The sequence below is a fragment of the Myotis lucifugus genome, unplaced genomic scaffold, assembly GCF_000147115.1.
Source record: "Myotis lucifugus unplaced genomic scaffold, Myoluc2.0 scaffold_0, whole genome shotgun sequence".
Lineage (NCBI taxonomy): Eukaryota > Metazoa > Chordata > Mammalia > Chiroptera > Vespertilionidae > Myotis > Myotis lucifugus.
Genome location: NW_005871048.1, coordinates 1,562,978 through 1,664,096, shown reverse-complemented (window position 1 = coordinate 1,664,096; position 101,119 = coordinate 1,562,978). Strand labels below are relative to the sequence as shown.

General features: G+C 39.8%; 1 protein-coding gene across 5 annotated transcripts; it reads left to right on the top strand.

Annotated features, from left to right (window-relative positions):
* The first annotated feature begins 21,799 nt into the window (after nucleotides 1-21,799).
* Nucleotides 21,800-73,194, top strand: SLC27A6 (solute carrier family 27 member 6). Of its 5 annotated transcripts, none has more exons than XM_006081067.3 (10): nucleotides 21,800-23,166; nucleotides 33,992-34,195; nucleotides 39,475-39,633; nucleotides 41,134-41,258; nucleotides 55,932-56,126; nucleotides 62,145-62,235; nucleotides 65,283-65,481; nucleotides 66,695-66,792; nucleotides 68,226-68,356; nucleotides 72,627-73,194. In XM_006081067.3, the coding sequence occupies exons 1-10, from the start codon at nucleotides 22,686-22,688 to the stop codon at nucleotides 72,801-72,803; spliced, it is 1,860 nt and encodes a 619-aa protein (XP_006081129.1). In that variant the 5' UTR covers nucleotides 21,800-22,685; the 3' UTR covers nucleotides 72,804-73,194. The 5 variants fall into 5 exon arrangements, with proteins under 5 accessions (XP_006081129.1, XP_023619346.1, XP_023619411.1 ...); XM_023763578.1 differs by having other exon boundaries at nucleotides 22,030-23,136; XM_023763643.1 differs by lacking the exon at nucleotides 55,932-56,126 and having other exon boundaries at nucleotides 22,030-23,166.
* The last annotated feature ends 27,925 nt before the right edge of the window (nucleotides 73,195-101,119 follow it).

Sequence of the window (101,119 nt, the reverse complement as noted above, 5' to 3'; positions counted from 1 at the left end):
TGCCTACCTGATGGCCCCTAAACACTCCCCTGCCAGCCTGATCAAAGCCTAACTGCTCCCCTGCCAGCCCGATTGCCCCTAACTGCCCTCCCCAGCCGGCCTGTTCCCCCCAACTGCCCTCCCCTGCCGGCCCAGTCACCCCTAACTTCTCTCCCTTGGCAGCGTGGTCACCCCCAACTGCCCTCCCCTGCTGGCCATCTTTGTGTGTTGGAGTGATGGTCAATTTGCATATTACTCTTTTATTAAATAGGATTATGCTTTGATTGGTTGAGTGGCCCACCAGTTAACTGTACACTTAGCATATTAGGCTTTTATTATATAGGACTAGAGGCCCAGTGCACGAAATTCACGCACGGGGGTGTGTGTGTCCCTCAGCCCAGCCTGCACCCTCTCCAACCTGGGACCCCTCGAGGGATGTCCAGTGGGATTAGGCCTGAACTGGCAGTCAGACATCCCTCTCACAATCCAGGACTGCTAGTTCCCAACCGCTCACCTGCCTGCCTGCCTGATTGCCCCTAACCATTTCTGCCTGCCAGCCAGATCACCCCCTAACCACTCCCCTGCTGGCCTGATCGATGCCTAACTGCTCCCCTGCTGGCCAGGTTGCCCTCAACTGCCCTCCCCTGCCGGCCTGGCCCCCCCAACTGCCCTCTCCTACAGGCCTGATCACCCACAACTGCCCTCCCCTACTGGCCTGATCACCCACAACTGCCCTCCTTCTGCCGGCCATCTTATGTCCACATGGGGACGGCCATCTTGTGTGTTGGAGTGATGGTCAATTTGCATATTACCTCTTTATTATATAGGATAGTTTTTGAGGCTTAAAGTCCAAGATCAGGATGCCAGCAATGTTGGGTTCTTGGTAAATGCCTTTGTTGACGTAAAAAGTATTCAAACTTATAGATAATTTTTATGAGTTAGCCAAAATGATGACATTGCCAGGAAGCAAGATCTCAAATGCTCCAGAGAATGACAGGTTTTCAATTTATTTCATACATTTGGTATTAAGGAAGGAACATAAGGAAGGTTACATGAAGGTGGGAGAAAGCAAGACACTGGATAGTTAACAAGGTTAGTGACCTTAAGGGTGGTTACACCCTCACCTTCAAGGCCTCTGGAAAGAGAATTACTTCTGGCATTTTTAAGGTGTGTTCATTATTGTACAAGAAAACCTTTTACTAAAGAAGTTGTAGAACTGGGGCATGACTACCCACCATGACTTGCCCAGTTTGGAATTTGTGATCAGATCACCTTGTGAGGTTATTTTTGGTCAGATTTATCACAGCATTCTCTTCCTGGTTTACAGCTGGCCATCTACTAATGGTACTCTCTCATGGCTGGGAGAGAGAGGAAGCTAGTTCTTTCATGCCTCTTGCTGTAAGAGCACTAATCTCATTAATGAGGGCTCCAACCTCATGACCTCATTACCTCCCGAAGGCCCCACTTCCTAACATTATCACATTGAGCATTAAGATTTCAACATATGAATGTTGGAGAGATACAAATATTTAGTCCATAACAGGTGCTCAGGGATATTTGGCAGAACACTTCAAGTTGTTAAGATTTGTTTAGTAGAAGCTATATCATGAATATATTGATTATTAATATATAAATCTACATACATGTAATCATGTGTGCACACAATCATATGTGTATGCATATATGTATATAATATTTATATATGCATATATATATATATATCCATCTATCTAGTTAGAAAGTATATTAATTTCCTAGGACTGTTATAACATTACCACAAACTTGATAGCTTAAAACCATAGAAATTTATTCTCTCCTCGTTCTGGTGGCCAGAGTCCAAAATCAAGGACTTGGCCAGACCTCACTCCCTAAGGAGATTCTAGAGGAGAATCTGTCCCATGCCTTTTCCAGCTTCTGGCTAATGGTCACATTATTCCAGTCTCTACCACTGTCTTCACATTGCCTTCTCCTCTCTATGTCTGTCTTCTCTTGTGTGTCTCTTATAAAGACACTTGTCATTTGATTTAGGATCCACTCAGATAATCCAGTATAATCTCCTACTCTCAAGATTCTTAACTTAATTACATTCTAAGTCCCTTTTTCCAAATAAGGCAAGACTCATAGGTTCCAAGGGGGCCACTGTTTAACCCACTCAGAAAGGAAGATATTTCACCTTTAGTTGTGCTTTGTTTTTGCTTGCCTGGAATTAATCTCTTGTCACTATTTTTTTAGCTTTGTATTATTGCTTCAATAATACTATATTATTTTATCTCAGACAAACAACAATGGGATACTAAAAAGAAAGCCATATTATACCAAATTTGGCCTGGATACGCATCTCCAAATTGTTCATTCTTTTTTATGTCACTATGAAGAAGGTGAAAGAACTGTCAAAGTAAATCAAATGGAAGCACCATTTGGTAAAGCCATGGTTATTTTGGCAAACACTGAAGGAAGTCTGAATCAAACCTGTATATCTCCATAAGCAGAGCTCAGGCAGCCTGTCTAGACAAACACATGCTAAGATGAAGTCACACAGCCTCAGTGGCATTTGTGGAGATGCATCTATAAACAGTTTAATTGGACTAAACTATTCAAGAAATTCCTTCCCAGTCTCAGGCCTTATTCCATTTTCCAGTGCCCGGCCTACTTGGTGATCTCCCTCTCTTTTCTTCTGAAAATGTTATTGATAACACTTTTACATGGGATATAATCAAACAATATTTTTAAGAAACGAAGAGCAGAAAGGAACACTAGTGAAGCCAAGTATTAGATGCACAGCTTGTTTTAAGGAATTCATAACAACTGTAAAATATGTTTCCATTTCAATCATTAGGTTATAAATGAGACTCACTGTGTTGTGCTGACTTTCTTTACTGGCTTCCAGGGTCTTATAATTAAAGTTACAATGATTCTATTGCAGCAAATGTGAGTCTTTCTTCCTCGGGATGAGGTTTTACTTAGCCTGTGTGTAGCTATGATAAACAGAATACTTTGTTTCTTATTCATTACTTTCCTGTGGGGAACCCTGTCCCTTGGTGATAATGGAGGACAATTTGAGGATTGTCTCAGAACACTGTGACTGTGGGTCTCGGAGTTACTCTCAGATTTTGAAACAAGGATCTTAGAGGTGAGGTCAAAGGGCCTCAGGATAGGATATGCCCTTCTTCAACACTCCTTAGCCCCTGGTGAATAAATGACCACATTCGCTTGTTCACAGTTAGTAAGGAGTCACGGATAAAGCTTTGTGGGTGATAACAGTGATATATTCAGTGCATCCATTTTGTAAGAGCTTTTATTTCAAACAGTTGTACAAACAGCGAGTTAACTGGTAAAAATGGGAACATAGCACAATTCTAACTTTATGTTTCACCATTTTAACAAAATGCCAGTTACATAGCAATGTGATTGCAGTGTTTCTTCATTTCAAATGTATGTGGCATGAGTTAGAAAGAGCCCCTCACAGTCTGTGCCTCAGAAAACGGAATTTCTTTCTCTATATTTGTTTTCTAACTTGAGTTTTCTTTTTAACAAACTGCTAAAAATGTTCCCATATTTTGCTTGTCCTTCCGCCTTTACTTTTTCCCCAGCTTGTGATGATTATTTATTTATCCATAATTATATTTTGGTTCATGGCGTAAATAAAAGTATTTATGAACTTTTTTAAACAAAAATTGTCAATTTTTAAATTTTTACATACAAAAAATATTGTGGGAAATCGCAATGCATAGGTGATACAAAATAAATTCTTTTTTAATATTTGCTATTATGTATCAGTAGAAATTGTTTGAGGTGTGTAGAAATAGGCATTAGTCAGAAAGAGGGGCAATAGACAGCTAGAAGAAATATCCATGTCCAACCTAAATCAAAAAGCACTAAATGTCATTCAAAAGATGAATTTGAAATATCTTTGCTCACGGAAAAGGGTTAGTATGTTTTATTTAAAATCTGTAATGCCTGCCCAGCCAGCATGGCTCAGTGGTTAAGCATCAACCTATGAACCAGGAGGTCACAGTTCGATTCCCAATCAGGGTATATGCCTGGGTTGTGGGCTCGAGCCCCAGTAGGAGCGTGCAGGAGGCAGCCAGTTGATGATTCTCTCATCACTTATGTTTCTATCTCTCTCTACCTCTCCTTTCCTCTATGAAATCAATAAAAAAAATGTTTTTTTAAAAAAAGGTAAAATCTGTAATGCCTAGCTAGTTGTAAATATGAATAGGAGGTTTCTCTTAAATCTTGGGTTAAATTTCAATTTGCCTTACAACAAAACTTAGCCTACATGATAGAGGACGTTGAAAGGTGCTCTTGACATAGGGATAGTGGGGAGGGCTCAAAGATATAATCCTATCTAATAATAGACAAACATGGTAATTGACCATACCTTCGCTACACCTCCCATTGGCTAATCAGCGATATATGCAAATTAACCGCCAACAAAGATGGCGGTTAATTTGCATACGTAGGTGCGAAGCCGCGGAGCGAAGGCTGAAGGCGGCTCCGGCCGGAGCAGCGGCCTGGGTCCTGGGTGCCGGAGGAAAACTGGTGCCAGCAGCCAGGGGAAGGGAAGGCCTATTGCACGAATCTTTTCGTGCAACAGGCCTCTAGTTAATAATAAATGTGTCTGATTGTTTTCCTACCTATTGTATTCTATATTACTCAAGTCCCTAGGCTCTTCTTGGTGTTAAATTTTTGCTGTTGTTCATATTAATTTTGCATATTAATGCATAAGAAGACAATCATAAGACAGATGTCTTCTGAAACATTATAGATTAACTGAAAGTCCTCAATGACAGTTTTCCCTCAATCAGTGTTGATGGGCTGAAGAGGATAAATCACTTGAAATTTAGATTCGTTGAAAATGTTCAAGTGGAGGTTAAAAAAATGGAATATATATATATATATATATATATATATATATATATATTTTACCCTTACAATTTAAGATAATAATTTACCATTAATATTAAGGTGATGTCCCATAAAAACGAGGACCAGGACTGCTTGGTTTTACTTGAGCAATGTTTCAAATATTATGCATATTTCTATTCTTATTAAATTTGAATCACATGTTAACAGTATATTCTGGCCATCATACAGTCTTCTTACTTGCTAATACCCTATTTTTATGCAAACTAAATCAAAAATTAACTTGCTTATACTTTATCTCAGCTCCATAGCTTCTCCAGTATGAACTTGCTCATTTCAAGATGCAGAATTCTAGAATCTTATTTTCCACCTCACCAACTTTTAAGTGAAAGAAAACTTAGGTCATGCTTAAATGCAAATGAATATGTCATTCTCATTAACCACGTCAACAAAGCACTCACCAGCAATTTTTACTGATGATCCATAGAGCAGATGTATTTCCATTTTGGTGGCATCTAAAATATGGTGAAGCCACATACAACTGCTGGAACTCATGAGGAAACATTTTGTAAGACCCATGCTGTGTGGGGCATATCACAACTGAATCTATAACTTGGTCGTTAGCAATGAAATGAAAATCTGTCCTAGATGATAAATCATTTAAACTACAAATAATTCTGTTAAATGTCTGAAGATTCTAAAAGCATGTATCAAACTGAACACAGTTTTATGACTCTGATAACCAAGAAATTTATGACTCACTCAAGATCATTTAGCAGAGAATGTTGGAGAGACGGATGAGTCCTTCGCATCTTAACATGCACTCTTAGGTGTTTTTAAAATATTTTTTTAATTTTTCGATTACAGTTGACAGATAGTATTATACAGGGAGGGACAAAAGTGGGTTTACATGTGTTCCTATGGAAAATAATACAAGAATTAATAAGTAATAATACAAAAATAAACTGTGTTTCAAGTACTCACAACTCTAAGCATACTTTCGCCCCGCCCTGTATTAGTTTCAAGTGTATAACATAGTGATTAGTCATTTATATAACTTATGAAGTGATCACCCATCTGACACCATACATTGTTATTACAGTGTTATTGTCTGTATTCCCTACGCTGTATTTTATGTTCCTATGACTATTTTTATAACTGGCAATTTGCACACCTTAATCCTTTTCCCCTTTTTCACCCATCCCCCGAACCTCTACCCATCTGGCAACCATCAAAATGTTCACTGTATCTATGAGTTTTTGTTTCTGTTTTGTTTGTTCATATACTTGGTTTTTAGATTCCACATGTAAGTAAAAGCATATGTGAAAGCATATGTCTGACTTACTTCACTTAGCATATTGCCCTCAAGGTCCATCCATGTTGTTGCCGATGGCAAGATTTCATTCTTTTTATGGCTGAATAATATTCCATTATATATATGTACCACCTTCTTTATCCATTTGTCTATCAATGGGCACTTAGGTTGACTACTGTAAATAATGCTGCAGTGAACATAAGGATGTATATGTCTTTTTGAATTAATGTTTTGCATTTTTTCGGATAAAACCCAGAAGTGGAATTGCTGGGTCTTTCTTTGTCTCTCGTTATAACTTGTGATTTTCTGTCTGGATGATCTATTCATTGATGTCAATGGGATATTCAAGTCCCCTAGAATGACTATACTACTGTCAATCTCTTTCTTTATGTTTGTTAATATTTGCTTTATGGATTTATGTTCTCCTATATTGGGTTCATAGATTTTACAATTATTATTGAGTATGTGGAGAAATTGGAACTCTCATACATTGATTGTGGGAATGTGAAATTTGAAAAATACTTTGAGAAACAGTTTGGTATTTCCTCAAAATATTAAAATATAGTTACCATATGATCTAGAAATTTTATTCCTAGTGATATGCCCAATAGGAATGAAAACATGTGTCCACACAAAATTGTGTATGTGAATGTTCATAGCAGCAGCATCTATAATAGCCAAAAAGTGGAAACAACCCAAATGTTCATCAACTGATAAAATGCAGTATATCTATATTATGGAATATTATTCAGCAACAAAAGAAATGAAGTACTCATACTTTTTATAACATGAATCTTGAAAACATTATGCCTCATTAAAGAAGCCAGATCTAAAAGACTATCTATCTTATCTAATAAGAGTAATATGCAAATTAACCGTCACTCCGCAACAAAAATGGTGGCGTCCATAGTGGCCAGGGCAGGACCTGGTGGCATCACCCCGGCAACATGAGCCCAGCAGGCAAGCGAGGCCTGCAGGCAGCACCCAGCAGGGCCTGCTTGCCCATCACCGTGGTGTGGAGAAGGCAGGCCCCGCAGAGAGCAGAGAACCACGGGGAGCGGACCCAAGTCGTCAGTAGGATATCCCCTGAGGGCTCCCGGATTGGAGAGGGTGCAGGTCGGGCTGAGGGACACCCCCCCCCCCAGACACAAATTTTGTGCACTGGGCCTCTAGTTATAGACTAGAAGTCCAGAGCGTGATATCATGCAGTCCTGCCCACCTGCACATGCCCAGTTCACCGCCCTGCCACGCTCACAGCCATGCCCTCTTTACCCGCCACTCTGCTATGCTTGCGCCCCGCCTCCCCACGCCCACCCACCCGCCACCCTGCCCTCCTGCTGGCCGCCAGCCTTGCTGCGATCGGAGCCTGTGGGCTGCAGGGGAGGGCCCGAGAGGTGCTCCATGCACCTCATGGGGACCTATCGTTTGGGCGTTTGGGTCGTGATGCCTCTTGGCCTTTTATTATTATGAATGCATTTATATAAAGTGTTGTGTTGGTATGTTTTGTTTGGTTTGGTGGTAGTGGGGGTATTGTGGTCAGAGCTAGAATGACCCCTCTCAGGAGAGATTTCCCTAACCTCCAATCTAAAGCAATTACCCATTCCTTCTCTGAACATCACCAATTTTAATATTTTGAATAAAACCAATCAAAATCTGATATTTATTTATTTATACTTAATCATCCTAACACTGAATGTTGTTCACAGAAGCAAAGACGTGGTTTTGTTATTCACAGCTGCCTCTGTAGTGCCAGGAATGGTGCTAGGCACAAAGTTGATCACTTAATAAATATCTGTTTTTTATATAAGACATTTAGCATAAGACTGGGAAAATCAAAGACAAAAAATGTTAAACTAATAGTGATCATTTCTTAGATGTCAGTACTTTGAATGTGCTATTTTGTTTAATCTTCATTTAAGCCCTGGGAGGTCAGTAGTATTATTTCCACTTTTATTTATTTATTTATTTTTTTAAGGTTTTTGAATCTTTTTTTTTTTTATTGATTTTTTACAGAGAGGAAGGGAGAGAGATAGAGAGTTAGAAACATCGATGAGAGAGAAACATCGATCAGCTGCCTCCTGCACATCTCCCACTGGGGGATGTGCCTGCAACCAAGGTACATGCCCTTGACCGGAATCGAACCTGGGACCCTTCAGTCCGCAGGCCGACGCTCTATCCACTGAGCCAGACCGGTTTCAGCTATTTCCACTTTTAGATAGGCTAATAGTTCACTTGAGATTTCAGTCTATACCAGAACAGGATTACAGCTGATGTTTTCCTTACCATTTCTTACAAATGATATGCTTTTAATGATTATACAATGCTATAGCCGGCGCACAAGCAAGTGCTATTGAAGTTTAGGGGTGTCAGGGAATACTTCAAGAAGGAAGGATAATAGTAACTGGTTTGTTTTTTTAAAAAAATATGTTTTATTGATTTTTTACAGAGAGGAGGGGAGAGGGATAGAGAACTAGAAACATCGATGAGAGAGAAACATCGATCAGCTGCCTCCTGCACACTCCCCTCTGGGGATGTGCCCGCAACCATGGTAGATGGCCTTGACCAGAATCGAACCTGGGACCCTTCAGTCCACAGGCCTACGCTCTATCCACTGAGCCAAACCAGTTAGGGCAGTAAATGGGTTTTTAATGAGAGGAAAGATATTCTTCAGGTGGGGATTACATGCCAACCACAAGCATGTGAAGAGGAAAGTGCAGAGCTTATAGAAAGTGATGAGTGATTCACTTTGATGAACTGGGGTTTCTGATAAAAACAGGGTGAACTTCCTATCTCCAGGGTTTTTTTTACATGAGAATAAAATAAACTCTTTATTTATGCAAGCCCCTATTATTCAGGTCTATTTTGGTCTATACAGCTGAAACAGATCCTAATACAACAGGCCCTAAAGAATTTCATTCAAGGGAGGCAAAAGAAATAGCACTCTAGTGAACTGTTTAAAAATTTCACTTATATCCTCATTCTGATCATTTCTGTAAAGGCTTTGGTAATATTCCTTGTGGTCCTCTTTCCTTCCAACAATGCTTCAATATCAAGACAGGTAGTTGGTATGGACTCTTCTTGAGTCAAAGTACTTGATTAGGATCCCAGATTGACCTCTCAGGAGCTGTGTGATTTTGAGCAATTATTTAACGACTTTCAGTTTCCTCATTTGCAAAGTATAAACAGTGATAAAACCTACTTTCATGGTTATCCTATATAATAAAGAGGTAATATGCAAATGGTCGTTACACCATGACACATAACGACCAACCAGCAGGAGGGCGGGGCAGCGAGCTACAAGTGGCAGAGAGCTACAGGAGAGCAGGGCAGCAAGCTACGTGCAGCAGAGAGCTACAAGCGGTGGTGGGTGGGGCAGCCAGCTGAAGCAAGAGGCAGCAAGCTACTCACGCACGGATTCATGCGCAGGACCACTAGTTAATTAATAAAGCACATAATAGTAAGTGTTGGAGAGAAACGTGGCTATCACATTCAAAACTGACTTGTTGAGTGCCAGTTGTGTGTTGAGCTCTGTATTCAACCTGGGAACACAGAGTCACTCTCTAGAAGTTTCCAGTCTAGTGCTCTGAAAGAGAAAATGTGTCTGCATTCTTGGGAATGATTGTCTTTGTAGTTGCATGGCCTGTGAATCACATCACACCATGCAATTCTGAGTTACAGAACAATGTTTAGTCAGCAGATAAATTATATAATTCATTGTTTCTACTAGAGTATGGATTTATCGACTCTGGTGAGGGTACCAGTTGCACTTACCTGCTATTTTCTGCACAAAGGTGTAAACATGAATTTGTGTTCCAGTGCTCCCTGCATCAAACATAATTCCATACAAGGTGCTGGTACTGACATTGATGGGGCACATGGAAGACAGGAAGACACCCTCAAACCAAGTCTGCTGGTCTCTGTGGAAGATAGTGCTGCAAACACAGGATGTCACTAACATGAAGAAGGCTGCTCCCCAGGAAGTGGCCATTCTCTCCCCAAGATGTGGTGAGTCTAGACCTTTGTTGTAGAAGCAGTGCCGCTCAAACACCTGCAGTGGCTTATAGGATAAAGACACACAAGGTTAGATCAAGTGGCCTTTTTGTTTACACCTGTAAAAGAAGAAACACCCATCATAGAAGTACCACCCCTTTCCTAAGGTGCTCCTTCTTCTCTATTTCTAATAACCAGAACAACCAGATTGACCAGGGTGACACAGACTCTTAGGACCTTTTCTGAAGGCTATCTGGTTGCAAAAGGAAATTTGGGTTTTAAAATATATTTAACCAAGCTCTGCTTTAAAAAAAAAATTATATAATTCAGTGCATCCTCCAGTTCAAAGAGTAGATGCCTTTAGCGTGGTACACAGGAATGTCAATGTGATAGTATCATGATATTTTTCCCCCATGAAAAGGGAAAGCAGACTGGCCCTCAATATCTTCAAGTTAAGGATAACTCTATTTTAGAGAGACCTGAAAATGAGCAATGACAAAATATGACATTAAAAATGTCTAATCTTACTGAAATTTGTACAAATGCCAAATTAAACTTTATAAACTCTCTTTTTTATTTTTTGCACTATGAAAAAAATGACAAAGCAATTTCTACATAGCTCCTAGTGCCTGTTCATATGTTTATACTGAGAGATACTTCCTCTATTGTCCACATGACAGACCCCACTTCTATTTAGAACTATTGGAGGAAGTTACCAAATCATTATAAAGTTGTGTCAGTTCTTTAGAAATTGAACATAGTACCTATAGAAATAGTGTTACACACGTAGCTTACCTAACCCACAATGTGCTTGAGTATAGCAGAAATAATACATACTCTAGCTTTGTACTCCAAGTTCTCTCTGGGGAAATTCATAACAGATTCTAACTTGGGAAGTTAGGAACCATGTCCCAATGCTGTAATTCTTTTCAACACTTTCTCTTCTGTCACTTGGGATAATTATTGGAACCTGGTAATGTGTTGTAAATCAGTGAGTGAGATACAAGATGGCCTTAATAAGCCAATTAATTAGGAGTCATTTATTGTGCACGGCCCAGAGGGAGGTGTCTCTTCCAAATCTCTGAGCGAAGTCACACAGGAAGTGTCCCTTATTTATAACTTTTGAGCATCTTTGTCTGCAGATTTTACAAAGAGCTCTCTGTGAGTTATTGTTACAGACAGTTTGTAATCTTGGATACATAAAAAGAACAAATATTTGGCATAAGAATGTGGGAATTATTATCGGTATTAGTCCATCCATTACGTTAGATGGCTAGCTTGCAAGTTCAGACAGTTAAGTTTTTATCTTTTTCTATTATTCAAACTAAAACAGTTATTTTATAGAATAAGAGACTGTCTAAAAATGACAGTTTACAGAACAAGGGACTATTTAACAATAGCAGAGAATTTCAAACAGCAGTTTTTATAGAAGATGGAGGTTACTATGCTTCAGTAAAGAGGTCTAGCCATGTGGGGCCTGTGTAAAGGACAATAGTGAGAGAGGGAGGAGTCCTTGGAGGTCCTTGATTTTGCATTACGTTTCTTATAGGGCCCTAAGAGTGGGCCACAAATTCCCAGTTCTGCTACCCTGACATGTCCCGTCTTCCCCATAGTTTGTCTCCTCTTCCAGGCCATTGTCATGAAAGACTAAAGTTATTCTCTAGTCTCCAAGTCCCTGAATCAGTGGTTTTCAAAATTTTTAAACTATGACCCATAGTAATAAAAGTGGTTTACATCATAATTAAATAAATATATACTTACTTTATATAACTGAAACAAAAGTTTTATGGAACAAAACTCATATTATGTGATATGCACACTGATCATTTTTACTCAATTCTATTCTATTAAAAAATACTAATCTCACTAAATTGATTTCACATCTGATTTTTAGGTTTCATCCCACCATTTGAAGAACCCTTATTAGAAAGTTAAAAAATTTTAATAATAAAAGTAAAACAAAACAACAACTTGAAACTAAAAAATAAGGGAAAATTCACAAAATTTCAAAAATATCACAGTACTGGACATTTAATTTACTTTGGCTGTTTAGGTGTTGAAGCTCCTCCCTATATTTGGGACATTCTCCCCCACACAATACTTGGGGAGACAAGGGTCATTTCCTACTACAAAATCTCCACTATCCAAACACTCTCCTTCTCCAGCCCCTAGAAGTGAGGGATGAGAACAACTTTTCGACCTGTGGCCTGGAACAAGAATTCACCTGGCAGCAGAAGTTACTATGGCCACAATCACCATGGTGCAACATTGTATTCTGTTTTGTGCCACGCGGACCAGGGTGCCAGATGCTGCTCCCAGTAGCAGTGTCTGCCTCCACATGGTGTTTGGTGGTGTAGTTTAGCCAGCACCCAGCCTCCTTTGATTCTTGCTTTGCCTGTGTCTGATTCTCCAGCCTTTCTGGAAATTCCCTTTTTGTTTCAATCTGCATAGTGTAAGCTAGTTTCTCTTGTTTGCAGTCAATCGCAACCAAATTCCCTCTGGTTTATTAAACATTAGGGATTTGTTCTCTGCTTTGTGCAAAAGACTATCTTGGCAGTTTCTTACAAAAATGTATTAGAATTCCAGTGAAGAGACGGGTGGGGAACTCTGAGAAGTGAAAGTTTGATTGGGAGGTGGAGAATGTGGCTTGCTCATGAGACAATAAGTAGAGGAAGAACCCATCTTGGAGTTTGTCAGCCTAGCTGCCGCATTATTTCTCTCTTACAGTCTAAAACTCTGGGGGTGGGGTAAAGGGACCAAGAGATCAAGATTCTGTGGGGAGAGAAAGGAAAGCAGTCGCCAGCAATGAAGTGGAAGGGAGGCCCGGTTGCAGCACTGGGTAATAATGCAAGCCATGATGGTCACTCCCTGAGATAGCCTTTGTCAATGAGAGAATGTCCAGCCTAAGAAAAAGTCCGAAGAGTAAATTTGAACCAAACTGATGACAATTGCCAGGAAGCAAAATCTCAATTGATTGAGAAAATGCTCTGGAGAATGACAGTTTTGCAGCTTACTTAATCTATTAGAATCAAAGGAGACAGGAAATCCATTGGTGGATTAAGAGGGCAGGAGAAAGCAAAGCTGGGGGAAATCTCTGGGACTGGATATGAAGTAAAATGGAGAGACACGTACTTCCTTCACACTGGTGGATCCTGGGTGCTTTATAATTAATATTTACAGCACACAGACATGGTATTCAGGGAACAAGGCAACCATGAGGGGTCTGTGCTCTGGTGCAGTGGGTGTTCCCCGACATTTTCAAGTGTAAAAATATCTATGATGTTAACACCTTCAGCAAATTTGACATATGAAGTTTTGAAGCTTGCTGTCAATACAACAAAATTGCATACATATCAAATTGCATATATATCAACATATGTGTAACTCCATCTATTGAAAAAAATCTGCATTATTAACCGGTACATCTAGTAAATATGTATGGAAACCCCTACATGAGAGAGTCAGAGACCCCACACACAGAAGAAGTTAGAAAGGAAACATCTATGTAATACCTTAACTAATAAAAAAAAAAAAAGGAAACATCTATAATAATAAAAGCATATATGCAAATCGATTGAACAACTGAACAGCAGAACGACCATCCAGATGACCTTCCGGACGACCACACTATGACACCCACTGGCACCAGGCCAGCCAAGGTGGGTGTGATGTGATTGGCTGGGGGTCCAGCTATTGCCCCATGATCGCCCTGCAGAAGGAGGCCCAGGCCACTGGCCAGTGGGGCAATTGTTCAATTGGGGGGCTCCATGATCACCCTGCCGAGGGAGGCCCAGGCCACTGGCCCGTGGGGCGATCAGTCAATCAGGGGGCTACACAATCGCCCCAAAGAGGGAGGCCCAGGCTACCCTGCAGTGGCGCTGTGGCAGGTGGGTGGGGCCTCCCTCTATGGGGGCAATCCATCAAGGAGCCCTGGCCAGGTGAGCAGGGCCTACCTCTTTAGGGTGATGGATCGTGGGGCTCCTGGACTGTGAGAGGGCATGGGCCAGGCTGAGGAACCACCCCACCCAGTGCACAAATTTCATGCACCCGGCCTCTAGTGGGTATATAAGACATTCTGAGCTAGGGATGAGGTAAGGTGCCTTTGGGGTTTGAAAAGGTCATTGCAGGGTGATAAGAAGAGCAGACCTTTAGTAAAGAGAAGTTTGTCTTGCCATCTGGATAGGTCAAAAGATGTTATCTCTGGTAATCTCTTATGGCAAAGGCTTCTAGTTCACATTCTTTTAGATATTTCAGGGAGGTGGGATGGGGCAGAAGTTTCTCTTAAGCCTGTGGTTAAAGTTGCCTTTAGCTCAAAACAGTCTGCTACTACAGAGGCACATCTTGGGGTGATGTATTCTGGGACCCCCACATTGTGAAATCTAAACAAACAAAAAGAACCCATATACTACTGTGAATGCCTCTGTAGTAGTGGTTTCTGCATATGCAGGATCTCGAATCTCTATTTCTTGTTCAGTGAACAAGCATGCAGTCTAAGTTCTTCAAAACTAATCTTGCATAGAAGCCGAACAGTTCATGAGAGCACATTAGAAAATAACCTAAAAGCAGAAGGGGGTCTGCTGAAGCAAGTGGTATAGTAAATGGATGGGTTCGCCTTAGCCTAGTGATTTAAATAAATCATAATTCCTGCCCTAGCCGGTTTGATTCAGTGGATATAGCATCAGCCTGTGGATTAAAGGGTCCTGGGTTCAATTCTGGTCAAGGGCACATGCCCGGGTTGCAGGCTCAATCCCCAGTAAAGGGTGTGCAAGAGACAGCCAATCAATGATTCTCTCTCATCATTGATGTTTCTCTCTCTCTCTCACCCTCTCCCTTCCTCTCTGAAATCAATTTAAAAATATATTAAAAATAAATAAAATAAATCATAATTTCTAGCAATAACATATAAAGAATTAATTTATGTATTTTAATCCTTTTATTCTAGTTTCTAAAATCTGTTAAACCCATCTTATAACCTTCAAATGCATTTTCAAATGATTAAGAAGCTTTAAGGGGGAAAAATACTCATTAAGACTTGTCAATCCCTTTCTTATTCTAGTTCCATAATGAATCTCCAGTAATCTGTAGGTTTACTCTACCTTTCTCCTAATGCAGCGTGAGGAAGTAGACCAAGCATTGTGCCTGGGGAGAAAAATATTACACTATTTGGAAAGTTCCCATTTTGCTAAATGTGGTAGGTACCTGCCTCCTCCTACATCTTCCCTTGCTGTACCATCTACACTTGACCCTGTGCGGACCTTCAGGTTTTATATTCAGTAGAGGAATGAAAGGACTCTTAGCCCACGTGCATGAGAAATGTCACTGCTGGGACACTGAAACTTTGTAGATTGAAACAAACTCTGCAGCTCAATGTCTCCCTGCTTCTTCTTCTTTTTTTTTTTTGCTAAAAGTATTACAAAGGGTATTACATAAGTGTCCTTTCCCCCCCCCCCCCGCCGCCCTTGACAAACCCCTGCCCTCCCTTACCCCCCAGTGTCTTATGTCCATTAGTTATGCTTATATGGATGCATACAAGTCCTTCGGTTGATCTCTTACTCCCCTCCCTCCTGTCCCCCAACTCCCTGCTTCTGCAGTTGGGTCTGCCCCTTCCCTTCCCTCTAGTAGCAGCCATGCTGAATTGATTATTTACACATATTCCAGTATTTGTCTGATGGCCTCTGGAAGGTACAAGGGCAAGACTGAGATGTTGGTACCAATAGAATAAGATGAAAAACACAAACAAAAACCCTAAAATGTTAAACAAAGTATCAATAATTCAGCAAATTCTCCTTTAATTAATTACATTTTAGTGAATTTGTCACTCATCATATTGACCTTTGACACATTGCTAATGTAAGGATCAGTCAAGCATGTGAGTCAGTAGGGGTGGCCAGCTGCAGAAGTTGAAAGCCTGAGATATGCCAACCTGGGACTGTTAGAGCCAGCACCACTTCTAGTGGGGAAACACAGAGTGGGTCCCAGCAGTGATAGTTTCTCCCATGTGGACTGAGGGGTCCTTCCAGTATCAGGTAGCATTACTCATTGATCTCCCAGTAGGTGCTTTTTGCTAAAATAGGGCAGGCTGAGTCCCTTGGTGTTTTGTTGATTAAACAGTATCCTTGAAAGGGGCCTAGATCTCTCCCATTCCACTTGAATCTACAACTGACCATTGTGGTTATGTGAATACGTACTTACCATGCCATATAACCTAATCTTTTACTCTTGGTACTCAGGATGATAAAGAGAGAGTTGCAACCAGGCAGCATCCTATGGGCAAATAATAGGAGGAAATGGTGGAAGCCAGGGTTCAAGTCTTCAAAGAAGGGGGGAAAAGCATCAGACAGACATTATCCTGGGGTTTTAGCTTGGGCCCTGAGCATTAGCCAAGGAACCTCTCTTTTATTTATTGGAAGATTCAAGTAGAATAATTATAGAGAGGTGAGAGCTGTATAACTTACTCCTTCACGGCTCCCTAAGATATATGCACCTGGAGAATGTAGGCCTTATTGGCTATGGTTTTCTATCTGATTTACCTACTTTGACCCTTTCAAAAAAAATATCCTCAGCAATCCCAAACTTGCATGATGTGTCAAGAAATGAGACACACAAGAAATAAGACTCCATCTTAGGCCTCATAAGACATGTACAGGTAGGGGCCCATGGAACAATTCCCTGTCATATTCAGAATATTGTTAATGCCTAATAAAAATTATCAGTTTATTTGATTTATCTCACTGATGATCAGATGACCTGTTTCCATGTAGGTGACTTATAAAATAGAAATGAAGCTACCCTGAGGACTCAGATTCAGTGATAAAACTTTACATAAAGATCTTTTCCAAATAGTACATTTCACCAACACTGAGGATGGGTAAGTTTCATAAACAGAAGTATCTGGAGATAAGAAAATTGTTTTTAAAACCATGAATAAAATATATGTGTAAAATGTCTTCTTGTCAGGAGCCTGATCAGCATAAATTTCTGGACATAGTTTTTTAGTATGTGGCAAAAATGATAGTTAAATATTTAATTTGTTTGAGAATTGTTCCCAAGACTATTATTATAGGATCACTTATTGGTACTATAAAATTTTTATATTTCAAGAAGTGTTTGATGTGTCTAAGACATGTAGTAATGTTAACACCTCCCTACCCTCTAACAGCTGCCCTCATCTTTAATGTTGAGTTTGCTTCATGAGTCCTTGTGAGGAATAATATTCTGGCTAATGATTGCTCATTAATGCAAACAGATTGTAGGAGGAGTAAGCTTCCCATCAAAAACCAAGCTAAGATCAGAGACTAAAATAGTGATTAAAACCTGAACACAACTCTGTTCCTGGACAGAATTGTAAAGTAGATGAGTCTTACATTGAGCATCTGACCCTCATTTTTAGAGCTATTTACTCCCTCACATATCCATTCCACCCTTATCCCCTTCCTTAAATGCCAGCTGTGGTCTAGGTACTCATGGCTTCTTGGCCCATTGCACACACTTGTCATCATGCATTGGTGCCAACATAGCATCATTTGGGTCCTTTCTGAATATCTTCCTTCTCACCCAAACCTCCCATAATCCAAAACGTGACTGCTGTAGAATTTCAGCAGAATTCTTCTGCACACAAGTAATGTGTTTGCATAAAGTCAGAATGCTCAAGCTCAAGTTACAGTGGTAAAATCCTATGGGCATAAGACAAGTCAGGATCTAGCATATGACATAGTTTGTTCAGTCTTACTTTGATCTACTCACTGAACAGTTAATCTTCAACAGAACTGAGGGTACAGAGGGTATTGGGACTGTGTTCGAGAGAAAACTCAAAAAGGGTAGATAAGAGCATATTTAGATGGAAAATAAAATAAAATTTTTCTTTTTGCATTGATCTGCATGGTCACAATATTTTCAAATAACATTAAAAACACAAAATTTCTATATTTTCTAAAAAGGACCCTAAGAACCACTGCATTGTTCCTGATCAAAAGTAATGTTAACAAATGTCTAGACTATTTGCATATTGTTACTTCTCCTTATTTTAGTTAAATGATAAATTTACCCATTTGTTACTAGCTTATGGTCTATCCCCCATTTTGCAATAATTGAAAATAATTAATAATTATATCTATTTACTCAGTTATGTTTGGCACTATTTGAAAGTGAATACAAAATTTCTGGAAAAAAATAGGCACAGATACATGGGTTGATGCAGGAATGCACACAATGCACACATCCCAAGATTTTCAGATTCCTTCTTTCATAGTAAGATTTCAGACACAACGTTGTGAAGTATGGCAGCAATCATCTCAGGTAGAAACTATAGTTTAACTTTAACCCTGCTGTTTGGCTTCTGTACTTATTTGCTTTGTTTAACAATAGAAAAGTTATTTTGATTTTCTGAATTATATAAATCACCCCATTCGATTAAATACCCTATTGATTGTAATGTGAATATCCCATCGGTTGTGGTCATACTGGTCTTAGAAAGCACATTTTCCTTTACCTGGGAAGGACAGCACAGTTATCCCAAGGTCAGAGGGCTCCAGTTAACGTGTCCCTGTTGACTCAGTGTTCCGGAGACCCCAAAATTGTAATTTAGATAACATGCTTCAGTAAACTTTCTGCTTCTGTATACTGCTTTTTTGCAAACCAGGTTCCTCATTCCAAACCTTGGGATGTAATCAATACCTTTGTGATCTTTGCCTATAATATATAAATCTGGTGTTGGGGCTAGGGGGTGCACTATGAGATCTGGGAGAGCGAAATGCCCCCTCATAGTCCCAGATTTGCAATAAATGTGACTCTTTAATTTGACTTCTTGAGGCGCCCTTGTGTGATTTGCGGGGTACATTACAACAGTTGTTCTTGGTAAATATAAATTTTGGCAACATATGCTTGTAGTTTCCCCAATAAGTCAGATTGTCTCACATTTATGGTGCCAAATATATATTTCGACTCACATTAGTAATTGATGAAAATTTAGTTCCATGCCCTGGGGTGATGTTATCAGGACCATGATAAGAAAAGTAAGTGCAATGCAATGAGTTTTTCATGAAATTAATTTTATTTTGAAATATGGTCCTTTATTATAATGTTATGCCCTTCCTTCTTTTTAATGTTGAAATAAGACCTCCCTTTATGAAACAGTGGTGACAGTAGATAGTAATTGTTTTAATGTGTGCTTACTGTTTCTAATTTAACGAAATAAAAAGATGGAAATCATGTTTCTTTACTCATTTTCTTCCACTAGAGGAGGACAGGCTTGTATTGTAAAGCTAATGTCTGAGACCAGCTGTTCCATATTCCATTCTCTGCTTCAAATGTTTTCTAGAAGGTGACTGAAGCAGACTGTCGGCTGCTAGAATGCCACTAGGTGTTAGACTGGGCCTTGGTTTAATGACCCAGGTGCTTGAGTTCTGTCTAGGAAAGAATTCAGAGCCAAGACTCAAACTGTAAGAGAAAGTTTATTTAGAAAGCCAGAGGTAGAAGAAGTGAGTGAAGAAGAAATAGATTCAGGAAACAAATTACAGAGGCAAAAGAAGGGTCCTTGGAGCTTAGGAGAGAGGAAGGTAAAGGCCTTGGGAGGGAAGAGGAGAGGCAGGGGAAAGGCGTGGGCATGCTCCACAGAGAGCACGGACTGGGTCCTCAGTCCGAAGGGCTTTTAAGGTGGGGTCTTAGGGGGCATCCCAGGAGATGGTCTCAATGGATCCCAGCTTCCCAGGTGTATCCTTTCAGCATCGTGGTCTTCACTGATTGGGGGTCATTAGTTACCACAGCTGGTCCTGAGGTCAGCTCTGGCATCACTTGTCTGGTTTTGCTGCTTATCTGGGCCTAGAGCTGAAACATATCTGAGGCCTAGATGTATTTGATGCGGGTTAGAACCTCATTGTCTGGGAAGCTTAATGCTTAAGGGCTATTCTCTGGTCCCTTTGTTCCCCCTCTAGGCAGGTCTACTACATGACTAGGAACATGCCTAGAAAAGAAAGGTCAGGAGAGGATCAGACCCGCATGACTAGCAATATGCTAGGGGAAGAAAACAAAGCCAAGTCCTTGTTTTCCTAGTTTTGCCAGTTGCTAAGCACCTGGGGCTTTCTTCCTGGTGACCTTCTACACCTGGCCGATGGTCCTTGCCACAAGACTAGACCTAGGAGTGGAAAGGAGAGAATTTCAAATGTGCTTTTCAAGCTGTAACTGATTTTCCCATTTGTGAACTACTTGATACTATCCCTTTTCTTTTAACTGAAGAGATCTTTCTGAATTGCAAATTTGGAAAGTGTTTTCTTCATCTACACAAAAGGGCTTGCAGAGTGTCTTGTGGGCTCTTCGCTGTGACTGCGAGTAATGATTTTCAGACGTCTGTCTTTGGAGTTACCAGCTTTTTCTTTATTAGAGAATCTGAGGTTAGCTGGAACCCAGTTGCAAAACCTAAGACAGAAGAAGCAGAAGCCGATAATGTGAGACAGTGCTCAATCATTTCAATACGCACAATTAATCGTTCGTACACCCTTCTTAAATGCAGAGAGCTGGATGAGTGTCTGCAAGGAACACAGTGTGTATTAAATGCCCCTGTTTTTTTGTCTTCGGTAAAATTCCATCAGTGTATAACATTTTGCTGTTATTCTTTGCAATTACCTGTTCCCTCTCCACTTCCTTCTCCCCCTTTAGAATCCTTAAAGTCTGAGAATTTTTTTAATGATCTAACTTTCGTTACCGTAAAAATCATTGAAACTTGTAAAGAATTTTTGTGAGTTTATTTGAGCCAAACTGTCGACATATGCAGGGAAGCAGAACCTCAACGAATTGAGATAATGCTCCGGAGAACGGCGGGGTTACGTTTGCATTTATACATTTGCAATCAAAGGAGGGAGTAGGTGAGTTACATGAAATTCATTGGTGATAGATTAAGGAGGAGGGATAAAGCAAAGCAGGGGAAACCCCTGGGATGGGATAAAAAGTAAAATGATGGACACATACTTAGGTGGGTGCAGGATCAATTAACATAATGAAGGAATTTGTGGTATCTGTCCTGGCACCCAGCACATTTGGTTGTGCTCCAGAAAAAGGGAAGTTACAAGTTACCCAGACATTTCAAGGTTATGTTATCATAGATGCAAAAAGACAGGCTCAGTTAAGGTAAAGGTTGACCTTGTCAGTGAAGATACTGGCCTAGGACGTAACTGCCCACCATAACTGCTTTTAGTTAAAGTTTAATTTCAGACCATCCTTTGTGGTTACTTTAGGTCTCTGAGTTTGCAAGACTACCATGCAGGCCTCCCCTGAGCTTGTCAGGTCAGCATGTGGCCCCTTTTGTCCACACTTTAAAGTGTTTTCTTATTTTTAAGGACAGAGAATAGTCAGTATTTTATACTTTTTTAAAAAATATGGATGTCAATATGGATTGGAGCTCCCACATCCATCAATGTTTTTGGAATTTTTGTGAAAAGCACTGTCTAGGGCGGCACTCTAAGCATTGAATTCCAAAATAAATGTCAATACCAACCTAGTAATACGTTTTCAGAAGTACGTTTTATAGAGCAAACCAACTTTGTGGTGGTTTATGAACAAAGAATTCAAATATTCCTTGACTGTCCCATTCATCTCTCCCTCCCTCCCTCCCTCCCGTCTTGTTTTCTGTCATTGCCCCCAGCAGCCGGTTCCCCTCGCCCCTTTGTCGCGTCCTCAGGCATCCCTGGCCTTCCCTCCACGGGACTGTCCCGTTCCCGGGCAGCCGGGCGGCAGGAGGAGCTGGGATTGGCCCGGAGCCAGGAGGCGGGAGGAGGCGGCCGACACCCCCGCCGCAGTTCAGAGCGGAGATAAACCAGCCCCCAAGGTCACCGGGAGGGGAGCTGCTGCCGGGAACGGAGGCGCCTCCTTCCAGCGGGCGCCGCGCTGACTTGGGAGCAGGTCGCCCGGACCCGGAGTGTCCGAGGGGAGTTCGGAGCGCGGCAAAGGCGGGGTCCCATGGGCTCGGGTCCCACGGGCTCGGGGTCACACGCGGGACGGTGCCGTGGTCCCGGAACCCTCCTCGGATTCTGACGCGTCTGGACAGAAGCCTCTGATTTCTCAGCGGTCGCCACCCCCGTTCCTCCAGGTTCCAGTTCAGCCTCCAAGTCGCAGTCGCTGGAAGAACTGCTCGGAGGAGAGCACTGGCTCCCGGACTCCCTTCTCTGAGGGGGGGGCTGGTGTGGGGTCCGCCGCGGAGGAGCGGGCTGGGAAGGGCGGGAGCACCCGCCGTCGGGCCGCCCGGGCGAGGGCGCGGGGCTGCACCCCTAGACTCCGGGGCCCCTGGCGGCTGCCTGCGTTCATTTCGCCTGAATCCAGCGCTCTCTACCCAGCCACCAGGTGTCTCAAGCCTTATTCCCGGTATCCCCTCTGTGCAAGCTTCTCTCTGCAAACTTCTAACTGTTTCAGAAGCTCCGCGCCCCCACCCTCACCCCCGCAAAGGCTGGTAAGAACTGCGGGTACCAGTCCTGAGCGCCGAGGACTGGCCTGGAAGAGAAGGACACTGTCAGGGCTGGGATCAGAGCGGCCTCCTGGCCCCGCGGCCCCCATGCTCCTGCCATGGATCTCAGGACTAGGGGCGGGAATGGCCCTCCTGCACTTGCTGCAGAAACTCCTGTTCCCTTACTTCTGGAAGGACTTGTGGTTCCTGCTGAAGGTGATACGCTGTGGAATTCGGATAGAGCTGTACCGTCGGAAAGGGGAGCTGGTCACTGTCCTGGATAAATTTCTGAGCCAAGCCCAGAAGCAGCCCCGGAAGCCCTTCATCGTGTATGAGGGGGACATCTATACCTACGAGGATGTGGACAGAAGGAGCAGCAGAGTGGCCCATGCCTTCCTGAACCATTCGGCGCTGGAGAAGGGGGACACCGTGGCGCTGCTGATGAGCAATGAGCCCGACTTTGTCCACGTGTGGTTCGGCCTGGCCAAGCTGGGCTGCGTGGTGGCCTTCCTCAACTCCAACATCCGGTCCACCTCCCTCCTGCACTGCATCCGCAGCTGTGAGCCGCGGGCCCTGGTGGTGGGCGCAGGTAGAGTATGGGGTGTCCTCTGCTGCAGCATGGCAGCCCTCCCTGTTCTCCACGCCTTCCCCCCTTTTTTTGTTAGAACAGTGCACAACTAATACGTTGGGTGTGTGATGAAGTTGGCATGTTACAGAGGAATTTTACAATTCTACCGCTGGTGGCTTAATACCCTCCTCTCCCACCTACTCTGTTGTAGATTAGGAAATATCCAGACAGTTTCGGAAAACTTATGAAATCTCTGCTTCTATTTTGCGAAGAGGGCAATTTTACTGCTATCTAGTATAGATTCATTGAGTGCGAAAGCACAGAGACTTAGAAGTCAGTCAGTTCTAGATTTGATCAGATCTGAAAAAAAGTATTTGATGAGTAGGAAAGATACCTTTATTTCATTGTGGAATACCTACCTGTCTCTAATAGTAACATTGTCAAGGTTGACTATATTCACAGAACAAATATTTTTAATCTGAATTCCTATCTGCATGTGTACTTTTATTTTACACTGCCTGCAAGCTAGGATTTGCCTAGCAAGGTTGGCACCCACCTGCCAGCCAGTGGGCGGTTTCTTGGCAGACTCTAAGACCTCTGTCTCTCTTCCCCTGCCCCCATCTGTATATCACTTCTTTTTCTTTTCTTTCTTTCTTTTCTTTTTTTTTTTTTTTAGAAAAATGGCAAGCACAATTTTTTTTATTGAATTTATTGGGGCGACATTGGTTAATAAAATTATATAGATTTCAGGTGTACAGGTCTATAATACATCATCTGTATGTTGTATTATGTGTTCACCACCCCAAATCAAGTTTCCTCCCATCACCATTTATTTCCCCAGCCCTTTATTCTCTTCTACCTCCCCCACCTCCATTTCCCTCTGTTAATAATCGTACTATTATCTGTGACTGTGAGTTTTTTGTTTGTTTGTTTAACCCCTTAATCTTTCTCATCCAGCCCTGAAACTCCCCTGCCCTCTGACAGCTGTCAGTTTGTTCTTTATCTATGAGTCTTTTTCTATTTGTTACTTTATTTTGTTTATTAGATTCCACCTATGAGTGAAATCATATGGTCCTTGTCTTTCTCTGGCTTCTTTCACTTAGCCTATAATTCTCTCCAGGTTCATCCATGCAGTCGCAAAGGGTTAGATTTCCTTCTTTTTTACAACCGAATTGTATTCCATTGTGTAAATGTACCACAGCTTGCTTGCTTTCTTTCAGTAAGTTCTAACCTTCTTAACCCTCCCTTTGGATTCAGGCTTTGGATATACATGTTGACACTGATCTAAGAAGAAAAGTCTTGGTTAAGTGCCTAATTACTAAAGATGGGTTGCATGACAAAGTAAAATCAAACTATGAAAAATGATATTTATTCTCTGAACTGTAGCAATAAGTAGTATAAATGAGTCACACAATTTTGATAACATGGTGAAACGTTTACCGCTTGTGCAGGGGCAAGTGATAATGGGAGTGCAGCAGGAAAAAGAAATCACAGTTCATCTCTGGATATACTCTGATGTATTCCACTTCCCATATTATTGATCATTCTAATCTATATTGCAGGTTCTGGAGCAAATCTAAACCTCAAATTATGCTAAAAATTGATAAAGCCATAAATTCTCTTTAGAAAAGCAAGACAGTATCTCTGAAAAGATTTCTGAAGCCATGATGTTAAGGCCAACCTGAGAAATATCTCACAGCATCCCCTGAGGGCCTTTTAACATGCATAGGCCTGGTTAACTCACAAAGTAGAATATTCAAGCTTTGCTGTTGACTGGGTTGTTGCTTAATTAGGACCAATTAATTTTTCAGTCTTACTTGTGCCTGCTTTTCTTTTGCTTGCCAATAACTGATTTCATTTTTTAGATATCAAAGCCACTTTGGGATGCTGGAGTTTTAAGAAAGAACCATTTAATTTGTTCAGTAAGAAGGTAGCTGGAGAAATCAACCTTAAATCTTACTAACAGTTCTTTTTAGCATACCTTCAAAATATATAAATTAAAAGTTTTTCAAAGATGGGACAATTCTATTTTGATTAATTACACAATATTTTTTGTAAGACATAGCTTAGATTACAGTCACTTTCTGTATTTGAAGCTCTTACCCTAAAAATACTGTATTCTTAGCATCTTGAGTGTAATCAGTGAACAATGTATACATATAGATTTTAGAATAAATTTCAGCAGTCTTAGATTATCATTGGATATTTCTGATGGAGATGTACAGTTAAATCATTATATATCCGGGGAGAGTATATGGAGGTAGATAGACCAATCAAGTGGTTTAGACAGAGATAAGCCAGACTTGGATTTCATTTATGGTCTGTCACTTCTTAGCTGTTGTGAGTAAAGATAAGATTAGCTGCCCTGGCCCTAGCCAGTTTGGCTCAGTGGATAGAGCATTGGCCTGGGGACTGAAAGGTCCTGGGTTTGATTTCAGTCAAGGCACATACCTGTAGGGGGCGTGCAGGAGGCAGCCGGTCAATGATTCTCTCTCATCATTGATGTTTCTATCTCTCCCTCTCCCTTCCTCTCTGAAATCAATAAAAAAATATATATTTTTTTAAAAAAGATTGGCTGCCTTGGGCTCATTTGCTTAGTTGATGGTGATAATACTATCTACTTCACAGTGTAATTCTGAAAAGTAAATGACACAGTTTTTGTGAAGTGGTTAGCCGAGTGCCTGGTATGTACTAACTAGATCAGTGAATTGAAATAATTGCTGTTATTAATATGGAGTCATCCAAGCTTTTGATAAGGGATCTCATTTGGATTTTGCTGCTACAACCTAATCTGGTGTTAGCTATAAGAAAGACTAGTAAGGAATTTGTTTGGAATAAGACCTTAAACACTTTACTTTGGCATGTTTTAGCAAAATTTTATTTTTCAGAAGTATTATAGAACCAGTTTCAAAAAGGTTTAACAGACAAGCCAGGTAATGTTCATGGTGATAGGTGAAGTTTCAGTCATGGCAGGTGTCTAGTAATTCTATCTCCAGGAACAAGCCAAAGGAAAAGGCTTGTTCAGTTACCAAATAGATAGCAGAGGGCCAATTTATTAAGAAAAATTATAAGTAAAAAAGTTACTGAATGTTCATATGTACCTCAAAGTTCTTTGTTGGGTCTTTCATTCATCCAGGCAATGAATATATATTAAGCCTCTGTTTGGGCTAAATTCTGAAAATGTATTTACTTTTGTTGTTATTATCATTAACAAAAATATCAACTGTTGACATTTACTCAAGGCTGATTCTGTAAAAGGCACTCTCAGTGATTCTGTGAGGCAGATGCAGGAGTATATTTGGGAGATGGAGAGGGAAAGAAATTCACCTAGGTGACTAAGATGACACAACTTAGTAAGTTTCAGAGCAAATACTCAAAACCTGGTCTCCAATGTTAAGATCTGCTGTCTGTATAGTCCAGAGGTTTCTATGGCTGTCAATCCCCTTAGGATATAACTATGAAAAATATATGCATTCTATTTATGTAAAAATAGTAAAGCAAAAGTTGCAAATATTAAGACATCAAGTTTTTAATACACAGATAACTAGAAAACAATCAAATGTTTATAAAATTAATATTCCTTTCTTTTCATAGAAGACTCAAAAATACTTGCAAAAAAAGTTTTATATCTGTGTAATTTGGTTTAGAAGATGTGTCAAGTAGCATTTCAAATTTCTCTGCAAAATTTCAGTATTTATAGAAAATTGAATAGTTTTAAATTAAACCTACTCCTTTCCCCCAATATTTCAACTCTGATTATTATTGCTAGTAATGCCTGCTGCCAAGGTTGTCACCAACTATATATTCTTTTTTCTTTACTTAGAACAAATAGGAAATGTTGCAATGCTAGTATATCACTTGAAAAAGTACATGTAATTATATTCTTTGATATACTTAGCAACAATGATAATAATTATCTCGTTCATTTTAAGGCAGTTTATAAATTTCAGTGTTTTCCCATGTGTTATCTATATGATCCTCACCACAGCCATATCCTCATTTTAAAGATGAGGAAGGCATAGTTACAGTGAGCAAGTAATCTCCTCTAGCTCAGAGGTGTAGGAGAGGCAGTGTGGGGATGGAGCCCAGGTTTTCTGATGCTAAATCATAAAAGCTTGTTGGGTGCACATTTGTCCTCCTTTCTGCTCCTTTTTATTCCCTCATCTCCATCTTTTCCCTTCCTCTCCCCTTTCCTTACTACCACCCTCACACTGTTCCTTTTCCTTCCCCCTCTCTCACCGTCCATCTGTCCATCTGCTTTCTTTCAGCACCTTTTACACCTCAGCTATGCTATGATTCATAGCAAAGCAATGCAATGGTAAAAATTTATTAGCCAATTTACAAATAGATATATGTGTGGCTTTGGGGTCTAGGCCAAGAACGGCAATGTAACCTCTTGGAGCTGAGAAAGTTTGTTTTGTTCACTGATACAGTCTCAGAATTTAGCACAAAGGAGATGCTCAACAAATATTCATTGCCTGGATGAGTGAAAGACCTAACAAAAAACTTTGAGGTACATATGAGCATTCAGTAACTTTTTTACTTACAAATTTTTGCCAATAAGTTGTTCCTCTACCATCTGTTTGGTAACTGATTTTGAGAATAGATGTATCAATGGAATTTCTTTGTTGTGTTATTTTATATCAATGTTGCTAAGTGCTAAAAGTACAGTGTTTTAGACACGCCAAGGATCCACAAGATTTCAGATGTACTTGCAGGTATATGTATTTGTCTCTCCTTTGTAAATAGACCACATATTAAGTCATTATAATTATATGTAACTAAGAAATTATATTCACATTACCCTGAAGTCTTTTACTTTAGATTCAATAGTATTTTGTGTCTTTCCATGTTTAGAAGGGTTTTGGATTTCTGTTCACAAGAAGTGAAAATCCTGTGTCAGCTCAATAAACTTAAAATAATGCACGAAGCCCTGCCCTTTAGTTTTTGTGAACTGTTGCGTTCAGAATGTGCAGGACAAATGTTCCAGTTAACAATCGAGCCATTGTAATTCTCCAAATGACTTTTAACCATAAAGTCATCTGTTTTTAAAGACCAAGAGGATGAGTTAGAGGAAAAATAAAGACCCTTTAAATTTTGTAGAGAGTAATATATATTCAGATAGATAAAATGGCCTGTGTGAGCTTATATATTTTTTAATCCATGTACTATGATATCCTGACATAAATCGATTTTAGTTTTCAGGGAATTTCTATACTTTTTCTTATACTTAGTAGAATGAATCATTGTTTTGCCTTTTTTTTTCTATTTTAGATTCAGCTAGGTCAAGAATTACCTCCATTCCAAAAGAACACAACTGACTTTGATAGGAAGTTTAAGTGGCTTCATGGTTCACAAGCTGGCAAAGGCAGTGTTCTAAGCACTGATGATGCACCATTTATTCTTTACTGACCATAGAGACACTTGCCCTGGTGTTCTTATTTGCAATATCTGCTGGCCTTGCATTTACTGTAAGGGCACGATGCTTGAGTACTGGCAGGAGCAAAAACAGTTTAAAGGGAGGTTGTCTCCTCAGACAAGCTGTAAGGCTAAATGGGGGAAATACACATCTTGGACTCAGACAAACATGGGCTTGAATCCTAACTCTGCCATTGACTGACTGCTAACACATTGCTGATGACCAGTGGATATCATTGGGTCTTGTGTGACTTAAATATACAAGACACCACAGAGTGCCAGAACCATAGTATATGTTCAGGAAATGGTTGCCATAATTATTTTTAATTGCATAGTGGCAGAGACATATATGCAGTCTTTGCTACCGAGTCTCCTGGTATGGGAGTTGCTGTGGGCAGAAGGCTGTATGAAGGGAGATCCAGGCACGTGTCACATGACCCGAGTTAACTGGTGTAAGCCAGTTCTGTCCTCCCCAGTAACAGTGTAGTCATATCTGCTTCCCAGCCCTCAGAGACCAGGCTGGAATGCTCTCAGACACAGGTTAGGAGCCAGATGGTTATCTATTCTCTGGCCAAGAAGAGGGGGATTCTTTCATTTATTACCAGAAGGCTTGTGGCAAATAGCCCTGTTGGGGTCTGAATCTTACAAAAATGCCATCTTGGAATTGCCTTTTTAAAAAGATACAATTTATGTACTAATTAATCTAATTGTGTCTAGAGATTTTTTTTATGGATTTCCTTTTCTAATTTTTACTACTTTGTCATTGAAAAATGGTAAACCAGACACATTATGTCATTGTGCTCCCATTTGAGTAATAATTATTCATTGGCAATCGATGTATTGGAAATAATATCAAATGAAGTGTTTTACTTTTTATTTTCTTATACACTTTTGCCTGTCTGTTCCCCAAAAGATGTGGGGACAGCTGAGAGGAAAACACATAAACCCACTTACAAACTTATGTGCATGTATTCAGGGCGGTTAATAAAATTGTTTCAAGGAACAGTATGTAATCACAACTGAAAGACGTGCTTCTGTGCACTTCCTGGGGTTATGATGATTGTTAATAGACTAATGTTTGTAAAAATAGCTGACACATTATTTATGATGTGAGGCCTGAGGTAAGGTATTCGTATCTACATCACCATATGAATTGTTTTTGCTTACTTATGGGTCATTTTTCTTAGAAACTGTAGCCTGCTCATGCATTCCATGAAAACCCTAAAGCGTTGCTCTAACTAATAGGATGGTAGTTGTAAGTATGTGGTGAAATTGTAATTTCACTGTGGATTCTGTGTGAATATTGCTTTGCAATAATGGAAAACTCAAGTTGACCATTTGTAATTGAGTATCATATTAGTTTTATTAATGCATAAAGTTTTAAAGTTGAAATGTTTGGCAATGCGTTAAGAGCTACAAGCAATTCCTTTAAAAATATTAGCTTGTTTTATGTAGAATAGGGTAATTTGAAGAGTTTTTAATACAGTATGAGTAACTCACTGATTTTATAGCCTCCTAAATTTGAATAAGATATATAACAATAATATAGAAACAAGAAATTAATTTGTACAAAAAGTACCAGTGGATTGTAAGGAGAGACCTGGTTTTGTGCTGCAACCCCACCTAACATAGTGCCTTACAACGTGAGAAACAATGGAAGATCCTATTGCTTTGCAAAGAGAGATTGAGCCTTCTCCTGCAGTGTAGACTTTGTTAAAGGTCTCAGCTCTCTCATTTTCTTATGGTAGTTTACTTTCAAGACCTGCCGGTAGAGTGAGTCCCAGGAGCAGAGGTCAATTCTCTGATCAGATATCTACCAGTATGCAGCCCCAATGGTGTATGTGGCCGGGGCCATCAGCCAAAGCATGGAGGCGGGCACACATCATTCTTCCGAGGCGCTTACAGTTCTAGAGATTTCAACACTTCACTAGAGAATAAATCTTCATGAAACACAGCCACATTTCCTCGGAGTATTTTAAAAATACTACTTTTTGTCAAGACTTAATATTCAGAACTTAATTTCCAAATAACACTAAAACTTTTCTTCTTACTATGAAAGATTGAACAGTGGTAAGTAAATAATAATTCTTTATCCCCTGCATAATATTTCACGTTTTTATTTCAATCTTCACTATTCTCACCCACATTTCCTGCCACTATGGAAGAAATGCTTTTGTTAGATGAAATTCTACTTGAAAATTCTAAAAGGCTCAGCTAGGTCAATTTACTTTTAACGTATGAAGGAAGTTAAATTGTATCTCCTCAGATCCTTAGGAATCTGCTTGCTTCCTTTTACCTGTAGAAGTCATCACTCTTTGTAAATGCTCACTGTTTCTTTAGACTACAATTCCAACAAAGATTTGGGGCCACAATTTAAATGAATCATAGTGTAACTCAATTTGCACTTATTTTGCCAATTTATATATACATATCATTCAGAACATATAGAAGCGTATGCTGCTAATTTACAATTCCAGGTGAGAGATTTGAAATTAAGATAATGAAATGAGTCAGTTCAGAGACCTGTCCTTACACGGGGCAAAGTGCCAGGGAGAGTGACTAAAACAAAATTTAGTACTAAAAGTTAAAAGAAAATAGGAAGTCTAGATTACTTGCTTGTCTTGCTTTTTCATTTATTTGGAACTTGTTCTTCCCCCAGCATTCCTTGTGATTTTTCACTTCTCTGTCTTAGCAGAGCAATCGGTATGTGGCAGCTTGCTGTGTATGCTCACTAGAACTGGATACTTTCTCTGGACTCTTATAGTTTCTTTTGTGTGGATTTGTTATAGATATAAACATTTTTAAAATTTCAAGTCCTGCCCTGGCCAGTGTGGGTCTGTGGTTAGCGTATCGACCCTGGAACCAAAGAGTCTTGGGTTCAATTCCTGGTCAAGGGCATGTACCTGGGTTGTGGATGCTTAGTGTGTCTAAAACACTGTACTTTTGGGGTGTCATGCTTCTAGCACTTAGCAACATTGATAAAAAATAACAAAGAAATTCCAATCATACATCTATTCTCAAAATCAGTTACCAAATACACAGTAGAGGTACAATTTATTAGAAAAATTTGTAAGTGAAAATGTTACTGAATGGGCATAGTACTACAAAGTTTTTTGTTAGGTCTTTCACTCATCCAGGCAATGAATATTTGTTGAGCATCTCCTTTGTGCTAAATTCTGAGACTGTATCAGTGAACAAAACAAACTTTCTCAGCTCCAAGAGGTTACATTGCCGTTCTTGGCCTAGTCCCCAAAGCCACACAAATATCTATTTGTAAATTGGCTAATAAAATTTTACCATTGCATTGCTTTGCTGTGAATCATACCTTAGCTGAGGTGTAAAAGGTGCTGAAAGAAAGCAGATGGACAGATGGACAGCAGGGGGAAGGAAAAGGAACAGTGTGAGGGCGGTAGTAAGGAAAGGGGAGAGGAAGGGAAAAGATGGAGATGAGGGAATAAGAAGGAGCAGAAAGGAGGACAAATGTGCACCCAACAAGCTTTTATGATTTAGCATCAGAAAACCTGGGCTCCATCCCCACACTGCCTCTCCTACATGTCTGAGCTAGAGGAGATTACTTGCTCACTGTAACTATGCCTTCCTCATCTTTAAAATGAGGATATGGCTGTGGTGAGGATCACCTAGATAATACATGGGAAAACACTGAAATTTATAAACTGCTTTAAAATGAAAGAGATTATATATATATATATAATCAAAGAATGTAATTACGTATACTTTTCAAATGATATACAAGCACCGCAACATTTCCTGTTTGCTCTAAGTTAAGAAAAAAGAACATATAGTGGGGCACATGCGGGAGGCTACCAGTCCATGTGTCTCTCTCACATTGGTGTCTCTCTCTCTCTCTCTCTCTCTCTCTCCCTTTTCCCCTCTCCCTCCCTTCCACTCTCTCTGAAAAGCAATGGAGAAAATATCCTTGGGAGACAAAAAAAATAAAAAAAATTCAAGTCCCAATCTGCCTACCACCTATGACATATCAGCTCCTTACCGTTTTCTGTGTTTCCCTCATTTTCTTGCAGATTTTATTTGTGAACTGCCTTGTCCCATTTGACATATTTCTGTTGCTGCCTCTTTAGGATCAATCTGGATTATAGATTTTGAGGAAGGAAATCATGAGTTTTTTGCAAATGTCTTGTATTATAGTAGAACTAAACAGTGGCTGACAGATGGCTTTTTTACATAACTGGATAGTGATTCACGTTTCCAGGAAAATGTTTAACGCAGGACCCTGATTCAGCTTCAAAGCAGAATGTAGCTTGTGATTATTTTTAAAGTTTTGTTAAAACATTGGAATAGCCCTGGCCGGATTGGCTCAGTGGATAGAGCGTTAGCCTTCGGACTGAAGGGTCCCAGGTCCGATTCTGGTCAAGGGCACGTGCCTGGTTGTTGGCTCAATCCCCAGTAGGGGGCGTGCAGGAGGCAGCCAATCAATGATTCTCTCTTGTCATTGATGTTTCTATCTCTCTCTCTCTCCCTCTCCCTTCCTCTCTGAAATCAATAAAAATATATGTTTAAAACAAAAAACATTGGAATAAATATAATTGCTTAGGTGGAAAGGTCCATATTTGCATGCACTTGAGCATTCTGACCAGGGCATTTTTACATCTCTAAATCTCCTCACTTACCTTTGGGCTCTGAAATGGTCTCTAACTCATAATGATCTTGTGATTCCATAGCGATCAGGGGGTTCTCCCAAGTGTATTTCATTATGGTTGAACTAAACAGTGATAGGCAGATGGCTTTTCGGAGCTACTGAGTTGTATTTCAAGGACAATGTTTAATGCAGTGTCCTGAATTTAGATTTAAAGCAGAGTTTAAAAATAGTTTTATTGAAGCCCTGGCCGGTGTTGCTCAGTTGGTTGGAGTGTTGTCCTGTACACCAAAAGGTGGCGGGTTCAACTCCCGGTCAGGGCACACACCCAGGTTGGGGGTTCGATGCCTGGTCGGGGTGTATGCAGACAGCAACCAATTGATGTCTCTCTCTCTCTCCCTTTCTTTTTCTAAAAAATCAATTAAAAATTAATAAAATAAAATCATCCAGTCAGTAAAAAGTGGAGCTGGGATCCAATCCAGGGTTGTCTAACCCCAAATGTTGTCCCCTTTCTAAAAAAAAATATACATTTCTTTTAATTGGGAAAAAAAACATAGTCTGGATAATGGCTTCTTCAAAAATCAATTTGAATTGGCCTGTTTGTGTTGATTCAATTAAATGATGGCTAGATTTACCTTTCAGTTGATTCTGTTGAAACAGAATAATAAAATGACTTTGATGTTACTTATCCAACATGAAAATGAAATTAGCATTGTATTTACATTTTATTTCTATTCCAACACGCCACAGAAAACCCAAGGTGGATGGTCTGAGATTTCCGTTTTGTTTACCTATTCCTAATCCTTTGGTTTTTAGATTTGCTTGAAGCTGTCGAAGAAATCCTCCCCAGCCTCCCAGAAGGCATCAGTGTTTGGGCGGTAAAAGATTCTGTTCCACGAGGCGTAATTTCACTCAAAGAAAAACTGAGCACAGCATCTGACAAGCCGGTGCCACGCAGCCACCATGTTGCCTCGAACCTGAAGACTCCATCTCTTTACATTTTCACCTCCGGAACCACAGGTATGACTCATTGTTTCCTTAATACCCAGAAAGAAAGCAACAGTGTTGGGCAGATTTCTGCCATGAGTAATGGCATTAACTTGAACTCGGTCTGACTTTCACTTGGCAAGTCACCACGTTCACTTTTGATAGCACCAAGGGCAAAGGACTGTCCCTACAGTTGACCAGCTTCTTTGGCAAGATCTTTGCTAGCTTCTCTGTTCCTCAGACCCCTGGTATATAAAATGAAGAGAGTCATTTAAATAGTTTCTCATCATCCTGCTGGATTAAACAAATCCCTTAGTCTACTTTAAAACAGTTTTATATATTCTTGTTTAAAAATGTTAAATCCTTAAAACAATTCAGCTGTTGCTGCAATTTAAGCTCCTGTAGCTGGCTCTGCTGACTCTCCTAAGGGCGACTGGACCAGGTGACAAACAGGAAGTCTTGAAGGCATTGCAGGTTTGGGAGAAGATACAAAACAGAACCAAGTAACTAAACTTTCCCTTCTTTAGGTAAACAATAATAACATACACACCCCCCAAAAATAATAATAATTAAACAGCTTCTTAAGAATTCAAAAGAAATGTTAAACTTAATTGATTCTTAGGAAAAAAACAAATGGTATCTCATAGGCTAAAGAAGCTTTTGTAATTAGTTTGAAGATGACTGGGTGTTTGAATGAGACATAGTAAAAATATTCTGTTACTAATTTCTTCTGCACAGGTAGCATTGGAAGCAAAACTATAATTGCATAAGTTTTTTTTTACTTTTTTCTTTTTTTTCTTCTTTCCCTCCCTCCCTTTTCTTCATCCCTTCCCTTTTTTTCCTACATTTTATTTTATTTATTTTATTTTATTTCTACTTGGAACCTAACAATGATCTCTTTTAAGTTAGAGGGTAAACTATATTTTTTACTATGTTTACAAGCTTTGATACATGAACTGGAAAATGCTAGTATGTACCAACTTGTCAGCATAAATTCACTCTGATTTGGACTTTGAAAGAGAGAATGAAATTCTAGAAATGATCAACTTTGAAAAATTCCTGAAGAAGATTATTAACTGGTTTATCTTTATGACCGTTTTCTTGTGAAAAATAGAAAGTGACTCTGGCCTTTAAAACAGTCTTCGCCACTGCTCCTCCTCTGCAGCCTCCTCCCCAGCCCAAAGGGAACAGGCTGGGCAGACCATCACAGCTTTTGCTCTTCAGGATTAAAACCACAGTGGTTTACACATTTGCACAACAGGCTGAAAGCAAAGGCATTACTACTTTTTCATATGATATTTATTTGTATTGAAATTATATAGCACAGCCCTAACCGGTTTGGCTCCATGGATAGAGCGTCGGCCTGCAGACTGAGGGGTCCCAGGTTCGATTCTGGTCAAGGGCATGTACCTTGGTTTCGGGCACATCCCCAGTGGGGGGTGTGCAGGAGGCGGCTGATCGATGTTTCTCTCTCATCGATGTTTCTGGCTCTCTATTCCTCTCCCTTCCTCTCTGTAAAAAAATCAATAAAATATATATTTTTTAAAGAAATTATATAGCACAGAGGTGAAAATTTTAGAAGTTTTAGAGTTTCCTTCACCAAACCAACTACACTGAGTACTTTTGTATCTTTCTTTTTATAAACACCTCCATAAGTCTAAATAGAATCAGTATCTTACTAGACACATAAATAGGTACATACTAAAAAGCATCTACTGATTGTCCACATAGGAGGATGAGGGTTTTGTCTTCTTTTATCACCACTTTCTTCCTTCACTGACTTCTTTCTCTCTTGTGCAGGCACTTTCTCTTCCCAGCATCACACTAATATTGTTTCACCATAAATTTTGACTCAATTAGTATTAGTATCATAACTTACTAAACACTATTTCTAGCTGAGCTCTACAGTGTAGCATAAGTATAATTCTTTTCTTTCACATAAAACTCCCTCCAACCTGAAATTAATCGCTGTTTTTGTTTGCTAGCCTGGTTTCCTATACACATACTAGAGGCCCAATGCACAAATCTGTGCACTCGGGGAAGGGGGTCCCTCAGCCCAGCCTGCGCCCTCTCGCAGTTCGGGACCCCTTGCTCCTTACTGCCTGCCTGCAGTGGAGGCCAGAGAGTCTCCCACCACTGCCACTGCGCTTGCTGCTGTGAGCCTGGCTTCTGGCTGAGCAGCACGCCCTCTATGGGAGTGCACTGACCACCAAGGGGCAGCTCCTGCATTGAGCATCTGCCCCCTGGTGGTCAGTGTGCGTCATAGCAACTCGTCTTTCCACCATTTGGTCAATTTGCATATTAGGGTTTTATTATATAGGATAACTGGTTCATGCTCACTCCTTTGTCAAAGAGGTAGCTCACCTTTGAAACTGAAAAGGTAGTCTGTATTTTAGCAAGCCCATGATTTGGGCCATCTCTTTTCCAGAGCCTTCCTCACTCTACTTCATTCCTGACCAGTTACTCTCTTATAGTCCCGGTTTCATTCTTTGCCGTATTCCTGGGAATTCCCTTCAACTCTTTTCTTTTTTCTGACCCCCTAATTCTTAGATCCTAAGTTTGTTTCCTGGTTTACTTTTCTTTTTGTCATTGCCCTGCTTTTAGTAGTATCTGATAAAGAGTGTTTAGGAGTCAGGGTTAATCCTCACATGTCTGAAAATGTCTTCTTTTTTCTACCCTTACACTTGTTTGTATAGAAGCTAGGTTAGAAATGATTTTGTGCAGGAGTTTGAAGACATACTCTATTATCTTGTGACTCTCAGTATACATATTGAGAAGTCTTTTTCTAATTTCTTATTCTTTATATGCAAACTGGTATTCTTTTTCTTTCTTTTGGAGGATTTTTAGAATCTTTTATGAGTTTTCATTAGTCTATAACATCATAAGACTTATAGGGGGACTGGTCTTATTCATCCTTTTGGCTGGGAAATTTGTAAGCCTTTTTAGTCTAGAAACTCATGTCTTGAAACTCTAGTTACTTGAAAAAAAACTTTAAATCCTACTTTCCTTCTCTTTCCTTTTCTATTTCTGTTCTTTCCCCTTGTTCCCTCCTTCTAGTACATTTGCTTGTTTGTTTATTCTTTTATCTTTAGAACTCTAACTTTTTGAAGATTGGCCCTCCTGGACTGAGCTATTAATTCTATTTTTCCTATCTGTTTCCTTCTCTTATCTTTTGGTTTACTTTTTGAGAGATTTATCTTCTAACCCTTGTGTTCTCTTAATATTCCTTTTTTGGCTATTTTTGTATTATTGGTATTTTATATCCTCATATCTCTTGGAATATTAATTATAATAACTTTTTGAAAATTTATCCTCTCTACCTTGTCTTTATTTTCTTCATCATCCTTTTGTTTTGGGTTGTATTGGTCTCTAACCTTTACCATAGAGGATTTTCTCAAATATCTGGTGACTTTTGACTGACAGTTAATACTTAAAGTACAGACATCAGAACACACAAAAAACACAACACATGCTGACTAGATGAGCTCTGTGAGCCTGGGTGGGACCTGTGGACTGGGTGGTTTCATTGTCCAGGACACTTTGTTGGGGGATTCATGACTGTCAGTGTCTCAGCTTTTACTGTGGGCTATTCAGATTCCTCAGACAAGGATCTGGAGGGTAAAACTAGTTAAGCATCAAAAGGGAGCTGGAGGAGTATGCTGACTTTCTCTTCTTCCCCCTATCTGTCCAGTCTCTCTTTTTCCTGCTGTTTCCAGAGTCACCTTTTCCAGAGAATAAATCTCAGATCATCTACCAGTGTGGAAGAAGCAATCTGGGGCTGTAATTTTATTTTATTTTATTTTATTGAATTTTAAAACAAATATCAAAAGCATGTATTGACATTCTTGAACAATTAGTTTGTGAATGATCTATTATACAGGGAAAGTTATTCATATATCTTCTTTTAGCTCAAAGTCCTGAGCACCATGAGGTCTTATTGAGACCAGAGCAGAGCAACATACAGAATTAGGCATACAGTTAATGTCATGCTTTATGGATACAAAGCTATCAAGAGTGTAATAAAATCACATTCAGCCTCAGTAAGGATTTGATATTTTTTTATAAAAAGCATTTCTCTTTCTCTATTTCTAATATAAACTGACTAGAGGCCTGGTGCACAAATTCATGCACCAGTGGGGTCCCTCGGCCTGGCCTGCAGGATTGGGCTGAAACCGGCTCTCCGACATTCCCCAGAGGGGTCCCGGATTGCAAGAGGGCACAGGTGCACAATTGGGGCCAGGGAGGGATGCAGGAGGTTGGCCAGCCGGGGAGGGACCCGGGGGAGGGCTCCAGGGTGTGTCTGGCCTGTCTCGCTCAGTCTTGATTGGCCGGACCCCAGCAGCAAGCTAACCTACCAGTTGGAGCATCTGCCCCCTGGTGGTCAGTGCACATCATAGTGAGCAGTTGAGCAGCCTTAGCATATCATTATATATTCACTTTGATTGAACGGACGACCAGATGACCGGACACTTAACATGTTAGGCTTTTATTATATAGGATGTTTTACAACTCAAAACCCAGAATGAATTAAATGATTATAATGGTAATAAATATGAGAATTTATATCAGTATGCCACCTAATATCATAAAAATCATTAGATTTTCACAAACAAAATAAATGTATACTACTAATAATGAAGAAAGTGTTGGTGCAAGTTAGGAAGTGAGGTAGCGAAGTCAGGATTTGAAAAGTTACATGATGGGAGTAGAGTCTGCTCACAGGCCCTTTCTGCAGGTTATAAGGGAGCCCTTTGGATGATATGAATATTTCCTTACCACTCTTACTACTGTCAAGTCCTGTTTGACCAGGATCATGAAAATATTATATTCTGGGGCCCAGGAACAAATTCAAAGTGTATTTGACTAAGAAAAGAATTGAGGTCAGTTTTCATACCATTAATGTCTATAGGACCTACGATATTATGTGATATCTTGATGAACAAGGGATGAGATTTATATAGATTCTGTGTCAATGTAATTGCTTCGTAAACAGAATTTCTATAAAGCTCCCTGTTTATAGTTCCATAATTATCTCCTATTCCATGAGCTACCTGGTAAGCAACTTTCTGAGCCTTTTGTGGGGTTCTGTGGGGGCTAATCAGCTTTCTTCAAGGCTTCGCCTTAGTTCTCAGCTTCTTGAGTGGGTGGTGTCAGTGATCCATCTGCTTTCCTAAATCTTGTTGCTGTCATCTCTAATTCCATTCTTTGTGCCTTGAGGGACTATGTTGGCCTTGGTTAGGTAGCCTCAAGGATGTCTAGGAAAGACTAGACTTCATTCCTGTTACAGATGTGTGTTTTTTCTTTTCTCCCAGGTCTACCCAAAGCAGCTGTGATTACCCAGCTGCAGGCTTTAAAGGGTGCTGCTGGATTGTGGGCTTTCGGTTGTACTAGTGATGACATCATTTATATAACCCTTCCTCTGTATCATAGTTCTGGAGCTATCCTGGGAATTGGTGGATGTATTGAGTTAGGTAAGTTATTATTTTCTGTATGATACGTTTTCAAAATGCCTAATAATTAGAACTTGTATTTTTAAAGTTTGAAACTCTACCAGTAGAATTCAGACTGATTATGTGCATATTATGTAATTATACCATTTAATAAATTATCCAACTTATTAAAAGTACACAATTTCATGATATGCTCAGTGTATTCCTGAAGTGGAAAGAGTAGTGCCCTAGGAGTTAGGCCATGCGGATGGAGCTGGCTGTTGACTGGGCTTTCTTCTCCATGGGGTCGCTCATCCTTTAATAGTCTACCCTGGCCTCCTTAAATGGTGGTAGAAACCTTTAAAGAGAGGGAATGTGGGAGCTGCACAGCTCTTAGGGCTTATCCCTGGAAGTCACATAGATCATTTCACCTGCATTTTGTTGATCAAAGCAAGTCACAAGCCAATCCGGTTTCAGAAACTGAAGGGCTGGGAAATAGACCCTACCTCATGAAGGGAGGAGTGACAAACTCACACTGGAAAGGTAAGGCACAGCCCGCCATGTGCCTCTGAGAAACACCCTTCCCGGACCAGGGCCTTTCTCACTCATCGCACCAGCTTAAGGCATGGAAGGCGGGCTGGGATGTCTTCTCTGGTCGGCTAAAATAAGGCATCCTTCCTTTCCCCACAGCACAGCTGAAAGGAGATTGGAGGCATTTAAATAAAACTTTATTAAAGATACGGGATTACACAAGGGAAATAAACACAGAAAAGAATGTGAAGCTGGATAATCTTATTTACAAAATGCTTTTATTTATATTAAATAAATTCATAAACATGCTGAATTAAGTGTCTGTTACCAGCTTGTCCTGAAATTATATATAAACTAGAGGCCCGGTGCACAAATTCATGCATGGGTGGGGTCCCTCGGGGTGGCCAGCAGGGGATCGGGCCCCAGTTTGTGCCCCCAGGCTCGCAGCCCCACAGCCCCACCTGGCACCCCGCCATGGCCTGGCACCACCCCCTCACCTTTCCACCATCCTGCCTGCGGAACAGTCGATCAGGGCAGGGCACCCTGCCCAGCTCCCTCAGTGCCTGGGAGCTGGGTGGTGGCCCCTACCCCTCCTGGTCAAACTCCCGGTCCAATGACCACCCAAGGGGACAATTTGCATATTAGGCTTTTATTATACAGAATAGAGATCATTTACTACTGTTTATATGTCTAAAATACTATAAAGTAACTTTATAAAGTAGCATATTTAGAATATGATCAATGTCCCCAGTAAATAAAGATGAAGGTCAAATCATTAGTGCTTTTCTTTAGGACATATTCATGTAACCTACAGTGTTTCTAAAGTTAAGTTCTACAGTCATCAGTGAACTTTTTATTGGAGCTGTCTTACTAACCCCCTTACTCTCAACCTCAAGATATGGACTGTAAGATTAATGTTTTCAAATGAGCTTGATATAAGTGGCCACTGCTGGATTATAAAATCCCTTGAATTTTTTTACCTAGTACCCTTTTTTTTGCCTCTTCTCATAGGAGCTACTTGTGTATTAAAGAAGAAATTCTCAGCAAGCCAATTTTGGAACGACTGCAAAAAATATAATGTGACTGTGTTTCAATATATTGGAGAAATTTGTCGTTACCTTTGCAAACAACCTAAGGTAAGAGTAATCATTCTCATGGAGAAAAAGTAATTCCAGAAAGAGAAAGTATTGAGAAAAAAAGCAATTTTTGTTTGTTATACTCCATCTTCTTCCAGAACATAGTTTAGCTAACTTATACAGATAAAATGACTTACCCCAAGATAAAATGAATATAAAACAAATCAGAAAAAAAAGGAGAGTTATCCAGGAGTGTACTATTAATATGCTCTATAATGTGGCAGAAAAGACAGACCTGCAATCCAGTTCACTTCATGTTTAGACTGATGACAATTTCCGTGTACATAGCATGCATCTGATTATGAAAAGAGATGCATGATATGTTTACAGAAAGCATTACTCCAAGGTTGAATTAAGTAAGCTTTCTAAATGCTGTTTAACAACACTGATTTTACTTGTTTTTCTATTTTTGTTTTCTTTTGAATAAGTAATTATATTAGAATATCTTTCTGTTTGGTTTTGCTTTAAATGTAAAAAAAGAAATTTTGCTTTGACTTACACTTCTCTTCCCACCTAAAGCCATCATTTCCACAGTTTTGATAAAATGCCCCCTTCTGAAAGTAAACAGGCAGAGAATTGCAACAGCCTGAAGTTTGTCTTTATTAATTTGTTTGCTTTTTTGGCTTCAGAAGTTATTGTTATTTTCCTGGTCTCATCTGTATTTCAAGATGCTTATTTTTTAACTGTCTGAATTTCTAAACATTTTTGAGGATACAAAGAAGTGACTCAGTAATCAAGTCAACACCATTCCTTGAAGAATGGTGATAGAGGATCCTTCCCTATAGAGACAGCCCACCCTGTGCCTCTGAGAAACACCCTTCCCAGACCAGGGCCTTTCTCACTCATCACCTTTGCCATCATCGCACCAGCTTAAGGCATGGAAGGCGGGCTGGGATGTCTTCTCTGGTCGGCTAAAATAAGGCATTCTTCCTTTCCCCACAGCACAGCTGAAAGGAGATTGGAGGCATTTAAATAAAACTTTATTAAAGATACAGGATTACACAAGTGAAATAAACACAGAAAAGAATGTGAAGCTGGATAATCTTATTTACAAAATGCTTTTATTTGTCTTAAGCTTGGAGTTTACTAGGGACAGACCTCCTGTCTAGCTCCTGACCTACCTCCTTGTGGCAGAAGCCTTCTATCTTATTCTTTTTGTTTGGTCATGAGTGCTTCAGCAGCAATGGATTTCCTAGATCCATAACTAAGGCAGGGAGTCCCAGAGAAATGTTTTAGGACCTAAAATTTAGGTGATTTTTACCTTTATTCTCTTCAGGGAGAATACCATTTTTAGGATCGTGATCTTACCTGAAGAGTCCCAGTGGAAGAATTATAATGCCACAACCTGGCATCTCTTCTCTTCTAGTTTTCTTTTTTTTTTTTTTTTAATATATTTTATTGATTTTTTTACAGAGAGGAAGGGAGAGGGATAGAGAGTTAGAAACATCAATGAGAAAGAAACATTGATCAGCTGCCTCCTGCACACTCCCTACTGGGGATGTGCCCGCAACCAAGGTACATGCCCTTGACTGGAATTGAACCTGGGACCCTTGAGTCCGCAGGCTGACCCTCTATCCACTGAGCCAAACCGGTTAGGGCTCTCTTCTAGTTTTCATTGTACTCTTTGGTAATATGATCTCTGGATTGAGTTAATTTAAGGAACTAATATCCTGCAGTAAGATAAAAGCCATAGTACATAGTACATAGCAGGCACTATCTAATGAACTTCCCCATGGCCTTTCCCCAACCACTCCTATTTCCTCTCATCCTTTAATAGAAACACTAGCTTTTGCAAGGTCCTTTGCTCACTAAGTAGTTATTGAATGGTTAAATACATGCATTTATTATTTTCCTAAAGTTTTACCATCTTGTATTCTGCAGTTAGCATCTTCATGCAATATAGTCAGTACAAGGGTCTCAGGAGTGAAAGTAGTCAGCAGACATGGATATTTTGGTGATTTTAATGGAATATTTCCAGATGGCATTTCAAAGTGGTTGAAGTGAATCTAAACCAGGGGTGGGCAAACTTTTTGACTCGAGGGCCACAATGGGTTCTTAAACTGGACCGGAGGGCCGGAACAAAAGCATGGATGGAGTGTTTGTGTGAACTAATATAAATTCAAAGTAAACATCATTACATAAAAGGGTACGGTCTTTTTTTTTTTTTTTAGTTTTATTCATTTCAAACAGGCCGGATCCGGCCCGCGGACTGTAGTTTGCCCACGGCTGATAAACAATGTGGAACTATGCCTATTGCACAGTCTTTTGTCAGTAATGGGGGGCATTAAAAATAGTTGCCAGAGAACTCAACCCTCCCTGAAGCGTCCTCAAAAGTCTCTGAAGGAAGGAAAATGGGAAAAAAGCCAGTCCTGATGGCCCACCCTTTCAAATAGGGTGCATGAAGCCCAATCTGCTTGGGCTTTTTAATAATAGTTTATTTTAACAGAGAATGCCTTGGGTTGTTGGTTTTTTGAATGGGGAAAATATTATTTAACTTTATTCATAATTTTATAGGCTAGAAATAAGCATATATTTAATTTCTTTATTAAGATTACTGGCATGGTATGATAGTGTTAATAAAGATATTAGTCGTTTGTCATATTTTCTATAAATCTTTTTTTCAAGGTGTTTTCCTTTGAATTTCTTTATGAAATGAAATATCTTTTTTACCTCTTTGAAGTTGTAATGCACAAATTTTGAGGAAATGAGATAATTTAGAGAACTGAGAATTGAAAAAGAATTTCTGATTGCTTTAGTTAATTAAATATTTTAATTCTTAGATAAGTTACTTGAAGGAAAGACAGTGTTTGTGAAATAATCTCTAAGCACCTACTTGTAGGCAGGAGCAAGGGAAATAAATATAGCTTTGCCCAAAGGAAAGCTTAATCATTTTCCTGAGCAGAGATGCATTGTATTCCTAATCTCTTCGTTGGGCTCACACAGAACAAGTACAAGCAGTTCTTGGCATTAAAGTTTAGGCAAAGGAGAGTCTTCTGTTATGACATCTTATCCTTTCAAGAACTTGCTTTTTGCTGTCCAGTATTCATTCCTTTCAATGAGCTTCTAGGAAGGGGTAGTGCCTACTGTGCAACTAGAACAGCAGTGGATTCAGGTAGGGCCAGAGAGTGAACAGGTGATGTGGTCCACACCCTCAATGAATTAAAATTGAATGTCTCATAAGCCATGGTTTGAAGTTCCATAGACATTCATTTAAAATAAATGCTTAAGTAAAAGAAAGCAAAATCACACATTCTCTGAATATATCCAGATGTGTTGTGAATGTCAGGGTAAGTAATATATTCCAAAGGAAATTTACCTGCAAGCAAAATCACAGTCTGAGTTGAGTGTTTATATATACTAGTCGTTGCATAAGAATGCCCTAGGGTTGGCTTTCCCTGGCAAAAAGTGTTTATCCACCCCCGACCCAATCCTGACATTTTTCTGTTTTTTATTTTTTTTTAAAATAATTTTATTTATTTTTTATAGAGAGGAAGGGAGAGGGATAGAGAGTTAGAAACATCAATGAGAGAGAAGCATCAATCAGCTGCCTCCTGCACACCCCCCACTGGGGATGTGCCTGCAACCGAGGTGCATGCCCTTGACCGGAATTGAACCTGGGACCCTTCAGTCCCCAGGCCGATGCTCTATCCAGTGAGCCAAACCAGCTAGGGCCTTTTTTCTCTCTTCTAAAGCTCCAGTTGCAAAAGTTCCTTTGGCATAAACATTGGGTGTTTATGCCAAACTGGTGGCAGTAACACTGTCCTTTAAAAAAAAAAGCCAAGGTACTGGCTCCTCTTATTCATGGAGCAGTGAGGTAATTATTCTCTTCCCCTGAGACTAGGAGAGCAATTGTTTCCAATCTTCCTTTATATATATACTAGAGGGCCGGTGCACAAAAATTTGTGCACTCGGGGCAGGGGGGTCCCTCAGCCTGGCCTGTGCCCTCTCGCAGTCTGGGACCCCTTGGGGGATGACCACCTGCTGGCTTAGGCCTGCTCCCAGGGGGATTGGGCCTAAGATGGCAATCAGACATCCCTCTGGCAGCCCAGCAGCCCTCAGGGGATGTCCACTTGCCAGCGGGGAGCAGACCTAAGCTGCAGTCAGACATCCTTAGCGCTGCTGAGAAGGCAGGAGAGGCTCCCACCACCACCGCTGTACTGGCAGCCATCAGCCTGGCTTGTGGCTGAGCAGAGCTCCCCCATGTGAGAGCACACTGACCACCAGAGGGCAGCTCCTGCATTGAGCGTCTGCTCCCTGGTGGTCAGTGTGTGGCATAGTGACCAGTCATTCCCAGTCTTTCTGCTGTTAGGGTCAGTTTGCATATTACCCTTTTACTATATAGGATAGAGGCCTGGTGCATGGGTGGGGGCTGGCTGGTTTGCCCTGAAGGGTGTCCCGGATCAAGGTGGGGGTCCCGCTGGGGTGCCTGGCCAGCCTGGATGAGGAGCTGATGGCTGTTTTCAGGCTGGCCACACCCCCTTTAGGGTGGGGGTCCCGACTGGGGTGCCTGGGCAGTCTGGGTGAGGGACTGAGGGCCGTTTTCAGGCTGGCGGGCAACTGAAGCTCCCAGCCTCTCCTTTTTTTCTTTTTTTTTTAATTCTGGGATTTATTTACCTTCTATAATTGAAACATTGTTGCCCTCACTGGCGCTCCTGGCTCTGAGGCTGCGGCCGGCTGAAAGCAGGTATCTGGGGTTTGTTTAGCTTCTATAATTGAAACATTGTTGCTTCCGGAGCTCAGAGCCAGTCCGCGGCAGGCAGGGAACCTTGGCTTCCTCCATCACTGGAGCAAGCAAGCCTCCTGCTTGCTTCAGCTGCGTGGCTGCTGGCCGCCATCTTTGTTGGCAGTTTATTTGCATATCACCCTGATTAGCCTATGGGAAGCGTAGCAGAGGTACGGTTAATTACCCTTTTTGTCTTTTATTAGATAGGATATTCTAGAGGCCCAGTGCACAGATTCGTGCACTGGTGGGGTCCCTCAGCCTGGCCTGTGGGGATTGGGCTGAAACTGGCTCTCCAACATCCCCTGAGGGGTCCCAGATTGTGAGAGGCACAGGCCAGGCCGAGGGACCCCACCAATGCACAAATCCATGCACCAGGCCTCTAGTATGCATGTAAGATCATTGGTTAATCTCTTCCCACCCTCCCCCTTCCCCCTGAGATTCATCATTCTGTTCCATGTTTCCATGCCTGTGGTTTCCGCTCCTGCATTGAGCATTTGCCCCCAGGTGGTCAGTGCGCATCATAGCTAGTGGATGGTTGGTCAGTCAGCCGGTTGGCCAGTCGCTTAGGCTTTTATATATATAGATACGCACACACACATTCTTATTGATTTCAGAGAGGAAGGGAAAGGGAGAGAGATAGATATATTAATGATGAGAGAGAGTCATTGATCGGCTGCCTTCTGCATGCCCCACACCAGGAATCGAACTGTGACCTCCTGGTTCATAGATCAATGCTCAACCACTGAGCTACACTGGCCGGGCGAATTCTTTCCAACCTTTCAATCTCCCAAGTTTTCTATGTTTCTGAAGCAACACCATACAATTTCTGATTGGGTCTAATTTTATATATTTTTAAGATTAATGCTGCATTTAATATGATAGGTGAGGAAGATGTTAGAACTCTAGACATCAGTAGTCTGGGGAGCTCCTGCTATAGAGTATATCTTATTTAAATAATTCTTAAGGTAGTCGATAGTTAACCATACATAGGGATATATCTAAGGATAGAGTCATATATGTCACTCATGTCATTCAAGTAATATTGTTGATTTGGGTATGCAGGGACAGGGGGCACACAAGGCAAATAAAACCCCCTTTCTCATGGAACTGACACTCTAGTTTGGGGGGAGAGAAAATAAATCAGCAAAGACATGAAGAGAAGTAATTACAGATAATGACAAGTATGGAGAAATTAACAGGTTGAGATGCTAGAGAATGATAAGTGGTGGGAGTGGGACATTGCTAATTAGATGGAGTGGTCAGGGAAGACTTCACTGAATGGTCAGTTATGAGATGAGGATCTGATAGGACGGGTAGGATCCAGCCGGAAAAGCTGGGGGATTGCAGTCCTAACAGAATGAACTGAAAGCTAAGAGGCCCACAGAGGACACAGCCTGAATGTTTGAAGAGAAGAAGAGTGGCTGGCCCATCCATGGACCAGATCTTATAGGGCTCGGTGGATCATAGAGAGGAATTTGGATTTCACTTCCATCAGAGCATTTGAGAAAAGATAAAAGAAAATTGTAAAAACCTGTACCAATTTGAATCTGTTTTGAAGGAAAAATAGCAGGACATGTTAGTTCAGGGATAGGGAGTGAAGGAATGGATAGAATCAGGAATAGAGTCCAGATTTTTGGTTCAAACATCTAGTTAAATTGTGAACCATTTGAAGAAATAAGGAAAACAGATTTGAGGAGTGAAATTAAGTTTCTTTTAGACCTGTTAAGTTTGGTATGTTAATTAGGCACCCATGTGAAGAAGTAAAATAGGATGTACAAATCTGGACCCCAGAGAGGATAGTGTGGGCAGGGTCTAATTACAAAAATGACGCATATGTGTGAAGCCTACTTTTCAAATTAATATATTTTATCATTTAGGCTGTAGACAGGATGTCCCATAAAAATGTATACACACTTTAACAGCTGATAGCTCCATGTTGAAAATGAAGTGTATTTTAATAAACACTGCCTTTATAATTATTCAAAGTGTGTGTATACATTTTGGGGGACACCCTATACATATTTTCTGTAAATTATATCCCTTTTCTTTATTCTGCTTTCTTAAAATCTGAGAGATTCACAGGGAGCCAGAAAGTATCCTTATGATTCTGGATTATTTTGTTATGGTTCATTAAAACTTTGACAAAATGGGCCCAGCCGGAAACAGACTGACCACAATGGTAGGGCCTTCTCCCAAGAGCCTCACAAGGTGGTTTTCATCTTAGTGAATATGCCAAAATTGCACATAGTCTCAGCCTGACAGGCTCACAACCCTATCTAGTCAGTGATTGTCTTTAGATTAGACTCACATAAACCAGGCTCAAAAATGCCAGTTTATCGCTTTAAATTGTCTCCATGGCTCGATCTTCCTCAATATTTCTCAGAACTCCACAATCAAACATTTTCTCTCTTCTCTCTTCTCTCCTTCCCTGAACATGTTCCTGGCTGCAAATACCTTCCACAACTTAACTCAAGTTTATATCTCCAGCCCTGTCTTCTCTCTTGATTTCAAGTTGTATATGTCTGGATTCCTACTTAATATCTCCACTTAGAAATCTAATTGACATCTTCTGTCAAAAATGGCGAGAGCCTAACTTTTTACCACCTCCATTAAAATGTACTCCTTGCCACCTTGACCTTCTCAGTTAATGACAACTCCATCCTTCCATGTATTCAGTCACAAAGTCTCTGGGATCCCCCTTGAAATTTCTTTTTCTCACACCCCCTGCCTAATCCATGAGCAAATCTTGCAGATTCTACTTTCAAATATATCCACAGTCCAACCTCAATTTACCACCTACCTGCTACTCTCATCTAAGTCAGCATGACTTCCTACCTCAAATGTTAGCAATAGCCTCTTCCTTATTCCACGTTTGGAATAGTAGTTGATATGATTCTATTAAAGTGTAAGTCAGATTATGTTACTTCACTACCCAGGTCCCTCAGATGGTTTACTTGAAAGAAAATACAAATTCCCTTAGCATGGACCACAGGCTCTAAGTAATCTGCTCCCCTGCTGGGACCTCCCCGACTCCCCATCCTCTACCCCACACACACTCTGCTCCTTGTTCACGCTGCTGCAGCCTCACCGACATCCTTGCTTTTCCTTCAATGCACCAGGACTGTCAGTTTCACCCCATTGAATATTCCCCCAGATATCTGTGTGGCTCACCCTCTAACCCTCCTAGCAAGTGCCTTGCTGGCCACAACCCTTATTGATGTCTGGTATGGCCACCTTACCAACTCAGATGGACCCCAAATCCTAAATTTGTTCTGTTGATGCCACCAGGAGAATATGAACAGGCGTATTGCTCACATAACAGGGCTTTCTGGGGAAGGCAGGGTGGGACCCCAAGCATGTCCAAAAATGACTTGGAAGAGACTGGTTCAGCTTTCATTGTGAGAAGCAGGGAGCGCGGGGCGAGGAGTCCTGTGCATACAGAACTGCTGTGTGCTTTGTGGCACCAAAGGGAGGAGCACTGGGCTTGCCCATTAGCTTGCCAGATGTGGGCCGAAGAGGAAAAGGGACTGATTGGTGTGGCTTGAAAGTCATCAGTAGTCAAACATCAAGAATGAAGTCAGACTCTTTGTTACAATGTCTGTCTCCTTGTCTTCTTTCACGGCTTTATTTTTCTTCATATAAGTGATTAGCCCATTACACATTACCCACGCACACTATGAGTTTCAGGAGAGCAGAGAGTTCATGTTTTTTCCTCTATGTATCCTCAGTACCGACAGTGGTGTCTGACATACAGTAGGTGCTCAGTGAAAATTCGTAGAATTGTATTTTAGAAATCAAGTAATATAACAAGCCCAGTTGCTGGGAGACTCATGTGCTCAGGACCAACCCGGTCTTTCCCTAGTCCTAGGCCTGCAAGGGAAGTCAGTTATAATCAGAAAGTCGGAGTTCCTGGGGAGGACAGAAGCAAAGAGGGGGTTTAGATAAATCAGAGTTGCATCATCACATGGAGGGAGTCAGGCCATTGCTGCATCCAGCTCACAGCTAATGGGCACCTGCACTCTCCAGAACATTTCATTAATGAATCGTGGTTGTGGCCCAGGTGACCCTCTTCCTGGGTTTCTAGGGAAGTGCAAGCTCCCTTGAAGTCTACAGTGTCTTTTTCTGGTGAGTCAGCACCACCATTCAGATTAGAGGCAAGTCTTGCAGACTCTAAGAGCTGCTCTTTCTTTCTAAGGCAACTTTGAAATGTCTCTGGTCTGAAGCATTGTTTCCTTCCACTTTCAGTTCTCCCCAGGGCTGCCAGGAGAGAAAGCACCTGTTCAGAATATGTGGTCTGTAAACAGCAATAGCATTACTATAGCTAGAAAATGAGCATGAACTAAGCCCACAATGTGCTTGCTTTTTGCTGTAACACTTGCGATCACAGAGGTCTTTTCAAACTATTATTTATGCCTTAAAATGATTGTGAACTGATGGCTGTCATCTCTGAAACCATGGCCTGCCCAGACCCAGGCTGCCGAGGCAGCGTGACAAAGACTTTCAGGGCACAGCGGAGCCCGCACTGGCTTAGCCTGGCAGGCTTCTCATTTTATGTCCTGGGCTCCCATCCTCTCTCAAAAGAGACCCCACCCTCTCCCACTATCATGCCTTTCCTGCTTCAGTATAAGAAATTCTGCTATTTTGTATTAGGGGGGGGGGGTAGACGGGCGGGGGTGCCCCAGGATTCTGATACTCTATTTGTATTTAATGTTATTTTGCACCTATTCTGTAATAACTACTTGGCTTGCTATCAATATGTTTTTGATATATATTAGTGTCTGTGAAGGAAGCAAACTATTGGAATGTATAGTTACTGTTATGGGGTATGTTGGTGTATGTATGTGGTTATCAGTGAGTTTTAAGAAAAAGAGGTCTTACATGAAATAGAATCAAGATGGAAGAGTTATAACCCCTAACATACGCTGCTATATATTTTAGATGATCCTTTAGGAATTAGATCGTACTTTTGTTTTGGGCACTAAGCAGCTAGTTTTCCAGGGCTGAAGGCAGAAACAATTTGCCCCTTTGTTTTCACTATGAATTTATGTCTTTCCATCTGTTAACAAACAGTACAATCTTTGTTTACTGAGAAGTCAAAGTTGATACAAAATTACCTGTATTTAAACAGAACTTCCCGAGTTTCAACTTCTCATAAGCATATAAAGAGACCATTCAGCTTGGTGTGTTATAGATTCTCTGAGTAGGATTAGGCACATATTCTGGAAGAAAGAGACTTTGTTTCTAGGAGGGCATTGTTAGAGGCCTGCTATCTCCGGCCACTGAATAAATAAATCTGTGACCCAGTAGGAGGTAACTATAGGTCAATCACTGCGTCACATATAGCCGGTCAACAGGTCCCAAAGAAGGCTTTGAAGAAACAAGAGCCTTAGTTCAAATCAGTATGACTCTTTTACTGGTACTGTCACATCAATTTGATGCATGGCAGGCACTGAAAGTCAGAAGGAAACTGGTCTGCTGAAATCCAAAATTTGGGGGCAATATTAAAACCCCTGACCTGTTCAGCAAATTCTCTTTTAAATTCTACTAGTAAATGGGATTTTAAATGGCTGAAGTAAAATTAGTACTTTCTATCTATCTATATATATAAAGAGCCAGGGGCCATCGCAACCGAATGTACAACCTAACAGGATGCGTGGGGTGACCAGGCCGGCAGGGGGGTTAGTGAAGGACGACCAAATGACTGAACAGCAGGCTGCGTGGGGCGACCAGGCCGGCAGGGGGCACAGTTGGCGGCAACCAGGCTGGGGGGGGGGGGTGCAGGGGCGACCAGGCCAGCAGTGGGGGGGACAGGTAGGGGTGGACCAGGGCCGCGGGGGGGGCGTGGGGGGGGCCCCGCCCCAACGAGGGGGGGGCAGAGAGGGGAACCCAAGGCGCCGGGAGGGGGGGGGGGGGGCGATTGGAGGCGACCAGGTTGACAGGGGGGTGCATGTGAGGGGTGACCAGGCTGGCAGAGGGGGGCAGTGAGGGGTGACCAGGCTGGCAGAGGGTGGCAGTGAGGGGTGACCAGGCTGGCAGGGGTAGTTGGGGGCAACCAGGCCTGCAGGGAGGGCAGTAAGGGGTGACCATGCTGGCGGGGGGCAGGGGGATAGTTAGGGGCAACCAGGCCAGCAGGCAGAGGTGCTTAGGGGTGATCAGGCTGGCAGGGGGGCCAGTAGGGGTGATCAGGCAGGAAGGCTAGTGAGCAGTTAGGAACCAGTGGTCCCCGATTGTAGGAGGGATGTCCAACTGCCAGTTTAGGCCCGATCCCCATCCCCCAAGGGGTCCCAAATTGGAGAGGGTGCAGGATGGGCTGAAGGGACACCCCCCCCCCCCTGCACAAATTTCGTGCATCGGGCCTCTAGTCTATATATATACATGCCTAATATGCTAATTGTCCCTCCGACAGTTTGACCATTCGACCAGTTTCTATGGCTCACACTGAGAACCAGGGGGCAGATGCTCCAACCTGTAGGTTAGCTTGCTGCTAGGGTCCGGCCAATCGGGACTGGGCTAGACGGGCTGGACATGCCCTGGAGCCCTCCCGCAGTCCCTCCCAGCCCCTGACCTGTGGGGATCAGGCCGAAACCAGCTCTCCGACATCCCCTGAGGGGTCCCAGATTGCGAGAGGGTGCAGGCCAGGCTGAGGGACCCCACCTGTGCATGAATGCATGCACCAGGCCTCTAGTATATCATAAAATGTCTTACTCTATACATGTGTGGGAGTGTGTCAACATTTAAACACTAACTACTAAATTAGAAACTCATATTTTGATTACTTCCTATTACTGAAATCATGGAGAAATGCTTGAAAAAATAGAGCATGGGTTTTAAGGGTTTTTTAAAGCTGGTTATCTCCTTACTTCTCTTCTTTTCTTTCCTTCCTTTCTTCCTGCCCCCACTTCCTCCCTTCCTTTCTTGAACCTGCCTTCCCTACCTTTCTTTCTTTCTTTCACATATGGATTGTGGACGTCTCTTATGCACCAGGCATGGTCCTAGGGCCTAGGCAATTGATACAGCAAAGGATAGAACAGGCAACAGTCCCTGCCCGCGTAGTGCTTACATTTTAATGTATTCAAATTCTGTCTGCTTAGTATGTGATCTTGGACCTGAACTTCATTAGCTCATTGTGCAAAATGGGGATATGCTTCTTACTGTGTATGGTATCATGGTGATTAAAATGAGGTAATGCCTGAGCTACTGGACATGGAGCTTAAACATATTCACTCCCATTGCTTTTCCTCATCGGGCTGCAAACATGTTTCTTATTCCTGTCCCGCACAACTTGACTCTGGATTTCTGTATTTGTTCTCTTTCTTGGTCTCTCTACCTAGATTTCTGTCTGTATGTCTTTCTGTTTGCATGTATCTTTCTGTGTGTCTCAATACTTGTGCAACTGTGTCAACATATTTGGGTGTGGCTCTCTCTTTCTTCCAATATCTTTCTCTGTGTCCAGATTTGTTTGGGGTGTATGTGTTTTGGTGTGTGTGTGTGTGTGTGTGTGAGAGAGAGAGAGAGAGAGAGAGAGAGAGAGAGAGAGAGAGAGAGAATCTCTCTCTGTGTGAATGTGCTTTGTCTCTGTGTCTCATTCTCCATGTGTGTCTCTGTGCACGTGCCTCACTTTGCATCCCTGTATGCGTGTGAGTCTCTCTGCATCTCTGTTTCTCTTAGGCCGTGGGTCTCCGTGCATACTTCACTCTGTGACTATGTGTCTCTGCACTATCTCTGTTCACTCTTTGTTTTGTGACTCTGTCTCTCGCTCTTTGTGTCTCTCTTGCTTGCTTTCTCTTTGGGTCTTTTTCACTTTCTTTCACTTTCATTCTGTCTTTCCTGCTTTCCGTTTGTCTCTGTCTCTCAGGCACTCTCTCTGACTCTCTCCATCTCTTTTTCTCTGTCCCTCGGTCTCTGCCACACTGTTTCTTTCCATGGGGTATGTGTCTATGCAGGTGTTATATATCCATTCATTCACTTAGTTGTACTCGTATTTATGCAGGCATGCTCTCCTCATCCCATTCCCAGTGACACCCAGTGATATTTAGGTAGTAACCTCAGGGTTCAGGGAGAATTAAAGGGAATGGGAATTTGTTCTAAAGAAGGCTCGAGGGAATTGATGAACAGAGAAGGGGATTTTTAAAATTATAGATGGGTGTTATGAAGACTTGGTTCTATTTTAGACGATGAGATATAAATTCTCTTTTTCCCACAACACTAAATAATAAATCAGTGAATCTTTTCTCACACCCCTTAAAGCATGATCTTCTGGATTTTCTTTTAAAGGAGAGGAGAGTAGAATAAAAATAACTTGAGAGTTAAATAAATGAATTTTATATTTCTTGACAAAAGCCTTATCTTAGTTCTGATAATTGGATTTTCTAGACCAATTACATCATTTTGGATGAATGGTTATTCTTATTTAGTAAGCTTGTGTAGCTAAAGCCCACACAGGTTAAAGTCTATGGAGCTTGGTTTATAAATCACCTTCTTATTGGTTTCCAGAGTGTGCCAACACATTTTATCAATAATATTGCTTGCTAAAACTCACCTCCGACCTGAAAAGCATCCAACAGTTATTCCATATTAAAGAGTTCTCTGTTCAGGCAGAACGAATCCTAAGCTTTGCAACACTAGTGTTTTATATAGGAAAATGCAATGGAAAGTTCAAGAGCTAGTTCCTGCCAGGCAGGCAATATCTGACACGCCCATCGGTGGGACAGGGCAGACTCCTCAGAGTTCTAGTTAGTGATAGAAAAGAACCCTCTGTTTTGGAAGGAGCCGCTGCACTGAGTGAGTTTTTTCCTCTATCTGCAAAATATTTAACTTAAATTCCATTGGTGTGGGGCCTACGCCTGCAACAGCAAGTCAGACTGTTATTTCCAATGTATCCACAGTCTTAGCTGTCTCTTATTTCATTTTTATTTTATCAAATTAGTTTATTGAGTAATTCTCTCAAGATATACATAGCCTCCTGCCATCAATATTTTGCCTCTGCAAGGAACATAAGGGTGTATATGTCTTTTCAAAAAGGTGTTCTCATTATCTCAGATGAACACCGAGACGTAGCATTGCTGGATCATTTGGTAGTTCTGTATGTGATTTTTGAGGAAACTCCACACTGTTTTCCAGTGGTTGCAATCCGCTGTGGAAGCCCCACCAGCAGTGCACAGGCTTCCCTTTTCTCCAGTTCCTCTCTAACACTTATTTCTTGTCTTTTTTAAAGTAGTCAGTCTAACAGGTGTGTGAGGTTATGATTTTTGATGACTGTATAATCCATATTAATATAATGCTTATTGAATGTAGAATAAAATATAGTTATTTAAATTCTAACATATGATTTAGAAGTAAAAATATAAGAATATTGCACATTCAAAGATATAATAGTTACAAGTAGTAATCATATATTTGCAAACCAAATATTACAGTGGTTAGATGACCTCAATTTATTGTTTACTATATGCTAGGCATGGGGCTTAACTGTATACTGCAGTATATAGGTGAGATTAACAGGTATTATTATCAATTTTTGCAAATGAATAAACTGAGAATCAGAATAGTATACAACCTCTTGTTCAAAGGTATATACTAATAGACAATAAATGATAGAGCTGAGAGTAGAAACTCAATTATATTATATAATTTTTGAAGTAATGCTTTTTTTCCCCTGAAATATGCTTCCTTCCTTACCTGATCTTTACCAAAATAAGGTTTCAATAAGCAGGAGTTTAGAAAGAGCTTTTCCCATATGTGGGGAAATAACGCTGTATTACTCTGGGCCAGGATAGTTTCATTAGCTTTTGGACGTGATTCTGCAACAGATTTACATGATTTTTTTTTACTTTCCTTTCATTATTGCACATACGCATCTTCTAGGTATTTACCATTTGAGTAATAGTAATGAAAGAAAGAATTGGGAACTAGAATTAATAAATTACAAGGAAAATATTTTCTTCTAACAGAGAGAAGGAGAAAAGGATCATCAGGTGCGTTTGGCAGTTGGAAATGGTGTACGGAGTGATGTATGGAGAGAATTTTTAGACAGATTTGGAAATATCAAGATGTGTGAGCTTTATGGAGCTACTGAAGGAAACATTTGTTTTATGAATCACACTGGGAAAATTGGAGCAGTCGGGAGAACAAATTTCTTTTACAAAGTAAGTACCATATTTTCTTTACAAAAGAAATATTTTGAGACCTGGTGACCTCTCTTCTAGCTTTGTGCTTATACATGATGGTAAGTATTATCAGGTGGGTTTTTTTTTAAACATATTTTATTGATTTTTCAGAGAGGAAGGGAGAGGGATAGAGAGTTAGAAACATCGATGAGAGAGAAACATCGATCTGTGCCTGAAACCAAGGTACATGCCCTTAGCCAGAATGGAACCCGGGACCCTTCAGTCCGCAGGCCGACGCTCTATCCACTGAGCCAAACCGGTTAGGGCAGGTGGGTTTTTTTTTAAGTTGAGAACTTCTATAAATAAAATAGTAGCCTCGAGGCAAACTATAGTGCTAGAAATTACGAAAACCTCAACCTTCCATGTTTTCCCTCCCATATGAGGATAATGATACCTAATTCTTTTGTTCAGTTTTCAGATTTAATGATGTCAATATAAATAGTAAGCATAGATCCTGATATATACTAATTTGACTCCATTTTCTTTGAGTATTTTCAATCCACTATTTCTATTTGCCTTTCATTTTTATATCAGTCAAAACTTATTTATAGGCTTCTAACATATGGTTTATTTTAAAACTTTATCAAGATACCACTAAAATGTTAAAAGCAGCCAAAAAATCACCTTCTTCAGAGTAAAAGACTTATAGCTGATTTCTCAATAGCAACCATGAACACAAAAGATAGTAAACAGATATCTTCAACTGACTTGGAGGAAATAATTGTCAAAATAGAATTTGTACTCAACAATATTTTTTAAAGAATAAAATTGAAAATAGTCTCAAAATTTATATAACCTCAAGGGAAAATAAATTCAGAATCATAGTAGGATATTGTATTTGTAGCTTTTTCAATATTTTATAGAACAAACAAAAAATGTCAATGATATAGAATATTTGAATAATACAATGAACAAGCTACTTGAACTAATGGACATATATAGGACACTACATCTAAAAACTGCAGAGTATCCATTTTTTTCTAGCACTTATGAAAATTCACAAAGATTATTGTTCCACTTAGGGAATTCCAGCAAATTTCAAAAGATTTAATTTATATGGATTATGGTCTCTGACAACAGTTTAATAAAGGTAAAAATACATTTTTTAGATGTCAGCTAGATCATTTCCTATGTATTTGGAAATAAAACATCTCTACATTTTCATGACTTAACAAAATATCAGAAATTAGAAAAAAATTGAGCTGAATCATAATGAAAATGTTACATTTCAAAGTGGGTAAACTCAGATAAGAACAGCTGAAAATTAGTGGGCTAAATATCCATTTCTATAGTGTTAATTTTAAAAAACAAACTCAGGGAATTAAAAGGAAGGAAATAATAAAAATCATAAATTAAAAAACAGTAAACATTTAGTGTCAAAAGAGATAAAAATATGCTGTCAACTGAAACTAATACAAAATAATATTGAATGTATATTGTAATTGAAAATTTTTTTAAATATATAAAATATATAATTTTTAAAAAGTAAAAAAAAAATAGACTCAAAGCTAATATAAATTGCCCTAATGTTTGGAACCTAAAGAAGGTTAATGCATTCTTTGGGATCTTAAGGGTCTTGTTGTCCTGCCAGAGTGCATTCGCATTCTGAATAAAAGTAATTTGGGGAAAGTAAGTGCTGATATTAACTGAGTTTTACATTCCTTACAGTTAATTTTCTCAATTCATTGAACTGATTCCATTAAAAATTGGTATTTATATTAAAAGCTCCTTTAGTAAAGCTGAGTCATTCCAAAGTAATCATCTCACAGAGTACAATGAAGAATATTTGTATTTTATTACTGGCTTGACTTAATTTTAATTTTCTGATATCTCAAATTCCCTGTCAGACTATAATCTATATATGTAAAAGCCTAATATGCTAAGTGTTCCACCGATTGGTCGACCACTCGACCAGTCACTATGATGCACACTAACCATGAGGGAGCAGACCATGAGCGTTGACCGGTAGGTTAGCTTGTTGCTGGGGTCCAGCCAATTGGGACTGGGCTAGAAGGGCTGGACATGCTCTGGAGCCAACTTAGCATGGTCCCTCCCGGGCCTCTAAAATATTTCTTCTAATTAATTTCCTTTCAATGTGCATGAATTCATGCACTGGGCCTCTAGTAATGTCAATAATGCAGGAAGGCATGATTGTCTCCAATTTATTTAGAAAATTTCTGTTTTTCCATTCATGTTAGGTTTTTTTCAGTTTGGAAATGAAAAAAAAAGTACCTAATATCATATGAGTTCTGTCTTTTATCACTTCATTCACATATTGTTTTGTTACATAGCAGGCAATCAGAAAAAATTGGACCAGTAACTCTTTCATAATTGTGTGGAGAGATTTGATAAGTGTCTCTCAGAGAGAAATAAGCCTCTCAATGGAGATAGGATTTCATAAGTGAAGGAAAAAGAAAGCAACAACACCTATTTCCCAAATGCCCTTCTTGTGTGCTATACCTACTATTTAAATGCATAAGACTAAAGGGATATGTGTCCCATATATGCTCCCAAAGCAAACAATATAAAAAATTTGGTGACAACTCATTTAAGAAAAAACCCAAGTAAAAGTTATGGACTGCCTTCTTTTCTACACCTGGGGAAGGAACAAACATGAAATCCCTAGAGGAAATAAAACTTGAAAAGGAGATGGGGAATGAATCTAAATTAAAAGGCAGCTGAAAAAAATATGGACATCAAAATAATAAGTCCTCCAAAATGGCCGGAACCAAAAATGAACTCACAGAAAGAGAAACTAAAAAAACAATCCCATTTACCATTCCAACAAAAAAGTTAAGATACCTAGGAACAAACTTAATTAATGAGGTAAAAGATATGTACACAGAAAACTACAAGACATTGAAAAAAAGAGATAGAGAAAGATATAAACAAGTGGAAGAATATACCGTGTTCATGGATTAGTAGAATCAACATCATTAAAATGTCCATACTACCCAAAGCAATCTATAGATTCAATGCAATCCCCATTAAAATACCAACAGAATATTTTACAGACCTAGAACAAACTCTCCCAAAATTTATATGAAACAAAATGGCCAGGAAAATTTTAGAAAAATAATTTTCCATAGGTTCAAAAATTGCATTAATATTCTCCTTAAAAATAAGAGCTTAAAGAAGAGGAAATTGCAAGGAAAACATAAATTAACAAAAGGAGTTGGAAAATAGGCATGCTCAGCTAAAAAAAAAAAAATCAATAAAGAAAAAAATGAAACTATTACAGAGATTAACACCACATTAAAGGACTTAAAAATAAACAGGACTGTAAACATCGTTAGGGAGCAAGATGAATGGGATTAAGGGGTCACACAAACAATAAAAAGAGTATTCATATCCTATATAATAAAAGCCTAGCAATCCAACGGCGAACGACCAGCCCACCAGTCGCTAATGACGCGAACTGACGCTCAATGCAGGAACTGTTCCCTGGTGGTCAGTGCACTACCACAGTGGGAGGTGCCGCTTGGCTGACCAGGATGAGTGGCTGCTCCCCCTGCGAACCCGGGGCCAACAGGCAGGAACCCAGGCTGCAATCATCGCCTCCTCACCCCAGGCTCCTCCTCTTCGCTTCCTGCTGCCTCCTCCGGACACCCCACAAGCCATGCAGCGCTGCCACTGGGCTCCCAGAACTGACCCTGGAGGCTGGGAGGCGGGTTCATGGCCGCAGGACTGAGGCTTACTATGCCGCCTCTCAGTGCTGTTGTCCCTGGGCCCGGCCCCAACCGGGTCCCCTGGAGAGGTGAGTGCTCCAGCTCCACGGAAGATGCCGGACCAGGGAGCAACCCCTCAGAGGGCAGGTCCACAGCCGTTCAGCAGACCGGGATGAGCAGCACTCCCACAGCGAGCCGATCCCCGCAGGCCATGCCCCCCACCAGTGCACGAATCCTGTGCCCCAGGGCCTCTCGTAATAATATAAAACAAATTAACAAAATAGATTTTGAAAACAGACAATGACTTGATATATGCTTAACTGGTGTTCCTGCAGAAAAAAAAATAGATCAAAGAGATAATAATTATTTGAAACCTAATTGAAGAAAACTTCCTTAAAATAAAGATTTGAATCATTAGCAAAAGAGCACATTTTATTCCAGGGATATGGTACAGAATGATCATCTGAAAAATATATCCTGGTGAAAATATCAAACGTAAATTAAAGAACCTTTGGCTATGCTGAGGCAGAAAAAGCAAAGGATACACATAGTATAGGGTGAAAATGTACATGTGCATATTTACTTAGGAAGTAAAGTGTGGCATCTATTTTTTATTTGTGTTATAACAGCCATTTTTTGTAACAGTGTGGAACCTCTTGAAGGCAAGGGAAATATAGAAATCCCTCTGGCTGAGACTTAATGCTCTGATCCTGGCGACTTCTAGAAGATGCTGTGATATATTTTAATTTCATTTGTATCATGAAATTACCCGATTTCTGACCATCAAGTCCCCTGTATCTGACAACAGGCACACTGAACGGTGATTTGGTGTGGAGTGAATGTCACCCATGCAGGGAGTTGCCAAATTAATTTAAAAGAAATAACACTAAAGCTGATAACACCAGTTGCTGGGCAAATTTTTCAAAATAGAAAGCATATTAAAACAGGAGAGAAGAGATTGGATAATGATCAGGGCTCTGTTCTTATTTGGCCAAATTGATAAATGCAGTTCTGGACCTTCTGGAATCGTTCTTCTTACCAGTCATTAGGCAAGTGGCCAATATCCTGTTACTCAATTACAGACAAAGACCAACAAGATGCAAGCTTGCATTTTAATAAAGAATCTTTATGTCTGGAATAACAATATGTTTTGCTTTGCAACCTCTCTCATTGGACCTCATCTTAAAATCGGATAAAGCTAATTTCTACTTTATAGGGTGATTTAACGATTAAATTAAAAACTGCTCTTAAATCCTTAGCACAGTGGCTGGCGTACACTAAGTCAATATTAGTGATCGGGACCCGTGTCGGGCACCGGTAGCGGGTGCAAGCAGTGGCTCTGGTCATTCGGTCTACTTGCATATTAGCCTTTTATTATATAGGATTTGTTCATTTCTCACCTCCTTCTAGTCCTCCTCCTTTTTCTCTTTCTCTCCTATTTGTCCTTTCTTCCTATTTTTTCTCACTTCTTTTTATTTCCTCTATTTTAGTTTACTATTTTCTAGTTCAGCTTAATAAGATTGCTTATTTAATTAATCAGGAAAAACCTCAATTTTCTTAACTATAAAGTGAGGGGGTTTGGATTGAGCCTATCTGTAATTCTCTCTCCCGGGTCAGATTTTAGTGGATCTATGAATTGGCATGACATGGTAATAATGGCCATTTCAGGAGGAAGGCAGCTGGAAATATTTGGGGACAAGGAAAGATGTCCAATAAGCTTGATACCCAATGTGATCAGGACGTTCCAACTAATTTCCCGTCTCACACCACAGTAGTGCACGGAAGTATTGAGTGTTGCATTAGGGACGTTAGGTAAAAGGCCTGGGGAAAGGTCAAAGTAAGTGTCAGATAACAAGTACTTTCTAGGCACCTGGTCCCTTTTCAAGGGACTGTAAATTAAAAATAGACAATACACTCCTTATATTCACATAGTTTACATTTTAGTTCTATTGAAACTTTCTCCTTCAAGGGATGTTTTGAATGACTGCAAAAAAGAGAAGGCAAGGAAGTGGTCCTCTTCCCTGTAGGTAGTCGAGTATGTAGTTGGGTGCAGGGATCGCTTGCATTCTCTCATTCAGGATTAAAATTAGTCATGTTTGCCAAGGTGTAATGGGCAACAAGAAAGAAATGAAAGTAAATGCCAGCACATGAGTCTGTTTACTAATACCTTCAATTTTGATGTTCAAATATTTAATTTTGCATCAGTAAAGAGTCCGTGTTTTAATAAATCCACATAATTCACTGTTTCAATTGAATATAAAATCTTCTACCCACAGATATCACTGCACAAATAACTAGATCTTGTTTTCGTTTGATTTTGTTTTTGCAGCTTTTTTTCACTTTTGACTTGATAAAGTATGATTTCCAGAAAGACGAGCCCATTAGAAATGAACAGGGCTGGTGTAGTCATGTAAAAAAAGGTAAGATTCTTATATTTGAAGATGTCACCTCAGGCAAGGTTTCTGAATTTTCTTTTAAATTTAAATTTAGAAAAGAAAGAATGATTATTTCTAACAGGTAATATGACTTAACTGGAATTTCAGTGTCGGTAGAATGGTTTAATTATTAGATGTTAGATGCCACAAATGAATCTCTCAGATGCTAAATTATTAAAATTTTAAAGGGATTACTGTTGGCTTCATATTTTTCTTAATCCACCATTTACTTCTGCTTTGCGACAGTGGCATATGTCCAATGTCCTTTATCACCAACATTAAAATGAATGACTTAATTTAACATTCTAGGTGTAGTGGAGAATCGGGCAGACTTTAATTTAAATCTGGGCTTTCACATTTAGAAACTGTACTGCTTTGGGAAGGTCACCCAACCTGTCTGAGTCTCATTTTTTCCATATGTAGAGTAGAGGTGACAATACTCATTTCGTGAGGTTATTGTTGACAATTATTTGAGATGATGTATGCAAAGCCCTGCAGAGGGCCAGGCATGCAGCTTGTCACCCTTCTCTTCTCCCTTTCACTCCTCCTCCTCCACCAAGGTAGACTTTCTTATAATTTTTAGTTAGAAATTTTTGGGGTTTTTTTTATCCTCACCAGAGGATATTTTTCCATTGATTTTTAGAGAGAATGGGAAGGAGGGGGAGAGAGAGAAACATCAATGTGAGAGAGAGACGTCAATTGATTGCCTCCTGCCAATGCCCCGACCAGGGATGGGGATCAAACCTGCAACCGAAGTATGTGTCCTTGACCGGGAATCAAACCCGGGACCCTTCATTCCACAGGCCGGTGCTCTATCCAGCTAGGGCTCTAACCAGCTAGGGCTTTAGTTAGAAATTTTAATGAAAGCAAGTGCCCCAATTAACTTTCTGCTGCATATCATCAGTCTAGAAAATTAAATGTAGAGATGTGCACTTAAAATTGTTTAGCAGACCAGACTGAATAAATCAGGCCAAACTTACATTTTCCTGCCTCAGAATATGTTTAAACTACATTTCAGAGATGATTTCCTTTAAATCTTTACTTCAGATGTGGAGGTAAATGCTGCAAAACTGATTTTTGTTTTGTTTTTCCTGGCAGCTGAAAGTATAGGAAAAAAATACAAATCTTATCTATTAAAAAACAAGATTTCCCAATCCTCTGAATTTCAAGCCTGAGGATATTTATCAAATATCTTTCCCTAATTGAACTCTATAGATAGTATTCAAAAGAAAAGTCATTTCTAAGGAACTTCATTTCAACACACCTTGCTATTTAGTATGTGGTTTCTTTTTTACTTTTTTTTTTTTTTTTTTTTTTTTTTACAATTACAGTAGTATCTGATATTGGAACTTGAATCCCAGAACTGCTTATGACTATTTTGCAGTTCTAATTAAAGGTTACTAAATAGTTTATTTTCCCATTAAGGCATTGTGTCTTGCATAAATTGCCTGTAAATGACAGATAAAAATACACTATGACCTTTCAAGCATTTGCAATAATTGATTTCTAGAGAAGAAACTGTCACTTGTGTCCTGAAAAAGAAAAAACAACATAAAATTTGAGGGGAATGTGAGGCTTGAAAATTCTGAATTATAGGGAATGCAGCCTGGTGGGATATGCAGTGAGAAGAGGCTTTGGAGTCAGGGTGTCCTGGTTAAAAATTCCAACCCCCACAGTTGGCTGCGTGTGACACTGGGCAAATTACTTTTTCTTCCTCCGTTTTTTCAACTGTAAAATGAAGATTATAGGAGGGCCTGTCTTGCAGGTTTGTGATGAGAATCCAGTGGGATACATATGTAAAGTGTTCAGAATAGTGACTGGTACCCAGAAATTGCTCAGTAAGTGTAATAATGAAGTTGATTATGACGATGATAATGATGGTGATGGTGACGCTGGGGTTGGTAATGACAGTGACCATGAGGGGCCTCTGCTGCAGCAAGGCAGGCTTGTGTGGCCACTGGTTTGTGTGTCTTTAGAAGCCAGAATGCCCAGAAGGAGTAGGAGTAATTGACAGTTGAACAGAAAGTTTAAAAAAAAAAAAAAAAGCTGGAATATAACCCATTTAACGCATCACAAAGACGTTCACTCGCTTCACAAGGGGCAAAGCCAGTCACCAATAGCCTTGAAATCGTCCGGGGCAGTGATTGCTGCTCTCCCTTGTCGTCCACCCTTCTCTCGGAAGTAGTTTTTCCCCTTGCAGATTGCTGGCCAAAATCTGGATTCATTTGAATAAATGTTATTGAAAAATTATTTTTGATAATGTGTCTAAAGTAAACTAATACATTTCCTGTTTCATCTCTTGCCCATCGAGGATTTCCAGACTAACATACCAGAGGAATAAAACATTTTCCTAAACTTCTAATAACATATTAATTATATCAATGATAGTATTATACAAAAACCTTGTTGCAAAAATCATTGAGACTTGAATTTGAGTACTAGGTTCATTCCTTTCTATCTGTTGGACTCTGGCAAATGACGTTACTCTTTTGGTCCCTAGTTTCTTCCCTGTGAAATAGGGATTATAATTATCAATTTCAAAGCATTTCTGTGAAGAATAAACAAAATGGCAGTGTTGGGGCTTGCTACATAATAAGGGCTATGAGGCTTACTACATAGTAAGTGCCCAGTAAATATTAATTACTGTTATCATCGCCTTTTTAAAATTATTATTATGGTTATTATTTATAGAATTTCCATTATTAGCAGTGGTAAAATCTGCATAATCCAAAAGAAAAGTAGCCACTGTTCTATCTAGCGAAGATGTAAAATAAATTTAATATATTTTCTTCACATTCCATTTCCTTTTTGTTAGTTTTCCCAAACTAATTTGCATTTGTGGCAGTCCATGAAAAGATGTGCTGGTTGTACTCGGAGCACCCAGAGTAAATGATGTTAAATATAATAAAATAAGTTCAGAGGAAAGGAAGATAGGCAACACAAGTTGTGTTGGTCAGATGTAAATTAGGTGCGTGCATGGTGTGTATAATAATCGTTGTAATCCAATCACTAAAGATGCCTTTCTCTCACAGGAGAACCTGGACTTCTCATTTCTCGAGTGAATGAAAAGAATCCCTTCTTTGGTTATGTTGGGAATAAAAAGCACACTGAAAAGAAATTGTTATGTGATGTTTTCAAGAAGGGAGATGTTTACTTTAACACAGGAGACTTAATGGTCCAAGATCATGAGAATTTCCTCTATTTTCATGACCGTATTGGAGACACTTTCAGGTATGAGACATCCGCGGTTACACTGCCTGTTCTGACTATGAACTGTGCTCTGAGCAGGACTCTAGGGAAGCATTATAGACCACAGGCCCTTGACCTTCAGGGCAGACTCAATCATGTCTCCCCATTTAAAAATCTACCAGCCATCTGTTTCTAGATGGAAATATAAGTAAAATTTTGATGTCAATTTTTATAATTATTTTAACAAATCCATTTGGTCCAAATTAGTAAGCTCCTTTTTCTTAGAATATCAAACAGGTACACAGATCTGAAGTCTAAATGGTAGGGTTAAAACCAATTTGGTCAAATATGGTCTACTTCTTGACCTAGTGATAAAGATAATGAAACAGCAACATTTCCCTTTCTAGATTTTCTTTCTTAATACTTAAGATTATTTTAGGCTTATGACTTTATTTTACTTTCCTAATCAATGACTATAGAACAGTGAGGACAGACAATAGACATTCAAAAATTGCTTGAATGAATAAATGAATTATACTTCCTCACTTTCTTGTACCAAGTTAGGAGCTCACTCTATTTAAAATTATTTTAAGCCCTGCTGGCATGATTTAGTAGTTGAACGTCAACCTCTGAACCTGGAGGTCATGGTTTGATTCCTGGTCAGGGCACATGCCCAGGTGTGGGCTCAATCCCCAGTGTGGGGCATGCAGGATCAATTATTCTCTCCATCATTGATGTTTCTATCTATCTCCACCTCTCCCTTCCTCCCTGAAATCAATTAAAATTTATTTTAATTAGAGTAAAATATCTATTCATATGCACTGAAAGAGCCAAATGGATTAATCCCTAGAAATCAAAAGGGTTCAGTACAGTGAAAGACAACTAAGTATAGCTTTCCTTTCAGTTTTTTCTATCTGTCATTAGAGATAGGGGACATTTTCTACTTAACTGTTATTGTATTACAAAATAAGAAGGATTATCATGATTTTATTTTTATGACATATTATAAAAAACATTTTACAGTAAGCAACTTATACCAATGAGACATAAAGTAATTTTAACTGAAAAATAGATACTGGATTTTGTTGAGTTATCAACAAAGTGCTTCCTTAGAATATGTATTTTGTTTTGAAAACTGCCATTATTTTCCGTTACTAGGTGCTTGCACAGAGCCAAGTGCAAGGCACTAAAACTAAAACTGGGTACCTAATTCTTCAAATGTAGATGTACTAACTGAAACTTGTTTTTTATTTAGATGGAAAGGAGAAAACATTGCAACCACAGAGGTTGCTGATATTATTGGAATGTTGGATTTCATACAAGAGTCAAACGTGTATGGTGTGGCAGTGCCAGGTATGAATATATTTTGGGCTTGGGAAGGATTCTCAGAGAGAATTGCCAACTTTCTTTAGTTTTGCAATTCAACATTTCTTACTAATTTTATATATATATATATATATATATATATATATATATATATATAGAGAGAGAGAGAGAGAGAGAGAGATTAGTTATCTCAGTCTTGTCATGGCAAACAATGCCCTAGGGCCGTGGTCGGCAAACTGCGGCTCGCGAGCCACATGCGGCTCTTTGGCCCCTTGAGTGTGGCTCTTCCTAAGCCTTAGGAGTACCCTAATTAAGTTAATAACAATGTATCTACCTATATAGTTTAAGTTTAAAAAATTTGGCTCTCAAAGAAATTTCAGTCGTCGTACTGTTGATATTTGGCTCTGTTGACGAATGAGTTTGCCGACCACTGCCCTAGAGCAAGCTAACCAATTTCATGGCCACCTCAAGGAAAAAGTACCCATTGAAATTTTTATGATTTTTGCTTTTTATTTTAGTATGGGTTGATTTTCTCCCCATTGAATTTTAATATATGTGTTTATTTTTAAGCAGACCTCAAACACTCTGGTCAGTGACTCACTGCTTTTCAATAGTCTATTATTTTTCTCTTTGAGACTGGAGTTTATACATGCCACTAAACAGAAACGTGTTTTAGTTTAAATGTTTAAGAACACTGACTTGTAGTTAAGTTGAACCTTTCAAAAATTATTTTTAAATTGTTTGGCCTCACTTATCTTTATAAATATGCATGTGAGGGTTGTATCATGATGGTGGAAATGGCAAATAAAAGTGACCACCTTGTAATCACAAGACTCTTCACTGTCTTTTTTTTTTAACTAATGACAGTATTGTCTAACTAATGTTTGTAAGTGCATGGAGATGTAGGGGTGGGGGTGAGAGTGTGGACAGGGGAGCAGAGGAAGGGGTGTTTACTCTAATAGCCAGCCACTGGGTGCTGGAGTAATGCTGCGGAGACTCCAGTCCCCTGGAAATATCTCTGGGTGGCATGATACGCAGAAGCGATATGCGGATTTAGTTAGGACAATACCAGCCTCTAAATAAAGACATGCCCTCTATTTTTTGCATTGATGCTTATTACGGACATTTCTCTTCTTAATACATATTTCTTCTTAATATTTTATATTAGTGGTGGTAAGATGCAAATTATGTGTCATGTATGGTGTTTTCCATTCCATCTATTTCATTATTGTAGTGTAGCTATTTAGGATTAGACTCTGCCCTTCCTTGTTCCTAAATTATTTCTGGGGAGTAGATCATATGCTCAGGGAAGGACCCATTCATTTACGTCACTGCCGCATTGTCATTGCTGCAATAAATGTAATGTCTCCCTTTACAACAATTAGTATGCAATCAACAGGACTATTTTTAAAATGCACCTAGTACTTGTAAATGGACTCTATTTCAAACTTCTTTTTCAGATTGTGAAGGAAAAACAGGAATGGCCTCTATTACTTTAAAACCAAATAAGTCTTTAGACTTGGAAAAAGTTTATGAACAAGTTGTAACATTCCTACCAGCTTATGCCTGCCCACGATTTTTAAGAATTCAGGTAATTTTACTTACCCATTAAATTTAAAACCAGAAATTCAGGAGATTAATTATAAAATAACATTTTATCTTTTAGCTCATATGTGCATTTTATTTATATTAGAGAATTTGAAGAGCAATGAAAAGCCGTGGCATGTTAATTTATGCCATATTTGACACCTAATTATAGAAGGGGAGCATGATGAAATGTTAGGATGTCTTTGTCTTTGTCCTAATTGTAGAATTGCTCCCTCCCTGTTTAGTCAAGATCTCAGAGCAAAAATGATGGTCCCAGAGACAGTGACAAGCCGAAAACCACATTTTACACGTGCCTTCTGAGGACATTTAGTGCTATGTGCCTAAAATGGGGTTCCACCAAGCTGACATCAAGGTGTCTATAGGAGGTGTACAGAACATAAAGGGAATTGGCTTTAAGCAATTTTGCTTTTAATCTTTGTCCTCATTCTGTCCAAAATATCATGTAAATGAAATACGTATTTATGACAGTTCAGATGATATGTCCCACTGGCCAAGCAATGACTTGGCTATAAGGAATGCCACAAAACCCCTCTGGGATTTCATATTTTGGAGGAATTCTGCATTTATTTGTTTTGAGAAATGGGCTTTTTCTCTTGTTAGGTAACTAGACTAAAACACAATAAAAATAAAAACACATTTATTCAGCTACTGGGTAATTTTGCTTGCTCATTTCATCAGCCATTCATCTACTTAATATTGTGCTTTAAATGAAATTTCCCAAAGCTAGTACTCATTATCTCTCAACATCCAATCATGGAATTTTTCCGGGTACATTTATCATATTGATATTATATTTCTAATAGGGTGAGAGATGGGGTCATATTTATTTTTAAAGCAATTGCTGAGCAATCCTTATGGTCAAGTCAATGCTTGGCCAATGGGACATATCATCTGACCTGTCATAAATACATATTTCATTTACATATTTTTCTTTTAAGAGCTTTTACATACATCATCTCAGATTATTTTCATATCACCTGAAATACTAAAGGTAAGTAAATATGAAGCAGAAATAACACATTTTTAATTGAAAAAATTTTTAGATACTTGTAGATTCACTTGCAGTTGTAAGAAATAATACAGAAAAGATCCTGTGTACTGTTTACTTGGTTTCCTCCTATGGTAACATTTTTCAAAACTGATATTGACATTGATACAATTTGCCCATCTTTTTAAACTTTTCTGTTTTACTTGTACTGGTGTGCGTGTGCGCGCGGGCGTGTGTGTGCGTGTGTGTGTGTGTGTGTGTGTGTGTGTGTGTGTGTGTGTGTTATAGGGGAGGAAGAAATGTTCCTCTAGCCTAGGTTCTTCCAGCTGATCTAATAATTAAATTGACATGAGACAGATTACCAAGAGAAAATAACCAAATTTTATACATACATACATCTGGGAACCCCACATACCTGCGAGAGTCAGAGGCCCCACGTACATGAGAGCTTTAGCGACAGAAAGTTAAAATGAGGTACGGGTGGCATACTGAGCTAAGGATGAGGTAAGGTGCATTGGGGCTTCACAGAGGAAGAAGGTCGTTTTCAGGACAAGAAGAGCAGGCGTTCAGTAATTAGAAATTTTCCCTGCCATATAGATAGGTCATAAAATGTTATTTCTGGTGATAACTTATCATGGGCAAGGCCCCTAATTTAAGTTCTTTAAGGGAGAGGTAAAAGTTTCTCATGAATCCTCAGGGTCTCATTTGCCTTCAAAATAATTCACATGCCAAAGTGGCATACCTTTGGGAGGCTTGTTCTTAACCCCTTCAGTCTTCAGTTCCATACACTTTTATTAGCTGTGTAGCTTTATGCATCAATGACCACAGTCAGGATATGAACAATTTCAATTGTGGTCCTTTTATGTCCACACCCAGCTCCCTCCTGCCCTCCCTATTCCACTAGAAACAATGTATTTTAATGAAGTAGGAAGTTGATAAATCATAATATTTTAAACATTTTCTCCTGGGACGACTTAAATTCATTGTTATTAAACAGAAGAAGTATTTTGGCATAGGACTACTCTAGAAGACTAAATCAGTGTTATACAAATTTAGAAAATATTTTAGCATCATTAAGCACCTAAAAGTACTTGGGCCATGACTGTAATGTTTATTACAGTATTTCCTATAGTTAGAATAATGCATGACACTTAGTTGTCAAAATATTTATTTAATAAATGAATTATCTGATATAAGCAAAAGAATAAGTTACTTCTGACAAAATGAATAAAACAATTATATTATTAAAAATCTGTTTCGCGCCGAAACCGGTTTGGCTCAGTGGATAGAGCGTCGGCCTGCGGACTGAAAGGTCCCAGGTTCGATTCCGGTCAAGGGCATGTACCTGGGTTGCGGGCACATCCCCAGTGGGAGATGTGCAGGAGGCGGCTGATCGATGTTTCTCTCTCATCGATGTTTCTAACTCTCTATCTCTCTCCCTTCCTCTCTGTAAAAAATCAATAAAATATATTTTTAAAAAAATAAAAAAAATCAAAAAAATCTGTTTCGCACAAATTTTAAAAGAATTCTGCCAATAAATTTACAAAAAAAAAATTTAAATGTTTTATTATTTAATATGGCTGGGAAGAAATTAAATTGGTCCTTTCATTCTGAAACACAAATTGTTATAACCTCTCTAGGAAATAATTTGCTAAATATGTGATCAGACTATTAGAATTTGCATATATTTTGCCTTAGTAATTTTATTCGCAGAAATGTATCCTTAGGAAGTAATCAGAGATTCTGAGATGACAGTGTTGGGTAGGAAAGGGGAGAGAAGGCATGAGAGCAGGGAAGGAGGTTCAAAGAGAAGTTGAATTTAGAAGTATAAATCAAAGAGACCAAGTTACTCATAGAACTTTATATGGACCTCTACATGTCATCTGATTTAAAACAAGGATGCTTTTCCATGCTTGAAAGTGCCACAGAGATTCACTCATATCTCCTTTAAATCCCTTAAAGCAGAGCTTCTTCTTTTTTTTAAAATATATATTTTTATTGACTTCAGAGAGGAAGGGAGAGAGAGAGAAACATCAATGATGAGAGAGAATCATTGATTGACTGCCTCCTGCACGGCCCCTACTGAGGATTGAGCCCGCAACCTGGACATGTACCCTTGACTGGAATCGAACCCGGACCCTTCAGTCCACAGGCTGATGCTCTGTCCACTGAACCAAACCAGCTAGGGCAAGCAGAGCTTCTTATAAACTCCACATACCTGAGTCAGAGGCCCCAGGTACATGAGAGCTTTAGCGACAGAAAGTTAAAGTGATTCACTCATATCTCCTTTAAATCTCTTAAAGCAGAGCTTCTTAAACTTTCTAGATTCATGGTATCTTTAGTGTCTCAGTAATTATTTTATGACACTCTTGACCCAAAACAAGTACCTAAACATTCATTTATTCAGTGGTTAGGCCAAAACAAATTAGTAAGTATTTGGGTCTAACAAATTAGTTGCCATTTGAAAAAATAATGCATATAAATTGAAAGAAAAATACTTTTATTTCATTTTCAAATAACCACAGAAATAAAGATGTGTACGTTTGGTACTGCACAACTCTTCAAACTTTGGAATTAGATTGGACTGAACAAGCCCAGCCTAATTCCATGTTATACATTAATTTGGATTTGCTTTTTATCACAGCTCCACTGAAAACTCTGTTTCACAAAGACATGACATTTCAGAAATGAATGTAACACAAACTAATATTGAGCTAGTTGTTTCCAAGTGGTGACTGACAGATGTCACTGGGTTTATTTTGAAAATTTAAAATATTCCGTGGAGACCCTAGAAATTCATTTAGGTACCACAATGCACCTCAGTGTATAGCTTGGAAACTCGAGTTATAGATCATTCTTTACTCCCCCTGGTTCTTATAGTAATCTGCCTTACGGAATAGATACCTGTCTTTTACAACCTTTATCTTCGTGTTTAATAGCATTCTCTGTACATAATACTGTATTGACATTGAACTGAAGAGATAAACCTATGTGTCGTAGACATATTTATAATCCGTTGTAATCAGTTACTGACTATGCTCATAATTTTTATATGTTGAATAAAGTTCACAGCTAAATTAAGCTAACGATTTAAATGTGTAGAGGCCAATTTTTTAATTTCTAATGTTAAATTATTAGTGGTAAATAAAGATGGCCATTGGGTATGAAAATGTTGTAACTCTTGTAGTCTGCATTGTTAACCATGTTACTTTTGTGTTATGTATAATCTTAAATGATTCCACTGATCCCGGTAATTGCTCTATAGGAAAAGATGGAAACAACAGGGACATTCAAACCAAAGAAGTTTCAGTTGGTGCAAGAAGGATTCAGTCCATTGAAAATTTCTGATCCACTTTACTTCATGGATAACTTGAAAAAAACTTACGTTCCATTGACCAAAGAGCTTTATGATCAAATAATGTTGGGTGAGATCAAACTTTAACAGCGTTTTCAAATGCTTCCTTAGGAGAGGTGAGAGGAGAGTATGTGGTTCTTCAGCATGAAATGGAGGAAAGGAACTGACATTCATTAAGCGTGTGCGGTATTTCCTTATTATGCAATAGCGTTTCTTTAATTAAGAACTTTAATTTGCTTTAATAACAAAATTTAATTAATTATCTTTTTTACCTATATGGGGATTCAGTGCATAACTAAATATTTGCCTTAATCACAAAACTCTTAAATAACAAATAAGTAGCTATTGTCTAGATACTTACTAAAAATGTACTTTTTAACATTTAAAGTTTCTAGTTTTGAATAATTTCTTAAAGTACTCAAATATTTAATTTTTATGTGCCCTGTCCTGTAATTCAATAAAATCATCTTCATTAATATGTTTTGAGGTTCTGTTCTGATGTTTTGAATGATAAATTTACAGTCAAAGGAACCTGACCGACTAAATGCATGCACTCCCATCTTCCTCATCTTAAGCTCACATTAAAATGGTAGAAGAAATATAAAACTTCAAAGCAGGAAAACAGGTAAGTCCAAAGGATTGGGGGATTTTTGAAGATATATAAATGGGATCAAATTCACAATAAAATCCAATAGAGCTGTAGAAACCACTAATAATACATGAAAAGAATAGACTAGACAGTGATGGCGAACCTTTTGAGCTCGGCGTGTCAGCATTTTGAAAAACCCTAACTTAACTCTGGTGCCGTGTCACATATAGAAATTTTTTGATATTTGCAACCATAGTAAAACAAAGATTTATATTTTTGATATTTATTTTATATATTTAAATGCCATTTACCCAAGAAAAATCAACCAAAAAAATGAGTTTGCGTGTCACCTCTGACACGTGTGTCATAGGTTCGCCATCACTGGACTAGAATAGCAGGTATTGACACCAAGATCAGAGGCAGAGCGGGCACTGAGCGTGGCAGGTTGTGAGTGGCTAAATGGGAAACGTCCTACAAGGACAGTGCAGTGAGCACAACTGTACTGCTCTCAGTCAAGAAGCACCAGGCTCCAGTGTTTGCTTCAAGTTGGAACCACGAGAATGACTCTCTTAACAAAGTGAGCTATCTCCCATAGGAGGGGATTATTTGTTATTTATTCCTCCACAAATACGTATCACATCTGAGAAGTATATGCAGAGGCCCTAGCATAGGAAAGAATTTGGCATGCTGGGTGAACAGAGGAGGCCAGTACTCCAAGTGGCTGGAGCGTAGTACATGCAGAGGAGAAAACTCGACTGGAAGATGAACCTGTAGGCAAAGTGTTTGGATTTTATTTCAAGTGCAATGAGAAGCAATGGAAGCAATGGAAAAGACACGGTTAGAAGGATTATGCCAACTGTTGTGTGGGAATCAGATTGGGAAATGAGGTTAATGTGGAAATAAACTAATTAGAATTACTCGTTTTGGTGAGTTCTATGTGTCATCTTGGGTAGCCTGTGGTGTGTCTAGTTGTTTGGGCAAACACTAGTCCAGATGTTGCTGTGAATGTATTTCATAGCTTACCCTAGAGATTTCTGACTTGCCAGCCCTTTCAATCGTATGAGCCAATTCCTTTAAAGGTAGATAATCTTATTGATTCTGTTTCTTTGGAGAACCCTGATTGATACACTGTTATTGTGGTGCAGGCGAGAGATAAAATTGGAGTAGTGATAAAGAAAAAACACAAGCATACAGATTCAAGATATAGTCTCTAAGTATAATTGACTAGATTTAATACTAGATTGGATAAGGAGTTAAGAGAAAGGAAGCGAATTACCTCTTAGGTTTCTATTTAAACAACTAAGTGGGTAGTGATTTTATTCACTGAAATGAAGGTAACTGGGGGAACAATAAGTATTTGGGTGGTGAGGGTAGTGGGAATCAGTTCTGCTTTGCCCAGGTTAACACCGAGATAGCCACCGATAGCCAAGCATATACCTGACCTTGTGAATATGTGATTCTAGAGTTCAGTGGGTGGTCTGCGTCAGAGATAAAATGTTGGTGCTGTATAAATATGATATTTAGAGTTAAGGAGTTTGAAGAGAACTTCTAGTAGCAGGATAGAAGATGACCTGTGACCAGCCCAGAGAGCCTAGGACCAGCGTGAGGAAAACTACAGTGAGATCTCAGGGAGAAGTGGAAACAGGAGTGATCAGAGAAATAGGAGGAAAATGAGCACCATAGTGTCACAGACCCATCAAGGACAGTCAGTGTGTAGAATGATGAGGTCAGAAAGTGTTGCCTGGCTTTGTCAAAATGGATGTTATTAATGACCTCAGCAAGAGTAGTTTTTGACTGGTGGGGAGGCAGCAAGAGCGAATCCAGCAGGTTGAAGAGTGAGTGATGGGTGAGCAAGTGGAGATAATTCTTTTATGAAATTTTGCATTAACAGGGACAGAGAAATAAAAACCTTGAGGCAAATGTAGAGTAAAGAGAGAATTTAAATATTTTATTTATATTTTGTTTTACGCAAACCATCTTGATTTAAATAAAGTAACATATAAATAAGACAAGATGAAAAGATACATTGATAAGTCTTGGTTGCATCCTGACTTGTCTCCTATCCTTGATGAACACTTTTTACTTTATTCATTTCTTGGGGAAACTTTCAGCGTTTCTTTGTGAAGATATAGTAAGTATGAGTACATGTTTTCATTTCTGTGCATATTTTAAGCATATAAAATACTATTCTGTACCTGAAGTGTCCCATTTAATAGTGTATATGGAGAGCTTCCTAGTTTTTATAGTAGTTCTTGCTGCATGTATCACTTTCAGTAGCCCCCTATCAACACACTCTTGGGTTGTTTCCAATATTGTGCTGCTACAGACAGTGCCCCAATCCATGACCTTGCAAATATTTCTTCCGGCAACTGTCCAGGTGCATCTGTTGAATAAGTTCCCAGAAATGAGATGGCCGGGCCTGTTTCTGTAATGTAGATACTAGTAGATAGAGCTAAACTGATTCCTGTGGGGTTACATAATGTTACATTCTCACCAGCAATATAAGAGGGCCTGTTTCCCTATTCCCTTGCCAACTGTTGTGAAACTTGAATCTTGCCAATCTGATAAGTGAAAATAGAAGCTAAGTGTACTTTTAATATGTGTTTCTCTTGTTATGAATAAAGTTGGACATTTTTATAAACTTGAATTATTTTCTCTGAACTATTTGTGCTTATTACCATTGTCTTTTCTTTACTGTCTTACGTGTGTTTCATAAGAGATCTTTATTTAAGAGACTATCCCTTATCTGTGATGTGAGTGCAAATATTCTCTCCCCACCTTTTTCATTTTTAATTTATTTTATAGTTTTTTCCCCAAGCAGAAATTTTCTTCTCTTCTCCTCTCCTTTCCCTTCCTCTCCTCTCCTCCTTCCCCCTTCTCTCCCCTCCTTTTTTCCACCTGCTTTCTCTGTCTCCTCTCTCTTTCTCTTCCATTCTAACTTTTTAAAATTTTCTTTTCTTTCTTTTCCTTCCTTTCCTTCTTTTATATAGTCAAATATTTTTATCTTTCCTCTTTGGTTTGTGAATTTTTATTTAAGCAGGAAAGGCTTTAGCCTCTTTGGTATTATAAAGAAATTGGTTTATATTTCCTTTCAGTGTTCTTATGGGGATTTTTTTACATTAAAATAGTTCATGTATCTAGATGTTATCCTCGTATGTCATGGGCAGTATTAATTTAACTGTATCTTTCCCAGGTGGTAATTTTGTTATCTCAAGGCCATTTATTTAAAATGTTATCTTTGTTCTCTGATGTCACTTTTATTGTTTACTAAATTACTCTCTTTGTTTTAACCTTTGGATCATTTTCCATTGGTCTATCTGTTTATTTATGAACCAATTACATGGCTTTAATTGCTGAGAGTTTATAGTATGTTTTAACCTCATAGCTCTTCCTTTTTCAAAGTTATCTTAGATATTTTTGCCTTTTTATTTTTCCACACAAACTTTAAAATCACCTTGTCTAGTTATAGAAAAGGGAAGTATTTTTAAGTATGGAAAATATCAGAGCCTATTTACTTGCTGAGGAAAATAATCTAGTAGTGAGGAGAGGTTAAATGCAAAAGAGAAAAGGGACCAGTCACTATGATGCGCACTGACCACCAGGGGGCAGACACTCCGACCAGTAGGTTAGCTTGCTGCTGGGGTCCAGTGGATGGGATTGGGACTGAGCGAGATGGGCCTGACACGCCCTGGAGCCCTCCTGCGGTCCCCCCCCCCCCCCCGCCCCAATATAGTGCACTGGTGTGGTCCCTCAGCCTGGGCCTGCACCCTCTTGCAATCCAGGACCCCTTGGGGGATGTCGGAGAGCCCGTTTCGGCCCGATCCCTGCAGGCCAGGCCGAGGGACCCCACCGGTGCACGAATCCGGTGTTTCCATCTGGTGACTTACAGGTTCTCAAGTATGAGGAGAGCCATCAGCTGAATGTAGTGGGGCGGGTGAGGAATGGAAGACAGGAGAAGTTATGATGTAGTGGAGAATAACTGAGAAATCAGTTGGAGATGGGTATTGACTGATGACATGAACTGGAAAGAGAAGGAAGCCTTTACAGTCTTCAGAGGTTGAGGTGGAGGCACCGAGATTTGAGGACGTTAAAGCAAGATCACAGGACAAGGAAGCATAATACAGAAGGGACCATGAGGTACAGGTGCACAACCTCCGGACCACAATATTTGGGGTACATGAGAGTTTCCAGCCTCTGCTTTAGTGGACCAAAGGGAAAAGGGTCCCCTCTAGGGAGAGCCAGGTTTCCAATGAGGCAGATATTGGCAGATGGGTTTGATATGACACTAAGGATTTATAGGGAATTTAGTATGTACATACTTGGGTTCCAAAAGAGTCCGGAGGAAAGTCTGGGCAGCAGGGATAGTTAAAGAATGAGAATTTAAAAAACAGGCTATAATACATAGCCAGCGTTCAGAATCCTGGGTGAGTTGTTAAAAATGCAAGCTCCCAGGCTCACATCCAGAGTTTCTGATTCAGTTAGAGCTAGGAAGCACTTGAGAATCTGAATATCAAAAGCTGCACAAATGATTGTTATGCGCCCTGGCCTCGAGAGCCCTTTGTCTCTTGTACGAGGCTGGGGACGAAGGTGATGGCGGCTTCCTAGAGTAATCTGAGGAGGAGGAGCCAGCACTGTCCACAAGGTCGGGTATTTTGACTGGATAACCCATTCACACTTTCAACCCTGTCGCCTCACTGTTGAAATAGGACAGAGTACACAGATGGTAACCATACAGCAATGCTTCTATCGCTAGAACAGCGGTTCTCAACCTGTGGGTCGAGACCCCTTTGGGGGGTCGAACGACCCTTTCACAGGAGTTGCCTAAGACCATCGGAAAACACATATATAATTACATATTGTTTTGTGATTAATCACTATGCTTTAATTATGTTCAATTTGTCACAATGAAAATTGGGGGTCACCACAACATGAGGAACTGTATTAAAGGGTCGCGGCATTAGGAAGGTTGAGAACCACTGCTCTAGAAGGATTTGAGTTGAATCGTGTACATAGATTAAATGTCAAATTAAATCAAGAAGCCAAAATTCTGAATAAGGAAAAGACAATGAAAGCACATTTCCAGATTTGGGAAAGGAAATAGGTAACTCATTCACTATCTCTTCCACCGTAGCTCTTTTTTGTGCTATTTCTTGAGCATACTATTATCTGAAGTGGACATCTGAGTCAAAAAAAAATGCCATTTTCGTTTTATAAATTGTCAATGATTTAGTGAAAAAATTAAATTCTCCATATATATTAAGGGTTGTAGTATTGAGACCACATATTATATTCTCATGCAAACAAGCTAAAATATTGAAGATGATACCTGAAAGCTTATGCCAAAAAAGCAATAACATAATGAACAAATTTCTACTAGACTGAGTTTACACACAAAAAAGCAATTATTTTTTTATGTTGTCAAGAAAACCAATAAGGGAGAAATAGGAACTAATCTGTTTATGTCACAGATAATGATCAAAATTACTCCTGTTCATGTACAGATGACATATAATTGAGCTGTACACCTGAAACCTATAGAATTTTATTAACCAATGTCACCCCAATAAATTCCATAAAAAATTTTAAAATGAAAATAAATAAATCTTCATTTAAAAAAACTACTCCTGTTAATCCTGCATTACTCAAATATTTGATGATTGATAAGCCAACCATTAAACTTTTAAAAAGTCTATGATTGATTCATTGTTTATTATTTGCATTAAAATAACTTCCTAGCCTCTTTAAATCCAAAAAGAAGACATACTTGAAGCTATTATGACCTAATTGTGTGCTATATGAAAACATGAAAAGACATTTAGATCAAATGGGGTTTTGTAGTCAAATGAATCATTTTCTAGCAAAAACACAATTCTTTAGTAACAATATAAAAATATCAACTTAAGAAAAAAAGAGACAGAAAACTCCCTCTCATACTATTTGGCAGCATCTTAGGTTTACAATGGGAAGTCTTCAATAACAAGGGGAGAGTATGATGAGGACACGTTCTCTGGGTTTGTGTTTTGTTTTACTTTTCCCTAAGGTAAAATTTTGCAAGCACCATGTGACTGGAAGAGAACAGGCTGTAAAAACGTGAGTGATTCTTTTCTCCCCCAGCACATTTCATTGCTCACAGCATTTTAAAAAATTTAAATTTAACTTATATCAAGAAAAATTACAGACCTGGCCAGTGTGCTCAGTGGTTGGAGCATTGGCCCGTGCACAGAAGGGTTGCAGGTTGGATCCCAGGCCCCATTTGGGGGCATTGCGGGGAATCAGCCAATAGATGTGTCTCTCTCATATAGATATTTCTCTCCCTACCCCACCCCCCATATTCCACTCTCTGAAAATCAATGGAAAAAATATCCTCAGGTGAGGAGTAACAACAACAAAAAAAAGAAAAGAAAAATTACAATAAATAAAATTACACATACATTTAAAAAATGGTTACTTAACTGGCACTTTTTGTCTCTCTCACCTGAGTTTCTATTCTAGCCTGGATTTAACTCTTTAATGCTATTCTTCTCAAGGAGAGCCATTTTCACCCCACAATTCATCTAATTTTAAGAATGCCGCATAATTTAAGAGCTTCCCCTCCAAATATTCACTCTCACATGTGTTCTGCCCTTGTCCTTATGAGTTTGAGACCAAGGCTGCATTGTATCCACCTCCTAGTTATCCCAGTAACCACCCTTTCACCCCTCTCCCTTCCCTCCTCACTACCCTCTCAACCAGCTGGGGCAAGAGGCAGCCATTACCTCAGAGTTGGCCTGTTAGTTATAACAAAACAGAGAACGAAGTCAGTGCTCAGCTTCTGAGCTTCAGACGTGTATGCTGCAACTGCAGTCAGACACTGTTTATTCTTTCTGAAGATAATATCCAAGTTTTCCAGACTGGAAGGTGGGTGGAGGGCAAATACAAAAGAGTATTGGTATGATTCCCAGAGAATGGGCTCTGTGCCCTGGCTGATGTCTGAGACCAAATACCAGGAAAGAGAAGAACAATAGAAACCTTCACAGAAACCTGATGGGGGGTCTGAACCCCAGTTCAAGTAAAGCCCTGGGAGGCAACAAGACTTCAAGGACCCCTGTACCCAACATGGTGCAGTGTGGGTAGGAACTGCCTATTGCATGTCTAAGCAAAAAGGGTCTGAGATAACATGAGAGAATTCTTCTTTTGCCAGCAGGGCTTGGGAACACAGCCAAGTATTCCTCCATGCCTTTTGGAGGGGCATCCTTGTCATGAAAGAACTGGAACAAAAAGCTTTGACATTGGGGAGGAGGAAGACTCCGCTGCTACTGAGCGCCACTGCTGAGGGGATGATGGGAGTCACAGCAGATGCCGGTGTGTAGTGACCAAAATGGCTGAGGACTCATGAGGCTGTGGTCTGACACATTCACTCATGTTTTCCCACCTTCTTCAATGCTTCCTTTGCTGATGGAGAGGAATGAAGTTAGTCATAAAACTTTTAACATAAATAGCATCTGCCTACGTATGTATCAATTCAGGATTTTAATAATATGTGTATCTGAAATATAAATAATGAAACAGGGATTTGAGTCTGTGGAAAAGGGTGAGACAATTTAGAGTATTATCTACATAATAATTGTTTTAAAATTTTTATAGTATCTATTTATTACTCTTATTGTGGTTTAAAGTTGCAACATACTAAGTTTAGTTTAAAATAATAACAGAATGTAAGATCTATACATGATCGTAGTTCGTGAGAAATGTTCAGGTGGAATATAAGCAAAAGTAAAAGAAAAAATAAACATTTTTCAAATGTTGCAGCTGGTGATGTTCGAGTGAACATTTTGAAAAGCAGCTACTTTAAAACCTTAATATCATGATGTAAAACTTCAGACAATAAAAAAACACCTTAATATCATGACCTAGACAGCAATAAATAATTTTAAATGAGTTTTTTGCTAATAAATCAGTGTAATCAGATACAATAATTCAGGGGAAACACTGTTGTACAAAGATTTTATTGAATTTAAAGGTTGGACCTTTTTCTATAATGACTAGAGGCCCGGTGCATAAGATTCATGCACTGAGGAGGGGGGGCAGGGTCCCTCAGCTCAGCCTGTGCCCTCTCGCAGTCCGGGACCCCTTGGAGGATGTCTGCCTGCCAGCTTCAGACATCTCTCTCACAGTTTGGGACCCCTCACTTTTTACCACCTGCCAGCCATGAGCCCCGCTTCTGGCTGAGTGGAGCTTCCCCTGTGGGAGCGCACTGACCACCAGGGGGCAGCTCCTGCATTGAGCATCAGCCCCCTGGAGGTCAGTGCGTGTCATAGCAACCGGTCGTTCCACAGTTTGGTCGATTTGCATATTATGCTTTTATTATATAGGATAATGTCATTTTTTGTCCATATTATATTAACCTAGTTTTTTAAATGAGGACATAGTAACAGTACAAAGTGGAAAGTATTTCCATTGTCTAGCACAGTACCTGGCACATAGATGCTTTAAAAACAATCTCTTTTGAGTGAATGAATGTTATCTCATTTCCTAAAATTATACTACTATTAATTCAGCTTAAGATTGCATTATCTTAAAGACTCATATTAAACAAGGAGTCAACTAAAAAACCATAGCACTTTATTTTTTACAATATTTCTGTGAAATCATGTCTTTCTATTTCTTTTAAGGTGAACTAATTTGTTCTTTTTCTATCTTTTTTCAGTTGGTCCCAAAATATAGGGTCCTTTGACCATGTTTCCATAGTGTGCAAGCTTTACATTAGAGGACTGGAAGCAACATTATCATCATCTATATCTATAGATCTATCTATCTATCTACCTATATCTAGATAGATAGATAGATAGATAGATAGATAGATAGATAGATAGATAAAAGCCAAGCAACCAGAATGACAGAATGACCGAGATGACCAAAACGACTGGTCACTATGACATGCATGGTGGCAGCCAACTCTCCCTCTGGCTGGCCCACCCCCAATCGGCTACCCCACCCTGATCGGGGGCGGGGCCGGCTGGCCAACCTCCTGCAGCCCCTCACCCCAGCCGGCCTGGCCCCCGATCAGCCCCCACCAGGGCGGGCCGGCTAGACCCCACACGTGCACCGGGCCTCTAGTGTGGGTATAAATAACTATTTTAGAAGTTTTTCACAATTCATGGCTATTAGAGTGCTACCAAACGTTAGAAGTAAGTTTAAGGTGCTTTAACTGACAGCCACAGTTACTATTAATTTCATTTGACTGATATCAAAATTAATGATCATCAGCCAAGATGATCATTAGTGTGTGTTAGATAAAAATAGTAAAATGGACGTTGTAGTAGACAGAATAATGTACACACACACCCTATGTTCTAATTCCCAGAACCTGTGACTATGTTCCCTTAAATACCAAAGGGACTTTACCAATATAATTAAGTTAAAGATACTGAGATGGAGGTTATCTTAGATTATCCAGGTGGACCCAATGAAATACAGGAGCCCTTACAAAGAGAAAGAGGAAAGCAGGAGACGAACAAAAGCCAGAGTTATGACGAGGAAAGCAGGGAGCTATGAAGAAGGTAGGCTGCTGACTTTGAGGATGGAGGCAGGTGCCAGAGGCCGAAGAGAGCAAGTGGCCTCCAGATGCTGAAAAAGGAAGCCAGTTCCCTCCTGAGTCTGCAGAGGGAATGCAGCTCTGCTGACACTGATAGGATTTCTGACCTCCAGCACTGTGGATAGTAAGTGTGTGTTGTTTAAAGTCACGAAGTTTGTGGTATTTTGTCACAACCGCTAAAAGTAATACAGATGCCAAGTTCGAGGACAGGCAGAGGCTGAGGTAAAGACAGCGACGATGGCAGGTCAGTAGGAGCCTGCCCCGTCCTGATGCTGAAATCCTCTCAGAAGTAGCCTTCATATGATAGAATCGTGAAACTAACTGCTCTTTCATCAGGAAGGGATCAGCCTGAGCACGTAGAGCAAGAGGTTCTGAATTTGGAGAACATGGATCCCTTAGGAGATCTCTAACTGCTGCCCCCACAAACATGCCCATAGTTTTCCTCAGTTTCTCAAAGTAAGCTCAGGACCTAAAATATGTAAGCCCAGGACCTAAAATATTTAAGAACTGCTAAGGAGAGCAATGGTTTCTTGTGTGTGTGATTTTGTTAAGTAATCTCTAAAATTGCCAATTATGGTTAAAATTGCCATTGTCTGAGGATATGAAAGAGATGTTGCTTCAGTGACTGCAGATGAGTTCTTTCTGGCCTGCTCAGGGGTCCAAGGTGAGCACACGTCGAAGATGGGAGATGCTCTCATGTGCTCCCATCCGTCTGCCTCCTTCAGGCATTGTGTTGGTAACCAGAGGATTTGCGGGTTTTTGATCAGGCACCTTGGTAGCCATGTAACTTACTATGTTCTCACTTAATACTCACAAGAAGCCCTTAGGGGTCAGAGTCTCTTGAAAGCACATGATTAATCAGGAGTGATCTGAGATTTCAGTGCAGACTTGAATTTTCATTGATTCGAGGAAGCAGTGAGGTGGGGGAAGAAGGAATCAGGGCTTCTCAGGTGCTGCACGAGGAAGAGGGTGTTTTGAGCAGCTACCTGTAGCAAGTGGTTCTGGACCAGCAGTGGCAGCACCACCTGGGAATTTATTAGAAATGCAGTTCTCAGGCCCCACTCCAGACCTACTGAAACAAACGCTGGGGGCAGGGCCCAGCAATCCCTGTTTTAACAAGCCCTCCGGGAGTTTCTAATGCCAACGTTGGAGAATCATTGAGCGAAAGTATAAAATCCAATCTGCCTATAGAGCACTTTGCATTGATTTTATATTTAAAAAAATAATATTCAAAATATAAGTTAGTTTTCCAGGATTAAGAAGGAAAGAGGATGGGGAAAATGCTAACAGAATCCTTCCTGATCACTCGTGGCTGCAAATAACTTCTTTCTAGGGCACTGGCTCCTCTCCTAGGAACCACTGGGAGACTGAGAATGTTTACAGTCTGAGGGGTTCTTGAGCCTCTTAGGCATTTTTCCTGTGATTAGATTTTTATCGTCAGGTCAAGAGTTCAGCCTTAGCTAATTTACTGTAGTCTGAACAGCTAAGCTCATCACATCAAGCACATCAAGTTCAAATTAGATTAAAGCAAAATGCATTGGCTGCAGTGGCTTAGGGCAAGCACCAATGGACATGGCAATCTGATTTTTAAGATTTGTAGCTATCCTAACTTGACATATTCACTCAACTCCAGCATGACCTTTCTTAGTTTTAATGTTCACCCAGGTGTGCCTGAATCTGGGCTCACCGTATGACAAACACTAAACAGGAAATATCGCTGTGACAGCAGGCATAAACCGGATAAGGATGCGTGATCTCTATTTAAATCCCAAAGGCTGACACAAATAGACAAGATTACTAGGTACAACAAATTGCAGTGAATGCTTCAAAAACCCTTTTCTCAGCTCTTACTTTGCATCATATTTTCAGGCATGTCTTCCTCTTTGACTTCTGCCCTCTCAAATATTCGTCTTATGCTGGCTGCTGGCATTTCCTTTGGTTGATGGACAGGATGTCCTTGAAGTCTAAGGGTAGTCTTACTGGTGAGAATGTAGCCTTTTTGGAACATCAGCAACTCCCTCCCAGCCTGTAATCTTTGTTCGAACTCAGTCTTATGTACAAGATTCTTTTTAAATCTTCTTGGGCCTGGCCAGTGTTGCTCAGTGGTTGAGCATTGACCCATGAGCCAGGAGATCAGGGTTTAGTTCCTAGTCAGGGCACATGCCCAGGTTGCAGGCTCGATCCCCAGTAAGGGCCCTGCATGTCAACTAATCTAAGATTCTCTCGCTCGTTCTCCCTTCCTCTCTCTGAAAGTGTGTTTTTTAAATTTTTAGAAAAATGAAATAAAATAAAATATTCTTGGTGGATTTGTTTGCAATTCGATTTCTTATTTGAGTCTTCATTATGTAGATGACTATTATAAATCATCTTATTTTTCTTAATTATAACATTTGTATTAAAATCAACTTCAACTGAGTTTTGAGAGTGCAACTCATCAATATGTCTTGCATAGTTTACGGTCTGATCATAAATCATCCGCACAGCTAAACTTCCAAAACATATTCCCATCTATATCTTCATTAAGCAACCTTTGCCTATCCTCAGATGTTAAAAATGCCTTTCTATTTTATGGCCAACCACCTCCCATTACTTTCCATCAAGACTTCTCTTTCTCACTTGGTATTTTCTCCATCAACTATACACTTTTTCTCCTCTATTTATCCTACTAGTCCTCTGGGTCTTTCTAGATCTCTAACTTTATTTCTCCTTGGGGGAAGAGGAACAACATAAAACAAACAAAAAAACCCTTTCCTCAACCTTACATCCCTTCATAGCTGTCACCCCATCTCACAATAGCCAAGATTTTTGAAAGTCTGCTATGCCCTTGTTATTTCCACTTCCTTTGCATCTTAACTCACTCAAATCTTATTTTGGATGCCATAATAATGTCTCTAAAATTCCTTAGTGATCAACATAATGTTAAATCTAATGGCTTTTCAGTATTCTCTGTTTAGATTCACAGGCTTTTTAAAACATCTTTGAGAACTTATTTCTTCTTGAAACTTGCAACTTTCTCGATTTATCAGATATTATTTTCTCCGGGTTCTCTTTATCTCAAAGTCCTTTGCCCTCTTTTCCAAGTCATTTCTTAAATATTGATGTACCTCAGGATTTTGACATACTATATTTCTTCTGATCATAGTAACCTGCATCATTATTCATTCATTCTGAATCAGGTCAAAAACTTTTGTCTGATTAGAGGCAGAAATTTCTACTTAGCTTCTCACATGATAAGATCTTAAAATATCTCCCTTCAATATCTCCCTGCATTGATTACCCTTTCCCTATGCCCTTCTCTACCTTGCTAATTCATACTCATTTTTCAACTGTCATCAGAGACCTGGTCTTTACCAGCAGAATTTTCCCTGCTCCATAAGCAGTTTCTGAATAGAACTGCCTTAAGCAAAGTTTGAAGGATTAAAATAAAGTAACCGAGTCCGTCTCTTGACAACTGACTACACATTTTTCATTTGAGCAATTGGGAGCTTTTGAGTTATTTAAGACTAACTCCCGTTTAAGTTCTGGTAGCTGTCTCTTAGAGCCTGTTAACTAGCCATGCCATCTGCCCTTGTCTTCATCATTAAGAATAACCAAGCATAAACCTGTGAAACTGAGATGGGAGACATAGTCACATGAGCCCCCAATTCAACATAATTTGCCTGCTAGTAGAACTGCCAGCTATTCTCGCTTCAGAGAGCCATAGTAGATCCTGGAAAATTGAAAGTGAAACTGGTCTTCTGTATATTAGCTTCATTTCTGTCTTCCTTTCAGCTTCATGGTCCTCCTATTACTCTGTATCTTCCAGGTTATAGATATGTGGAATCCACTTGCTCCTTATTCCTACATTATATCCATAATTATTGTGTTTTTCCTTAGAATCAGCTAAACTAAAGGAAGTTGATGTTAAACATGCTTGCATAAAACTTATGCCCATTTGAATATTGATGGAATTGGGCACTGGGGCAATGTATATAATAAATCCACTCATCCTTGACTTACAAATAATAAATATAATATTAATGATTGAATTCAGAGATTCACTAATGTTTAATATGATTTGTGTGCTGTTTTTATTAAAACCCTTATGCTTAATAAGTTTAAAAAATAAATAAAGGGGAATTACTTTTACTAATGGTGACAAATTAGTTATTAAGATCCCCTCTTCCCACTGATAACAACTAGAAAACCTGCATAAATTATGTTATAAAATTATGTTATACTTGATCAGGATCCTAACAAGGCAGTAAAGAATTATTGAATGAGAAGACAGAAATGCAGAAAATTGAGTGCTGACAGACATGCAGAGAAATGAGTATTCCTTTGGGGCTTGTTTGGCTCAGAGGTCTTTGGTCAGCCCAGAGGTGATAGCAGGGAAGCTGAGCAACACTATGGAAAGAATTTTGAAGATAGAGGGACAAAAGTTGCACTCCAGGGCCCACCAGTGGTGGGAACCGGTAGGAACCCACAATGCTTTAGGACAGTGATGGCGAACCTTTTGAGCTTGGCGTGTCAGCATTTTTAAAAACCCTAACTTAACTCTGGTGCCGTGTCACATATAGAAATTTTTTGATATTTGCAACCATAGTAAAACAAATATTTATATTTTTGATATTTATTTTATATATTTAAATGCCATTTAACAAAGAAAAATCAACCAAAAAAATGAGTTCGCGTGTCACCTCTGACACGTGTGTCATAGGTTCACCATCACTGCTTTAGGACTCAGAAAATTGCATTCCAGGAGTCAGGGTAAACCAGGAATGATCAGCTCCTACAGAGATGGCAGAATAGCGTGAAGGCATCTGAGAGGTCCTGAAAAATCCCAGTCCTAGCACTTAGCACATTTACATTTAATGTAAGTTGTAGCAATAGTATTTTAGTTAAAAACCTATCATCTTGATACTTACTTTATATATATTCTGCCTATTTGTTGTTCCTTTTTTTACTTTTGTAACTTCGTTAACCATATTCCCATTTATTTGCCTCTAACTTAAATTTTATCTTGAATGCAATTTGAGTTTCTTGAATCTATGAATCAAAGTCTTTTATCAGTTTCGGGAAATTCTTAGCTGTCTCTCTCATATTGATGTTTCTCTCTCTCTCCCCACCCCTCTCTCTTCCTCCCTCCCTCCCACTCTCTTTAAAAATCAATGGAAAAAAATATCCTCTGGTGAGGATTAACAAAAAAAAGTTTTGTAACTTTGGATACACTTAACTTCTCTATGTTGAAGTATCCTTTATTATATAAAGACACTTACATGATAAAGGTTACACTTTGTTGTTGTTGTTATTAATCCTCACCTAAGGATATTTTTTCCATTGGTTTTGTATACATGTACAGGAATGTGTAAATACATAAATGGTTAAGACATCCCTCAGTTATTTTTCCAAATTTTATATTTATTGTTTTGCCATCCACATAAACTTAACCTCAGCGATAATATTTTATACAGTAAACGAAATGTCTCCAGTATAAAAGGGGTAGTTTGATTTTAATAATAAATGGTCAACAATAACCAAGTAGTTTGTCAGACACTGTTAGGTGCTGCTTTCTTAATGTAAGAACATATAAACAATCACATTTTTCTATTTTTCAATAACTTGTAATCGTTACAATCTAGGTGAGTGCCAACATGAACACACACATGAATCACCAGATGATGTGGTTAAAATGCAGACTCAGACTCTGGAAAGTTCAGGACCCAAGTTCTGCATTTCTAACAAATTCCCAGATGCTACCCAACTGCTGGGCACAGACCCTGTCTGCCAGCAAGGGTGAGCCTCCTGGACAGACTTCCATTTATAAGTTCCCAGCTTTGTTCTCTTCAGTTGGTTATTCCCCTTGGTGTTTGGCATTCTGTACTTCTTCCCACGATATTTCACTACTACAGAATTCGTGCACAGGTATGGTCCCTAGGCCTGGCCAGCGATCAGGGCCAATCAGGGCCTTCCAGCTGCTCGCCCGGGCCTTCCTTCGTTCCACGCCACCCTCTGGTGGTCAGTGCATGTCATAGCAAGTGATTGAACTTCCGGTCTCTCTGACGAACTCCCGAGGGGACAATTTGCATATTAGCCTTCTATATATATAGATTTTCTGGTGTTATTCTTTTTGAAGTATAATCTATGTGTTATAAGTTACCCCTATACTCTTTCATTTATTATTTTAGTTTTCAGCCAATTGTACCATCAGTCACAATAACAGTTGTGATAGGAAAGTCTTTGATTCTTATTTTTTAAAAATTCCCCTTTCTTTCTATAGCTCTGCCTTCTGTAAGACTCCCTTGAGACCAAACAAACCAGATGCAAAAGTACAGATCCTAGACTTTAGTCCAAATGAGCTCAGGGGCTGCAGACCACACCGGCAGGAAGAAAATGAGGTGGAAGTAGAAGAGCCATGCATTCCGTGCTGGAGTTTAAATTTAGCCAGCTCACGGGGGGATTCTATTTTGCAGATCTAGAAACTGGCAGAAATGCCTGGGATAAGAGTAAACTGTGTCAGATTCTAATGCCTGTCTACCTTTATATATGCTGCGTAGGGTTTCAACTTCATATTAATTTGGCAAAGTACTGAGTCCTGGAAGCTCCTTGGTTCTGTCTTTTCCAGGCATCACCCCAGGCCAGTGATGGCGAACCTCTGACACGTGAACTCATTTTTTTGGTTGATTTTTCTTTGTTAAATGGCATTTAAATATATAAAATGAATATCAAAAATATAAATCTTTTTTTTTACTATGGTTGCAAATATCAAAAAATTTCTATATGTGACACGGCACCAGAGTTAAGTTAGGGTTTTTCAAAATGCTGACACCCCGAGCTCAAAAGGTTCGCCATCACTGCCCTAGGCCTAGTTTAGGGTGAATGAAATGACAAGAGGTCTCTTTTTCCTGCTCATTGGTAAGATTCAAGGAAAAGCAGTTTTTGGCCATTCTTACCTACCTGAACTAACCTCCTACTGTGTCCAGCCTTATGGTGGTTACTATTTCTGTTACACTAATATGTTGTTTACCAGATACTAGTATTTCCAGTTCACTCCTTTCCAGGCATATCGATGGGAGGTACGTCAGTTCCTTTGAAGTATAGGTGCCACGGGATTTGCTGTGGACAACCAAGTGTGATCAGAAATGCCTATCAGTTTGGGGAGGAAGCTCTGATGTCATAGAAGCTTCTACCTCCTGAGTCACTGCATCAGGCAGAGCCCTCTCTGACCCATGCTGAACAGGTACTGCAAGCAAGAAAAATGGTGTTGGGTTACGCCATTGTGATGAGGGATTATTTATTATACAGCATAGCCTAGCATCTTTTCTGATGAATGTAGACTTTAATTGGCTCAATCCCTGTCCTCCTAGTCTTTTCTCACTCGTTCCTTCTTTTTCTCACATCTCTCCCCTCCTTCCCTCAAGCTCTAGTGCTTGCTTCAGTCTGAACCCCATCATTTGTGATGAGCGAGTGATCTTTTTCTGAGTCCCTCAATTATCAACACATAAGTAGCTACCAATGTCTACTCTTAAGGTCAACCCTGGCAGATGCCATACTACTCAAACAGAATTCCTAATGACAATATAAATTATCTCTCTATCATCTGGAAATGACTCACATTAGCTAACGACTGGCCGTCCAACTACTGGCCATATGTTTTTGTTGTAAATACTATTAACTGATGGACTGCAGCCATTATCTAAATTAGCAGATATTTAAGCCTGGTTGAGCGATATGAAAATCCTTGCCGTTGGCAGCATGCTTAGATTCTGTTGTCTTTAGCTGCAGGGAAGGGGAACTCCAGGAGGTGCAATGGCTTATATTTCTCTGATCTGGGTGGAATATATTAGTACATTTGTGCCGCAAATCTTTTCAGTGAACCGCATGTATTAATCACAATAAAAACGACTTGAAAATGATTATAATTTCCCGCCAGAGTTACCAAATATTGATTTGATTTTTTTTCTTTGTTAAACAATATATCAGGCCACAAAAGAGGCAATGACATTTGGGATGCTGATATTTTTAAATGAATTCAGTTTTGAGAATATACATGTAGAACTCTGTAAGTCAACAAGTAAAAGATAAACACAAATGGCAAAGAATTAAAATAAAAATTCTATGTTATGATAAGATGAAATATAAGTGTCCAAACAAAAATCTGAAAAATGTTTAACCTCCTAACTAATTCATGAAAGCAAAATTAAAACTACAGAGAGAGCCCTGGCTGGTGAGGCTCAGTGGTGGAGCATCGGCCCACACATTGAAGGCTCACGCGTTCAATTCCTGGTCAAGTGCACATAGCTGGGTTGCAGGTTCATTCCCTGGCCCTGGTCGGGGCATGTGCGGGAAGTTCACCTTCCCTGCAACTAAAGACAACGAACCAAAGTGTCTCTCTCACATCAATGTTTCTCTCTCTCTCCCCCCCCCCCACTCTCTAAAAATCAAAGAAAAAATTGGTACCATAGGATGTTCAGTCTAGAAAACCCTTTCCTGGCATCTAGGGGTTGCAGAAGAAACATTAACTAGGCTGAGGTATTGAGGGTACAGGAATCGAGCAAGCTATTCTAGAAGGGTCTGTCTTAAAAATTAAAAAATTATAAGATGTATCTAGCTTTTTGCTACTCACTGCCAACTCAAACATGGTGTTCCTTTGATGGATTGGGTAAAAGTCCATTCATTCAGCAAATACCTCAACTGCACACAGTTTATACAGCACACTTCTCTCACATTACTCTAAAAGCCCTGCACTTACAGTGATTGTGTATGTATACGATGATAAAGTACACGATGGAACAAGGAGTCCTGCCAAAGATAAGAAAGGGGGGAAGTTCCATAAGCTAGGAGTACTGCCTTTAAAAGGTGAAACCTCTTTTCATCTGGCTTCTATCTTGGCACATTCCATCTGGGAAATTCTTCTATAGGATTTTTTTTTTCACATTTACTTACAGTGGCAGCTAGTTTTTAAGATCACAAATTTCCTGGGTTCAAATCCAGACACTGCCACTTAATAACTATATGATCTTGGAGAAGTTGTATAACCTCTCTGCCTCAGTTTTTCCATTAATAAATGGGGATATTAACAATATTTCTTTTCATAGCCATGTGATTAAGTTAGTTCTACATGTCAAATACGGTAGACTGGATAATGGCTCCCAAAGATACCTGGTCCTAATCCCTGGATCTTGTGAATGTTACCTTAAATCAGGGGTCCTCAAACTACGGCCCGCGGGCCACATGCAAATACAAATATTGTATTTGTTCCCGTTTTGTTTTTTTACTTCAAAATAAGATATGTGCAGTGTGCATAGGAATTTGTTCGTAGTTTTTTTTTTAACTATAGTCCGGCCCTCCAACGGTCTGAGGGACAGTGAACTGGCCCCCTGTTTAAAAAGTTTGAGGACCCCTGCCTTAAATGATAAAAAGTGTCTTTGCCGATGTGATGAAGGATCTTGAGGTGGGGAGATTATCCAGTTAGACCCATATGCATCCATATGATAGGGAGGGAGAGGGGGATTTGACCACAGACAGACATAGAAAAAGGTGATACGAAGATAGAGGCAGAGATTGGAACGATGTCGCCACAAGCCAAGGAATGCAGTAGCCACCAGAAGCTTAAAGAGGCAAAGAGCACAGTCGCCTCCAGCGTCTCCAGACGAAGTATGTCCGGCTGACGTCCTTATTTCAGCATAGTGATACTGGTTTCAGATTTCTGGCCTAGAACTGTGAGAGAATAAACTGTCGTTTATGACCCAGTTTGTGGTCACTTGTTACAGCAGGCACAGGAAAGTAATACATACACTCAGACCCGTGCTTGTAAAATACTAAGTCGTAAAAAAGTGTTTGTTATTAGTATTGTAAGAAAATGGCCAGAAGTTCACACTCTGAAATACTGAGAACTGGAGAACTCAAGAACCATTAACTGTATATTTTGGGGGAATTTGTGTCTGAGTACAGAAGGGGGTTCCAGAGAGAAGCTTATTCTGACAGGGATGTGAATAAAAGAACATGCTGGGAGCAGTTCACTTTCCGCCAACAGATCTTTTCATCAGATGCAACAGGGAGAAGGGACCCCTGTAGCCTTCGCAGCAGCCACACTCCAAAGCTTTCATGAAGAATATGTCCTATTTAGATCCTGGACAGCAAAGTCACCTGCAAGGGTATGTGAGGTATTTGTCAAAGCCACGGAACAGTATCTGGAGCTAAAATCTGCTTCCCAAAGAATGATAAGAAACTCATGCAAGAGACGTTATAAAGAGCCTGTGGAGTCAGGTTAATCGACCCCCTACTGAGTTCCCTACTCTTCAGTTACAAGTTATGGACCCCAAGCAGCCATTTCACCTCTCTGGTAAACTGTGGGGTGGGTATGGGATGGGGAGGGGAGAAAGAAAATATTGCCTCATTGGAATGTTGTTGAATCAAATTAAATAAAACATGTAAAGTGCTTAGTCTGAGACCTGATGAGCAGTATGTATTCAATTAGTAGTATCCAAAAAGGTGAGGCCAAAGCACTAATTTATTCAGAGACATGAAGGATGAAATAGACAATTGACTTAAATAAAGCTAAGGAAAAGGAAAAAGTTTGTGTGCAAAAAGCCACATTGGGTTTTTTGTTTATTTGTTTTAGCCCCAAATATTTTCTTTACTCTGTAAATCTTAAAAGTCCAGTAGCACAACGTTGGAGGGTATCATATTTGGAGGTTTTCCTGAAAAGAAAAGTAATAGGAGATAATACAATTTTTTAAATAAACTTAAATTGGAGGAAAATCCTGCTTATGAAAGTAGAGGCTGGCATCAAAACAATATTAATTATACAAATCCTCTTTTTGCCAAGTTTCAGCTCCAGAAAGCAGGTTATGAGGAATCATTTTAATTCTTCATAGCTAGATTTTAAAACTTAATGGAGATGAAAGAATTGATAGTACAAAGTGGCCACAGAGGAGGCCTTGTAGAGCAGCCAGACCTGTATTACCTGGATGGGGTAAGCACAGCCCGCCCCATCTGCTCGAGTCACGATGCTCATGTGTTGACCAACAACCCAAAACTGTGAGTAGAGTAATGGAGTGGAAACTGGGGTAACTTGGCAAACTGCCTTCACTTAGCTAAGCCCGAGGTGGAATGTGAGTTTGGCTGACCCCGTGGTAGTTTATAGCCCTCGTTCTGCGTGGGCCACCAGGAGCCATTTCCCTCTTCTTCCCTACTACCAAAATACCCAGTTCCACGTGGAAAGGAGGGCCTGTGACCCTCTTCTGGGCAGTGATGTGCCAGGAGAAGTTTGCTCAGGGGGCTTCTGGGAAAGCATTTTTCCTCTTCAATAATGACAAGGGTAGCAGAGAAAATGTCCCTCCCTTGTGCTTTCCTTGCTTCCAGCCCCTGAATACAGTTGTGTGATGCTTGGAATTATAGGGCCTATCACGGGACCGTGAGAGAAATGGTGAGAGAACGAGAAAGACACCAACCTTAGACTATGACATTGTTGAGTTACCATCCCCACTTCAACCACTACCCTCCTCAACCTGTAGTTACATGCAAATGTAAACTGTCTGTCAGGCATTCTATTTCTAACAAGTAAAAGTATCTGTAATTGATGAAATATATACAACTAAATTCAGATTGTCAATAATTTAAATTTGATGACCTTGGACACACTAAGATGTAACTATAGTCGGCCATCCGTATCTATGGGTTCCACATTCATGAATTCAAAGAACTGAGTCAAAAATATTTGAACAGCCCTAACCAGTTTGGCTCAGTGGATAGAGTGTCGGCCTGTGGACTGAAGGGTCCCAGGTTTGATTCCAGTCAAGGGCCTGTACCTTGGTTGCAGGCACATTCCCAATGGGGGGTGTGCAGGAGGCAGCTGATTGATGTTTCTCTCTCATCGATGTTTCTAACTCTCTGTAAAAAATCAATAAAATATATTTAAAAAAATATTTGAACAAATGTTAGTTGTTGCTTATTTGTACTATATAGTTAGGCCCACACGGATGGTTGCATAGGTACTGAACATTTTTTTCTTGTCATTATTCCCTAAACAGTACAGTATAACAACTATTTGCATAGCATTTACATTGTATATAGTATTATAAGTAATCTAGAGATGATTTGAAGTATATGAGAAGATGTGCTTAGGTTATATACATATATCATGCATTTTATATATGGGACTTTAGCTTCCAGGGATTTTGGTATCTGTTCAGGTCCTGAAATCAATCCCCATGGATACTGAAAGATGATTGTATATTATTACATCTTTGAGGAGGGAGTGGGAAATGACTTCAAATGACTCAAACAGAATTTTTTTAAAATGTTAAAAAGAAAGGCAAATCAAATTTAATCATTCATTGATTTGTTCAAGTAATCATTTTTTTTTCCTCACCAGAGGATATGCTTTTTATTGACTTTAGAGAGGAAAGAAGGGAGGGAGGGAGGTGGGGAAGAGAGACAGAGAAACACTGATGAGAGAGAAACATCAGTTGGTTGCCTCCCATAAGCACCCAGACCAGGGACAGAACCAGCCGCCACCTTTCAGTGCACCGGATGGTGCTCCAACCAACTAAGCCACACCGCCAGGCCGGGCTGTTCAAGTATTTATGGAGTTTATATTCCTTGACAGGCACTGTGCTTTGGGGAATACTTTGATGGAAGAGGTGGACAAAGTCTCTGCCTTCGTGTGGTGTGTACACTTCATAAATAAACTTAGGAAATAGATGAATACTGAATGGCAACATAAATTTTGGAGACAATAGCAGTTCTGGGTTTGGGAAAGAGTTTACAATTTTGATTTTTTCCTTTCTGCAGTCCCTTTACTGAGAAATGAACCAGACTCATCATTAGACAGAAACTTCCTGATGAGATACATGAAAATTCTGAACTGCAAAATATAATAAATTATAAACGCCTTTCTATCTACAAAGGATGGTCATGGCAAGGTGAATGTAACTAAAATAGAAATGCAGCTCTGAAAGTATGTTTTCTGAAAAGAAAATAATTCAAGACAGGAATACCATACCAAGCCCAAATTATGACTGCCTTATAAATTATATATATAGCAATATATAATAACATATACCAGGAATTAAAGATAATAGGCATTTAAACATAGTATGCAGTTACAATAAAAAAGAAAAGAAAATTTTCTTATTCTAAAGATATTAATCCACCTGTATGTTTACCCAAATTCTCTGCCTTTCATTCTCAATAGAACAAGTGTTCCTGATCCTACAAGAAGCCCTAACCCCCTGCTGTGCTCTGATTCCATCCTTTTCAAAGTCTGTGCTTCTTCAATTATCCTCTCTCCACTGTACCATAAATCTGTCCCTTTCTTCCGGTTAATTCTCACCAGTGTAGAACAATAATCTAACATTTCTAGCATTTTCTATGTTTAAAGAAATTCTTCTAAACCCTGTCCCTCTTTATCTAAGGAATTGACTGACTCATTTCTCACTACCAATTTTCTCTTTGATCTCAAGAAAACTCCACTTTTATCCCATCTATTCCACTGCAACTGCCCTTGTCAAAGTCACCAAGAGCCTTCATGTCACCATATTCTCTAGGCTCATTCTTGATCTCTCAGCATTATTTGACAGCTGGCCATTCTTTCTTTCTATGAGGTTGATAAATGATATTTCTGTAACAGGCAATGTCATTTGGCTCAATACAATAGTGATACTTTTTTTTTTGTTAACATCCATGATTCCAGTTACAGGTTTTATTCCTGTCTCGGTATCTACTCCTTATCAATCCCATTCCTACCCTTATGGCCTTTGCATAACTCTATGTCATAAGCCCTATTTTTCCACTCTAGCTATGGTCTCCCTACAGGTGTTCTAATTTGTTCCCATGGTTTGAATACCTTCATGGTGCTAATGTACCTTATATTTATTTCATGAGTTTCCTTTCCTATGAGGTCCAGATACATATATGCAACTACTTACTCACCATCTACTTTTGGTACCTAAGAAGCATCTCAAACTTCACATGGCCAAATAGAATTCTTGGTTTTCATCCCCGACATGTTATTCTCCTAGTCTTCTTCTTTTTTACAAAAATATATTTTATTGATTTTTTACAGAGAGGGAGGGAGAAGGATAGAGAGTCAGAAACATTGATGAGAGAGAAACATCGATCAGCTGTCTCCTGCACACTCCCCACTGGGTATGCGCCCGCAACCAAGGTACATGCCCTTGACCAGAATCAAACCTGGGACCCTTTAGTCCGCAGGCCGATGCTCTATCCACTGAGCCAAACCGGCTAGGACTCTCCTAGTCTTCTTCATCACAGTCATGGCACCATGGCCTTGCCAGATACTCAAACACAAAGACTAGGAGTCATTCTAATCGTGCCTTTTCCTGTCTCCCACATCTAATCTATAAAAAGTTCTTTTGCTTTTACCTCCAAAATAACAGCACATTCATCTGCTCATTCCATTTACAAGTACCAGTAGCTTAGAACAGGGTTTTTCAACATTGGCTCCATTGCAGTTTGGGGCCGAATCTTTCATTCTTCATTGTGGGGGGCTGTCCTATGCATTGTTGGGTGCTTAGCACCATTCTTGGCCTCTACCTATTAGGTGCCAGTAGCATCCCAGTTCCCAATTGCGACATCTAGAAATGTCTTCAGGCTTTGCCACATGTGCCCCAGGGAAAAATCGCCCCTGGCTGAAAACTACTGTTCCAGGGCGATCTGCCACCACCTCTTACCCGGGTAAGAGCAAACCAAGCAGGTCTCCTTGCTTCTACTCTTTTTTTTTTTTCCTTGCTTCTACTTTTGACCTCCTACATTCAATTCTCCACATACTAGTAAGAAGGGTGTTTTTAAATCATAAATAAGTTCATGTTATTTCTCTGGTTAAAACATCTTACTGGAATAAAACCAAATTATTTATGTGATTATAGCCATTGCTCACATCTCTGATTTCATCTCATACAATTCACTATGTTCCAACCCACCAATCCTCAGATGTACTAGGCCTGTTACATTCTAGGAGCCTTTGGGCTTGTTCTTCCCTGTCTGGCGTACGTCTCTTACCAACTCAGACCACAGCTAAATGTTTTCTCCTAAGAAAGTAGCTCACTGACAATTTACTTAAACGATCCTGCATCCTACCATTCCCAGCTGTGTTCTATGACATTTTTTTCTTAGCCTTTTCACCAAGTAGGGTTATCTCATTCATTTATTTGTTTGCATATCCCCAGTAGACAGTAAGCTCCTCTTGCTCTGGCCAGTTGCCCAGTGGTTAGAGCACCGGCTCACAGACTGAAGGGTCTCGGGTTCAATTTCTGGTCAAGGGTGCACATCTCTGTGGCAGGTTCTATTCCTGGGTCCTGGTCAGGTTCGCGTGGGAGGTAACCAGTCAATGTGTCTTCTCTCACATTGATGTATCTCTCTCTCCCCCCCCCCTCCCTTCCACTCTCTCTCTCTCTAAAGATCAATGGAAAAAATATCCTCAGGTGAGGATTTAAAAAAGAAAAGAGCAAGAAGCTCTGTAAGAGCACTATCTTTCTTGTTCACCACAGAACTCTTAGTGTATATTATTCATTAAGCAAATGACGAGATGAAAAATTCAAACAATTCAATTTTATATTAGTGTGAGTTTGAATCACATTTTGGATGATAGACACAGTTGGATGTGCCAGCAATCAACTATAAGATCTTTGGTGATGTTATAATAAAATAATAAATCTTAGCAATCATTTTCTGCTCTATGTCTCTTATTAGATAATCTTCCGGTTCTAAAATTTATCTGGCAGCTCCTCAAATCATTTAATTGTCCCACACTCCATCTATGTATAAAAGAACATTTTGACACCTTCTTTTCTTTTGCAGAAAATTGTTAGAATTCCCCATGGTGGAGGGTATAAGTTATTTTGATAAGTTAATATTTTATAAGTTAACACCTCTCACTCAAAGTGATTTTCTTTGCTTTCCTTATCACAAAGTTTCCAGAAAACATAAATGGAGTCTAAAAGTCTTGTGTGGAGCCTGCTGATAAATCCAGTAATCCTCTAATAATAGCTATCCCAGGATTAATCTACAATGTAGACGAAGAACTCACCAAAAAAAAAAAATTATCTTTGACTGAATATATCTTTGATTTTTCAGTACAGTGAGCCTGAAGATAGATTCACTGTAACAACTCTTCACCAGATAATTGTAGAGAGCCTACTATGTGCCAGGAAGTATTCTGGAGGTTGTGATCATTTCACTAATGATTTCTTCTGATGTTTAGACTATACAGTGAATTTTTTATTCCAGGTATTATACTTTTCCATTTTAAAACTGACATTTGTTTACTTTTTGTCATTTTCACCGCTCTGCTGATATTCTCCATCTGTTCATTCTTATGACCACACTTTATGTTCTTAAATATATGTATAATAACTGCTGTATAAAGTTCTTTCAATTCCAACATCTGGATTTTCTTGAGGTCTTTTCTGAGTACTAGAGAATTTTGAACAGAAATGTGATACATTCTGAAATTCTGTGTGGGGGTTTTTTAAAGTACTACTCTGATTGCCATGTGGTAAATGGATCTTTGGGGTCTAAAAATCAAGGAATAGGCACCATTTTATGAGGACAGTGTTATAGGCAGATGAGGGATGAGGATGCTTTGGTCTTGGGTGGTAGGTAGCAGTAGTGTGGATGAGAGGGTTCTGACCATCAGCTCTTATTAGTAGGTTGCAAGGAACACTTTTATAATTAGCAACCCAGAATAGATACCTCTTGTAATCAGACAGCCTAAAGCACCTTTCTCTTATTAGCACAGATTTGCACATCTGCATACGGAAGACCTTGCAATGGACTGATATCTGCAAAAATATCATTTTGGGTCTGATGGGTTCAGACAAGCTTTAAATTGGAATCTCTCCAAGTTGATGAGAAGTCAGAAAACAGAGCATTTTCAGTAGCTTAGGTACAAATGAGCCAAAAGCCAAATGATGGCCATAGCATTACTTTAAAGCAGTGGCTCTCAACTAGGGGCAAATTTGCCCCTGGGGGACATTTGTCAATCTGGAAACATTTTTGACAGTCAAGACTAGAGAGGAGCGGGGTGCTACTGGCATCTAGTGGATACAGGCCAGGGATGCTGCAAAACGTCCTGCAAACACAGGACAGGCCCCCAGGAAAAAGCAGTATCCAGTCCATGTGTCAGCGACGCCTGTTGAGAAAACCAGCCTTCAAGTTATCACTTTACCGCATAAGAACAAAAAGCCCCTAATACCTAAAGTCTAATTTTATGTTTAGACTCATGAGCCTATCTTCCCGTGGCCTGATGTTAAGGAAACTTTGTTCATAGTGCATGCTTTTCTAATTCTAGTAAGTTATAGAGTGCCTTGCAGCGTTAACAAAGCAGAGAATGATTTTATTTGAAGGTGATCGCTTTAGCTTGCTTAAAAACCAACCCTCAGTTCCAATATACAGTCCTAATTTTTACTCTTAAACTGTTGATATTTTGCAATTCCCAACCCAAGTTCTCCCGGAAAGTGGGTTGAGATAAAGAGAGGTCAAGGTCTCACATCCATTATTAGAGATAATTGTGTTCCATGGGACTGAAACACACACACACACACACACACACACACACACACAGAACAAAACCATGAAATTCTGAGCCTGGGGTGCCCCCAAATTAGCATTTTAAACTCTGCTGCTCTTAGATCGCCCATCTGCCCTCTTGGTTTAAGATGCCGGCTGCTGTCTGCGAGGACGGCATGTCTCCGCACCAGGCCAACAGGTACCGCAGCAGGTTCAGCCGGGCAGCCCAGGGCCCCCAAAGCACAACCCCAGCGCTTGGGGAAACACCTCTCGCTCAAAAGGGGGCGGAGTGGGGTGGCGGGGGTGCCCACATCTCCGCCCCGGGCTGCGCCTCGCAGCCACCCCGGGTGGGAGGGGTTTGTCCCGGTCGCGGTTTTGGCCCTCTGAACCCCTGTGCGATGACCTCACCTGCCCACTGTCCCGTCTGCGCCCCCCCCAGCCCTCAAGCCACGAGATCCAGCCGGGATGTGACTGCCTCCTGTGTCTGTAGCCCCAGGTCCAACCTCAATGCCTGAAACCGAGCAGACACTCCAGATAAGGCGTGTGGACTGCATGACCGAACAAGGATGAGATGACTCCAGTTAACTTGTATGTCTTTAAAAGCACCGCTTGCTAACTGTGCCTCCTTTCGCCTAATGCAGTTCCCTGTGTACATGTTCTACGATGACATAAATGAAAGCCGGAATGTGGCAGCTCTGACTCGTCAGTTTAAGAGTCTCTGACAGA

Coding starts and splice junctions, on each gene's coding strand:
- SLC27A6 (XM_006081067.3), top strand. CDS start 22,686: ATGCTCCTGCCATGGATCTCAGGACTAGGGGCGGGAATGGCCCTCCTG. Junction 41,259..55,931: donor ACCTTTGCAAACAACCTAAG/GTAAGAGTAATC, acceptor TTCTTCTAACAG/AGAGAAGGAGAAAAGGATCA. Junction 62,236..65,282: donor GTGTAGTCATGTAAAAAAAG/GTAAGATTCTTA, acceptor TTTCTCTCACAG/GAGAACCTGGACTTCTCATT.